Here is a 117,550-nt window from a genome sequence, read left to right as displayed (position 1 = left end):
TAAATTCCAGCTCTTCAGTCACCCCCCCCCCTGCCTGAAATAGCTTGTGATTAAACTGTCAAACAATCTCAAGGTTTTTATGGAAATGAAGTGATTACTTGAAAGAGTGCAACTGTGCAAGAATGGCTCAAACTTCTGAGGGAACCTGTAATGAAAGATGACAAGTTTTTACGCTTTGTCCAACTCTACGCCCACAACCCATTCTGGAAGAGAAAAATGATAGCGCCACCTTTCGGTTTAAAGCATTATAATATTTTAGTCACGTGATAAAGCCCAATTCATCGCCATTTTTCGATTGCCATGTAAATTTCTGAATGTTTACGGTCTGCAAGCCGCCAACTCCAACCAAGGTTTTGCTTCGGCCAGGACTCAACAGGTCTCAAGACAAAATGTAGTGACATTGCAAGTATCATGCGTTCCCATCACTTAAGTATTGTAATGAATATTACATGAGAAAACGAAAATTAATGCAAGTTTTGGACTGCTTCGATGGCCGGAACGGTTGCCAAGTTGCCAGTATACAACTTCGGGCAAGGCGAGCACCGCACGGTAATGAATGGGAGCGATGCGGACGAGTCCGGTGAGCGTGAGCGAAAGATGGATGATGAGGACCTTTTTAGACAGTTACAAGATAGTAGCTATGTCAAACATAGAGAACATATTCTTGATGAACTTGTTGCAAAGGTTAGGAGGAATGGAGGTAAAGTTCCATTTAAGAATCCTCGTGCACTTTTTAAAGGCCTTGCACTTGTGTTGCGAGATGAGGAAACAAAACTGCGACTCAAGTGCATTCAGTTTATCATGGACTTGGTCCCAATTCTCAAGCAAGAGCTTGATGCCTGCATGATGCTCGTCATCCCCAATCTTATATCAAGCTTTAGTGATGCAAAAGTGTCGATGCGGAAGGCTGCTGTTCAGACGCTGCATATGTACATGAAGCACACCACGAACATTGAGCCAATCTTCAACTCAATTGTGAATTATGGATTAGAAAATGAAGACCCCAAAATCAGAGCAGAGACAGCAGTTTCACTTCCTGTCCTATTGACAGGGGAATTCGCAAACACAGACTTGTCGATTGTTACATGTGCTCTGGCAAGGAAATTCACTGATGACACTGATTTGATGGCAACTGCAGGTGTCTCTTTGGACAGAATCTGTTCTTTGGTTGGTGAAGCAACATTTAACTCTTACATAGACAGCTTGCCAGCAAGAATAAAAAGTGGTTATTGCAAAAGGACAGGGAGACCTGATCCCAGTCCAAGTGTCCCCTTAGAAGGATATTCAGCAACAGGATCTTTGGACTGGAACTCCAACCGAACAACAGAACCTAAATCTGTCCCTGATGATGAGCGCAGATCGAGGTCAAAGCCAAATACTGAACTACAATTTGGTATTGTTCCCCAAGATGTACTTGATCAGCTGTCTGATCAAGAACACTGGACCGAGAGAGCATCAGGGGTACAGGAGCTGAAAGAAATAGTTGTAGAACTCCAGGATATATCAGAGCTTACACCTCACATGATCAACTTTATTAGTTTTCTGTGCAACTTACTTGATGACTCTAACTTCAAAGTTAGCTTTCATACCTTGGAAATATTTCAAGAATTGGTTCAGAAGTTCAACCAAAAAGTAAAGCCATTCATTCGACACATAGTTAATGCTCTTTCAAAACGCTTTGGAGACAACAAGACAGTTATTAGACAAGCCAACATGAAAGTGATGATGCAGCTCATGCAAAGTGTAGGACCTAAACAGGTAGTGCATGTTGTATCAGAACTGAAGAACCAGCGAAAATCTGGGGTACGTGAGGAAGCTCTGAATATTGTGATTGCAGCTCTTCTGACATTTCCTAGTTATGACTTTGACCTGCCAATCATTTGCCGAACACTGTCACAATGTCTAAGTGATCAGAAGAGAAGGGTAAGGCAAGCTACACTAGAATTGTTTGCAGTCTTGGCACAAGCAATGGGCCCAACAAGAATAGGTCCTCTCATTGATGCTGTAGATCAGATTGAATTAAAAACCTCAGAAGAAGGCGTCATGAAAGCAGTCCAGGCAAGACTAGCCAGGAGACAATTACCAAGATTAAATGAGGATGGGCTGGTGGAATATGCATCTCAGACACCATCATCAGCAGCAGCTGCAGGTAGAACAGCGTCATCAGCTGGTCATGATACTGAATGGATCTTGAAAGCTACCAGGAACTCAAGTGCAAAAGAGCGAGCTTACACAGATCCTGGAATAGAGCTTTCTCAGCCATCCCCAACAAGAGCTAAGATACCTATGGGAAATGTTGGCAACCCTGACTCACAACCTCCTAAAAGGTTTCTGAGTGCAGGGAGAGGTCGCTCTAAACTACCTTGGGAAGAAGTAAGAGATGCTAGGGTTGCTGAGGACATGGATGATGGACAAAACACAACAGGCCATGGCAGAGTGCAAATCAACAGTGCTCCAACTCAGGTATGTGATTCTAACATTGGCTTTTAATGTCACAAGTTAGTTATTCTACTCCATGGGAAAAAATAAATGGGTGCTAGGGGTGATTCTGTCCTTGAAATGCTCAAAGGAGCCCTAATACTATTTCAGTCAATTTAGTTTTTGCATTTATTTGGAATTAGCCTGACCATAATTCATTTAAGAAATCCCTTTCAAAATGTCTCACACAGGTCACAAAAAAAATGCATGAATATTTTATAGGGAATATTGGATGGCCATGAATGGGATGCGAAGAAATATTGTTCTTCAGCGAGTAACAATATTTCTATGCATCACATGAAAATTAGTCATCCATTATTATCATTATTTAGATACCCCTAAAAGCTTAACATGAATTAATAAAGCAAAAAAACGAATTGTTTTACTAACCATCATTTACTGCAATCCTACATAAATCATGAGCATGGCGCCCGAGTATTGTAATTTTTTTAAAAAGAAATCTCTGTGGGCAATTCCACAGGTTGGTGGACATGAGCTTAAAAATTCAATTTCAATATTTTCTTGAATTTTTTAATACATTAAGTCCTTCATACATGATAGTTTCAGGAACAAGAAATAAAAATTCCATTTTCATATGTATACTTTGGAAAAAAATGGTCAAAAGTTGTGTCTTCCATTGTGTACCAAAATACAAGAAAAATAGTGAAAAATGAAATATGCCTTATTACCATTTTGTTGTTGCAACAACATACCACTTTATATATTTCTGAAGTTTAGAAGAGTCAAATTACTTAAAATACACAACCGCTTTTCAAGTAAATTTGTAGTACTCATTAAAAAATAAATATTGCAACCTGCTCAGGTGATGTAACGTGAGTAACCGAAAAAACTGACTTTGTTTTCTGAGAGAAAAATTCTTCATAGTTAATTGGTGGGATTTTAAATTCTCTTCAAACAATCTTTGACACAGTGATGACTATCAAAATCATTAAAAAGTACAATTTAAAAAAAAATTGAAGAAAAACTGTAACGTGAGTAACTTTGTAACGTGAGTAACCATCATGTAATGTGAGTAACCAGTAAAAATTATTCAGTTCGGTAACATTTTCTGTGGGATGTCAAGTTTTAAGTCTCATGGTGAGTTGAGAAGTTATTTTTGATTAATTAAAAGCAAAATGAGGGTACATCTCTTTCATGCGACTCTTTGTTCATCAAAATATCAGTGGTCATACAATCACACAAAAAATTGAATATTAGTAGAAGTACATGTATTCACAATGCGAGAGTGCATTAGTAAGACTTGGTTTTGATTAACCAAACTTTAAAGAGTGTTTGAACAACACATTGAATGCCCTTACCTGTAACCCTATCTAGGCCAGAGTATTTTGGGAGTTGATATGGCCCGGGGGGTGGGGGGAGGGGGGGGCTCCCAGGCCCCCTTGAGATCTCGGCCATTGGCCGCACGATCACGCCGAAAATTTGCGTGCAGGTTGTCTTGGACATAATCTACAATACTACATGTATACAGTAATTTATTTCATGCAAATTGGTATTAAGCGATTATGCTAATTTATGCATAATTAGTAAGCGAAATCATACTTTTCCCTCCTCCCTAATAAAGCTCCAATTGTTCCAATTTTTGGTATAAAATCTCTTTTAGATGTTCCTAGCAATGAATTTTACACACATTATTGATTTAACATTTAAATAATTTGCAAACCCTTTTTTCTAAATTTTGTTGCTATGGTACATGTACATGTAGTTTGTACACAAGTCAATGGGAAAATATATATAATAATATGTCCAATTATATAGCGCAGTTACTACATGTATGTGCATATACTCAACTGCGCTTTGATACTTGGTATCATATTATTACCCCGGCCGTAGCTGAGCCACCGTATTAATAGGCACTCAAAAGTGTTTTTAAGGAAAAATCCTTCTGGGTACCCATTCGCCTCACCTGGGTCGAGTGCAGCACAATGTGGATAAATTACTTGCCGAAAGAAATTATGCCATGGCTGGGATTTGAACCCACGACCCTCTGTTTCAAAGTCCGGAGACTAATCCACTGGGCCACAACGCTCCTAAATCATTGTTTTGTATCGCATGCCCATACATTCTTCTACAGTACATGTCCTTTGTTTTCAAGTTGTATGGGATGTACATTGTACATACATGTACTGCACAGTACCGTTACATGTATATATATGCCCATTTATATTCTGTTTGGATGAACTTGGGCACATTTTACCGTATAACATCATGATACTTGGCTGAATATTGAGTCCAAATTGACACTTGTCACAACTGTGAGATATCATTAGAAAGCAGAAAAAAAATTATTCAAATTACTCAATGAAATTGAGGCAATTTTTTTAAGTACCGGTACCATATTTGTATGTTTGGCAGTTTTAAGTAAAATTTTCTTATTTTCTTTGCATCCATTTTACTCAAGTAAATTACATGTAAGTTACAACGACTTAATTCAATTTAGTAAAACAATCACTTTCATCCAAATATTAGACTATGAGTTGTCACTTACCTGTACATGATAGGTACTGACATTTATATAATTATACATGCACGGTTTATCCTAGCAAATAAAACAGAATAATAAGAACATTTTCTGAAAACCTAAAAAGAAATCTTAAATTTTCTGGTAACTACTTAATGTTGCTCTTTGATTCAACAAAAGAATAAAACTTTTGGACACCCTTATCCAAAACAATTTCAAAGACAAATAGACATGACAGTTATAAGTTTTAACATTTACTTGCTCTTAATGAATATTCGGGTATTAAAAACATTAATTGATAAATATAAATACATGCAACATGATTTTATAAGTACATTAATAATTATCTTTGCCTAATTGGAGTTAGATTTTGATTTTTGGTAACATACTGTACATGTATACTCTAGGACATTTGTATGTTGTATGTTTTTGTTAACCTGCATTGTACATAAATAATGATACATGTATATAAGATCAGTCAATTTTTTCTGTGACAACTAATACATACATGTATGATAAAGCTGTATGCCACTGTAGTTTAAGACATTATGTTTTTAATCTATAAATTCAGACAAATTTGAAATCTTGAAAATACTGAAAGCGTATCTTTTATTTTTTTAGAGAAAAAGTACTCTGTTCTTTGCATTAGCTTGCTATCTAAGTGAGATGTGAACTTACATGTAACTTCTTGTTCTGTTTATCATTCAACAGGATGCCCATTCAATGAGTTAGTTTTCCATTGGGCCCTAAAAATACATCACAAACATACAATTAATACAAGTGCCATCTTTAAAAGAGAGCTATATTCTGACTCTACATTGTATGCCGGTTTATAAAAGCATCAAAATCAGAGAGAAGAGGGAAAATAATGAAAATACACTGTAGGCCTACATAAATGTACATAAAGAAAGAAAAGTTTTTGACCACCCTTACATGTACATCATTGGTATTATTTAGCGGTTCATGAGAACTACATGTACATGAGAACTACGTGTACATGTAAGTGTGAATAAACTATAAATGCAAAGATCTGATGATGCATTAGATGCACACAATAAAAGACATTTTAGTCTGGTAAATGTCATCCTACATGTACAATGTACATGTATGCAATGGGCTATGGAATAACATGAATATGTGGGTGCTGCTTGCAATGCGAGTCACAGTATCAAAGCTGACAAGATCTACTAGTATGACATTCTTTGGTGAATTTTCATCAAGCCTTTATGAATACTTTTCTCTCTTTTTATTAATGAATTTTATTAAAAACCAGCATGAACTCAGGTTTGACTTCCCTTTGAAGAATTTATTTGTGATTGCATTTTACATGTACAGTACACATGCATCTGCTTTTAAATAGACATTGGTTCCATTTGAAAATATGTTGTCATGGTAACTTGTGTTAATAGTATCCTTGGGAGTCTATTGCAGTGATCAAGAAAATTGCTTTCTATCATAGAAGGGACAACAGAGGTTGAGATTTATCATCTTGGCCTTTGTGTTTGACTGCTCAAATCTGCTTCCCATTTGGAAAGTCATGTCGGGGCTCCTCGCAGGCATTCCAACTTTACAGTCTTTCACCATTTTAATTAGAGGCATGGAGTCTGCTTGAATGTAACTAGAGTAGACAGTCAAGTATTTCATGCATCCTTCAAAGTTCTTTTAATTTCGAGGCTGCTTGTTGACTGGTAATTCACGGACAGTGCTCCAAATCTTGCCGAAAGCCGAAAAGCCATTTTGCTGTTTGCCGGATTTATTTACATGATCATATGTAATAGATAGTTTCTTGGCTGCTATATACTGAGATGAACATGTATCAGCCTTCTTCTGCGAATGCCTGCTCTCTTGTCGTGATTTGATGTTTTTCCTCCATTGCATAAAAACTGAACAAGAGAGCACTCAACCAGAAGGGTCAAATTTCTAAATAAGTTGAGAAAAAAATATTTTTCTGAAACAATTTTATTCATACAGTATATTATGTACATGTAGGATGTAGTAAATGCAGTTTTCAGTATGGAAATATGAAAGAGGCCTTTTTAGTATTGACTTTTGGGCAATTCCGCATGGGAGAGGGTAAAAACAGTAAAATTCAAAATTAATAATATGCATCTGAATGTGAATGTCCTTTTTACACAAAACCTTATATTTTAAGGAACTGAAAACCTTTTTCAAATATCTGTTACGGTTTTTGCGGAGCAATCTTTTGAATTTGATGACCATTTTCAATTAGAGAACATGTATTTTACATTATTTTGGATAAATTTGATAACTAAAAAAATATTTTACAATTTTGGTTCAAAATCATCTAATGTTGTGTGTGAAGGTGTAATAATTACCAGTAGCAAATGTCTTTATCATGGGTATTTTCAAATTTCTCAGAGAAAATTTTGCAATCTACTACAAAAACGGATGTAATTCCGTTACCATGAAACTGAAAAGTTTTTCCTATGAACTAAATACTTGCTTGAATTTTATATAATTCTGAATTCTCTGATTTCATGTGACTTGCTAAAGACTGAGCAACATTTTTTTGAAATATCATTTCTAATTCTGCTGTAACTGTGGTAACGGAATTACATGGTAACGGAATTACCATTATCATATCTTTAAAGGGGTGTGCGTTAGCCAATTTTGTTCCAATGGCATGTTGATATCTTAGCTGTAGATCACAGTTATAAACATTAAAAGCCTTCTGATTAGTAATTACACTCCAAATCAGGATGAAATTATACAATTACTTGACAACAAGTCCCATTCAATATGGCCTGAGTATAACATTCAGAAAAAGGGCAAGATAATGTACATTAGCATCAATAAAGTATATTGATGGAGCATACAATGTAGGTGAATGCCTTACAAAGGATTAATGGGCAATCAATTCTTGGGGAGGAGTAGAAAAATGATTATGCAGGATGATCTTAACAAAATTTTCATTCAGATTGATTTTGCAAAAAATGTCATTGCCAAATACCAGTTCTAATGAGATCCAAAATACTGGACGCACAATCACGAAGTGACCATGTTCACTGTGTGTGCCTTGGAAAAGAATGGCATTCCTTTTTTTTTGGAATTGTCTCTGATCAATTCACCCTCAACAAACTTAGTGAACTTTTCAGTAAAAGAAATTCCGGGACGGCTGGGAGTATTTCTCTGCTTCAAAGAAATGGGTATAGTTTTCAGAAGGGACCGCCTACTAATTTAAGCGATATCTTCTGTGTAACTGTCCTTGCAACAGAAGATTGGATATTCTTTGCAACAAGCCATGGTGAGGGACCAGACTCTGGCATTGATTGGCGAACAGTGTAGCGAGCAGTAAAAAGTAATGAGTGGAAAAGATTGAAGTGAGATCCATAATTTACAGATGTTACAAGAATCACATGCCAAAAAATCATACTAAATCTTTATACAGATGACATTTCCAAAAGTAAGGTGGATTTGACAGATATTCAAGATGTCTTAATTAGCACCAAACCAATAATGTGCTCCACCCCTACATGTATGCAATGGATGCTCAGAAACATGCAAAGTCAGCATCATCCAATAATCACTGCTTAATGGATAAAGTGAGTAACGACGATGACCCTTCAAGTGAGGATGATACACAGAATGTGAACACTTCTCTAAGGAGAGGATGGTGATAATATTGAGACCAACAAAGTCATCAATAACAAAACATCTGAGAACAGCAACATAACTCAGTTTGAAATGGGTAGAAATGTATGTACAGCATTCTGCTGTGAGAGAAATGCTAAGAGACAGTGGTAGTATTCTCATATACATTCTGATATAAAATGAATCATTTTATCTCTATTAAAATAAGTGATATAAAATCACCTAAAATTCGTTCCGAAATGGTATTCCAATAACCATTTTGTCTTTGTTTTATCTCTGTGACACAAACCTATTTTTGAACCAATTTGTAATGAGAAAGGCTGTTTTTTGTAGCACTCATCTCATTCAACCAATTAAAAGCCTTTCTGCCATGAGTTTTGGCAAATGAGTGAGATGGCATTAAATCAAATTCTGTGCCTACAGGGATTTAATTGAAAAAAAAAAATATGAAGTCAATATCACATCATTTTGTACTTCATTTCATTTCATAAACAACATTAGTCAATAAAATTATTTGAAATATTTCTTTAATCTACAAGAATAATGTTAGAGTAGTACTCTAATGATTAAATGATTTATCATTTTCCTTTATTCTTATTTCAAAGTCTTGAGCGAATTGACCTAGAAATATTGCTGAAATTGAAAATGTATAGAGAGAATACATGTAGCCTCCACCTTATTAACAGTTCTTTTTTTTCTTCAAAGGAAATTTGGTGCAGGCACATCATCTGTGATGCAATGATTGGATACGCGATAAACATGTCTATATCCTAGGCACTGCTTTGTCACATATCTTTAGAGACGGAAGATAAAAATGCATCTCGGATAAATTTTCATATTTTATATAAAAGATAAAAATTGTAATATAATGAAAAAAAATCATGGCCCAAGAAAAACAACTAATTTCATGAATATGACATAAGACCATCAAATCACTGCAGTTTCTTAGGGTAACATTTGGGAAATACATCTGTCAGGAAGATGTCCGATATTGACTTTATACTCAGATCTGCTATAATTGCAGTCCTCAGTGAGCTACATATAGACAGAAAATGAATCCTTACCTTTAAACAAAAATTAGATTGGTGCACTGATTAAGAACCAATTTATCGCTTAGTTGTCCACAACATTTTTTCAAAATGTAAATGTCAACACTATTTTCATGAGGTTTCAGCATTGTTTCTTGTTTTCAAATCATTTATTGAACAGCCAAATAGAAAGTTTTCAGTTTAACTGTTTCAAGATGCCAATTGTATGTGAAACTATGTTTCTTTTGAGTATTCAAATACTTTAGAATATCTTAAACTATCATCTACACAAATCTTTGACTAAATATGCAGATCTGATAACATGCTGTCCTCAGTTTTTGTAAAATTCCTAATGTGTATACATATGGCTGTAGTCCATGTAATTCCGTTACCTTGATTAGTAGTGATGATTTTTGGCCTTTACATAATTCTTTCCATTAGTACAGGAGGCAAAAAGTGGCTAGTAAGTCCTAATACCCCTAAAATTGAAAATGAACTAAAATTTAATTACCACTGATCCCTAATATTTTGTAAAATCATGTTTATTCATGGTAGAGCCACCTATTACGTACTATATACTTATATTTTATTTAATATTAGAGACGTGAAGTACTTAGATTGTGTTAAGTATTAGAGAAGAATGTATAAACAAGCTTTATTGAGGCATTTCACCAGTCCTAAATGCCTAAAAATATAATTTTCCTTCCCAAATGTCAGAGGCGTAATTCCGTTACCATTATGTGTAATTCCGTTACCATGTACTTGCCCTAAAGAAAGACCAATCATGAAAATTTGTTGATGATATTTGTGAATAAATTACTTTCAAAATAAAGTTGACATTATAATGAATTGAATCAGACATTAACTTGGAGCTAGTGTGTTGTAGATTTCAGAGAAACTTTTACTAAACTTTGGGTTGCAAAATGACTCATTTCTCTGGTAATTCCGTTACCATAGCACATATCCGTCATTCACATCTGAACGTGTGAGGGGTTTTCTAAAAATCTTTGTTCAGTATATAGCACTAGTGGCCATGCATAGTATTAGGTTCAGAAAATTTGAAAATATTGAGATATCTGGATGCTGTGAGCAAAAATAACAGCAAAATTTCTCTGATTTGTAATTCCGTTACCATGGAATTGCCCTTTTGTGCTTTAATTTGATTCGTAAATATAAGTAGCTACATGTGCATTAATGGACATGTAGGTAAATTATGTACAGTACCTGTACAGTAGGTGAATTTATTGAATTACATGTATAACAAAATCAAATATACCCATGATACTACGTGTAATATGAATGTACTCTGTACAGTGTAAAAACATGTTCATACAATACATTGTGCATATGAAAGTATAAAATAAACTTTATGTAATTCAAAGATAGTGATAAATTAAATCACTCTGTAAATACATGTATCTCCTGTCCTAAATCTTCAGAATCCACTCGTTGATTTATGTCAGTGGCAATGTTACTTTCATTTTTTGATACACAGTCACAAACAGCTATGCGTTTTCTTTTAACTAATTTCACTCTTGTTGATATTGATAATGAATAGTTCTTTATAGAGCTTTTAATAGGCATTTATTCAACCACTTTGTAGAGCTGATGTGGTATTATCTCTCAGCGTTTATCAAGGACATTTTCACAGCCTACGATGAAAGCGTGAAACAGAGATGCGATAGAGGGTGTATAAAAACCCACTTTGCTAGAGACAGTCAGCACATTGTGAATATTTAATGAGAATTGATTACTTTCTGCTTTTCCTCTCTCTCCCTCTATTTTCCTCTGTTCTTTGTGCATCATTGGTTCCTTGATGAATGAAGGAGTTGCTACTTGTATACCAGCCCCATTGCCTTGTTTGGGTCGATGGTGGTGGGAGAGGAGCTTTATACCAGCAGTCAAATGAATAATAGGATATTTTGGTACTTGAGTTATTCCATACAATGTTTACCATGCCGAGAAATCATCTGAAAGTAGGATTTTTCTTTACAGATAATACAGTTTAGGGGGATGCTATATAGAGTACATGAATTGTAGCCCAATAAATGTATATTTTCAACGCGCTTAGTGCATTTATTTACACTTTTTGACCTGAAACACATTTACAATGTATCTTAGAGCAAGGAGAACTACTTCCAGCTAACAAATGAGCTCTGAGAATTAATCTTCGGGGGGGGGGGGGGGGTACATGTACATCATACATGTACAATATATTCTTTGTAATATTACTTTGTAATGATTATATGTAGGACAAGTTTACAAAATAATAATGACCCAATATTATACTTTATTTATTCAAAGCAATCATGATTTTAAAATTCAAATAGTGAACTTGAATTTGATAGAAAGAATACATGTATGTTGACATCCTGCAGGGAGTGACATGGGCCTACATGTAAAATGCACTCCTACATGTATGTCAGGTCCATGCTGAAGTCTTAATCTTAAACCAATGTGAGTTTTTATTCTTTTAAGTATACAGTGTAATTTGAAAACACTCTCCATGCCTTCACAGTCTTACACATCAAGCAATTCTGAAGTCCACTGAATTAATGCATAGAACAAAATTCATGTTAATTAGGTGTACAACTGTAATACTTCACCTCGAAAATCTAGCATTTGTTTGTTGAAGTACATTTGTGTAAACATGGGAACATGAGTTTGTGACAGCGTAACTAAGGATCCTTATTACCCTCATGATCGCTCCACTATAGGTGTTAAGTCAATAATCAGTATCAACAACTGTTGAACATCGAGCAGACATTTTTCTGAACTGGGCTTTCTATTTGTACTCTTCTCTTTTATGTATGAGGATTACCTGACCATACAGTTGGTCCTTACATTGGCTAAGAATAAGTTCCTGGACAACAGTAAACAAAGCATAACCCTTGCTACTGCATTCTCTAGAGATTGTACAAATAGATCATTACATTGTATTGTTAAATGTACATTTGTACCCACTTTCTGCCACAGGATCTACAAGTTTGCCAATTCTGTGAAGTGGTCTTGTCTTGTTCTGTACACCAAGTAAATATGTGTAAAGCTGCTCTAAGTGAAACTAAACACACTGTATGTCACCTACATGTACATTGTACATGTAGTACATAGACTTTCTACAAGGGGATTTTCTTTATTATTACAAAGCAAATGAATTTTATTGGGTGAAGTATATTGTTATTGTTGATGAATACGATTGAATGCTGCTCTTCAGAAACATTCATTGGAATTGTTCTCAATTTTTATTTTGCAATCTTATACCCTTTTCATAAACCTATCCTCCAATTAGCCGCCTAAGAGTAATGCGGATAATTCAATAAAAATTGCATTCACAAACTCCGAAAATAAGCCGCATTATTTTTACGAGCGCCCGTCCTGAAAAAGGCGGATAATTGTCATGACAACTGGACATGCCCCCTCCGATGCGGTTGTGTTGGAAAAGGGTGACCTTGTGACCGCACCATGGCAATTATCCGCATTATTTGGAAATGCGTTCATAAACTCAAAATCTTGTCCCGATGCTGCTATTATACGGATAATAGCAGCATCAAAATAATGCAGATAACTCTGTTCCTCCTGCAATTTTACGACCAAATTATGCTGCTATTAGCTGCATAATTGGGTTTATGAAAGGGGTATGAGAAATGTTCATCTGATTCTGAGGTACATGTACATGCCGAGAAAACATGTCATTGGATGAAAAAAAAGTACGCATAGCAGTTATAGAATCTAGATACATATACAGTGTACATGTAGATATAATATTTTCAGAAGTTCCATTGGTATGTATACAGGGGCCCATTGAAGAAAGAGTTGCAATCAATCGCAACTCTAAAAATCAGGCGCAACTTGATTTTTCAACCAATCAACGGCGCGCATTTGAGACTTGCGATTGATTTTTTTGGCTTGCGTTTAAACGCAACTCTTTCTGCAACGCCCCCTGTATACAGACCTATCTTGTAGTCATCGTTTTATCTCACCTGCATCATAGCAGATTGAGACTATAGGTGCCGCTTTTCTGACGGCAGCGGAAGGAAGCGTCAACATCACATCTTAACCGAAGGTTAAGTTTTTGAAACGACAGCATAACTTAAAAAATATATGGACCTAGTTCATGAAACTTGGACATAAGGTAAACATCCTGCCTGAGTTTCTTGTCACATGACCAAGGTCAAATGTCATTTACATGTAGGGTCAATGAACGTCATATTACATCATTACATATGAATTTTTTTTTTGTGAATACATGTAATAGTCGTTTTAAAGTCAGCACTGCTGCTATATTGAATTGTGTAATGCAGGTGAGACTGCCAGAGTCGCTCCACTTGAAAACATTCTATCTGATTGGGTTTCATTCTAGAGAACTATGAAAGTGCTGTCCAGATTAGTGTAAAATGTGTAATGCCATGGATATACACATGTGTGAAGAGTATTTTAAAAAGCATGGAAAGAACTTCCTTATGGTCCGGATGAATAGCTGGAGGTTATATGACCTGTCTTCAATTTGAACATGAAAAACAGTATAATATTCCTTATCTGATGAATTGAACCAACCAGAGGACACTTTTACATGTGCATTCTGTAAAAAATGAAGGATTAACATTAATTAGCATCTTGCAATTTTTTTTATTAAAAGATGCTCAGCCTCGTCATGCCTAAGCTTGGTATTAAAATAGAATACATGTACATGTGTTTACTCATTCGCAAATTACATGTACATCGATTGGAATTTAGGCATACATGTACAATACAAACATTGGGCTTTAAACTTTTTTTATTAAAGAGACTGATTTAGCAGGCTTTGTCCTATAACAGTACTGTACATGTAATGAAGTAAAATCAAATTTGTTACTACTATTTATTTTGAGCAATTCTTCAAGCTACACGTTCGCAACAATGAAGCTGTTGAAGACTCTTGTATTGAAAAGCCAACTGCTTGAAAAAGGAAAACAAAAGACTTTAAAGTTAAAGAAATTCTTTGTATAGTGTAAAACCAAAATTTAATTTAAGTCCTTTAAATAATGTGACCGATGTCATTCCTTATACCGATTCAGATTTAAAAGACACTCTACATGTATATACATGTAGCATGTCTGAAGTCTCTATTGAAGATTTTCCTCCAACTGTTGGGTATAAAGATCTGTTGCTGAAGTTCAACCAGACATTCCTCTGAATACAAGTCTTCACCCTTTGGTCACTTTTATGTGTGCACTTAATTGGCCCAGATCTTCAGGCAAACTTGCAACTAAATGAACTCTATAGTATAAATTGAAGTCTTGCCTAGGGCATTTTGATCGTGTGGAGATAACATCTTGTACCTCAATATAAGGTAATGAAATTTGACTTTCGGTCTCATGATGTTGAAAGAGATGTAAACTGTGAACCTGGAATGGCTCATTGAAATATGGAAAATGGAGCAGAAATGGGATATTTTAATTGAAATTATAATATAAAGAATAAAAGCACCCAACCCATATTGATTATTAAGTTTGATTTTTGACTAATCAACTTATCAAACTCACAATTTGATTATAATGAAAGTGATGAAATTGCAAAATGTGAGTGAATATAAACACCAATAGATGAAGCAACAGTGAGCCTGGCTTTAATTATACTTGTTCATCGACTTACAGAGACAAAGGATTCATGCTACGTCAATCCATTCCAGCAAGGTTACCGGCCTATTCTCTTCGCTCATCTCTCATTTTAAATTTGGATGTTGAAGTGGAAGGTCAGAGATATTGATCATAATCGAACATGATATATGGGTCAGGATGTATAGAATAAGGGTACTCTCCTTGAATCAAGCCTCAAGAACACTGGTAGCAATTACTGAGTCCTGCTCTCATCCTGATGGAATGCACGTACATGTACATGAATGTGCAAGAGTAGGATGATGATGCAAAATTTCTGATGGAAAAGCTATTATTGATCACATTTTACTATTTTCTAAAAAAGTTTTATAAATATCGTCAATTTTTTTTCCCTCCTAAAATAGTTTAGCTTCTGCGTACGTACTGTATGCTTAATTGTTATGGTCTTTTGAAACAAGGACTTGAGAAGTACATGTATATTCAATGAGAGATACATGAACATTATGAACACTGTTTACATTTTTACAGTTTTACACTTTCTACTCATTATCACACTTTACAGAGTGAAAATATCAACTGCATTTAGAGGTCAATTCCACCTCAACAAAAAGTTGTTTTGGATAAAAGAAAATCAAACAAGCTTAGACTTGATTTTAATGGGTTTTTCCCAGCAAATTCAATAATGCATGCAGGAGAATGTTGGGTTTCAGTCTTACAGGAAAAAATTACAATGTACATTGACACATACATGCATCATGCATGCATCACTACACTGTACAAGAGATTATTGCTTGAGACATAGACATCATTATTTATCCAGATTTGTAACCTTGTGCAAAGAAATAAAACCATCTTTATTCAGATGCATCTGATACGGTGTTGTAACCAATAAACATCCCTGATAACACTACTTTATCCAGACCACTGTCAGTCATGTCTAATAGAAGTCTAAGAATTTCTTGTTCAGGCTGAACTTCTATTTTCCATTGCATTTTGCTGTTCATCCAATATATATATTCTTTTATATTGCAAATGCTTTCAAGATTGAAATAAAAGGATGTTATATGCTTATGATGTAGTCTTGTCTATTTCTCTTTTCAGAAACGTGAGGAGCCTGGGCTAAGACGGCCGCCCATCAAAGCTCGTAATACATGGAACGGAGGAGAAGATGTATGGGATAATGCTAAACGTAATCACAACATTGGTACTGATGTCGGATCTGATCAAGGTACAGTTATACCGATTTTATTCACATCAGTGAAATCATTTGCTGCTGGAGCAAAAAAAAGTTGTTTCTCAAAAATGTTAAAGTTCACAGAGCGAGAAAACACGGTTGACATGACTATCTAATTTGATAGTCTCTTTCCCTTGTAGTATGGTGAATTTGATTTTTTTTCCTTTATACTAGAGAAGAGTGAAACATGTGAAATGAATTAGTTTGTGTGAAAATGGAACAATCAAAGAATAAGCTCAATTGTAGTTTTGAGAACAATTTGACAAAAAGAAATTTAAAGAAAACTTAGGAGCATCTGAATGTTGAGTATGTTAGGGAGATCCTCCCATCTACAATGTGACCAAGAATTGTGATATCACACATGAACTCGATGCTTAATTCAATCCATCTCTTTTTGCTCATTCTAATGACAGAAAACTCTTTGTGTATGACATATTTTGGGGGAAGCCTGCATTACATATCCTCCCCAAGGAAAACACCAGGGCCCTGTCTTACAAAGAGTTACGATTGATCCAATCAACCAGAACTATGGAAAGCCAGCAATGTCAACATCTAAAACACATTCTATTGATATTATGTACAGTATATTCATACATTCATAGTTTTCTTGAAATTTCAGTGTGCTATTTTTTCTTTACAAAGGACATTGTGCAAATTTCCGGAAGAAAAATTATGATGTTGATGGATTTCCATATACTTGAGGTTGATCCGATCAATTGTAACTCTTTGTAAGACTGGGCCCTGATCTATACAGATACTGTTGACATGATAACATTGATGATAAGTTGTTGAATGTGCAACATCACACATCTTATTCGCATTGTCAGTGGGAGGATCACTATCACATTATTAGCTCAACATTCATAATGCTCATTACCTTGCTCAAACTTTCATTGATCTGTTTCTTTAGTCTTTCTGGTTTATTTAATTTGTTTCAAAAGTTTCATTCTCCTGTTAATGATAGAATTTACCACAAATGGATACATTTTGATGAAATGTTGAATTATGTTTTTTCCAGATCATATTTGTATATGTAAAGAAAAGAGAACATTTAAAGAAATCAATAGGTTATTACATTATAGTGATTTGAAGAAAAAAATCATTCCCTTTAGCAAATTATATCTAATTTTGCATTGAAATTAGATTCTAATTTATTAATTAATTACTGAAAGGCAGAAGACCTGCCTTTTTTGTTCATCTTTTTTTTGTGTGTGTGAAACAAGTGGATTAACTAATTAAGTTAATAATGTATGTACATGTCCATATATGTCATTGCCTGGTTCAAATAAGGTAGAATCTAATGGGGCTTTTGTTTTAGTAACAACCTGCATTGATGTGATATCTCTTGCTAGTCAAACAATAAATTCTTGTATTTGAAACACAAAGCAAACAAGTTCGTGCCCTGTCGACAGTTCAGTAGTTCACTATTCGCTCATGGGACTACAATTATGGTAATTGTTATACATACATGTATACAGTAGATCTGAAGACTTTGAATAGTAGCAATAATGAGTTTTTACATTTAGATTAGCTTTTATTTGTTTTTACTGAAAATGAGAACTTCTGCAGTAGGCCATGTTCAGGGTAAATTTCCCTCAAACTACTTATGAGTGTAGATTCATTGTAGACAATGTATTTTTTATTTACATGTATACTACTCACACATAATTTTTTCCTTTATAATTAATATGTTAATAGTATTTCACCTTAGAATTTTAATATTGCAAGTAAATTAATGTGTTTGAAAGATGTTTTTGAAGTTTTTATTTGTTAATTCCTTCTCCATGTGTATGAATTGCACCTCATTCTGTCATATTATTTGTTGTTTTGTGTGAACATTCCAGCGAGCTCTGATGCCTTTATTAAATTGTATGGCTGTTCTTTTCCTCTATCTCTCTCTTTGTCTCATCTTGCTGTCAATTCTCAGGTTCTAGTGGATCTTACCGTCAGATCCACCTTGATAAGCTGAAAAGAGCATCTCTAAATACCTACCCTGGGAGGGGGCGAGGTAACTTAGAGGATGAGCCTCATCCATCAGGAAGTCACAGTGCACCAGTCACAGAGAGAGGTATGTACCCTTCTGTAGATCTTACTTTTTCTGGAATCCCCCCTCTAATGTGATCTAACTGTAACCACTAAACTAATTTCATTTGAATTTCATGAATTTCAATGAACTTTACGCATTTATTGCAAGCTCAGTTTCAAGGTATACATGGACATGGACATTTTGTGTGTGTATATGCTGTATGGACAGTAATTTTGAGAAATGTTTGTTTTTGTGATTTGTGAAATTTTAATGCAAAATGGGGTTAAATCAAGGTGAGAAGGTTCACTTTATTTTCAGTTTTGATTGTGATGTCGATCAGAGTAAGTTTCGGATTGACCTTTTGAGTATGAGTGTAATTTAAGCTTTTTTGCCCACAAAATATATTATTCTTTTTTCAGGGCAACCTGAAAAGTGATACTGGAAAAATAATCTTGCTCTGTGATTTTTTTGCTACTTGCTACTGTGAAAAATTTGTATTATGTCTTTGAAGAAATCAAAAGGTTTGTATTAAGTTCTTGGTAGGGCAATCCACTCTTGGCTGCCACCAATATTCTGTCATCTATGCAAATCAATTCAAGAGCAGGCAGAATCAGTCTTGCATTTATGCACCTAAAGGCAGCAACTGATTTATAAAGATCTGTTTAGAATGCGTGCCTGTGGCCATGGTGTTTGGTGGCTGAAAAAATTCATAACTGTGTGAGAGAGCAAGCGATAAAAAAAGGATTTAACCAGTAATCTGATGATATGATCGACAATTGAATAAAATTTCATGAAAGCTAAAGTAGGAAAACAGGATTATTTTCTTGAGAATTTGGTAAGGAAAGCTCACAGGATTGTTTCCCAGTTTAATATGGGTTTAAAGTTGAAGCCAACAACCTATGAATATATTCCATTAGAACAGGAGGTATATTTTGATAGCTACTTGTAAAAAAAAACACAACATATTCTTGCGAAAAAGAATATTTTTTTTGTGGGGGCACATGAATTAGCTAATGTACAGTGTACAGGTAGTTATTCTTATTTGTATGAATTCAATTAGATAGAATTAAAAGGTTTATGATTGATTTATAAGACATTATTCATGTATCAAACCTATTTGTTTTTTAAAACTTTATTTGTAATGTTTTATTTGCAAGTGGAATATGACTTGTAATTGAAGCTGTTGAAAATGACGAAGTACTGTAGAGTACATGCACATACAAAGTACATTACTAGTATGTACCTTCAGATGATTCTAATGAAAATTTTGTGCCCTTGCTGTATATATATTCTCTTTCTCTCTTCATGAATTATATATTATAGTAGAATGTATGTTTATTTCTAGAATGTTGTAAATTTCAAGGTTTTCAATTTCGGTAGCAAAAAAAATGGAGCTTTATGTTGAATAAATCAAGTAGATCCATGAGAAAACTTAGTAGTGTAGTTGTACAGTGTATGTTTTTTTACTGTACATGTATGTGGTAGATTTCCAAGATTTCAATTTTGGTAGCAGAAAATAGAGCTTTATGTTAAATAAATCGAGTAGATCCATGAGAAAACTTAGTGTAAATTGTCTTGAATTGATCACATTGCGTGTGTGTGAGATCATCTTTGTTCCAATCATAACTTTGGATGAATTAGGTATATTTATAAAAAAAAGTAAGCTACTATTTATTTGATATAAAGTAGCCATTACTTTATAACTTAGGTGCCCCTGGCCTCATCAGATACATGTAACCTTCTCCCACTGCCTTCAGTGGTTCTCCTTTAATAACCCTTGCAGAACTCTCATTTTTGCGTGTACTCATATTCTGCGTATGATTGGCAGAGAAAAGAAAGTATTATTTGCCTTTCATTATTCAATATCAAACTTAAAAAGGGAAAAATACTGCACAACATTTTAGGCTTTTGCAAGGTCTACCCAAACTGCATTGGAGCTTTAAAGTGTATTCTGTTAAAATTTAACATCCATGGTGCACTCTACCTCTTCAGATAAGAAAAAAAGGAGATCAATTTGTTTTTTTTATGGAGAGGTCTTTTCCTCCGAATGATTGGGTTGTTTTTCCCTCAAACCAACCTTCTGCACTACCAGGAATCGGCCAGGATTGTATTAGACAAATTTATTGACTGAATTCAGTTCAAATGGTTGTGGATGTGAGTCTTGTGTTTTGTTATTGCACTGTATTGGTTGGTGATGAATGTGGTAATATCAAGAGCAACAGTATGATTTGAGAGAGGTGAAGTGCAGCAATTGTTTTAGGATGTTTTGAATTTTGTTATTGTAAAATATACATGTTGATACAAAGACTATTTTTGCTCTACTACCCCAACTAAGATGTTTTGTACTGTACATTACACACAATTTTATATAATGAGTGATTTTCATTAGTGATTCATGCACTATTTATGTAGCATTTACTCCATTTAATTTTGATTTTTTTTACTGACACATAATGCAATGATGCTATTAATGTTTGCAATTGTGATTAAACCATACAAATATTCAAAAAGTTGGTGTAACCATTGTTCATTTTAATATGTGTGTATTGTGCTTATAATCACTCTAATCCAATTAATGTCTATTTCAGATTTTGTCAATTATTTCATTTCACTTGCTTAGTTGTATTGTAATTACTCATACTGTGCAAAAGGCTAATACTTGCAGTTTTTACATGATCTGCAAAGCAATATGGCTAGGAATGCTAGCAGTATTAATGCATTTCAATTTTATGTCCCAGGATCTTCATATTTGAGTTAAATTACACATTCAGTATATACTTCTAGCAGTACAGACATCCTTAACAATTTTTTTTATTGATAAATTTTTGTTTTCAACAGACTTGAAACTTTGGAAAACTTTTTCATTTGATGGAGATGATATATTTGGTAAATTCACATTATTATCTATATTTTTTTTTTTAGTCTGTAGTCTCTGAACTATTCTTCAGGTTGTTCCTGAAAGCACACTATTACTGGTCTATTACTGATCTATTATATAGTACATTGTAACCACCAATTTATACTTTCTTTCCTTTGGTAATTTCCAAATTATTTCTACTTTACACTTATAAAATACTGAAGTTTCTTCTCCACATCATACTGAATTTATTAACAAAGTCTTTTGCATGTTTGGCTCTGATTGAGGGTGTACTAATTTTATTTTTCATCACATTTTAATACATGTACAATATGTCATTTTTCAGATTTCAAAATGAAAATGTATCCCCTATACTAACAGTAACACTGCACATTCTTGTATGTACATGATCTTGTGTACATACTGTGTATTCTTATTTATAAATGTACGGTATGCTGTGCATATTTATGATAGTCAACATGTACCTATCTATATGTACATTATTGTACAGTATGTTTTATCAATGAACTATGTGAGATTGAATTCCTAACAGTATGTATTACCTGGCAGTGTAAACCAAGAATACCAAAGATAAAATGGAATGCAAAATAGTTCAGCATAATATGGAGCCATGTTTTATGGTAGACTTTGCTGTCAAGTTCAACAAATTTATTTTTAGAAAAGCAGCTGCCATTATGAAGCTGATTTCATGAGTTCCTCCAGGAAGGTTTTAGACAATTTCCTGTGCTTTCATCTTGTGTTTGACGTTTTGTGACAATGAAGTTCAAAGGTACTATTCAGTTGTGTTGCACGTGATTGGTGAAAGGCGCATCATTTTTAAGATGCTGCTTAGTATCTTTAAGACTGTCTAAAGTTTTGGTAATGGATCAACAATGTGGATTTCACAAGAGTGTCATTCCAATCTTACACACATGTAGGTGTAGTGACTGATACATGTACATGTTCATCATTATTCATCCATCCATTTTTGTATAAAAAATGACATTGGATGATTTAGCACAATCTCTTGGAAATGATTTTTAAAAAATCAGGTCCTTTGAACACTTTACAAATGTAGTGACTGCATGTTAGAAATAACAAAAGAACTTGTATCTTTAAAAATTTCTGGCTCGTTCCGTGCTTGAGAAAATAATTTTTTCTAATTTTGATCCCGACCAAAATACATACATTTTCATTTAGATTAACAAAATCATCTACAGGTGTACTAAAAAGTTTTCATTTGACATGTTATAACAGAGGATATTCACATACATGTAGGATTATCATGTAGGTATGTTGCTGGAAATGCTGAGATAGCTACAAGAACCATATCACCTGTCTAGTATTAAAGTCATATCCACATTAATTTTTACTCTTATTATTGGTATGAAAATTAAAAAAAAAATCAAAATGAATGTCTATTTTCATGACTTTTACTACATGTACTAGTACATTGTATATGTTGGCAAAGTACAGAATACTGAAGGTACATGTATTTAGTTTACAATAAGATATATATTTTCGGAGGAGTGGGGAGATGTCTGTAGCTGTAATTTATCTTATTGGAAACGTGCAGCCGGGAAATGTGTTTTTTTACAAGGTTATTTTAAGTAGATGAGAAAGTAAAGATGTTGTGTGTTACGTAGCTGATAACTTTAATTAGATTTAGAACACCATTAATCAATGGAAAATGAGCAAAGTACGATTTCAATGCCAACCTTCCAAACATGACCTTTAGGTCAATGTGTAACGTGTATATATCCGTAATTAATGCAAATTGAAGTTCTGAAAATGGCAATTTGTGTACGTGTAGTCTTTACATTTAAATGTATGAATATTATTTTCTAGTTTAAGAATGTTTCTGTGTAATGCAATTTTTACTCTTGTGTAAAAGTAACCCACTTTGCCAAAGGCCCAAAGCAAGAGCTACTTGTCCCTTCCTTTCATAGCTTCCTGAATTAGATATATTTTATTTTTTGGATTGCACATTTTTATTATCCAATAGTATTATATAGTACTATTTGCAATATAATTCTTGCACTTTTTGTCTGCTCCTTAATAATTATTTTACTGAGGAGTAATATTAGCATCCTGTAATTTGCAGTGGACTGTTCTGTTTTTACAAGGACCCTTTCATCAAAATCAATCCAAAAGGGGTTCACTGTCCTGGTACATGTATGTAACTGCACATTCAGCATTTGACCTGTTACATTGTTTAGACTTAGCACATATTTTGGTGTATCTCTTTTAAAGGGGTACTCTTCTTGGCTAAAAATGATATGAAGTTATCATCAGACAAACAAAAACTGACAATTTTATCAAACTCGCACAACGAATAACAAAGTTATGAATATGATGAATTTCAGAGCTTTTGCATTATTTCTGTTCAACATTTTCATGTTATCATGATTATGCACCAAGAAGGCTGATGGTGTCATATGACCTCTTATTCTTTGGTATTTTTTATGAAATTATGCGTTATATGCAAATTGTTTCCACCAAGAATGAAAATTTTTACTCGTGGCTATTCACTATTTGTATGCTGGTGTTGAATGATTTAGAAATTCAAGTACATGTAGTACTGGTTGTAAGATTTTTTATTTAGTTAAATAGCCATTTCTCTTTTTTTCTGCTTCATTAGAGAAAGAGAGGGTTGGAGATATGCACATATATAGACAAGAGAAAGAGAGAGAGAGGGGGGGGGGTATATGTACATGTAGTTCTGGATACAGTACATGTATGTGTGAAGAATTAAAGACTAATGGTACAGTGTACATGTACACGTAGATGCCAAGTCATATTTTTTTTGTTGCTTTTTTTTAACCTTTAATAATACACGAGAAGCATCCAGCTGAAAAGATGGCAATAAGAATGTCTTTGAGGCAAAATTGGGTAAAACTAAGAATATATATATTGTCATGGTTACAAAGTGCAGCAATGAACATTGAGATGTGTATGCCACTGGAAGTCTGGAATGCACTCAGTGGTGAATAGAATAGTTATGAAGTCTAAAGAGACTTCATGCATCCATATATGTATGCATTTCAGATTGAATTTGTCTTGATGCTTTATCTCTGATGTATTAAAGTGCCTTAAAAAGCAGCTGGAACTAAAGCCAGGGAAGTATTGTGTCCCATTGTATAGGCAACTCGATTATCAGCACTTTATTTTAAGACATTATTTCAAATTGCAATTGATTTCAAGAAACTCTTACTTGAAAGCTTTTAATGAAAATTGATGTTTAGCAGTTGAACACATGAAATTAAGTTAATCTTGAGTGTTTTTTTTCCTTTCCCTTTCAATTTCATTTAAGTTCTTCAGTACAGTTTAGCACTACTTTAGAATCTCCATCATGTGCTGTGATTGATATCTCAATGAATAATACTCTACTTTAACACCTGTTAGGTCATCTCTTACATGTATGTTACACTGTATGATGAGTTCAATTCATGATGAATTACAGTATTCCCTTTTTTCCTCTCATTTTACAATACTTAGAAAAGGGTCCACTTTTTCATGTTCATCTTTATATTGCACAATGTGAGGTTGTCACAAGACCCATACTTTATTTATTCCTACCATCCTGTCCTACACTGCAATTTTTATTAATCAAGCAATTTTAATGATGTTTATCTGATTTCTACACTACAGAATTTCTTTCTTAATCTTGTTATTTCTAGAATTATTATTTCACAAATAAATCAATATAATGTAATACTTGACATTTCACTAAAGGACCTCTTTCCATGCTCTACAAAATATGAAGATTTACATGTACAGTGAGAGTGTAAATGATCCCTCTAGTGCATTATTCAGTATAAAAATTCTCTCCTTCCCAGAGATACATGTACTTCATAGATTAGATAAAGAAACCTAAACCAGATTCAATTACTGTCAAGAGGAATGACACCAAAAAGAAAGAATAGTTTATATCGCCGCCTCATCATGTACCAAGTGTAGTGATAAGAGGCATTACATAATAGGTCGACCATCGTATTTAATCAAAAGCATACATTAAAGAACCATAGCCATTTAATAGGTAGATCAAAATCAAATAATTTTTGGTGAATATGAAGACTTCTAATGCAAACCATACAGTTACCCACTATTCTTAATCAGCAGAGTAGATCAATGTAAGTTTTTATAAGATTAAAAGATAAATGTACAGTGTAAGTACTCGTATATGTAGAAACAAGTTCATTCAAGAGTACTAGAATGGTAAAATAGAGATATTGAAACAGAATACAGTTAAAACTTAGAATTATTCATTTATTACAGGGGGACCAGATCCATTTGTTGGCAATACAGCCGTCATCCCAAAGAAGCGTGGTTCCCTAAAACAGCAGCACTCTCAGCACCATTATCAGGAGGATTCAGATCGCCTTGCCCTCAAACAACAATTATCATACAGTGAGAAGTACATGCCGTCTGTGGGTTCGTCCCGTTCCAGGAATGAGGAGGAAAGGGAGCAGCGAATGAATAGAAAGAGCTTATCAAACTCCTGGCCTGATCCTGGTATCGGCATGGATGATGGTCCCTCTTCATCCTCTACTGCTGGACGTAAGAAGATGGATCTTATGTTGGGTAAGTTGCCTCGATCAAAGAGGTTTATTTGTAGGTGTGGAGCAATGCATGCATTTATTAGCGAACTTTTACTCAGCATCGCGGAGTGAATCCTTCAGCGCAGCAAACGAATTGAAAATGCAAATCAAATCACAATGAAGTCATAGTGGAGGGTAAGTCAATCGGAACAGCTGTTTCATTTGACATTTCAGAGCTTGACGAAAAATCCCAAATGTTGTTTGTCCCGAGTCATTGACGAAACTGCGGTTTTGATTCACCGACCCTCGATAAAGATTTCATTGTCATGAAAGGCATTTGATAATAGATTCTCTATGCTCAAGAAAGGGTTTGCGTAGGTGTTGTGAAAACTCCCTATTAATTATCTTTAAGAGACAAATAGAGGATAGAGGGCACACATGATTTAATGGAGGGAGGGGGAGGGGGACAGAAAGAGAAGCAGGCAGAAATGTTTGAAGGTTGCTATGGATAAAGACCCTATTTCATCAAAGGAGACGTCTCTACAACATCTTTCAACATACCAGTTTTTTGGTCTGACCAAGATACAGAGACATCTTCAGACAAGGTGACAAGCGCGTTGTCTGACAGTCATGGAGATGTTGCTGCACAGTCTTCAAGTAGTTGCAATTTTCAGAGACTTTTCTCAGTTCGAGAGACGTCTCAGAGATGTTTCTGTAATGTTACAGCAACTACTTGGAGACTTTGCAGCAACATTCCAAGGACTTCTGGGCAAAGTGCTTGTCATCTTGTCTGGAGATATCACACAGACCTAGCAGAGATGTCTCCTTAGTTAGATCAAGGAACTTTTCTGTTGGAGACGTGTCCATGACTGTAGTCCCAGAGACGTCACAGAGAAAGCTCCTATGGCGAGATAGGGCCTTAAAGGACAAGTCCACCTCAGAAAATTGTTGATTTGAATCAATAGAGAAAAATCAGTCGAGCATAATTCTGAAAATTTCATCAAAATCGAATGTAAAATAAGAAAGTTGACATTTCAAATTTTGCTTAATAGTTGTATGCACAATTTAGTCACGTGCAAATGAAGAATCGATGATGTCCCTCACTGACCATTTCTTTTGTTTTTTATGGTTTTTGAATTGTGTAATATTTCAAGTTTTCCTAATTTGACAATATGGACCAACTTAACTGTATAAAATGTAATAACAATGGTAATACTACATGTTCAGGGAGGAATAAAACTTAGTTTCACAGGACAATGGGGAGAAAATTAGAATATTTCATATAATAAAATACAAAAGTAGTGAGTGAGTGATGTCATCAGTTCCCTCATTTGCATACCAACCGATATGTGCATATAACTGTTTAGTGAAATTGAGAGAAATTAAAAAATGTCATAACTTTCTTATTTTACATCCAATTTTGATGAAATTTTCAGCATTGTGCTTGTTGGAATTTTCTCTTTTTATTCAAATCAACTTTTTGTTGGGGTAGACTTGTCCTTTAAACTTAAAGTAGGTCAAACATCATCAAGGAGACTTCTCCACTACGTGTCAATTGTCTTTTTAATCTTCTGCAGGTTTTCACAATGTCTCTGAGACTTCACAGAGACATTGGGGGATGTCTAAGCAGTCTCTACGACTGATAGAGTTGTCTCAGAAATGTTGCGAGACATCACACAAACTGGAAAATATCTTATATCTAGTTATATCTTATATCTAGTTGCAAACTAGTTTCAATTTTTCTTTTCATGATGATCTTCTCTCTGCAGATTCTGTTCATGACTTCCATGCATCTTCTCAATATGACATCCCATCCCCCAACAAATCCAATCTTCCTTCCGGTACGTCCCCCATCTCACCCATCCCTCTGAAGGCTACGTTAGCTCGGTCGGCAGGGAGGCGAGGGCAAGCCAGAGCTCCTCTGGTTCCTTTAGAGAAGACAACAAGTCCTCGGGATGATTACGATGACTTGGATTCATATCAGGATACTTACCGATCAGACTGGACGGATAATGACCCTGTCCCTAATGTGAGTTACATTGTATTTCAGAAGTAATCTAACAAGTCATTGAATTATAAATCAATCGTACATGACTTTTTTTTTTTTTATTACCTGAAATTGATATACATGGATGAGCTCCGGATCAATCAAATTAAATCACTAATTTGGAATTGGTGTGACCACAAGCAATTAAAAGCAAAAGACATCTTATGCATTTTCTATTAAGATCAGTGGCAAAAGTGTAAGTTTATAATGTAAAAGATGTGTTGCAAGGTCATACAAGGTAATTAGTGAATTTGAGTCAGCTGCTAATCCTATCATAATTACAATCCTTCAGGTCAGAAGTGGTCAATTGCCTCGTCCATCAAGCTATCTACTATATCAGTATTATCATACTGTTAAGAATATTTCTGGCAAAGCGTGGTCAATGTGTGTCCTATAATGTACCATTGCAATGAGCTACCCACATTATCTTCCTTCTGGGTGCTCTCATGTATGCCGTAAGGTGTATTGCTCTCTTTTCATCTTTTAAGATAAATAATCACTTTAAATTTGTCTACAAATTTCATTTCCTGTTGATTATAGATACTTGTTTTGACAAAGTTAATTCATAGTATATCAATATTTATCAAACTTCCAATTTGTTATGATTAAAATCTAAAAATAAAATGGGGTTAATTGTTTGCGGTTAATTATTGTGATATTAATTTACTGAACGCTGTGACTGCACAATGAGACATATGGTTAACTAAACTAGGTCTTGATTGTCTTGTGTATTATTCCATTGCTATTTTTCATCAGAGTGGTGAATACACACTATTGTGCTTGCAAAAATGAATTTTATGATTTTTGTCTCACCTGCGAAGCAAAGTGAGACTATAGGCGCCGCTTTTCCGACGGCGACGGCGGCGGCGGTGGCGGCGGCGGCGGCGGCGTCAACATCAAATCTTAACCTGAGGTTAAGTTTTTGAAATGACATCATAACTTAGAAAGTATATGGACCTAGTTAATAAAACTTGGCCATAAGGTTAATCAAGTATTACTTAACATCCTATTAGAGTTTCATGTCACATGACCAAGGTCAAAGGTCATTTAGGGTCAATGAACTTAGACCATGTTGGAGGAATCAACATCGAAATCTTAACCTGAGGTTAAGTTTTTGAAATGTCATCATAACTTAGAAAATATATGGACCTAGTTCATGAAACTTGGACATACGGTTAATCAAGTATCAATGAACATCCTGCATGAGTTTCACGTCACATGACCAAGGTCAAAGGTCATTTAGGGTCAATGAACTTTGGACGAATTGGGGATATCTGTTGAATTCCCATCATAACTTTGAAAGTTTATGGATCTGATTCATGAAACTTGGACATAATAGTAATCAAGCATCACTAAACATTTTGTGCAAGTTTCAGGTCACATGATCAAGGTCAAAGGTCATTTAGGGTCAATGAACTTTGGCCGAATTGGGGATATCTGTTGAATTCCCATCATAACTTTGAAAGTTTATGGATCTGATTCATGAAACTTGGACATAATAGTAATCAAGCATCACTGAACATTTTGTGCAAGTTTCAGGTCTCATGATTAAGGTCAAAGGTCATTTAGGGTCAATGAACTTTGGCCGAATCGGGGGTATCTGTTGAATTACCATCATAACTTTGAAAGTTTATTGGTCTAGTTCGTTAAACTTGGACATTAGAGTAACCAAGTATCACTGAACATCCTGTGCATGTTTCAGGTCACATGTCCAAGGTCAAAGGTCAATGAACTTTAGCCGAATTGGGTGTATCAGTTGAATTACCATCATAACTTTGAAAGTTTATGGATCTGATTCATGAAACTTGTACATAAGAGTAATCAAGTATCACTGAACATCCTGTTCCAGTTTCAGGTCACATGATCAAGGTCAAAGGTCATGTAAGGTCAATGAACTTTGGCCATGTTGGGGTTTTTTGTTGAATAACCATCATATCTCTGTAAGTTTATTGGTCTAGTTCATAAAAAGAGGACATAAGAGTAACCATGTATCACTGAACATCTTGTGCGAGTTAGAGTAGTATGCAAAGTCAGCACTGCTGCTATATTGAACCGCGTGATGCAGGTGAGACGGCCAGAGGCATTCCACTTACGGCCCAGCGTTAGGTATTCAAACTAAATTATAGTTGGCACGTTTAATAAGGCAAATGATAATGGAGCTGTCTCTTATTAACCAACAGATATCATCGCTTGACAACATACGAGGCAGCGCGGCAAAGAAACGAGCGGAGAAAAAGGCACGAGGGCTGGACAAAACGTCCAGCGGGAGCAACCGTGGTAGTGAGAGAAGGAGTCCCTACTCCCCTCCAAGAGATCTAGATGAGAGTGGGGTATTTAGTCTCCAGTCTACAGGACGTTTGGATTTCGAGGATGGACTTGATAATGGAGGTCAAACTACTTACATCAAGAAGAAAAGGTAATTTTTGTCATGTTACTTTACTGTTATGTACTACAGTCTTATAATTCCTTTTTCTGTTTTGTAAAGGGATATGTGGAAAAATGCTGTGGCCCTAAAAAAAACACATATAATTAATGGAATTTTCATCAACAAATCTAAGTTCACAATACTAAGTTTAATAGATTAGTTAGAAATAAATAACATCAATTTGGATACAAAGTGTACTGTGATGCTTATGTAAATATGAATTAATGGTATTATAAAGGAAAGCAATGAGAGATTTGTCTGCATAAGATGACCTTCTACAATAATCGACTATAAAGTCAAATTTGGCCTATATTGTAAAGAGATTTGACTCACGCAGACATACCTGTCATTGTATTGAATGTATGTAATTGTGTGAAAAGAATGTTTGTAATGTTTGCGAAGGCTTGTAGATATCATTAGCATACAGATATTCATCATCCATCTTTATTTGCATTCTCTGATAAGTGATGTAACTTGACAGGTAATTTTATGCATCGGCAGCAGTCAGTCGTTAGCGGCAACCACAAATCTGAGTCTGTAATTATCCCCAGAGTGTTCTTGCATTACAGGAAAGCTCAGTTGACAAACCAACTGTGCAGGGAAAAAATTATGCAAACATGAAATAGAATTGCTAAGATCGTGCTTGATTTAATGTTAGCTTAACTAAGCCTTGAATTTGGTAAGTCTCCTACATAACAATATATTGACATTCCTGTGTTAATGTATGTGACATTTACTATGAAAGGGTCATTATCTTAATTTTATTGGACTCATCTTCAATTTTTTTTAAAGCCACTGATTTTGAAAATATTTCACAAAAGAGAATATCTACATTTCACTTTAGATAGACCCCAAAACAATTGAAATTAATATTTATATTAGGTGAGGCCATCCCATTATAAGAATCATCTTCGTATGAAGCTGTTACCATAGCGATAGGTATACCAACAGCGATCTTAAGCCATATACATGTTGACTGGCATTGTCATCATATGAAATATAGGATTGTTTATAGATTTTGTTTGTGAAGGGCAGGAGTAATGAGCTCTCGGGAGGACACAGATCTCAAGATTATATTCTCTCACTACAGTCATGAAATACAGGTAGACAAATAAGAAAAATATTAAGGAATGAAGAGATTGCAAAACAGATAGAGATTGAAATTCAACTGAAAACGTCTGGGAAAATGTAAACCAGAGTTTTTGTACTAGTTTGTTGCCTTATTAAATCCATTCAGTGTTTCCTTATTACATCTTAGTAGCTTTCGGTCTTCAGTTGTGTATTTTTTTTTATTTATTTAATATTTCATCTTTAGAAGAAGTTATACTCGGTATTTTCTCCACAAATTCATTCTTAGATGTAGAAAGGGTTTCATGGGAAGATATCATTTAGTCAAATTAATGAAAATAGTAAGAATATCAAATAAGAATGTGGAAGCGCCATGGTGTAGCGGTTCTGACTCTTGCCTTGTAATCAGAGGGTCGTGTGTTCGAATCCCACCATGGCCTAGCATCCTTTTGGCAAGGCGTCAATCCACAATTTGCCACTCTCCACCCAGGTGTTAAATGGGTACCAGGTAGGATGCGAAAGCCTATGTAGTATGCCTAGCAATTGAGTCTTGGAACTCTTGTTGGAATGCTCCCAGGGAGTGGAGAAGGTGCATACATCGTATGCGGGCATGCAAGGATTTGATATCGGGGTAATAATATATCTGTAAAGCACATAGAGACGTCGTTTTTGATGTGTTAAGCGCTATATAAATGTAGAATATTATAAGAATGGCAACTGACTGAACTGAGAGTGTGGAAGTGGAAATTTGTTTAATTTGGTCTCATATTAAGGTCATTATTATTAGCAAATTGTTAATAAAGATATGTTTGTTATATAACTTTCATTGATATTCGAATGTCATCTTTGTAAAACCGTATTCATATGAAAAGCAACAATTTTCAACAATGAATATAAATTAAATAGATTGACTCAAACATATTTGTCTGTATTTCAGTTGTGATTATACTTGTTAATTTGTTTTTCTTTCCCTTTATTTTCGTTTTGCTTCCAGTACAAGTGGAAAGAAAGGGTCTGATTCGCCGTTCAGTTCCAAGCCACGCATGGCACGGGCAAACTCAGGCAAAGGTGTGAGACGTAACGCAGGGGAACAGCGACAAGATGGAGGAGGTTCTTCTACAAACTTGGAATTCAATCCCTCGGGAGGAGTGACGTTTAGGGACAATGCTACATCCGATGTAAGCATCATTGGTCATGGTTTCAGTAATGGACGGGGTCATAAGGACATCGATCTATCTGACAATCATGTGGCTTCAGGCAAAGGACAGAATTCAAGAGACAGGAAGAGAACAAAAGGTGGGTCTCTTTCATTTATTTTTTTCTTTCTCCTGCATGCATATCATGTTGCCTTTGAACATCCCATGTTTGTCTATATTGCATGTATGCCTGTAGGAACAGGTTTCTTTCTAGTTTTTCTTTTATTTTTATTTTTTTTATAGGTACCAGCTTTTGCTCTGAAATTTCTCCATCCATTTTTCTAATTATAATGAAAAATTGATGTAGTATCCCAATAGTATTACCTGGTTTGTTTTTTATCAAAACACTTCCAATTTTGTTAGATATTCATTTGTCCTGTTCTTTCATTTTGGGGTTATTTTATAAAATCCTTGATTGTCTTGATAAAAATGTTGCTTAAAATTCATGTTTTGTTGTGTTTTTTTTCCCTCTTCTGTTGTAGGCAAATACATTAATCATTAATGACTTGTGAATGTTGTGACTTTATATGATTGGAAGCAAAATTATGAAATAAAAGAAATAAACCTCCACAACATGTTGACTAATTATAAGATCTGAACTATGCTACGTTATCACTTAACAATAGAAAAATTTAGAATTACAAATTAAAATTATGAAATTACAAACTGAAAATCTATGGTTTGGTTTCTTTTTTTTAAATGAAAAGAATAACTGATGCATCATTTGTTATTTTCAAAATCCCTTTATTTTACTTTATTACTACGCATCATGTACATGTAGGCCTCATTCACAAACCTATCATCTTTCATTTAAAGCTCTTTCTTATTCAGAACTTGTTTTCATATTTTCAATGTTTAATGACCTTCCCGATTACCATGGCAATGCAAAGAGGATTATACGTTGACGTTGTATTCTTTATGTATCTTCGGATATTTGCAGTCCAGTTGGATTATTTACATTGCAATATTTTTCTTGATTGAAATGATGAATTGACATTTTAAGGCTTTATAAAATGGTGGATCTGTTCCCATTTTCATCTTTTTATGTAAATATATCTTTATTCTAACAAAAAAGTTTGAAAGGGGTATAATACAGTGTGTATACTATGTATAGATATCAGCATAGGTTGTGGTAGTTGACTGGTTAAGGATGTTTCTACCCCCTCCTCCACCCCTCTCTTTCTCTCTCTCTCTCTGTTTTGCTGATACAAAGATGCTCTTTTGTACTATTCCTGTTTTCCCCCTTTCATTACCTCTTGACAAAATGTCAAACCTTCAATCGTCTTTCAATTTGTGAGCTGAAACAAATCTAGCAGAAATCATTGCAAACCAACTCAGGTTTAACATTTAAACTGATGAAGCTTGTGTACTGTAACAGTGTTAGTGAGAGCAGGGGTGGATCCAGCTTTCGCCAATGGGGGGGGGGGGAATTTACACCCACATTTTCCCTGATCTGCCGCTCAAAGATAATTTTTGTTTGTTTCTTTGAAGGGTTAGTCCGACTAGTCACTTTTTAGCTTTATTCTTATAAAGCAACATGAACAAGTAAGGATTTTACAAGCACTATTCAAATAGTGCAATTGCGAGCTAAATTTTTTTTAAATTTCCTGTATTTTGTCTTGAAGATTGAACATTTTGTGCAATGTTTGTTATCCTGAACAAGCTGCAATAATAAGATAATTACCGCGAGCGTGAAGCATGAGCAGAACTTTTTAATATCGGTTCTGGCCTGAAAAGGGGGCCTGTTAAGGACTCTTTGCAGTTAGCCATAAAGACGTTACATAGTTCAACGATTAAATAATGCGAGAGCGAAGCGCTAGCTGATAATATTTGACTTTCCGACCTAAAAAATTGACATTCTAAGCACTTTGTAATTTTGAACAGGATTCAGACCTAAACACGGGACACTATTCATGTTTTGTAAATCATGAAATGGATGGGCAATTGGTCTTCCTACATTAATAATTTGAGCGCGATATTGGGATATGAAACTGGAAACCTAAGCACGTTTTAAGTAATGAACCAGCTGCGTATCTTAAACGTTCGTGCGAATGTTTTAGATTTAGACCTTGAATCTTGGCATTCTGAATACATTTTTTTAATCATGAAAATCAATAATGCAAATGCGAAGCGAGTGCTGAAAATATTTGATATTCCAATCTGAAAAGAGATCAAATTAAGCATTATTTCAAGCACTATGTAGGAAATTGTGCAGTGGATGTGGATCGCACTTAAAGAAATGATGCGAGCGCAAAGCGATAGCCGATATTTTTAAATATTATTTTTACCTAAGACCACGACATTCAAAGGACATTTTGTCATCATATGAAAATGATGACTATCTTCCTATTCCTCTTCCTAAGTGCGAGATATTCCATTCTGAAAAAAAGGGACAATTTAGTTTGTAGGAATTCATGAGAATTTTTTTGTCTTATTTATTAATCTAATAAGCCTTATGATATATTTCTAACAATTAATGCAAGCACAAATCGCAAACTGAATTTTTTTATAAACTATCATGAAAAGTTTGAGCTGTTGCTTCCTTTTTTCCGCCAAGTTGAAATCGGGCTACTAGTATGTCTTTTTCTTACGGACTACTTTAGCACATAGTAATCCTGATCCTACCTACTGTGCAGAGATACTTGGCTGATGATGGCGTGTTGGAAACCCATGTGCAGGAAAATGACTTTGATAGGTGCACAGGTGCGGTAGCGTGGTTCGGGTACATACCACTGCGAGTAGGGCTATATGGGGGTCGGTCCGGCCGTTACGAGGCCGTAAATTAAACATGGTTAATACCTCCTTCTTGCTCTCCTTTCTGTTTTTCAGAGTTTCTCTCAAGTTAAAAAGGATACTTTTTGTGGGGGGGGTGCCCCCCAAAAAAGGGGGGCGGCTCAGACCCCCTTGGATCCGTGCCTGGAAAGAGACAAAAGAGTTGCCATGAGATAGAAGAAAGCATGGAGAGAGATAATAAGACAAAGAGGGAGAGGAGTAGTAGAGAAAAGGAAATGGATAGGGGGAGAAACAGGGTTAGAGGGATAGGAAGAGGGGAAGGGGGAGAGGGAAGGTGGGGGGGGAGAATAAAGAAAGGGAGAAAAAGTGTGAAAGAGCATAACAGACAAAAAGTATTACTGTGATTAAAAGCCTGTCTAAAGCTTCAGTTAAAGGGACAATAATGTGAATTGTGCTTGAGTATCATTCATATTAATTAGCATTAATTATGAAAAAAATTATTATTTGGTATCAAGAAAGCTCCATTTACATACAGAGATTGTATCCTCAAATTATCAGTCCATTACATGATTGAGAAGAGGTTTTATATTTTTTTGAAAATGACTTGGCACCTGATCAAACAAAAGTTGTTAATGTGGAATTTCTAGAATTAATCCATTAGAAGTTATTTTTGTTCACACCTTTTATATTGTTTTAGATCATACATATATGATTTAGTAATGAATTAGAGTAGTGATATGTACTTTTTGGTCATTTACTGGAAGTAGATATTTAAGCTTGAAGATTAATCAGTACATGTATAATTTAAGAATACACATTGCATTGAAGTAAGACATACATGTGTACATAGGTGTTTAGGTATGATTGAATATGATTACTTCACATTTCAGCATATATCTTGTTAACTGTATGAGTGAGAGATATGGGCATGCATGTACATGCATATGAACATATGATAGATATGGTGGATCATAAATTATTCATGGTGGACATATGACATACAAATCAGACTATTAGTTGATATTGATAGTGTTCACGGTGTTGATTACATTGGCCATGAGTGAAGAATCCATGGAAACCATGAACAATTATATTTGCATTTGACAAACTGTATTTTTCATCATTGTTAACGGCTGCTTAGTGGTCTGACATAATTTCTGGCAAATACATTTTTAATGAGTATAGACATTCTGTGTTTTTTTTCTCATCACCCACTTTTCATTTCTATTAGCAAGATAAAATGAAATTGATGGAGTTGTTTCTTTATTTGAGAAATTGAAATTAATGATGTAAGGATTTAAGTCACCCAACCCCCCATAAAAAATAGAATTAAAACAAAAAACAAAGAAGAGAATTTAGGAAAATCAGAAAACTAAAGAAATTGATTAGACCATCAATATCAACACAACAAAAATGCATTATGTACATCTATATTGCACTGAACAAGTTATAAATCCTCTTGTTTATGCATTTGAAAATTAATAATTCTATGCATGTCATAATAATGATTGTAAAAAAAATGGCTGGAAGTGAGAGTCATCCATATTAACATGACCATTTTGTTTTCAAATGGACGGGTCATTGATTTAACCATGATGATGCCATATGCACATACATGATAACCTCAATAACATTGAAAGATCTTTACACAATCTCTACATGCTATGTGCTTTGTATCTCTGGAATATTAAGTGGAAACTTGAAACAAAGGGATTATGAAAAATAAACAATAGATTACAATAATGTCTCTTATCTTAAAATATCCAGTCATTTTCCCAAATAAAACACATCGAGCTAAAAAACCCAAAGGTAAACTAGAACTGCACATCGACTTTCCAGGATTTAAGTGATATATCATCTTTTGCGCTTATTTTTTGTTTTGTAATAATATTTATTAATCATTCAGTTCAAAATCAAAGTGATGGTACATTGTAAATTATTACAATTCAATATTAACAAAACACTGTTCACAAAAACAAATAATTATCCATAATACAAATAATCGTACAAAATATCATGGTATTAACATATTCATATACAGTGGATAAATTCAGTAACAAAAATTAACCATTCATAACCAATATAAATTCACAAAATCATACAATAGTTATGCAGAAAATTGATTGCTCAACATTGATTAAACTGAATGAAATTTACAATAAAAAAAAAAGGAAAAGGGTTCAAAGGAAACACTGCTTGTACCAGTACGTGATCGGATGATATCGATCGATATCGCACAGCCCTATTTTTAAACAAAAACAATCAAAGCAAAAGACAGGAACAATTACAAGGAAAAAACAAAACAAACATAAACAAAAACGAACCAATAACAGACAGGACTGAGGTCAGTTTACAGTGACAGTGATCGATCAATTCCATGCATGGGCAGACGTGGGGCACCCCTCCCTTTCCCATCCTTTTTATTTTGGTTGATGTTTAAAACCTTTAAATATTCCCATTCTTTATTGTGTCGCGTTAACTTATTACGCTCTAATGCAATTTTCTTCTTCTTTGCTAATAAGTAACTTTTCCTTTATCTCTTCAGGAGTTGGTGGTTTTCCCTTCCCCCTCCCTTGATTAAATATTTGATTAGCAAAGCAATATTAATGTCTGATCATGAACTGCTTCTTTCAACTCATGGCCTAACTGACCGCAGAAGAGAGGATCAAAGGAGACAAATAGGAAGAGAATGTTATTCAGAGCATAATGACGGACACATGTTATTGAATTCATTAACTAATTGATGAGTGTCCATATCTAATAGGTCCATGCTAAATCTAAGGACAGAGAAGATGCATAGTAATGTACATGCATTATTGATAAAGAAAATGGTAACTTCAAATACACATTAAAGGGGAATCCAACCCAAATAAAAAATTGTTTTTATAAGGAAAAGAAAAATCAGACAAGTTGATAGGTGAAAGTTTGAACAATATTGGACAAACAACAAGAAAGTTATGAATTTTTAAAAGTTGTAAATATTGGTAATCACTATACCCATGGAGACTTCAAATTGGCCGAAATGTCATTTTTCCCAAAAGTTTTATTTCAAATTATATTTTTCTTTCATGAGGACATAAAACAATATACTACCTGGGTTATATTTAGATTACTGCCCCAGGGGAATGGGTACTTTGGAGAAAACCACAAATCCCTGATAATAAAGTACATGGCCTATGAGAAAGTTGTCCTTGCCCCTTGTCATAATTTACTTACTGAGTTGCCAATTTGAAATCTACATAGTATTAGTGATCTCAATTTTAAAGCAGCTATAACTTTCTTATTTCTTGTCCAATTTCTTTCAAACTTTCACCATTCTGTTTAATTTATTTTTCTTCTTCCCGACACAACATTTTATGGCCAAGGCTGGATTCCCCTTTAAATATATATAAAATAGAAGGTTTTGGATTTATTTGTGAGATAGTAATTGGCTTATAACTTTTTTGATGAATTGAATCAGTAATAATGGCATATTACTGATAATGGAATATGAAAAAGATTTTAGAATTGAGGCTTGATAACATGTTTTCCCTTTTGGCCGTGATATATACATGTGTAGAGTTTCAAAAAATGGTTAAACTCAATTTATTTGTGATTAAGTTTGTGGACATGATAGAAAAGATGACCACTTAAGTGGGAAGATAAAAGCTTTATCAAAATTCATAATGAATAAAACTGTTCATTTGTAATTTTGGATGGAGAGTGAAACAAAAAGAATTAAGGTAGCGAGAAGTTCAAGCCCCCATTGATCTGTACCGCCTTCTCGGTTGCATTAGGGTATAGCACAAGAAGAGGAAAATCATTCTATTTTCAAGGATTTGATATTCTAATTCAAAATCGCATTTACGCATTTACATCAGGCTTACCACTTCACCAGTTATCTTTCCTGATGATTGGCTATTCTCTCTAGTTTTTTAAGATCCTCTTGTCTGCATCAACCAAAATAAAAAGTATTCAATGACTTGGAAAAAATCCTCTCTTCTTTCAATTTAAAACAAATTTATTTTCTGAGGAAAATGCATTCATTGTTGTGCCTTTGCATTGAGAGACTGACATTATTCTGTCCACATTAACTCATTGTTGATTATTGTTTTTATTTTTGTTGTAATTGTTATTATTATTTCTATTCTCAGGTTCTATTCTTTCTCCTCTATCAATGGCGTCATTACAACATCCTGGTGGAGTTGATCTGGATGATAATGGAGCTTTGGTAGGAGAGGACTTTGCTATGGTTATCGGCAAAGGTAAGAATTTCACAATTTATGATCATATTTACGCATAATTGTAAAATTAATTATTTGATTTACTTTCACATTTATAGATTCTATTTCCATTTACGTATAATTACAAAAATATGTAATGCATTACAGCATATATCTATTAGTGCTAGCCTTAAAGACAGGGTTACTGACTGATGGATTGTAGAATTTCATTTTTAATAATAAAAGCTGGATTTAAAAAGCGTTGCTATTATTACCCCGGCTTTAGCTGTGCTGCCATGTAGGTGCTGAAGCATTCAAGAAATTTTTTCCTACCGGGTACCCATTCACCTCACCCGAGTTGAGTGCAGCACAATGTGGGTAAATTTCTTGCTGCAGGAAAACATGCCATGGCTGGTAATGAGAGTCATAACCACTAGACCACATGCCCCCCAAAATATATTCATTAAAATTATCTTTTTGATTTGTATTCTGACCTTGTTACCTTGCCTTTTTGCAACTTTCAAACCTGTGAATTTGATTACAATGCATTAGACCATGGTTCTGTCATTTTTAGTGCATTAGGATTTCAAGAGAAGTTTAATTGAAAATATGATATGAAGCGACTAACTCGTACGTATACGTGTAAGCTTCTGCGAATATATGATTAGTACTTCATTTAGCTATTGTCTGATCATTATGGTCAAATTATTTTGAATGTAGGTTTGTCATTGCCATCCAATGATTAGTTTGTATACCCACCATGTGTAAGGTCAGAATCTCTATCACTACTGCATGTTTGTGATGTACATGTAATTAATTTGCTTATTCTAGTTTTAAACTTTAACAGACATTATATACCTCTAGTAATCATAAGATTGAAATAAATATTCTTCCAGATGAATTTGGCCAATGCCATTATTGTGCACATAGCATTTTTTTTTTTTTTTTTACAAACTCAGTTCAGGATTGCTAATGATATAAAATATTTTTTCACATAAATAGTAATCTGCAAAATGTAATATTTTCAAATTTCCAAATCTGTGATGGTTTTGTGAATAAATGAATAACATTATACATACATTGTATGCGGGCATGCAAGGATCCGATGACAGGGGTAATAATATGTCTGTAAAGACGTTGTTCCGATGTATTAAGCGCTATATAAATGCGGAATATTATTATTATCCAATTTAGAAGAATTCTGTACTTTGTTCATTTAATGGTGCCATTTATGGGGGTTTTGAATCAGTGCTAAATTTGTAAGTAAAAAATTGGATTACAATGTTAGATTACGATACATTATTTTGCTTTCCCATGACCTTCAAATACTTAACCCATATTGGTTCATATGAGTACCCTAGGCAAATTTTCATTTATATTACAATTTTTATGTTTGTTAATACACATGGCCATTAATTGTTGCTTCCTTTTCTTTCCCTTTTGAAACTTTAATATCCTGAAAAGAAGAAATATGGCACATTCTCACATGCCAACATTCTTTCTCTCCCTTTATCAGAGAAGCCTCTCTGTCACTACTTTGCTACTCTGATGTCAACTATGATGATAATTGAGACAAATGGCTATTAGCATCTATTTAAGCAATCTAGCACATTAGTTAATGGACTATATATGTGTCCTTAATGTGTGATAGATGGGACCTATCGGTGCAGTCAATTTCAACTCATTAGCATTGATTTTGTGCACACATTTGAATGGGGATGAGATGTACTTTCCAAGAAAGCAAAGTACGCATGAGATCATTCCTATTGCATATTGTATCATTCTTATTACGTCACGTGCAAGACACCCACTATTACTTTATGATGGTCTGCCAACAAAGTTTTGCCGACTTGATAAGCTGAAATTATTGTTAAATGGGTTGTCAATTTATCTAACTTCCGTCAAAAGGCTTCTGTTACATGTACTTTAGTTTTCTCAAAATCAAATTAGTGCTAGCGTATTTGATTCATAATGCAAGTACATCTGCTAAAGTGGTATAAGAGAGAGTGATATTGTGTAAAATAATAATCTACTAGAGAAAGTATCTAAGCCAGGTTTGCATGAATCTTGGACCCTCTTCTCTGTGAAATGAGTTTATTTAGTTGTTATCATTCCACACGGACCTTAGATGTAGCTGATAATGAGATTCGCTGTAATTATTCTTGTATGAGTGGGCAGTTTTAATGAGATTACTCGATGATTACCTCAAAAGGTCTTCACTTGGAGTGGACAATAGAAACCTATTGATTGTTTAGAGAGCTGAGTCAATTAAATTTCTCATTTCTACCTTGCACTATCCAGCAATGTACAATGCTTGATGGTAAGAAGTGGAGAGTTGGTTTTGGTTTCTATATTCCATTAAGAAAAATTCGAATTATTCATTTTGCATGGGAAGAAGACAACATATCTTTCTAATACCATTGTTATTTGACTTTGTTCTTTTAATATTCCAGCATTTTCTTTTATTGTAAGTGAATGAAAGTAATCTCAAATGTGCCTAACTGCTTTGTGTTTTCCAGGTATTTTGGGTAACGATGCTAATATAGTAGAGTACCCACGATCTAATGGTGGAGAGAAAACAATGAGGAGAAAAGAAAGTCATGAAGATGGTGCTTTACCTGAGGTTATTGGTCTGCCGGTACGACATGATGAGGACAGTCCGGAAGAAAATGTGAGTCTTCCAATCATACAGATTAAAATTTCACAACTTTTTTAAACACGCATGATTTTTTTCTTGTCCAATTTTCGTTCAACTCTCACTGAATTGCTTCTCTAATTTTGTACATGTAAAATAACTTTTGATTTTGGGTTGGATGTCCCTTAAAGATCCAAGCTAAAAATGAATTAGAACAACATTATACAATTAACACTCTGTCCATCTGATCTGAAGAAAGGAAATAAAATTATCATAAGATTGAAAACATAGCTGAGAATTTAAAGTATATTTTAGTTGTTGATTTGTTCCATAGTATTGTATTTTAGTTTGATGTTCACCTTTCTCTTGAGGCAGAAATGATATAATAAGGAAATTATCCTTCCATGAAGTCATGCACTGTTGGTAGTCTTCCGGAGGTCCATGTACCGTATCCTTAGTCTGGATACAGACTTTTGATAAAACGATAGAAAATATTTTATGAATTTCATTTTTTTACAATCATCAGAAAATCTCATTTTTTTGACGCATACTTTATCACTTTCTTATTCAGCAATATATTTGTGGTATGAATGGTGTAGAGAGCTGCAAAAGATTTTGTTTAGATTATATGAGTCAAATAATGGATGAGTCCTAGTTACAGGTTGATTGAATTCATGCTGGAAGTGGCATGTTGCTTTCAATATAAAGGTATTGTTCCTGATTCAATTATACTGAAAATAGATTAATGTTCATACAGGTCATCAGCTGACTTTCCTTGTTCATCTGTTTTCATACTGAAGTTAACAAAATATACTCATTATTTGCTCAGACAAATCCTTGATTCCTAATCTAGTGCTAATATAGAATCAATCGGGCACTGTAAATAATTTTCGGAGGAGAGATTGAGTGATTGATTTGGGAGGAGAGATTGTTTACCTAGAGTCATGCAATTATTCTCAGAACCTGATCATTATGTTCATTTTGAGCTAGGATGTGCTCCAGGACTGAACAGCATGCTCATGTTATATAATATTGTATAACATAGATATGTATCTCGTTATTCCCAGCAGGACCTGTCTATCTCCCTTTCCAAAGCTACAATGGATAGAATGGCAAGAAAGCAGATTGAGAAGAAAGAAGAGATCGAGCTGCGCAAGGCAGAACGTAAGGCGGAGAAGGAACGTGCTGATGAGGAGAGACGGGCTCGGGATGCAGAGAGACAACACCTACAGAAGGAAATCGCGGCCCAAAGGAAAGAGATGCAGGAACGCGAGAGGGAACAGCAGCGATTGGATTATGAAAAACAACAGAGAGAGAAGGAACGATTTAAGGTATTTGAGATTAGGAGGATAATTGTTCTTAGACTGATTTCTTTTTAGGTAACATGCAAAAGTAGAATTGACAGCACTTGGTTATTTGCTAATTGCTCACATGTACATTTTATCAGTTGGTTATGGAAGGAAGAATAGAAAAAGTTCAATAGGTTTGGAGATGCAATATTTCCATTCAACATTTGCCAAAGATATACAAGTATGTTTCATGTGTAATAATACCCCTTTCTTTCTCGAGACATGAAATCATAGATAGATAAATGGTATTAGATTTTTCCTCACATTGCAGTTAAACTGAAATGCATTTGACTTACACAATTAAAAAAAAAAGTATATATTTAATTAATTACATTTTACAGTACAATGTTTAAATGTGTAGAATAAATGATGTACTATATCCTTTAAACCATTGTTCTTATGATACAATTAAAACTATAAAAACTACATTCATATGTCTTTGCATATTTCTAGGATCGAGAAAGATATATTCAGAAAGAAGAAGATAAAGGAAGGGATCAAAGTTAAAGAAGTTAGATAGAAAAACGGAAGAAAATGTTGATCCTCCCTGTTTTTAAATCATGAGTACACAATAGTGATATCATGCAGGAAATGTCATATTGTGTCTACTCTAATGAGAACAGAGCTCTTTATGTTAGTTGAACATCAAAGACAATGATGTATCTGTATATGTGTGAATTAGGGCTCCAGTATGACAGCTATCAAGATTAAATAGTATCAGCGAAATGTCATTAAGGATAAAATGCTCATCCAATCATATTGAGAAGCTATTGGAATAACTATGTGCAATATCTTGTTTGTAGGAGGAGAGAGAGCGCCAGAGAGAGGAGAGAATGAGAGAGAGAGAGGAGCAGAAGAGAGAACGAGAAGAGAGGTTACGGGAAGACAGAGAACGTCAGAGGGCTGAACGAGAAGAAAGGGAACGACAGAAGGCAGAAAGAGAGAGGATAAGGGAGGAGCAGCAAGCCAAGGCTAGAGAGAGACAGAGGGAGAAACTAAAGCAGCTTGAGTTAGAGGGAACCATGGATCATGATGATGGAGGTGGTGAGTTCATATCTTCATATGATAGCATAGTTATTGATCCCTGTTGCTTTGGCTTACCACTTTATAGGAATGGGGATAGGATATGATGCTTCATTCAACATCTCATGCCATTATTCTGAAATGCAGTGTAGCTTATTCTCATGAGTTTACTTAAATGTTGATACAAAATTTGAAATACATGGGTAGATCATTTGGACACTATATGGTTTTTCATGAGATAATATGGAAACAAAAACTGGCTCATTTTTGTGATTTGTTTGAGAAGTAAGAGAATTTTGCTCCAGTCTTGAAATTGATTGAAATGGGAAAAGTAAATATATTTTACTGTATTTGATATGTGTGAGTAAATTGGGGTTAATGATGGAAAAATAAAATAAAATCCTGAATACACAATAATAATAATGATATAGAATTTATATAACACATGCATCCACCTTGTTGGGTGTTCAGTGGATGGGCACCCTGTACACGATTTTATTGTCCAAAACATTTGACATTTTAAAATCACTTCAAATGTAATTTACAAATAAGTCTGTTTTGGGGAAAAAAATTGTTATTTAATTTTTGTTTAGTTGAACATTTGATTTCATGCAAAAGTCATCATCTTTGCATAACATCATATAAATTCAGTTGAAAGTTATAATTATTCATATCATTTAAAAACACCCTTTTGCCATTTATGCAATTACCTTTTATTATACAAGTTACAAAAGGCTACTGTTTTTTTTTTCACTTATTGAGCTGAATTATTATGCTGGATGTAGATTGCACAAAAGTGTGGAATTATGCTTAAAAGTTATGATTCTTTTTTCATCACATCAGATCTTGCAATCAATGGAGCCCCGTTAGATAGCAGTAGACCTAGTCCCACAAACAGAGTAATATCTAAACCTCCAGCTGCTACACCACCTAAGAAGAAGGGCAGTGGGTAAGTATCCAGAGCTTGAGAGGTTATTCAATTCTAGCTGACTTGTTTTAGAGGGGAAACAATAACATTTTGTTCTTGGGCATTTCATTTTAGAATACACTGTTCTTAGAGCAGTATTGATGCTTTATTTTTTTGTGTAGGTTTCACTTATTTTTATGGTTATTCCATTCATAACTTAATAAATTTAATCCCTAATTGATCCCTTTTTCCTCAAATTGTCAACATCATTGCTTTTCTTTCATTATTGCATATCCAAAGCATATGTATCTGAATGTCAGTTTTCATAGGAAAAATGTGGCTTTAACTTTTTTTATCACATTGCCATTTTCAGGATTGTGACTACTTGGCCACTGATTTTGTTTCTGTTTATAAAAATACCAGACTAAATGATAGATGGTATGTAATCTCAATGTATTCAAATGATGTAACAAATAACAATATTTTTCCCCTGAATAGTATATCTGTGACCAAGAATTCAAGTGCACCACCTCAAACTGTGACGTCACCACCAAGAGATGATGCTCAAAGCAGAGAAATGAAACCAGTTCATAATGTAGATGTAGCTATCAAAGATTCTCTGAGATTCCTTGGTCATGATGACTGGTAAGATACCTTACATTCTGCCCCACATTATATAAAATTGTGTAACATGCTCAATATAAGAAAAGTATATCATTCAATTTCTGAAGATATTCTCTTTATCAATACAGAGGAATGCATTGGTTTTCCTCTTATTTGTAAATAGATAAATTGTAAATAAATAAATGAATAAATTCTTTAATGAGTGGGAAGAGAGTCTTATTTGTTTTTTGTTGTTATATTTGGAAACATTCTTTTTCAAACTGTTGGAAAAAATTACACCTTTATCATATTTGAGAGATTTTTTACATACCGAAAAGAGGATTATAGACCAAGCTTAACAATATTCTTAGTTAGAATTGCACTTTTATATTTTTTTCCATTTGAACTTAATTTATATTGTTTAACGAATATATCCTTTAAAGAGTCAACATGGTAATGAATTGATAAATGAAATGATGTCTTCTTATTTACTGATTAGTTCTTAATGTGATATGAAATGAATTCTGAGAATTTGATATCATATTCATTATCTCAATATCCTTCATTGCTGCAATAGTAATTGTCTCACTAATCATCAAATTGCCTCTAAATGACCTTTGTTTTGTTTTGGATGGGTTTTTAATGACAATCTATTTTCTATTTTTTTCTTTTTAATCTTTCTCCTCAGGGAAATCAAATTAGATGGTTTGTTCATCATTCAGCGGCTTGCTTGTTTCCATAGCAATGAACTAGGAGGTCAGCTGCATGCAATGGTAGTGGCTGTTCTAAATGAGGTTAAGAATCTGAGATCGTCAGTGGCAAGGGCTGCCATATCAACACTTGGGGAAATGTTCCAATCATGTAAAACCAGCATGGATAAGGTATGTATGGAAGCTGTTTGAAGGCCTAATCCACGATATCATCAAGTTGATGTGAATGAATATTGAAAAATCAACCAAGCATAATACAATTTTCTGCTTTAAAATAAAAAAAAGGATGAGTTATATATACACCAATAAAAAGCTGCAAAAGACATATGATTCTTATATTTGTCAAGGAGAGTCACCACCTTAGAAAGTACTTGGCTGGTAAGCAGTGAAAATGCATATATTCGTTTCTACTTCTCTTCTGTCTACCTGTCTACTGATGTTGGGTCTTTTATTGGTTGTTAAATGATCTTTAATGATTTCTCTTGTGACTCAATTAGAGATATGACACTTATCATCATCTCACAGTTTCCATTACTTACATTACAATAATGACTTCATTAATAGGCCAATTAGTAATTGTTTTAATAATTTTTTTTTATGAATAGACACTTTGTTTTTGTAATCAAGATATGACAAATGTGCAGCTTTTATTCGGCTTAAAGTGAATAAATAATTGCATGAGCTGGGCGTATTTCTATTCATTGAAAATGGTTTGATTAGGGCCCCTTAACATGAAGTAATACAATCATGCTTACCTTCAATTGCATTTTAGTAGATTATTTGTGAGTGACTTAATATTTAGAGAAATAAGATAAATCCTACAATTGATTGTATCCTTTCTGTAAAAGGGTCAAGAGAAAATATACTTTTAACCACATTCCATCGTTTTTGAGGTTATACTTTTTTTGCATTATCTTGTGGTATGTTCCTCTTCGGGAATGAATGAAGGGATTATGTACTTACAAAAATTAAGAATACAGTGTATTATCATTATTTTTTCATTAGTAATCAATCCTTTCACATTACCTTGTTCACAAGCAAAGTAATCTTGTACTCAATCCTCTGTTCAACATTAGATCAATATTCTTTCAATTGGTTCAAATAGATTCATGCATTTGATGTATTTATCTTGTCAGGATTTGGATCAGATCTGTAGAATCTTACTACCCAAGGCTGGTGAGAGTAATGGTTTCATTCGAGAAGATGTTGATAAAACATTAGAAGCCATGGTAAAGAATGCAAACCCACAGAGAGTTTTAGGATCACTGATCACGGCAGGGGCAAGGTACACGCAAATCATTCAATTATGATGTATTTGGATTATTTTTTCTTGTATTTTTTCTCCACTAGTACTTAAAGATATTTCAATAATAATGATATTGATAATATATAAGTTATTTACAAGGTACTACCTCTCAAGTGTACCAAACATTTTTGTCTCACCTGCGAAGCAAAGTGAGACTATAGGCGCCGCTTTTCCGACGGCGACGGCGGCGGCGACGGCGGCGGCGGCGGCGGCGTCAACATCAAATCTTAACCTGAGGTTAAGTTTTTGAAATGATGTCATAACTTAGAAAGTATATGGACCTAGTTAATAAAACTTGGCCATAAGGTTAATCAAGTATTACTGAACATCCTATCAGAGTTTCATGTCACATGACCAAGGTCAAAGGTCATTTAGGGTCAATGAACTTAGACCATGTTGGAGGAATCAACATCGAAATCTTAACCTGAGGTTAAGTTTTTGAAATGTCATCATAACTTAGAAAATATATGGACCTAGTTCATGAAACTTGGACATAAGGTTAATCAAGTATCATTGAACATCCTGCATGAGTTTCACGTCACATGACCAAGGTCAAAGGTCATTTAGGGTCAATGAACTTTGGCCGAATTGGGGATATCTGTTGAATTCCCATCATAACTTTGAAAGTTTATGGATCTGATTCATGAAACTTGGACATAATAGTAATCAAGCATCACTGAAAATTTTGTGCAAGTTTCAGGTCTCATGATTAAGGTCAAAGGTCATTTCGGGTCAATGAACTTTGGCCGAATTGGGGGTATCTGTTGAATTACCATCATAACTTTGAAAGTTTATTGGTCTAGTTCATTAAACTTGGACATTAGAGTAATCAAGTATCACTGAACATCCTGTGCGCGTTTCAGGTCACATGACCAAGGTCAAAGGTCAATGAACTTTGGCCGAATTGGGTGTATCTGTTGAATTACCATCATAACTTTGAAAGTTTATGGATCTGATTCATGAAACTTGTACATAAGAGTAATCAAGTATCACTGAACATCCTGTTCGAGTTTCAGGTCACATGATCAAGGTCAAAGGTCATGTAAGGTCAATGAACTTTGGCCATGTTGGGGTTTTTGTTGAATAACCATCATATCTCTGTAAGTTTATTGGTCTAGTTCATAAAAAAGGGAAATAAGAGTAACCATGTATCACTGAACATCTTGTGCGAGTTAGAGTAGTATTCAAAGTGAGCACTGCTGCTATATTGAACCGCGTGATGCAGGTGAGACGGCCAGAGGCATTCCACTTGTACTTAATATTACATTTATTTTTGAGAAGCCAGTCTTCAGTATATTGTTTAATTCTATTTTGTAAAGCACATATGGCGTTTCAACCTGTTTTGATTTCTTTTCAGGCCCAATAAGTAAAATATTTTTATCATGAATTTAACAGGATATTTATTTGGAAATGATTCAAACACTTTTATGTATTTAAAACACACACACATTTCAGTGCTTGTTTGTTTTAGTTATTTTAATACGGGATTAAAAATAAACAAATTTTCTGTTAGCCATAAGACTGTTTTTCAGGAAGTCCACATATACAAATCTTACGAGATGAAAAAAAACTTACTCTAAGCCGCTGGAGTGTTTTTCAGCAAGTCCGTATATACAAATCGTACAGGGGAAAAAAACTTGCTCTTAGCCGTTAGCCTTTTTTCAGCAAGTCCGCATATACAAATCATTACAACAATACAGAAAGATAACACAAAGTAAGTTCAACATAAACATAATAAACACGACAAAACTGAGAAATAGATAGATTGATTTTTTTTTTTAAGTTTTAAAATAAGAATATATATTTAAGGAAGGCAAAATGATTAATCTGTTTTTGTTTTTTGTTTTTGTTTTTTTTAGTCATAAGAGCTCAATGGTACGCAAGACAACGAGTGTGTTTCTAGATGCTGTAGTAGAGCGTATGGGACCAGGCAGGATTCTTAGTGGAGTGAAAGACGTCACTGATAAGATATTACCTGTTACTGCTCAGTTAGCCCTTGACAATGGACAAGAAACAAGGTCAGAGAACTTTAAAATGCTACTATTGCCTATTGGTATAGCTTCATGCTATTTGTAGTAGTGATAACAATTATGATGATGATGATGATGATTTTGGTGATGATGATGGTGGTGGTGGTGACAATTCAATTACTAATGCTGATCATGTCAGCTAGAATATATCCATCAAATTTATAACCATCTTATGTAAATATTTCAGTACAATATCAATATTAGCACTGTTTTGTATCCTTTCCATATCAGCATGCTTCTCTTAAATCTTGCAAGAGATCAAGATGTGTTTCATTTTATTTGACTACAGGTACTATGGTAGGAAGATCTTATTCAATCTTATGCATCATGAGGACTTTGATCGATTGATTGAGAAACATGTTCCAGCTAAGAACCTAAAGAGCATCAAAGACATCTTGGAGAACCTTAAGAACAAGGTAAATGTGGACAATAATATACCAAGGCCCTGTTACACAAAGCTCAGTGTTCAATAGTAGGTCTGATTTTTACAATTGATTGTATTGATCATAATGTGCAGTCAGACGTACAAATTGAATGCATGATCAGTCGCCTTGTCTTGTGTCATTGACCCCAAGGGGGTTTGTTATAAAACTGTTCATAAGATATACATTTTATACATGACTGTTGACTTGTTGTTCTGGTAAAGAAGATACTCTAATTTTTTCTGTTTCAACATAGTAGGAGTGAATTACCTATAACCCTAATCAAATCTTTACAAGTTTTAAACTTTGCATTCAGATGTTAACAGCATAGATTCGGATCTTGAAAGATCAGGGCTCCATTTTATGAAAAATTGATATAATAGCAAGTTTTGCTGGAATGTCAACTACCATGGCAACAGTGAAAAGTCTCCTTTTTGATTGACTCTTCCAGTGAAAGGTGATATTTGAGCAACAGTTGCTATCATAGCAACTTTTTATGAAATGAGGCCTAGATGTCAACTTGTGCTGATTTGGGTTATATTCATTTTATTCTGTTCTTTCACAGGGTCTTGGTGAGGTCCCATCAGATACGTCATCTGCGAAAGCTCGTCGTAGCAATCCAAATAGTCGGGCAAACTCTGGGTCTCAGTCGTATTCTAGGGATAGGAATGACTATAGGTAAGTTTGTAGTCACTATACAACTCACCTAAGGCCCTGACATAGTGGTAAATGATTTCAGGAAAATTTTATGTACCACACATCTACGTCTCACCTACCAGTCAAATTTTGACTACCGTCTCTTTGAGATTCTGATCACTTAGTAGTAGCACTTTTATTTCTATAAACATTTTTGGTGTTAATTAACTTTTTTTCAGCTATCCTACATGTGATTTCATTTGTTTGACCTGTTGTGCATCAAAGTGCAAAGTTAACTAGTCTGTAGTTTACGATGATATGCAGTAGTGACAGGAAGTTAAGTTGGCAGCCATATTATATGATAGTTTTAATTGGAATGATTAGAGATGAATCGTCTAAAATGGTGTGATTGTTTTTTTTAATTGCTTTAGCTAGGATAATGGGGGGGGGGGGATATCAATGGGTGTCAATGAGTCTTCTCCCACTTCCCCACTCTCCATCTACCTAGAAATAATTGTCTCGAAATAAAATTGGTGGCAAAATCAGTATGCCAATATTCTATTTGAATCAGTGTGTTTCTGAAAATGATAGTAGATTTTACTGAGTCTAAGCAGACAGAAATGCTCATCCTTTCCAGTCACATTCCTTTTTTCCAAGGTACTTTATAACATGAGAGAAACATACATATTAGTATGAGAAATATTTGTTGTAGCAAGTCAGTTTCAGATGGAGATGACATTCTGCTGCCTTTTATCAGCAAGATCTTTAATAAGGAGAGTCCTTCCTGAAAGTTTATCTTGCAAATATTTTTTTTTATGTGTACACTCCATTCCTATCATTTTCCTAACCTCTGTGTCATTGTTACATGCAGTGAAATGGATGGCACCCCTCCAAGCTCAGTTAAGAAAGGCAAGCGGTCTAGCGGAGGAGTACGAGGTGAAGAGAATGAGACTATCAAGAGTCTTTGTGAAGGTTTAGGAGCATCTGATTGGATGTCAAGGTTACAAGCCATTGAGAAACTACAAGCTATGTGTGAAACCAATCAAGATATGGTGGATGCTAGCTTAGTCAGAGTAAGTTTAACAAGGAGACATTTTCCATAATTTCTTTGATTATTAGTGCATCATGAACGCTGCAACAGGATAGATTTTGTGTCACCTGCTTATCCTATGATCAAGAGTAGAATTCTAAGAACAATATGATAATATAATAAATATATTTAGAAAATGATTTTGACAATTTTTTTTGTGGCCTAGTCATGGTTAGCCTGAAAGTGAAGTATGCCATAAGATGTAAATAAGACACAAATGTAGTTTATCCAGCTATCCAGATGACTGTTGATGAATTGTGCAAAATGTATTATACTATAGTGCTATTTGTTATTTAAAAAAATTAAACAATATAACCATAATGATTTTATATGACCAACAAAAAGTAAAAATGGTACACCACAAAAGGCGACCGCACATCTTACGATTGGTCTGCAATCCGATTTCAGAATGAAATGAAGTAAAATTTTCGATGCTAATATTGAGACTTGGAATATCTTACTGTGTTATGTTCCAAATCATCGACGAATACGTATGATCAAATCTGTGACTATGCTATCATCCTTTTTAAAATAAAAGCGAATTTTATATATAGTCTTAATGACTTCATATCAGTCGTATGATTGGCTACAATTTGAAACTAATTTGGCCTTTACTCCAGAATATAGGTTTGCAATCTTTCAAAATGGTTATATTGGTATTCTTTCAATTGATTTTAACCTCAAATAAAATGATATGTTCCATTCACATTTTCAGAAAATGAGCAAAATGCGATTTGTTCCAAAATTGGATCGTGAACAGTCGTAAGGTGTGCAGTGGCTCAAAGAGTCCAATTAGGTTGAAACCTTAATTCATTTGTTTATTGCTTTGCAACATTGCTCTATTAGAACTGTAGGTAAATGATTTTCTATTATAAGTATGGCTAGGAGAAATGTTGTCTTGGCTTTTGTACTCTAAGCTTTTTTTTTAAACCAATTCAGCAATTGCTAAATAACAAGATTGAAAAATATTTTGAAAGGTTAAGTATTGACTGATTTTTTTCTTTCTGCTCCTTTTTTCCCCAGATATTTGATAAGTTCATCTCTCGGTTATCAGACTCAAACAGTAAAGTGAACATAGCTGCTCTAACCACAATGAAAGACATTGTACCTCGCCTTGGTGAATCCTTGCAGGCTGTCGTTAATAATCTCATCCCTATCTTAGTCCAGAACCTTGCTGCTAAGAACCCCAGTATTAGTCAAACCAGTAATGATATCCTTGATCTCATTCTGGAACATGTTGGTAAGTATTCCTTCAATTTATGTCGTACACCGACTTCCAATAATCACATTTAATGTGTTTAGCCTTCATGATGCACATATAGATTATGCATTGCATATTGTCCCTTCTTTCCCACGCTCCTCTTTATTACCCTATCTGTCTTGCCCTTCTCCTTTTCACTCCCTTCTCTTCCATCTTTTCACCTCTCCTCCTTCCTTTCTCCCTTCTACCATGGTATTTGAGCAATATTATAAAGTAATCAACTCTTGAGCCTGACTGCCATATTTCATTTTTAAATTCATCTAATGGTCTGCTCAAGCCATGATAATTTGTGTGTACGGACTAGAAATCATATACAAATCATTTCATGAAAATCACACATTATCATATAGGGATGGGATGTACATACCCTATGGAATTGCCCATTTACCCGAGACGAGCCATGCAATATAGATACTGTTTGAAAATATTAGACCATGCTACGCACTGCATGAAACGACTATGTGTTACTTGCAATAATTTGAGTTAAATTGTTGAATGGAAATGTTGGGAAAGAAATATGTGTTTATATGTGAATTACAAAAAAAAAACAACAATCAAATAGATCAGTGTTTATTTGAGAAATAAAAAGTTATCAGGAGCAGTTTTACAAATACAAGACGTTTTCATTGTCCTGTTAGGCAGAAGCCATATTGTCATTTTCTACTGGTACATATTAATGCATGTAACATTGTGTATAACCCTAGTGTAATTGATATTGATTATATTTGCTGTTCATACAGATATGCTGGTATTAGTTCAACCATACTCCAATGCTACTCAGTATGGCAACGTGAGAGCAAGACCAGCAATGGTTGAAAAGCTGTCTTGTAAGTAGACACACCAACCTTGTCATCTCAATAAACCATTGTACCTAATTAACTTCTTCATTTACAATGGAATGAAAAAAAATTTACCCTTCATGCATCATATCAAGTACACATGTTTGTTTACCTGTATGGAAATCATAGTCACGATCAAACTCCAGTTTGAAGTAATTTGAGTTTGTGTTGTGTATGTTAGACTGGTGCTCTGGTGTCATTTATACTTGGTACACATTTTCAATTTCATGGGCCATGCTATGAAGTAGTTTTTACTGAACGGCCTTAATCTGGTTTTGCTAAGGAAAGTCATGTACATCAAGCAGTTGATATTCAATTTATCTGCACATTTGGAACTAAAAACTACAGAAAATTTGCAGAAATAACAACTTCAATAGATGTATTTACCATTATTGCATTAAGGAATGAATAATAATAAACAGGAGGATCATATGGAGTAAATACAGTTTAGATGTCTTTTTTCTTCCTAGAATAATATTATAGACCAAGACCCATGACATCAGTTATTTAAGTAGAGTTCAGTATACATGTTATTTATGCTGTTTTCTTGTCCTGTAATATGTTTTGATGAAGAAAAAAAAAACACAAAACAAACATGGAACAAGCTGTAGGGAGACCAATGTCCACATGTCTAATCCCAACTTATAGAGAGAGGGTTTAACACAGTATCATTAGAACTGTACTTGTGTATGTAATCAAATCACCACCTACGTACTTGAAACCCCCTCTAAATGCTTTGCAGGTATAACCATCCCCTTAGTTGATGATCTTAGTAAGAGAAATGATATATCGAAATCCTGGTTTCAAATCTCTTGTTTAGAAAACACCTGTTTAAATTTGGGCTGTAGGGTTGCTGCCAAATATTTGTTTCTGAGACATTTAGTGATAATGATACTGTTACTATATTCTTCTTTTAGAGATTTTAAACTTTATAGTAGTTGTAGTTTCCAATTGTTGTGCAGTACAATTCAAGCAGAATGGATGTTCATAACACTTGACAAACCAAACTGATGTACCTACTTTAATTATATTGAACTGAACTTAATTATAAATGGATGTATTCTTAACAAGGTATGTGCTGTATAAAATAGAGGGTATTAATAATATGTTTTCTTCAACATCTTTCAGACCTCGTGACCAAGGTGTACCCCCGGAAACAACAGACAGTTGTCAGGAACGTCCTACCTGTTCTGTGGTACCTCCTAGGCAATATGACAGGAAGTGGAGCGGTACCAGGCGGTTCAGGCAACCTTCGAAGTGCCACAGGAGTCCTAGCTAACAGCCTCTATGAACAGATGGGTGAAGTCTTACTTCAACATGCTCACAACCTACCCCCAAGGAATGTCAAGACACTCAAAGAACTTATCGAGGAAGTATCTACGTGACATAGGTAGCCATCTCTAACTGTATTCTTTAATTGTTAAATTTGAATATTTAATTAAGAAGTAAGGAACAAACTATTAAAGGAGAAGCTTGCTGAATGATTTATTTGATCACAGACATTCACTCTATACCTTGATTTTTGTGATGCAGGTATTAAAAGTTGTTTTATAGTTTTGGACTTAGTTTGTCAAAGAATATCTCTATATATTTCAACCAGGTTTGATCATTTGTTAATGACTGAATTGTACTTAAGTTTATTTGTTAATTTTTCTTTTATTTGTAAGACTTGATCATGATTTTGGATAAGGTTTCAATAACTGATATTTCCATCCCAGCTGCTCTTTATCCATGTGTAAAATGAACCGTCCAAGTTATTACAGAAATATGCGAGACTTAAATCATTCAAGTAAATATACTATGACATTGAGGTGGATGCGAAATTCCCCTTCCCCCTTTATAACCCCCCCCCCCCCCGCCTTCCCTTGAATATTGGTATTTCATTTAGATGCTAAGAGAGTTAGTGAGAAAGAGAGAGAGAGGAGGGCAGATAGGGAGAGAATGGTAAAGAGAGTGGGGGATGTATATATGTAGCCAAGTTTCCTTAGTTACTGAAAGGTGTGCTAGATAAGGTTATATAGAAAGGAATAACAACAATGTAATGTAATTATATAGTTATAATAACAAAATGCAATTTAGTTATTCTAAAATAATAAACATTTGTTTTGGAAAGTGCAAGATATACTAAATATTTGATTGCCCATTTCCGTCCATTATATGAATTAGTTCTTGTGCACAACACCCCTCTTACAGGCCAGTAATTCTTAAAGTCATGAGGGGAAAACATGAATCAGTACCTTACTTTGTTATATTCAAAAGATAGACCTAGTGTGTATATATATATTATATATTTGCATTGTGTTTTTAACTTCATGTTCATGTTACATTGTACCTTAAGTGATCGTTGCCAAATGCTATTGACAAGTTAAGATTTATTTCAAATTTTTAATCAAACATTTTTCTAAAAGTACAAAGGACATAAAGCTAGATGTAAGATATTAATTGTTTATGTCGATGATATGGGGCTTATAGATAATTGTCATGATGGCTCATTATAGGCTTTTTATACATATAGTAACATAACATCTGCAAAGGATCAACATGATCATCAGTTGTGGAGGGAAATATCTGTTAAACAGACACGGAGGAAATACAAGTAGATCCATAGTGTCAACAAAAACTTGCCTTTTTTTATTATGAGAAACCAAAGTTGAAAATCAGTTGAAGGAAGATCAGGGAAATTCTGTCATTCATTTGAAAAGCCTCTGCTTTTATTAGGCTTCATCCATTGTATTTGTCGCTCCTATGAAACTCATCAAAAACTGTAGGATAGATGGAAGCCATGTTCACCCTTTGAATTGCCATGTTCATTCGTATTCAAATTTAGATTGTTAGTAGGTAATTGGTGGTGATACGCTTTACGCTTCTATACCGGTTCTAGCGCTGGTGTCAGAGACATCAGCATTTATTTTGAGCACTTGACCCAGGTGAGGTTATTGGTACTAGGCAGGAACAAGTTCCTTGAATGTTTAGAGCACTCAATTGGCAGCTTGACTGATGTGAGGTAATGACTGTTAAGAGCTGTTCGTAAGTTAAGAGTGACTTTAAGAATGACTGGTGATTCTTTATTGTGGTAAATGATATATTCATTGGCGATGGTTACGCGTGTAAGAAAGTTTCACCAGTCGTTCTTAAAGTTGCTCTTAACCTACGTACAGCTTTATGAAACGCCCACCAGGTAAAGTGTTAGGTATATCAGCTTTTTCATGTTAAAGTGATGTTAAAGTGAAAAATCAGACTACTGAACCGAGCTGCAAACCAGAATTTTAGGTGTAGGATAATGAAAGTTCAACACTGACGTTATTCCTTGCACCATCCTCACTTAAAGTTTGGTGTGTTTTTTTATTTTTGCCACCATGGAGTCAACGATAGCATTCAACACCACAGCTTCTACATTATAGCTTAAATCACCCAGTGGGAATGCATGGCTCAATAATGATATTGGTGATCAAGTTTCACAAACCATGTGTGGGAATAGAATTCAAAATGAGATTGCTATGGTTTCAAACAGTCGGCTTTATTACAATTGGTCAGGTGACCAACACTTTGCGCTCTTAATTATGAAGTTCAGGAGTCGAAGAGACATGAATTGTTAGCAAGGTCCCAATATTGATTTATTTAATCAAAACCACTGCAGATATTTGTATTCTTATGCATGTTTTGTGGTATTCAGTATCACTGGAGTTTTTTGTGAAAATGCTATTAGTTTTGATATTATTTGATGAAAATGTTAGGATGTTCTTTTGAACAGCAGAAGACAGTATTATTGAGAGATATCTTTTATTTAAATTTAATTGCCTTTAGTCTATAGCACCTTGAGGGGTCATTTTAAAGAGAATCAAAGAGCTTGCTGAAGAAAGCTAATTATTTTCTTCTAGTAAGAATCCATTGTACTTAGTATGTATGTGTATTGCTGTGGAAGTTTAACTGAAATTAATCAATTGTAAATAGAAAAAAAAGTATTCTTGAATGTAAATAAGAGGTTATATCTCAATCTGCAAAAATGAACTTTGACTGTGTTCTATATTTTTTTGTGTACCGTCCATTTATCTGTGTGATTGCTATATGTTTGTTGTTTTTGACAGTTTTAAACATGTTATAGCTGCAAACTATAATTAAGTGTATTGTTGTTTTATGTTAGGGTTTCAACTATGAGATAGCGAGTAGAATAGCTAATATCAATAAAAACTAGCAAGTTCTTGATGGCAAAAGCACCAAACAAAAGTTTGGAAAAGCAGTCTTTGAAAACATATTTACAACCCTTTTTCTGAACTGCTAAAAAACATTTACTTTGCATGCATTGAAAGAGATTGCCTAGCTCCAAACATTATATTTCTTATCTCTCCTTTGAGTGTACATAATTGATGCATTTGGAAGGATTTGCTCACTAGAAAAAAAATGTTTGCTTCAGAGTAAACATTTTACTAAGAGAGCAAAACTGTATACATGATTCAGTTTGTAAATTTAAAGGAAAGCCCTAAAAAAGCATTTGGTAGTTTTTAATGATATTAGTCTATGTATTCCTTCATTTCTATGAAATGAACAATATTAAATGATGATAGAGGTTCCCTAGTCGAGTAGATGCATGTGTATGTTAAACTGTCTATTGAGAAATTGTGTTTTCATGGACACTGTTAGCTAGAGCAAAATGAATTAGTTACCATATGATAGCATTTGTTTGAGAAGTTCTGCATTTTCTCTCTGTATCTAAATGCTAAGTATTACTGTGTTCAGCCAAACTAAGAAAATGCCCATATGACATAACTGCAAGTTTGTCAGGTGTATTAAATTGCTGCACTCCATTTTGCAATATGATATGACACACAGGTGGTATGCAGCACTACAACAGGTGTAGATAATGTTTTTTAGATGGTAGCATAACTTATAACCGCCTTCAGATCTGCCTGTGTAAACCTTATATTAGACGGTTATAGCCTACTAATCTACTTTTACCTATCATTGTCTTTATATTGGTAAAAGTATGAATTTAAGGTTTAATCTTAATTGTGTTTTTCACTTTAAATGCTAATACCAATTGAAAAAGGTGACAAAATTGTTGTAGACAAGTGACTCAGAAAAATGTCTGATGTTGAAAACTTCTTCTGTAAACAAACTTTATGTTGAGATGCGAGCAGCAGAATTGCATTATTTTCATCTGCCAAAGAGAATTCAAATTTTGATGTGCGTGTCATGAGTTTGAAATATTAAGCACGATAGACAGTTGCATAGGATTAATTAAATGTCCACTTTGAGCTAGCAATTGATTTGATTTATACACAAATGATATTCATGTTGCAATTCTAGATGGCATTTCAATTTTACTTGGAACATTTGTTTTGTTTTGCCATACATTTAAAAGTCCACATATACATGTTTAGTTTGAATATATATACATGTAAGTATCTGTAGATATTCATTTACACATATATCAAATATGTGTGTCTGCTTAAAGAAGTACTTCTTAGATATGTCATATTATATTATATTGTAAATAATGCAATTGCCAGTGTGTAAAGTGAAACACAATTTCACCTTGTACATTTGATGGTATTTTTGTGAAGGGAATGTTTTGAGATCGATATTTGTGTGAGAAAGAATAACAAAAGAGTGTGTGTATCAGAATAAACTTCAATGAGATTAAAAGAAAAATGGCTTTTCCCCGTTTTGTTTGTGGTTAAATACTGTTGTAGAATAAAAAAAAATTTAATTGTAAATGACCCTTAGAGAATAGAGAGTATATCTCAAAGTATATTAAGTTGGTCTAATGCCCACCATACACTGCATGATTGGGCTCCAAAGCGATTTTTGAACAAATCACAGTTTGCGTGAAATATGAAAGTTCCGAGAAGTAAAATTACTTAGTTTTGATAATACTAGGAATGCAAAACTCCAAAATCTGGTTTGCTGCAAGCCTTGTGGTTGAAGTGAAGTAGCTTCAAGTCATAGCTGATGATGAAGTCAATACAATTTATAATTGTTATGTGTCTGTGTGTGTGGGCGATATCATTCATATAAAAAGCAAATGAAAATAAGTAATACATGTGGATGTTTATGTGTGTGGCATACTACTACTGGTGTTACTTGTGCATTTTGTGGTTGAGTTCGTTAGTCAGACCCTTTATTTGAGTGAAGGATTTGCATAGCAGCCAGACCACTCGTTAGTTCACCGACCTCAACAATTCAGTCTATTGAGGGTACCTTGATATTTGGCTCACATCATCTTATTGAAATTTTATATGTACCAAGATTCAGAAGTTTATTTGTGAAATAAATTTTTAACTGCCATTCTCTTGTTTTATAAGTACTAACCACGCTTTAATCTGCTAAAACCTTCAAACAGCTACTCGCAGGGCCATACAGAGTGATACAGATCGGCTCTATCCAGATTTTAATTATTTTTTCATGTTTTCTTGAAAATGCATTCTAGCCATGCTGACTGTGATTGTAGTTTATTTTTTGGTTTGTTTATTTGTTCCTTTTTTTTGGGGGGGGGGGGGGGGCGGCTTGTCAGCTTTAGAGACTTGATTCTTTTGTTTAGTATGTTATGTATCTAGAAGCTAATGCTTTTTGTCTCGCCTGGATGGGTAGAGACCTAGTATTTTAGTAATAACTTTTCCTGTTGGTCGTAAGTGTGTTAATGTTGAAATTTGTGTTCAACTTGCTCTCATTTCTTTATTTCTGCATCAATTATGTTGACACTTGGTACACATGATTCTTGGGCAATACCGCATATGTGTCCACGAGGGTGATGGGGTCAAAGGTCATCTAGGGGTCAAAAGGTCAAGTTTTGTTCATATTGCTCTCATCTCTTTATTTTTGCATCAATTGTGTTTACACTTGGTACAAATATTTTATCGATCGCGATCCAGGCGAACTGTCAAACTGATTCAAATAAAAGTAACATATGCATAATTAATCACTTCATATCCTGAATTCAAAATCATGATATTCAGGATTCCAGTCAGACTGCAGGTTCCTATGCTAATGAGCAAGATTTATCAAAGTCCTCTCGTAGCTGAATTCATCTCCTCGCGAATTGTGAGACTTTCTTTCTCAAAGAATTTAACCACTTTATCCTCAAGTAAATTTAAATACTTTTGTACCATAGGAAAGAGTAAACGTTACTCTTTTATATTTGTCATTTATTTTGAATAAAATATTTTGATAAGTGAATTTCAGGCCTGAAAAGATGCCTCAAACGGAATTTTCTTCGTGTGTTTTCATTTACAAATTGTGCAACACTCCCATACATAGAAATACTATTTATATCATCAGAAAGCTCAAACTGTACTTTTTTACAATATCACCCTTGATAAGTGACGTCTTTTAGATGGGTCAGCAGCCATCTTTTTTCAACAAGATACAATATACAACAATTTCTGAGTAACATAAAATCCAGAGTTCTGATTGGAGGAATATTTTTTTCAAAACAACATGAGTGGGCAACCACATGGTGAGTGTGACCTTGGAGTAGCCTCGTGTGGAAACTGTTGGAATTGAGTGGATGTGTGGTCTCTATAACCAACCAGAGCGTAGTATTCTTGTTTTTAGGCTGCTAACTGTACTTGGCCTATGAAAAGCTGGCTGATGACCCATCTAAAATACCTCTTTTTATAAAAACTATAGCACATTTAAGCTTAGATCTTCAGCTTTATCATAAAAATCATTTGGGCTCCGCAAACAGAAATTAAGTGTATCATGTTTTAGATCAAAAGTTCACCTATAGTTACAAAATCCTTTTAAAAAATCCAGACACATTACCTGAAAGAATTATTTTTCTTCTTTATAAAAATACCAAAAACGTTAAATTTGGTCAATATTTAGAGCAGCAGTGGCCGAATATAGTGTTTCGTCTGCACCAAGCTCATTGTATATGAAAAAAAAACACTCCTTGTCATGAATATCACTTGGATAAAAGAAGCTACTTTTTGAAGACATGCTTATCAAGAATTACAATACCACATTTCAAAATATATATATATAACGAAAAAAAGTCGATTTGAATGTCCTTTATCGCGTTCTTGGGTCCTTCGCTTTTTGGTTTGATTTTACTCAGTTTTCTTCATTTGATAAAACATAATAGTGTTATTGTCAGTAGACTCCGGCGGAATTTTATGTGAACATGACTCGTTATGTAATGGGTAAAATATCTTACTATTAATATTGATGACGCATTACGTAACATGTACTTGTATAATAGTGTAGCTTCTATATACAAGATGGAATTCGATATATCTTTTCTGACAATCGAGGCAACAAAAACTGAAGCGATATGACATTTAAGAGGAGCCAGTAACGAAATGAGCCAACAAATTTGAAGCGTCTGAACATGGCCTATGGTGCCAAATGTTGCGAGCAAAAAATTAGGGCATTTGAAAAACAGAAATTTAATTTTTGTGACTTTGAATTGATTCAACATTGATATTAGTTATTTCATTTTTTCTTTCATTTTCATTCTGTTTTGCCTCTTTTTTTTCTTTGTGGAACTTTTGAGGATTCCAGACCCCCCCCCCCCTCTTTACGCCAGTAGAAGGAGCAGAATCGCAATTTCTTCCAGAAAACCTTATAAGCTTCTTTAAAGTAATAGGCGTTCATCATGGGTCTAAATTACCTCTTTTTCCTATCCCATTTTGTACATCCTTTTCCCCTCCTCTGTTCTCCTCAGCTTCCCTCTTTTCAACTGCTTGTAAAATCAGGGGGCATCGCCCCTGCATACAATAAGCATTTTGGAAAGAAAACGATCTTACAGGACTTTTCGCCTTAGACTGCAGTGATGGACCAGGGGAAAAGATTGTTAATGTTTTTATTGTTGTCATTATTATACATCGTATACATTCAGCGATATTTGTTTTCCAGAATCCAGATAGGTCATTTTACCAACAAAATAAAGATTAGAATTCAGCAAACCATTATCAAATCTGGAACACGTCAAAACTGCAAAATTTCGAAGAAAAATAATCTTAAGCATTTTTTTTAAGCAATTTTTTTTTAAGGATGTTTTATTATATTCTCTCAAATCAAAATACACAATCAGATTCTATAACAATTTGTACAAACTATTTGAAACATAATTATAAATTATACAAAAAATCCATTACAATATAATTATACAACTTATACATCAAACTTCAAAAATACTAGAAATTAATACTAATGCATTTCAGCAATTACAAAATGAAATATTAAAAAAATATATGACATGATCAGAGAGAAAAAAAAAAGATAAAAATGTTGTTCCACCTCCCACCCCCCCCCCTCCCTCCGTCCCCAGGTTAGGAGCATTCTCCCATTTATGCCTATACTCTACATGGAAGGGACTGCAATTCTCCGTATTGGTTTTTTTCTGTGTTTTATTTATTTTGTTTTGTGGCTTTGTCTCTCGTATGTATACCTTTGCCTCACTCTCCCTATTTATTCTTTTAATTAAGATTTTTCCATTTCCTTAAATGAAGAGACATCTTGCCTCTACCTAGCGCCAGCCTTCTTTCTTCCCATTCTTCTTCTTTAAATTTCCTTTTAATTTCATCCATGGTTATATGTGCACCCTTTTCCCTCCCTTTGAAGATTAAAAATTTAACAAAGATTAAAAAGTGATTGATTAAGCGTTCTTTTCCTTCGTCCTTTAATTCTACCCTTATAGTCCAGTCATTTTAAATTTTCACTTGGAACAAATTGCAACAGAATTTATTCCAATGCAGAACGTTTCTTTGAGGTCCATAGAAGACCATACTAAAAGTCCCAGAAAATCCGAATAGGGGAAAGTGTTCTAATTTGCATAAACATAATGGTTAATTTTGGTCATATTCGCTCATTAAGTTTACGTAGCAGACGACGCCAGTGTATATTATGTACTCAGACCCGATTACAAATCATATCAATTCCGGCCTCGATATACTATAAACATTGACTTCCTCAAACTATCGCTGTATCATAAATATCAGTAAGCAAAGATTTATACCACAAGAACATTGTTACTATTAACATTAAATACATAAATTCGATTCTGTTTGGACTGTATTAATTGTTTAACATGAAAGGGTCTAGGCACGGAAACTATCATATGCTAGTCACGTGACATTGTACACCAAAATAATGACATTTTCTGCTTGCTCGATCTCAAAGTTCAAGAGAAAAATAAGATGTATAGCTATTAGACCTGCCACATCCTATTATACTACTATTTAACTGTATACCAAAGTAGCACTTTTTCCGTATTTTGCCAATTTATGGGAAAAATCTGTCAATTTGGAGCCCCTGAAGAGGGAAGGGGTCGATGCGCCGTATTTTGCCAATTTATGGGAAAATCTGTCAATTTGGAGTCCCTGAAGAGGGAAGGGTCGATGCGCTGATAGACTAAACCTACTCATCTTTAAGTTTCAAATAATAAAAGTGACTTAACCATATAGCAGAAATGCCTTTTGCCCGAATGGGGGGGGGGGGTCAAAAACTGCAATTTTGAGACTTCGGGAACCCCTAAGGGAGGTAGGCTTTGCTGAGCCAGCACTTCTTTATTGTAGTTGATAGAGGAAAATCTACTTTTTTATCTCCAAGTGGTTACGAAACAATGAAAGAAGTTTGCTATAGAGCAGAAACAACGTTTTGCCTTAATAGGGGCTCCAAATTGGCAGATTTTCCCCATAAATTATAAATAAAATAAGGAGGGGAAAATAGGCAAAAAGGGTGGGGAGACTTAGGGAACCCCTGAGGGGTAGGCTTTGCTGAGCCAAAACTTCTTTACATGTAGCTGATATAAAGGATTTTTTTAATCTCCAAGTGGTTTGCTATATATATATATATATATATATATATATATATATATATATATATATATATAAAACATTTTTTGCATCAATGAGGGCTCCGAGTTGATAGATTTTTCCATAAATAGGCAAAATATGGAAAAGGGATGGTTGACTTCGGCAAACCCCTGAGAAGTAGGGTTTGCTATATGCCAGCACTTCTTTGTATGTAGCTGATGGAGGAAATCTAATTTTGTTATCTCCAAGTGGTTCCAAAGAATAAAAGTGGTCTACTGCAAAGGGGGAAACGCCTATTACCTCATTGGGGCTCCAAAATTTAACAAGAAATGGGTAAAATACGCTGAAGGGGTGGGATGATTTCAGCAGCTCTCTAAAGGATGTAGGCTTTGATGTGCCAGCACTTCTTTATACGTAGCACATAGACAAAAGGCTACTCTTTTGTTTCCAATTGGTTTTAAAACAATAAAAGTGGCTTACACTGTAGCAGAAACATCTTTTTGCCTCAATGAGGGCTCCGGATTTATAGATTTTTCCATAATTGGCAAAATATGGAAAAGGGGTGATTGACTTTAGCGAACCCCGTAGGGGATAGACTTTGCTGTGCCAGCACTTCTTTAAATTTAGCTGATAGAAGAAAATCTATTTTTTCATCCCCAAGTGCTTACAAAACAATTAAATCGGTTTACGGCAAAGGGGGAAACGCCTATTGCCTCAATGGAGCTAAAAATTGTGCGAATTTTCCAAGAAATGAGCAAAATACAAAAAGGGGTTGGTGACTTCAGAAGACCCCTGAAAGGGTAGGCTTTGATGTGCCATCACTTCTTTATATGTAACTCAAAGAGAAAAGCCTGCTCTTTTGCCTCCAAGTGATTTCTAGACAATAAAAGTTTTTTTTTCTTTGTAGCAAAACACCGCGTTGTCACATTGGGGGCTCCAAAAAGCACGATATTTTTAATAGTTGAGCTACGGATAAGGGGGTAACTTTGACAAGCTATTGCGGGACTATGCTGTGATGTTCTTGAACGTAATTGCATACAGCATGCAGATCAATTATGCATCCTCTAACTTTTTCTAAAAAATTTCATTAACATAAAAGTTACTTTCAAATGAAGAAAAAGCCCTTTGCCCACATATCAATTTAAGTAATATACACCTTTGTATCGCTAGACGTCATTGTATTTACGCGTGTTAGTCACACCAACAAAGGCGAGGCAAGACCGATTTAGTTTATCTTCAAAGGCATCCAAGCGATCGCGTTGTAGTCGATATAAAAGAGTGACTGGACACGGAGGTTTTTTTTGGTGTCACTTTATCGCAATATCGCATAATACATTCGGATGTATTTGCCCTTAATCTAAGCAAGTTAAGACATTAATACTGTTATGAAGCATATCAATTTTTTCGTTGATATATCCCCTTTCTTGTCGAATGCTGATATTTTACATTAGTTGTTGATGCTAATGTTAAAACAGAAAGATTTCAATGCACATGCAAATTTTTGACCGAAAATACGAAAATTTTGGCATAATTTCTCACATTTTTCGAAAAATATGAACCGGACAGTCCCGGAAACGATTGCAACCGATTTATGATATCTTAATCATAGTGAATTGCGTATTCATTTCAAGATTTTTCCATTATCTGTACAGAAAATATTAAGGATAAGGCATATCAATTAATTTTGGCAGCCATCTTGGATTTATGCAAATTAGATGCCTTTCCCCTATTCGGAAAGTTTGGGACTTTTAGTATGTTGTACTAGGGACCTTACAGAAATGCATTGTGATAAAAAAAATTCTGTTGCAATTTGTTCCAAGTTTGGTCAAAATTTGGGCTAAAATGACTGGGCTATTACAAGAATTTCCTCCCAGCTTAAATTACCCGTAAAAATAAAACCAAACATCTCCTTACAATTATCCCAAACCAGACAAGCATATTCACATTCCAAAAAAAGATGGCGATATGTTTCCTCCTCTTTTTTACAATAACAACAAAGGTTATTTTGTGAGATTTTAAAACGGAACAAGTGATGATTTGTTTAAGCAATGCCGTGTAACATTTTAAACTGAAATTCTCTTAGTCTACTGTTCAGAGTACATTGTCTTGGTCTCATAAAAATGTGTTCAATCTTTTCATAAGAGAAACTATATTTGTTTTTTAACCTTTCGAAAACATCAGGTATTGAGAAGTTGCATTTCATAAAATTTGCATAAACGTTTTTAGATACTAACTCCTCCATTGACAAAATTCTTTTTCCAGATATAAATGATATTTCTTCCCTAAGAGAAGCCTCTATATAAAGCAATAAGATTCGGAATCGATTATGTTAGAAAATATAGGAAATAGTTGGTATGATTGATTAACTCTCAAGAGTCGTGCAAAGTGCTGCGGCCTCTTATATTTTCTGTTGCAACGTTATTTTTTTGCCTCTGTCTCGTGATCTACCAGCATATCCCGCCTTAATAATTTATCGAATAAAACTACAATGAAAAAAAGTCAGACGTAATCATTACCATAAAAATCCATTTACGACATAGCATCATTTCCAAATAATGCTCTCGCTTGACATTATGTTGCTAACTTCTAAATTGATATGCGATAGTTTAACATGTCAATGTCGACTTCATTACATCAGGAACTAACACAGGGACTAAATAAAGCGTTCGAAAATGAAGGAGAGATCGAAAAAATCTGGCATTTTAAGACCGTTCGTACGGTTCATCATTTTGATAATTTCTATGTTTATTTATTTAGCGATTGGCGCCGTTGTCTTCAATCGCCTTGAGAATGACAACAACATTGCTTCACAGAGAAAACTTTATGAATCCCTGATCGAATTCATGGATGATCACCCATGCCTTTCAAACGAATCACTTCAATACTTCTTTGAGAATGTGGACAAAGCTATTGAAATGAGTGTGGTGAGTGTGACACGACAATCAAGGATCAGAGATAGTAGCGCCTTATGGGATATACCAACTTCGTTCTTCTTCACATCTACTATTGTTACTACCATAGGTAAATCAAATTCCGTTCCAACAAATATTAATTATCAGCATTCGATTGCAAATATGAATGAAATTTACCACTATTAATTTTAACAGTAGAACTGTGAATATAAAGAACTTTCTGTTGCAAGGGGACAAGCGATCAATTGCAAATTTTTGACTAATCGCAAGAATTGTGATCGACTTTGAATCCTCAGCTTGACTTGAAATCGATTTTAAAGGGGTACTCTAGGCTGAAAAATAATGTAATATCAGCTATAAAAAATCAGACAAACGGAACCATGAAAATTTCATCGAAATCGGACAAGGGAGAACAAAGTTGTAACATTATAAAGTTTGTCATTATTATGGCAAAACATTTCTACACACTTAAATGTTAGGCAACATACTGTCCACTGTGTTGTGTAATGTATGTTGGTTAAAGTAATATATATATTCTGGGTAATTGTTATCCAATTTACCAAATTTATTACCCAATTATTAGTTTTATTACCCAAATTGGACAGATTTTAACCAATAGTTGTGTGGACAGTATATGTTGCCTATGGTGATAGTTAAAAATAATATAATATCGACTTTTTTGCCCAACTTTTTTAAAGGTCAAGTCCACCTCAGAAAAATGTTGATTTAAATCAATAGAGAAAAATTAGACAAGCACAATGCTGAAAATTTCATCAAAATCGGATGTAAAATAAGAAAGTTATGACATTTCAAAGTTTCGCTTATTTTCAACAAAATAGTTATATGAACGAGCCAGTTACATCCAAATGAGATAGTCGATGACGTCACTCACTATTTCTTTTGTTTTTTATTGTTTGAATTATACAATATTTCAATTTTTACGAATTTGATGATTAGGACCTCATTGCCTGAAGCACAAAATATTAAAATAATGGAATTCCACGTGTTCAGGGAGGAATGAAACTTCATTTCACATGACAATGACGAGAAAATAAAAATATTCCATATTTTATATAATAAAATACAAAAGAAATAGTGAGTGAGTGATGTCATCAACTCTCTCATTTGGATGTAACTGGCTCGTTCATATAAATATTTTGTTGAAAATAAGCGAAACTTTAAAATGCCATAACTTTCTTATTTTACATCCGATTTTGATGAAATTTTCAGTGTTATGCTTGTTAAAATTTTCTCTTTTTATTCAAATCAAGTTTTTGTTGGGGTGGACTTGTCCTTTAAGAGTGCGTTGCATGTCTCCATGAATAAGCAATAAGCGAGCTGATGATGTCATATTCCCACTAATTCTTTTGTATTTTATTTTATGAAATTATGTTTATTCAAATTTCCTTCACCAAGAATGAAAAGAATTGGATTGAAAACTGATTTAATAGCAAGATCATCATAGCTGCAACCTATTTTGTAACGAGGGAGTCATATAAATACACTCTTTAAAAAAATGAGTAAAATGCTCCATAAGGGTTATTATGTGTCCAACCAACATTGGGCATTTCTTTGGGGCATTTTTATTTATCCAGTGTGATGAAAATTTTGCCCATTCTGAAGTAATTGCTGGTTATTTTTAACCTTATACGTGACAATATGCTTCCCGCATTCAGGGGTAAAACACTGCCCCAAATTGGTTGGACACATAATTATCCTCGTGCTGGTTGAAATTTTGCCCAATTTTTTTTTACAGTATACACTTATAATTATCATCATGATCTTAATAACATAAGGAAAAGGAGAGTGGGGATACATGACGTCATCAGTCCCGGACCTAACGAATATTCATGATGGCGTGCATAAAATAACTGTTTTCACAAAATATTTCCAAACTTTAATAGGCCTATTCAGTAACTTTGTTATTTGTTATGAGATTTTGATGACATATTCAGCATTTTGCTTAGTATTTTTTCTATATCTATTTTGGTATGATTATTTTTAACCCGCAATTTTTTACAGTGACGTCATTTTGATTCCGCGAAAGTGATTTTTATTTAAGGGATCAAAATAATTTTCAATGCTTTCATATCGGAAACAGATAACATTTCGGAGAATTATGAAAATCATCCACTCGATACTCCCTCATTTTTTGTATGATAACAGTAAAAATAATAAAGTGACGTGATTATATTCCTGTTAGTTGAAGACACTTGATATTAGAATCTAAGTAAAGCGCTTCCCCCAATACACCGGCCATCGCAATGTGTTCTTTAAAACGCAAATGGAAATCATTATTAATTTGCGGGAGTGTCGTGTATTACATTACACTTTTCAGTATTTTTGTAGGTCTTGAGGAAGTTTTGCATGTTATTACACACCATGCAAGATAATGAAGGCAGTGGCGTACATAGGATTTTCCACGGGGGGGGGGGCAAAACCGTCCGCCGAAAAAATTTGACAAGCAAAAAAAAAAGGTCTTCAATCGTACCAGAAAAAAAATTGACAAGCAAAAAAAAAGGTCTTCAAGCTCGTCAGGGGGGGGGGGGCAAAAAAGGTTTTCAAGGTCGTCAGGGGACAGGGATACAGGGATACGTTCTTTGCATGGGTTGTGACTCGTCAGGGGGGCAGACTGCCCCCTGCCCCCCCCGTAGGTATGCTAGAGAATGGAGGTGAACACTCATTTGCTTTGCAGCCATTTTGTAGCCCTCAGGTGCTCTCAGTATACCTTTTGCCCCACTCCCCCCAAACACACAAGAATATAATGCTATAAAATGCTGAATTAATATAATTCATTAATCAGGTAAACAGCAAGACAAGCAAAAAGTTGCAACTGTTTATTCTAAATTGAAATAGGAGGATCCAGTGCTCCCCTGCATGCCCCTCCCCCCCCCCTTCCCCACAGCGTGACTTAATACGACCACCCTGATGAAGCAAATGTGTTCATAGTGAACGGATTAACTTGAAATTATTTTGTCTGAGCTGAATATTTTGACAGACAAAATAAGGGAAAGCTCTATAGGCAAACCCACACCATGTTTGATCTAGGCCTGTCTAATTTCATACTTTTGTTTTACTCATCCATAACTTATGTTGTCATTGTGCAAAATTTGTAATACGATCCTTATCTTATGGTAATATTACTTAAGTCAATTACTCTTATTCAAATCAATTTAATGTCTCAATCCTCTTTCTTCTTCAGGTTATGGAAATTTTGCCCCTAAGACTGACGGCGGTCGTATCTTCTGTTCATTCTATGCATTCATTGGGATCCCCCTCACTGGATGGTTTCTTCTTACAATCGGTGACGCCCTTCAGGTATACTGGAATAAGATAAGACATCAGACACATCGTCTTACTGTAAAGATACCACATGAGCTCACCCGTAGATGCATTCATTTTATCATCTATTCGACGTTCATCCTCATTATCCTCCTCCTCTTTCCTGGTTTTGTCTTGATGTACACCGAAGGCTGGAGTTACCAAGATGCCGTCTACTACTGCTTCATAACGTTTAGCACGATCGGATTCGGCGATCTGGTGGCTGGGGATTCACAGAAGCACAATGTAGGCTTGTGGATATTGAATGTTACCCATGTGGTATTTCTATTAATGGGACTGAGCATTATGTCTATGGCACTGAAAGGGATGGGTAATTCTCAGAAGACGAGTTACAAGAGAGCAAAGACAGCGGTTCGAGACCTCGTTCAGAAAGCAAGTCGGAAAAAGAGGCAGAAATCGCCACCAGTGACGATACCTATTGATTTGAATACATCAAACGTTTCAAAATCTCAAGTTTGACATTAGAACTTCAACAATTTAAACTTCTTGGAGCTGTTTAATGTTCCCCAGATGATATTGTACTAAGCATTGTGGGTATAACCAGAAGCTTGTGACGGATCCGAGATTTCATTGGTGATGGGCACGGAAATGGGGGCAGTTTCTTCAGAATTTTCAAAGAGAAGTGCCCTCATCCCTGGATTCGCATCTGCGGAAAGTGAAGGGATAGATTCCACCATGCAGAGAAAGGGACCTCGTCGAGTTCGAAAATATCGTACACATGCTGTCGCCATGTGTGGTCATCAGTAACCGAGAAGGGCACATGAGGGATGCAAAGATTGATTATCATTCTATCAACAAAATGCACCAAACTCTTGAAAATGGTATAGATGTCGAATAAAAAAAAACACGCAAAAAACTTGACAACGCTGTCAGTGCATGTGCATGGAGATATTAGCTCACCATGTTCAATGTTAGTATATTAGGAATATAAGTTACATATCTTAATTATTGTGGCAAACTTTGATTCACGTTGATTCACATTATATATAATCTACCAGACTTTGGGGGTTATGGGGGACTCTTGGAGCCACTCCCAGAGACTATGTTGATTTGACAAACATATTTGATTACATGAATATCTTATCCCTCGTTCTCACTGTCGAGCGATCAGTTGCGAACGCCACGATTGGCCTTTCGTATAACTGATCGCGAACATTTTTGGACCATTCAATTTTTTTCTACGATCAATACGATTACCACGATTGATCTGATATGACCTGATACGATCTGATATGACCTGATACGATCTGATATGACCTGATACGATCTGATATGACCTGATACGATCTGATATGACCTGATACGATCTGATATGACCTGATACGATCTGATATGACTTGATACGATCTGATATGACCTGATACGATCTGATATGACCTGATACGATCTGATATGACCTGATACGATCTGATATGACCTGATACGATCTGATATGACTTGATACGATCTGATATGACCTGATACGATCTGATATGACCTGATACGATCTGATATGACCTGATACGATCTGATATGACCTGATATGATCTGATATGACCTGATACGATCTGATATGACCTGATACGATCTGATATGACCTGATACGATCTGATATGACCTGATACGATCTGATATGACTTGATACGATCTGATATGACCTGATACGATCTGATATGACCTGATACGATCTGATATGACCTGATACGATCTGATATGACTTGATACGATCACTACCATTACGCTATAATTAAGAGCACAGTTTTAATCGTGGTGCTAATTGTAAAAGTGGGAAGGAAGTGAATTCTTAATCCGAGCGCACACTGCTATGCTATTAATAAATCGCATTTTGCATTACACGAAAGTTCCAAGAGGGAAAAATATTTTATTTGAAGTTCTGCATAATATTAGGAATAATATATTATTGCTTTTCGGCAAGATCTGAGGGAAGAAGTGAAGTCCAAATCGGCTTCAAATCGCAGCCGATGATGACGTCATTACGATTTGTAATTGATTTTTGCTGTTTGATTTGATTCTATTTATTTCTGCATTCACATCAATATCAGAATTACAAAATACATATATACAATATTTACAAAGGTAATACATGATTACAACAAAATGATAATAGTCGCATAGTATAAATATTGTAAATAAATATTAACAAAAAAAAAAATGTGTTATTCCTACAGGGAGGCTCGAACTAGACTGAATTTAGATTCCAGTCGTCCTCCCACGATTTTGAACTTTAACTGCAAACATCTATCGGTTGGAATGTTCATATAAAATGTTATTACAATTTCATAGAAATTTGGGGCATCAAATCGCTAGTGTGCGCCGGGATCCACTTTTTGGGGCTATCTTGGCAGGCCTACAGGTTCCAAGCCATTTCTATGGCTAAAAAAATGTAGGTTGATAACGACCGATGACATCCACTATTGGCTTTAGTGCACCAGCATTTATAAAACCACGTGGCCAAGAATTTTCAAACACTATAGAGAAGAGAGTTCATATGTTCTAATCTGACTTAGTGATCATTATTATGTCGATGGGGTCAAAATATGGAATACGCGGGCAGTAGTAAGTAAGAATATAACCCTAATTTATAATTGATAGGCCTATTCTTACATCAATAACAGCAGCATTATTTATAAATTATTTCTTTTTGAGTGATATTGTGAATTGATATTTAATCTTTATCTTGAAGAGATCAGGAAGCATATGTGTTATAAAAATAGCTATGTTTTGTTCTTTTAATGAAGGGATAACTTTTTGCTGAATTGAAGACATAGCATCCTAAACAAACACGAATTCATTGAATCCCTGTTTGTTGCAAGCCTCGACCCCAAAGAAGATACCATACTGTATTGTTTACATTAAATCTTAGTTATCATAATTTTATATAAAAACAGTACTTGTATGTGAAGGTAGCATTTTCTTATTCTTTGTAAGACTCTGCCCATATTTTATGTATAAATGTCAGTTTTCTCAAATCAAAGAGTTATCTTGCTCAAAAACAATAAAATTGTAATTGGCCTGCTGAGATTTTGTTTGTCAGTGGAGGAAATCATTTTATCTCCTTTTTAATATTCTATTTACGCAAATTTATCATCACTATCTATAAGTTACTATTCAGGTTCTTGATTCTAATAAAATTATGACTAAAGCATTAAAGGAAGAGCACTATATGAAATTGTCATGATATAGAATTACTTATGAATTAACATGCAAAGACTTGCTGAAAAAAAATCTTATTTATTCTAGCGTAGGAGATAATGTCTCCAAAATCTGGATTAAGAGGGGCAAAAATTAAATTGATATTCATGTTAGTCCTTTAATCAGTTTTTGATAATTTCCAGATGTATTATTGACTATATTAAAAGTGTTTTATACTAAAGACGGTCCAAGTAATTAGAAAAAAAAAATACTGTCGGCGTGTATGATAAAGCCATCATTTTTCCATATTCCTTTGAGTATCTTTGTTTTGTTTTTTTCTCTCTCCTGTAATTTTCCCATCACTTGGGAAACAATAGGAGAGTAGTTCGCCCTCACCACCCCCTTATCATGTAGCATACCTCCTAACAGTATAAGTTATTTGCCTAAATTTCATTGAAATTATTCGAAACGTAGCTTTACTTTGTATAAAATATATATGAATAAATCTTCGTCGCATAAAAATTATTGACACTTCATAGTCCAGTATAGTTCGCAAAGTTGTGCATTACCCATAGGTATTACCATAGACTTCATAGTTTAAATTAAACCCTGGTTTAAAGTTGTGGTTTAACTATGGAGAGCCAGTTGGGGCACACTACACATCAATTAACTCATAAGACACTTAAATTGTCCATTGTATGCATGGGAATGATAACTGAAATATTTTGAAGTATCTGTCTTCATTAATATGTAAGCAACAGGAAACAAAATAGTAAACATTAGAGATATAAAATATAAACAACATTTTTAATATTTTGGCTTATCGTAGTATTAGCACTGACTTAGACTGTGGTGTAGGTTAAACATTACTTTAAAAAACGGGCCAATGGCCCGATTTTGAAGTCCGGTTCCCAGTTTAACCATGGTCTAAATCAGAGCTGAAATTTTGATAAGCCAAAAATGCAAAGACTTTATTAACACTTAACACTTCTAATATTTATCGTGCTCCTTTACCTAGCCTAAATGGTGAAGAAAACTTTTTTTTGTTATCATTCTGAAACAGTTATGAATGAATTAAGAGCCAGTCGTGCTGTCAACTTTAACTTCTGTTGTTAGAGATTTGTGCTACAATGGAGGCTAATATTCGCTCTTCAATCTTAAACCACATCTTAGTTTAGACCCGAGTTTAAATAAAATCCGTCTTCAGAATACGGGCCTATGTGCATTATCTTACAAACAGCAACTGCCATCCATTCTAATGCCATGGTCACATTTGTTCTACGGCGGCCGTACGGCGAGTCGAAAACAGCCGTTTTAACATTTTGTGTCCAACTACATACAGGTGGTTTGAGTCAAAATGAATAAAACGGCTGTTTTCGACTCGCCGTACGGCCGCCGTAGAACAAATGTGACCATGGTATAAGTTACCCAACGAACTATTATTATTCACTTTAAGTATAACGTTATGTATGATTTCTTTAATGTCATTTCAATACGAATAAAACACGTTCACATCTACTAAAGATATTAACCGCGTACTTCAGTAAGACAAAAATATATATAAAAAAGGGAAACTTTACGGATTAGTATCCACATTTAAAGCTAATAAGTGACATTTCACATTATGCACAGGACCGTAGAAAACCGAATTTATAAATAAGGCCCTATATTGAGAGAAAACAAGAGAGAGGTATAGTGGGAGACCAGGGGGCGTCGATCCATTTTTCAGATTGGGAGTGGAGGGGGGGGGGGCAAAATCATGAATCAACGTTCCAAAGGCGTCCGATCACACAAAACGAACAGACTCACCCACACACACATACACTCACCCTCACACACACACTTTTTTAAACATGTTTTTATTAAGTATTTCATTCAAATGAATTACATAAACTGCAGATAAATACAAAAAAAAAATCAAATCTTCATTTCATATCAACAAGGATATGCAAAAAAGGAAATTTATATTCACCAAGAACTGAGGCAAATAAGGACGGAATGAAACGCCTTAAAATTATGCTTTTATATCTGGAAAAAAATTACTTAACTGAGCCCCAAACCCTCTATGTATTTTAATAATGATTAATATTAAATGGCTAAATGATTTGCAGGAAAACAGAAATCAACATAGATGTATTATCATTGCATCCCATTTTAAATCAAGCTTCAACATAACTCTACATAATTATACACACACACACCCACCCTAACACCCATACACACATGCACATAATATATACAAATCTGCATGTGAAAGTTTAACATTTTGGCGCAATAGTATACAGAAAGAAAGGAACCTGCAAATCATATACAGGAGAAGGGGAAATTGAAAAAAACTATTAAAAACAAAGAAAAAAGAAAATCATCAACATTCACACCAGGATTCACACTCGCACCACACTAGACACACACACACATATATATATATATATATATATGTGACTCATGAGAAAAAGACACATGTCTCACCAATATGATGCGAGCGCGAAGAGCGAGCTGATTTTTTTTAGTATACTGACATGAAAACAGGAAAAATGTACCTGTTTAAGACTATTCGTAGGAACTCATAAGCAGAATAGATATGTATCTCACTCCACAAATAATGCGAGTGCCAAGAGCGAGCTGAAATTTCTTTATATTCTGACCTGAAAGCTTGATATTCTAAGCATTTTTGGTACCAATGATTAATAAGATAGGTATCTAAAAGAACAATACATGTGAGCGAATATTAATGTTGAACATAGCAAGACGAAGTGCTAAGATTTTAATATTGAAGTGCATGTGCAAGCGTATGGAGCTATGATACACTGTAAAATCTGTGGTGTTAAAACTGACACCAATTGGTGTTTGTAACAACAAAATGTATTGTAATAACACCTATAAGTGTAAAACTAACAAACCAATTTAACACCGGTGTAAAATAACTGGTGTGGTCCTCTATGTACACCAGTTAACACCACAGTTTTTGCTGTGTAATAATATTGTGGAACGTTGTTTTGAAATACTTTCTTTAAACCTGATAAATGTAATATTATTTTGATCGAAAATGACGTGATATTTAAAGGTATTTAAAAAAAATGACATTGTTACTATAGTCATTTTCTGATAGTTTTAACAGGATGTTATTTTTTTGGAAACATAATAATTTTGCAAATTGCAGACAGAATGTACATTTATACATTTCGAAATACATGTAGGCAGATACTGAATTTCATACTGAAACAGGGGCACGCGGCACTATAGAGGGGGCGCTTTCTAAATGACTTTTTTAAAGAAGTGAACAAAGTGGACAGCATTCGACAGTCTTATTTTAATAACAGTTTTTTTTATAAATTTCTCTCATAACAAAATTATTATCACAGTGAATACAAAATCATCAAATCACATTTTGACAGTCATTCATAAAACGCTGTTTAAAATGTATAGCACGTTGTTGAAGCCAATCACTCTAACAAATATTGTTTAAACTTTTTAAACAACTTGTTGTTAGAGTGATAGGCTTAAACAATATGCTATATTTATGCTGTGTATAACGTAATACAGATCGATAATAGTCAAAATACAGGAGTTGTATACATTTAACACAATGTACAAGCGTAAGAGGAAAGAAGGTAAATCATTCAGGGTGAAAAAAACATAGACACACAAATGTTTTTATGAACAAAATAATGACCAAAATATATAAATCGTATATTACCAACTACTGGTATGATAATGATATGTGTTTATATTTTTTTTTAAAAGTCTTGAAAATATATACATGCTAATCCATAAACATAATTATACATGCATCGTTTTTATGACACAATAACAATCGTAGTACAGAAATTATCAAATCGCAATTATGACAGTCACGAAATTATAATAAAAAAGTCGAAATGAAAACATCGTCAATAACATAACAACCTGGGAGAAAGTATTCTTTTAAGGGAAGCCTTAACCCACCTCTCCCCTATTCTAGCCCCACCCGACCCCCTCGATCTATTGCTTCAACATTTAAGCGACATTTGGATAATCGCGCAGGAACACTTTCAGTTTTTTTTTTTTTTTGGGGGGGGGGGCAAAATCCCGAAGGGGGCACAATATTTTTGAAAGCGTGAGATACGGAAGCGATCGAGCGGGAGAGGGTGTGGGACCCCCCACGGTAAGAACTTTGTGTAAAAATTGAGTGTAAAAGTTGCGTTTCTAAGAGCATTCAAAAATAAATTTCTTGAGAATTTAACAGTCTTGGAGTTCTTTTTGCTCCTTCTGTTTCCTCCCTTCTGACCTAGACTGGTGTTTCTTCATGATCAGGGTCGCAGTTCCAGCAAATTACGAGCCTTATTGCAAACTCAATTGTTTCAAACCAATGTAATATAGGCCTTTTAAAGACTTTAAGATGACAAACATGACCGTACGCAGCCGGGGGCCGCCGATCGAGAGGGCAAAATTCTCCAAAAGTGTGCACGAAATCTTTCAGTTTTTTTAATATTCTAGAAAATGCAAAAGCTCCTCCATCACCATGGGCGGAAATCCCAGGGGGGACGCGTCCCCCGGGGTACATGATATCAAATGTCCCCCTACTATTTGTGCTCTTTTATTATGGAAAAACATAATTTAAAATCGAAATTATACACATGTATCCTCGAATTTCGAAATATATATAAACAGATAGTTTTTGTTAAGAACTTGGTTAGGAAAAGAAAAGGCATACCGGCCCAACTATTCTCGAAGTCGCATCTAGCCCTATATGCCAGCCAAAGAGTGATGACATTGATGACATCGATGGCCATTGTCAATTTCATAACTAATAAAAATGACGAAAAAAGAAAAATCGCCTCTGGATACATAAGTAGATTTAGTGCATAGACGGTTAGACGAGAATGTTCCATACCCAGTAAAATCATACCTTTGTTAAGCCAATTCACTTTCCCTTTATTCCAAATTTACTTGGAATATAAGAATATTTTTATTGTTCGCGTACTCGCGTGAGACAAAAGCGACAAGACAGACGCCCCTATGATATTTTTCGAATAATGAAAGTCTGACAGAAAATAAAATAAGGAGGAGAATAAATCTAAAATAAAAAGAGTCACAAGTCAAAAACGATCAAGGCACAACTCTATTGCATTTCTATTCGATGTATCATACCTTGGCGCCGCCCCATGAATAGAGGCATGTTTAATTTTGAGGATGTTCCCTCCTCCCTGGTGGGTGTTTCATAAAGCTGTTCGTAAAGTTACGAACGACTTTACGCACAACTGGAACATGTCCTTAGGTCATAACTCAATCACATAGGGATATCGCACAGCCGGGCGCACAGCACAAGAAATGATCGTCAGTCGTTCGTAAAGCTTCATTCATATCTTACGAACAGCTTTTTGAAACACCCCCTGGGGTAAAATGAGACACTAGATTAGCCCTGCAATGCGATTGACCACACGGTTCCATCACCCCCCCCCCATCCATCCATTAGTTTATGTTCTCAAGATCATATTGTGCTACTCCCTTCTTTGCTCTCTGTCTTCTGTTGCATCCTTGATTGTACACTTCGTCTTTGTATTCTCTGAAGAGTTTCATGAGTTCTTTCATTGTAGTTAACACTCACTCTGATTCTCGCCCACCGTTCCGACGACGATCTCCTCCGCTCAGTGGTGCCCGTCGCGATCTCCTCTTCCTGCTTAAACTGATGCTTAAGACGTTTCCAAAAAGCGGAATGTTCGACCTTTCGAGTAACACTATTAGAGATACTAGTTTGTTTTCTTTTTACACTGTTTAGAATCATAGAAATCATGCCCATACAGATGGTTAGGTATATACATAGGATACACTGTAGATAAAAGATAAAAGAGGTTAAACATTAAAGGACAAAACATTCAATTATCCATAGCGATTAAATTATTTGTAAATAATTGTGATGCTTATCTAACTCTATTCTATCTATCTAATTAATGCAAATGCAAAACGCCAAATGAAAATATTTGATATACTATTCTGAAAACTGAACATTTCAAGCATATTTTTAATTATCAAAAAGATATGTATCTTTAAAAAAACGAAGCTTAGAATGCGAGCTGATTTTTTTTTTCAAAAACAGGTATTTGGCACTTTTTTGTAATAACGAATCGCATGTGTATCTTGCTAAACAAACTAATATTATTGAATTTGAATACCTAACAGTATATTTTTTAATAAATCTACTTGAAAAAACGGGATATTTCAAGTCCCATGCAAAAATCGCATTGAGCTGATTTTATCTCACTTAACAGACAATGCGAGCGCGAAGCGCAAATGAAGTTCATATAATCAAATATTGATCCGTCCAAAGGTTCTTCTATTTTGCAATTATTCTCTTCACTAATTTCAGTGACTTTTCTTCTTATCTTTCTTCTACTTTTACTCTCCTTTTTGTTATTTTTTTCTCTCCCTTGCCCCGTGGCCGTTTCGGGCCGTGGGTCCACCTATATGGATACATGCCTTTGTGCGTGTTGAGATTTGGTGGTGGAAGAGATTGGACTTAGCGTGTTGTCACGATTGAGTGTATCAGTGAATTGTATTTCAACTACCAATCAGTTATGTCCCATCACTCCCCCCCCCTCCCTGGAAACTGCCCATTTTGCACTATTATTTCTCCTACGCCACTGTATATAAAATAATTGTGTTAAAGACAACGACATTCCATGTCATTCGAATTACGCTTTGTACATAAACCTATCTTTCAAAATAAAAGATAATTTGTTATATATTTTCTCACCTGAATAAAAGCTACAAATGGAATGTTCTGAAAGGAATGTAGACCTTCTGGCACCAGGTCACCAAATCCAATAGTTGACAATGAGATAATGGAAAAGTAATGACTGTTGATAAATGACCACCCCTGTGTGTAACAGAAAATAACAGTCGACAGCAGGACCAATGATACATAGGCGACAAGGAGGCCGTTGATGACGCAAACAACATTCTTGATTCGAGGGTGTGATATCTTAAAATTCTGGCATCTGATCCATTTCTTGGTTGCATGGAATAAACGGGAATGAAGATACTGAAATATCTCGCCAACTGTGAAGAGAAGAGCGGCCATCATCGTTATGCCGAAGACAGCGAAGAAGACGCAGAAGTACTCACCGAGCGCCGTACGAGGAGCCAGTTGGCCATATCCTGCATAATATTGGTTTCGAGATAACGGGGACATGATAAAACAAAAGATTTACCGTGGAGAACAATAACTCTCAAGAAAAAGAATGATAAACAAAATTTTAAACGAATTCCCGATACATTAAGAATCATATCATCACAAATGCATTTAATGTTTCGACTGAAAAGGAAAACAAAATGTCTCAGGAAACAATAAGGGGTTGCTTCAGTTGAATAATAGGGAACTAATATTTTATGTAAAGAGGGATATGGCAACGAAATAGGCTAGGGGGCTAGACACGAAATTTACTCAGTACTTACCAATATCAAAAGTGAATTTAAATGGAATCTAGGAGTGTCTATATTGGGAGCGTCTCAGTGACTGATTAGAGAAAAATGTTCAGTTTTTTTTACCCCCCATTCCCACTAAAGGTCCCCATCCTTCCCCATTCAACAACCTAACCAGTGGTTATATAATTTCTTCCAGGGTGAATTATAAGGGTTGACATATTCATCCCGCAACGGAACAATTTTGAAAAAAAATCCCACAAACAAACTGAAACAATTCATACTTTTGGAAACATTAGAATTGTTACTACTAAAGGACCAACACTGAAATTTATTTTTTTAGATCGAAGTTCAGCTAATGCTCGTCAAACATCTCTCCAAGGCTATGCATGGCCTGCTAGAAGTCTTAGGTCGATTCTGCTCACAAAGTGGCACTCCAATATTATACAAAAGGCAAAAGGAATTGATAACTGCATCATCTTACCAATTGTAGTGACAATTGTGAAGGAGAACATAAAACTATGGTGAATCGACCAATGTTCCTCTACGAGAGCATTTTGATGAAACATTCCTGTGTATGTATAACCAGCATGGTATGACCCTTCCCCGATAGCTCGAGTTACGATGTCCATCAAGCCGTTAACACCGTCATCGTCGAGGCAATCGTTCTCTTCTGCTAATTCAATAAGAAAATGTTTGAATTCATCGGCGGCTTTGTAGGCTGGTTTTTGCTCGAAAGCAGTGAAGATGAAAGCACCAGCAAAGAGATACCCAATGAGTACTATCAATAAAACCAAAGTTTTGAGCCAATTTATTGCTAGGGGTACATGACTATGTGATCGACTATCTTCCTCTTCTATAGCACGAAGGCTGCTACTGGGTCGTTGTGCGATCATCCTCTGAATCCCTCCAGGTTCATGAAAAATAAAATCCAAAATACAAAAATATTGACAAGACTAGATGTGACAATATCTATCACTTCCACCAGTACACATGGCAAATTCAAACTTGTGGTTTTGTTCAATAAGAAAATTTGACACATCATGTATCTTTGTATAGGGAGATCACATAACCACTATATACAAATATGCTGGTTATTCATATTTAGGTATAAAGTTCCTTAAACGAGAATCGACTGTACATCGCTGTTTTACAAGGCTTGTACAAAATGACGTAGAACGTGATCAGATATCTTCTGAGGAATCCTACTGGTATATATACCTTAATATGTAACTGTAGCATTTAAGATCGTTGCACACACGAACATCTTTATCACAAATTAATTTAGTGATCTGTAAACACATTAAAAAAAAATATTTAGTTGTTGCAAAGGAATCTGTGATTCGATTGCCTGTTCCCTTCCGTAATTAAGGTGGTTTATTTGTAGAATTTTGTTTTAAATATCTATAACTTGTTTCTTTATATACAAGAGAAATGTTGATGGGTGAGCGCCATGAGCGTGTTTGGATGGTATTGGCGGATCCAGGGCTGTGCCCCCCCCCCTTGAGAGGCAAAAATTAAAATTGCAATGAAAAATACCGTTAAAACAGAAATGTACCCCCCTTTCGATGTGAAGACCTTCTTTTTTTCTTGTCATTTTTTTCGTGGACGAAATCCCCTAAAGCTGCATCGTTTAAATTTGTTTTTATAATGTACGCTTAACAGTCAAGTCAAGTCCCAGCAAAAAGTTGACTTGAATAAAAAGAGGAATCAAACAATCCTAATACCAAATCTTTGATCAAAATCGGATGTGAAATGAAATAGTTGACATTTAAAAATTACGCTTATTTTCACAACACAGTGATATGATAATTGAGAGCCGATCCTGTTGCTGTGCACTATTCATTTTAAGTCTTATTATTTTCCTTTCCTGTTTAAGTCCCCTGGTATTGTATTAGAGTTTGATAGTTACTTTCCTAAATTCAGCATTTGAGTTACAATGGGACCATGATATTGGGGTTGTCAACAAAGAAAATTTAGACATTGAGCTGAAATTGTTTCCGTATCATTAAAAAAAGTAGGAATAAAACAAGGCCAAGGATGCTAGCTTATTGATGAATTTCAACGGGTAATAGCATGGTTAGTTAAGTATTCTGATTGGTTTACTGTTACACCGTTAAGAGCAACTCCTTAGCGACTCAATTACATCCCCTCTTCGGGTAATATTCATTTTATCAAATTCTTTACCTTGGTCACGTTTGCTCTACGGCGAGTCGTAAACAGCCGTTTTAACATTTTTTGTACCAACTACGTATAGGTGGTTTGAATTAAAATTAACAAAACGGCTGTTTTAGACTCGCCGTACGGCCGCCGTAGAGCAAATGTGACCAAGGTATTAGAGGGGTCAAGGAATAACCCCGTAAAGTAATAAAAGTATTGACAAAATAATTCGATATTTTAGGCGAAGATTTCATGTGCAGAATACTAGTACGAGGTGTGTTTCATTTCACCAAGCATTGTTTGGGGAATCTTTTTTCTTCATTAAGTTCATTGTTCTGTGTTAATTTTTATGTGTAAAAAACAGGGTTCCCACGGAGATTTGAAAACAGAATTCCATGACTTTTCCATGACTAAATTGCTGCTTTCCATGACTTGCTTTCTGGCACGGTTTCCAAAATCAGACACATTATGATGGCCCCGGATGATGGCCTCCATAACCTCCCCTCACAGCCATCCATTCCACCCACTACCTTACTCATGACAGGTACATCTACATGTATTATCATTGGCAGGTCTGTTTCTGACCAGGGTACAGTACCATTTTCGTTTCACCAACATCAAGATTCAAAATTGTCTTGAACACAAACTCATGTAATTTCTTGAACTGACGGATTTCCATGAACTATTTCTAAATTTTCAGAGCATAGCATGCAGATCTTGTCACAAAAGTGAATTACAATACATGTAGATGTAAATGTCAAATTTTCCAGGCATATTGAAATTAGGATCCTGAATTCACCTTTACTACAAAACTTCCACATAAACGTCATGGAATTCTGTTTTCATATTTCTGGGGGAACCCTGAATTATATGAAGATGAAACACTTTACATATGTCACACATGAGCCAATTATTAAAAAAAAAGTGACATTTGAGTTTTACAATAAGGGGCCCGTTGCATAAAACTTTTTACCTGAGAAATCTCGGGTTGTTTTTACCGGAGTTTTTGCCCTGTGCTAAAGTCAATGGCGGAAATCAGACTAACCATAGTTTTCAGTTTTTACCAGAGTTTTCTCAGGTAAAAAGTTTTATGCAACAGGCTTAAGGTGACATGAAAAAAAAGGCTAACAAAGACATCCTCATCCTAAAATTCTCAACATAGTGCTGATTTCACTCTACATTACAAAAAATGAGGCCATTTCTAATAAAACTTGAGGACACCAGCTAAATTAACAAGTGTATTTCTGCATATGCTCCAAAAATAAGGAGGATATCTTGAAAATTGGACATTTGATGCCTATTTTGGTATTTCATTAAACTTCATTTTCAAGTAATTTTTCCAGAGAGGACACTTGACACTAAAATAGCAATTGAAACATCTTGTATAACTATGAGATTCAGAACCTTTTGAATGTATTGTCTTCTGATAGCCATGCTGGTAGTGCTTGATCAGTCGTGACTTGATATGTCAACTAATTGCCATGAATGTTGAGTAAAATTGTACAAACCTTGAAATTTAAATTCTCTAAAAAAACTAAGAATGCAAAACTGGTTACAAAATGTGACATGTTAACAATACATTGACTGATTAACATCTTATATCATTGCAAATAAGATGAAATTTTCTGTAGTCTGGTTGTCCAAATTTAATGTCAGGAGCAATCAATTTATTCATGGCCATGAGTATTTTGAGTGAGGAATGTGGATTGTGGCTGTGTTATACATGTATTCACAAAAAACTTTTTTTATTAAATGTTATTTCAACCTTGCTAGCCCCAACACTAAGTCATCTTGGATTTTTGAACAGACAACTGACTGGTCTTGTAACTAACCCTAGTGTATTACTTGACCCTTTAAACCATGGTTTAGACACCAAACTCATATTTCCCAGACAGATATTGAACAAACTATGTCCTTTTATAAAAAAAAAAGTAACTAACATCAGACATTTTGTACTCCATTTTTGGAAGCCATCTTGGAATTTTGAACATACTAGACCAATGAGTGTCATTGTAACTTGTCCTTATATATAATTTGACCCTTGAAACCATAGTTTAGACACCAAAATCATATATCATCAGTGGATATAATTAAGTATGAGAGAACTTTGGGAGACATGACAAAACGGAAAGCTGCCATAGCCATGAGGTAAATGCAATTCCATGACTTTTCACAAATTTTCCAAATTCCCTGACTTTCCAGGACCACAAATTTTTCCAGGATTTTCCATGACCGTGGGAACCCTGAAAGTGTTGAAAAGAATTATAAACCCGATTAAGATCGTTGCTTGTATAACGAACTACAAAATAAGATATCATTAAACATTGAGACAAGAGGTCATCAAACTTAATATACATGTCATTTTTCTCGCGCGAGGAATGAAAACATAGTTCAACTTTCGACTCCTATCTGAAGATCATCTTTTAGTAGGCGACCCCTTTTATTCGAAGGGGGGGGGGGGGTCTTTGTGTACAAGCTTCTAAAATGGTTTTGTTACTGATAATACGAAAGAATGATATTGAAATGTTACAAAATTGTCACTAATGGCCAGTCCAAAGAATTGCTATGAAAGTCAAACATAGTTTCTAAAATAATAATTTGTCTGTCTGCAGTAGAAGGCTAATGTAGGAGTAATATGCCTATTATAATGGGTGTATATTCAAATATCGGCAATTCTCCCTCTCCACAAGGTGTAATGGATGCAGAAAGAAAGAATTGAATGGCTCAAACATCATCAAATTTACAGGCAGTAATATAAAATGATATCAATAAACCCTATGATATGAATAAGCTAGAAATAATAGATAGTTAATGTGTTTAAGTATGAAAAAAGGTCATTACTTCATTCCTTTTTCAGATCTTTTTGATTTATGAAGTTCATAACCATAATACCCGATCTTCCATTTATTGTCTATCAAGTCTAGTCATGAAGCTTAATCGCCGTTATGTAGATCCCAAGCAATAGAATAGGACTCCTCAATTAATACCCAATGCACATTAACTCACAATTTATATCTTCCTTTAGAAAAAAAAGTATAACAAATTTCTATTACATGATTGATTTACATTTAATATTAATGCATTACCTGTGCCGCATTGGGATTTACCCCCCCCCCCCCTATTCAATTTTTTGTACTTTTCATCTTTTTCATACACTGCGGTTTGGCGTTGTTATTTTGTTGTTGTTGTTTTAGTTTTTCATTTCATTATCTTTTGGCGATCCAACCTCACAGGTAAAAAAAAACCTTGGAAAACCATGCAATTCATTATATGTATCAATTAATATGTTGTTTTTATGCTTACTTCATCTTATTTGTAAAATAAACATAATAAAACTAGTTTTAAGTTGGTTTATATCCCTATACCTTCCCCTCAACAAAACAAAACAATTTCTAACTGGGAGGGCCAAGCAAAGATATCAGAATCCAACAATTAATTAATCCAACAATTTTTAAACATACTATGACATGAATATATTCTGAGTTTCATTTATATTGTTTTATCCTCAGCACAGCTGCTGATAAGGGTTAAATTAATTGAATTTCATTCTATAGTATTAGTGTATTACACTGATGTACATTTGATAGCCAGTGGATTAGAATCCCATTACTTGTCATCTATGAAAGCAAAATAATAATATAGGTTATTCATATTGCGCACATACCTTGTTAGGTGCTCAAGGCGCTCCTATATTACCCCGCTAAGCTAGGCGTTCATAGCGCACACAGCTTTTTAAGGAATTACTTCCTACCGGTACCCATTTACCTCACCTGGGTTGAGTACAGCACATTGTGGATCAGTTTCTTGCTGAAGGAAATTATGCCATGGCTGGGATTCGAACCCACGACCCTCTGTTTCAAAGTCCGAAGACTAATCCACTGGGCCACAACGCTCCACATAACCACTGCTTTAATTTGTGCAAGGTTTCGGAAATAATCAGTAGTCAATTATAGTATTTGACATTCCAATCTTCCCAGACAAATTGAACACCAAAAACTTAATTACAGGAAAAATTGTAAAATTTTTCTTCAAATTTTAATCATCACTATTTGGTAATAATCATCCATTATTTATAATAATTCTTTAAACACATACCATCAAATAACATCAACTAGAGCACTTAAAGCACATTTGATTATGTGTTATATCTAAAGTCTGATGTCTTTCTGGGATTCCTAAACTATGAATACTGGAGCAGACCTTGTAAGAAAATAAAAATAGTATTTTGCACATGTCCACAAAAAATATATAAAAATCATAAATCCCTCATGAAATTCTCCTAAACATACTACATTAACAAAGCTGTACTATAAAGGTAAACCATGGTCAGGGGCAGTGGTACAAGACGGCAAGGGAGAAATAACCCAAACAATTTTCAAGTAATGAAAAATAGAGGAAAAGAGAAGGGGGGAGAGAAGAGTGAAAGGAAAAGGTGGTTCACGAACAAATCTCGCCTGATTTCACGATCAATAAAATATGCAATATTATCTTTTGACCCCTAGATGACCATTGACTTTATCATCCTTAAGAAAACACATGTGGTATTACCCATAGATTATTCACACCAAGTATAAACACAATTGATGTAGATATAAAGAAATGAGAGCAAGTTGAATGAATAATTGAAAAAAGGATGGACATGACCTCAATTCATTTGACCATTCATCCTCAACAACACACAAGTGGTATTACCCATTTTTTAACTGACCAACATACTAACAGACCAACGGGAAAAGTGATAACTTGGTCTCTGCTGAACTTTGTTCCAGGGAGACAAAAAAAAGGACGAATCGGAGGAGAAAATCTTTAAAGCCTATTTAGTTTTGGGAAATCCCCCAAAAGTGTAAGTCTTAATTGAAATTCATTTACTAGATGAGATTAATGCATGTGCCCCAAAATGGTTATGATGAGAAGAAATAATTTAACAATGTGTTTTATTTGATGAATTAACTGATTTGACATCAAAATTTATTCTGATTAGATTCCACAAAAAATTGGGAAGTAATTTTGATAAAACAAATTATTATTGACTTAATTTTCTATTTGAAACAGCAAATATGAATTTGAGCATTCATTTACACAAGGTATCAATGACGGTTACATAATTGCATTCCACAATTGCCATGTTCACATAACATACAATTTGTTCCAATTAAATCAGAAAATGATAATCATATTATGAGTTATTATGAGTTACCAAAACCGAAGCCTTATGGCGGCAAGAAATATGACTAGATTTGGCAAATGTGACCAGCCACTCTAAAACCAACAATAAGTTACCCAGAATGAATTTGTCGATTTTTATTGAGATTGAAAAAGCAAATCCTAAGCTTTAAATGATATATAACTTTGAAATATTTGATCAATAATATTCCACACAAGTACTTGACTGAATGGAGAAGAAATTCAGCAAGAGTTTAGGTTTCAAGTTCTGGGTTCACTCAAGCATGAGACGTGCACACTGTACAATCTCAATGAAACTCCCAAGTAGTACACAATAAATAGTGTCAAAGAACTATTGTATCTTGTCATACATTCAGCTTTACAACTCCAAATTTTGACTGTATGAAGAAGAATAGTTATACCGGTGTGTTGGCTCAGTTGATAGAACATCTGCCTCACAACCGGGTGGTCAGGAGTTCTAACTCCTGCTACGTCGGACCAAAACAAGTTACAAGATTGGAGTTGCTGCTACCCTGTTCAATGATGCAAAGGATAGAGCTATGACGATGCACAGTGTCTGCCGAGCCCATAATCAATTGGGCAAAACAATTTTTTTTGAGTATTTCTGTTTCAGAATTCTGTTTCAAGCAATAAATGATGGATATTCATATATTCATTCTTTCAGATAAGCTCATTTTCAAAATTTTGCCTTTTGATGACTAAATTACTTTTTGGCTATTTACAGCGTAACTTCCCTGGTGACTTATTGTTGGTTTGGTGTGGCTGGTCACAAATATCACTTTCAAAAGCTAAAAATCTTATGTTTACAAACATGTTTTAATAGGAATTACTAAAGGATCAGTGATCAAACAGTTATTTTAATTCATAACATTATTACGAACACTTCTATGAACACTTTATCAAAATGAAAAGAGTACTTTTCGACTAAGATACCGATGTACATAAAACCAGAAGATCTATGATAAATAGGACGATTGATACGAGAACAAGGAAAATCCAGAACAAAGATTTATAGGAACATTTTGATTTTGATTTACAAACTCTCCAAAATGGAATCAAAGAGTCCCAAAAATGTCATTAGGATGAAATATTTATGAAACAAGGGAACATGCAGGTCAGCTCCAATAAAGTTCTGGAATGAACTAAGCCTAAGTCAATGTTTGATTACCCTTTTATGGATGATAAGACTGTAATTGTATGATATTTTGAAAACCATCAAGAGTATAGTGATTATCATACTTCATATGATATGGCAAAAAATGTACATGCATAGGGAAAAAATAGAAGGCAAACATCAAATAATTTAAAAGGTCATTATTTACTTTTTACGATGAAGAGCGATACATTGCAAATACTTTAGAGAAGGTAAAATTTCTAGAGTATAATACTGAATTACATTTTGGTTCATTGTAAAATATTAACCACTAAAAATTGTTTCAAGTATTGAATATCTATTTATTATCTTAAAAGTCAGAAGGATCAAATTGGTCTCAATCAGATTATACTGAAATCACTTTTATTTCATCACATTAAGAAGAATCAACTCAGTAAACTTATGCCAACACTAGTCATTAATTGATATTCAGGCATATCTTACCATTGTGTAATAGTCAATTCATCCTCTCTCAGGGACTAAACAAATGTTACATAATCAATCATTTCTCTTTTTTATTTGCTCTTCTACACTATGTTTCCAAATCTTGCTTTAAAAGTTAATACTAGCTTATGTGCAATATCTGTCAAGGAAACACAGATACATAGTGTACAGCCTTTCATTGCTATGCCCACAAATATCATATTGACTGAGGAGTCAAATTCTGTGATCATTTGTTTACGAATTGCAACGTAGTGAAGTCTTCAAGTCACCATCTTTCTTTAATTTGTGAGTTGGCATAGAATTTTACACCACAGATAGAGCATAACAACACACTTATATTGCTATTTTCTTTTTGCAAATCTAGTGGTATTTTTTTTTCAACCTGAATGTCATACATTTAAAAATAACCCCTCCCCCAAGATGGGGGTTATGATATAGTAAGACCAGTGGCATATTCTTTGTAAGTTACGTTTGCTGTTAATACCTCAGTAAATTATGACATCATTTAACAAAATGTTTCATTCATGTTCAAGGTGTGAAATATAAATGGTCTAGGCATAACAGCCGACATAAAATGTCTACAAAATAATTTTTGAAAAGGGAAATCTGATACAATATAATTTCTCAAGTCCAAGGAGGAAGAACAGAGGGAAATAGGGAGAAAGTGTCACCACAAAGTCAATAAATGACTTACGCTTCATCAGATTTGAAAAAAAAATCAATTTCTCTAAAATGGAAGACACATTTAGAAATAAACTTTACCTTTATCCCTAATATAGCCAGGTTATTTAAACCCATCTCATAGCCAGAACTCACTTTTTGAGCAACTATGTAATGTTGCATAAATTTGTCACTGCACACCCATGCACTGCAAATTTGTCTCAAAAGCAGCGCGTGAGTTGAGCGTGCAGTCAAAAATTTTATGTGGATTTATTGTGGAGGGGGCAGCAAGGCTCAAACATTTATTGGAAATTACAAATATATATTGGAAAGATTATAGGATTTCTAAACCTGTGTTGTAGATCCACCAGTTCTCTGAGAAAGCAAAATGACATATTTCAACAAATATCTTGATTTTTCAACAAGAAACTATGAAATTATATTTTGCACCGAAGAAATGACCACATCATCATCATAATAAAAAAACTGAAAATCTCTGATTAGTAAATACATCTTTTTTCTTTGACTTTTCCAAAGGCAATTCGATCACTGTTTTCCTTTATACTGTACAGTTTATCCATTTGTGTAAATGTTAGAAAAGCATTGTCATGGAATCCAACATTTTAAGAATGTAGCTTACATGTCCTAAAAATAAAACAACTCTTTTATCAGAATATTTTGCTTGGTACTTGGCAGGATGTAGAGAAAAAGTCACACTTCATCCTCTTATTGCAATCAATGGTACTACTTTAATGTACCCCAACCTCTTAATTCAATTGCATCGTTAGTATTGTATCAAAAGAATAATGCTTGACCAAAGCTCTATTAAACTATTAAGTAGCAAGAACAGCAGGCAATGTTGTGTGATCAGAGAAAAATCAAACACCATTATGGACTCTTTTCAGCTGGCACACAACTGGCATTTGGCATTTTAAAATCAGCTGCTTCGAAAAATATTACCATACAAGGTCAAGGTGATACCTGAAGAAACAATTCCTGAGTCATTGAATTGTCAAATCAGAGTGATTTATCATTGTGCTGGTATGTCACACCTCAGAGAGTACTGGCATATTAAAATGCCCCTCAATTCTTGGGGTGTAGAATATATCCTGTCTCACATTAAAACCAACAAAAGTCAGCTTAACCTGATAAAATGTCAATCGAGATGTGGGCAAAAGGTCAATTAATCTCTGTTTCACCGTATTATACGTTGAAGTTCTTATTGCGATTCTCGCTTCACTTGACCTGTGTATCTCTTCAAAGGCATCATCTGTCATGTCTACTATGTCTTCTATATTGACCGGGCTGTCCTCATAAGGGGGGAATCCTGCCAAACATGTTTGATTACCCTTCCTTGCAGCAAACATGTGATAGAAAGGACAGTACATAATCTCACAGTCTTCATCTAGTATACCAACAGTGACAGACGGCAGGTGATCTAAGCCACGAAAGATGGTGCTATAACAATCAATGAACTGTTACGAATGAAAGCAAAGAAAAAGAAATAAAAAGAAAAATCAATGACATACTATTACCATAAATTTACCAAGATCTTAACTCGCTGGCCTAATAAGCTGAATATGTTACTCATAGTACATCATGTCTTTCATTAAAGATCATGAAGAACAAAAACAATAAGCCAGGCAATGGCATATTTGGTAGAGGTCAGAAATGGTAGGTATGTTTAGACCATCAAGATCATGTACCACAGCTATAATATTTGAACTGTGATGAGGTATTCCTAACCGTAATTTAAGATACCTATCTAATACTTCAAGGGATTTCAGCTAATTGGCATTAATGTCATGAACAGTAAGCATATAACAGAGTGAGGGCAATGCATGAAGTACACAAACTTTATATTCGTTCCTGACATCACTTTTGCTGTTTTCGAGCATAGCTTCTAGGTTTTCCTTCAGATAAATCAAGGCCATTTATCAGTGAAAATATCGACTGAATATCCCTAGGTGTAATAGCCAGATGACATCATTTTTAAAAGATCTCCTGGTATTTACAACCCATGTTTTTCAAGTCACAAGGCCTCAAGCCAATATTCTGAAGTTTCGTGTATTCATAAGTTCACTGCACTGTCAGTTTTCCAGCCTTTTGGGGTTCAAAGGGTTAATATCATTGCTGTTTAATATATGGAAAAGTTGAACTTGATTATTGACAAATCAAATGACATGCTGTTCTACAGTAATGTAATTTACTCTGTTGAAACTCGCATACTATAGGGCAGGTCCAAGCTATTGTCCCCTCTGAATCCAAAATAAAATTTTTGCCTAAATCTAACATATTGTATGTCATTTTAAAGCTTATACTCTGAAGTTTTTTGCCCTATATTTTTTTCTTCCGAAAATGTAAAGTTAATGAATGCCAAGGTCACGATTCCAAGAAATCATTAATTAGCATGACGTACGGGACATCAAAGTTTTGGATCTGCAGATAATGCAAATTATATATTTGAAAATATTTTTGTGGGGACTTGTTGTGCTAAGTTCATGCAACATTTGAGAAAAATGATTTTGAAAACTAATTAAGTTAATTATCTGGTGTCCAACAGGCAGTGTCCCGTACATCATGATTTAGCATATGGTTTTTTTAGATTCTAATTAAGAAAAAGTTGAACAGTTTTCTTCAAAATTTGGAGAGTTCTAATTTATATTACTATACATCCCAAAATTAAAGTGAATTTACTGAATTAATTTCATGTTTAATTATATCAGCTAATTAAGTTTTGTAAAGTTTGGGACAAAAGTGTGATGTACGAGACACACCACAGGATTTCTATGTAATTTTAATTAGGGTTATTATTTAATAAGGAGCAAAGATAATGTAAATTGAGACAAATAGTATTATATCAGTGGTTGAATATTGGTAAAAAGCTGATAATAAAGTTACAATTTGTAATAAATAACATTAATTAGTATTAATTAGTTATGTTATTAATTAAATCTTTCATAATTATAAGGTCATAAAAGTTTTTATGTTTTGTTTAAACATGTACTATAATAGAAATATATATAAATCATAATAATCCATGTAAAACGTACTTACTTTGGTTTACATCCAGTTAATTATAAATTTTGATGAAATTTCAATTTCCCCATTCAAATAACACATGGATTTGCAAGACATCTTTCATAATATTTATAAGGTCATAAAGTGTTTGCTATGTTTTGTTTCAGTGTGTGCTATTAAAGAAATATATATCAATCATGATATTCCATGTAAAACTTAAACTTACTTTGGTTTGCATCAAGTTAATTATAACTTTTGATGAAATTTCACTTTCCCCATTCGTTTTACACATGGACAAATGTCCTGTATGTCACATGTCTTGAGCTATTACATAATAACACCAATGAGTTCTATCATTTCATTCATGGCTAATGAAACTTGATAAGATACAAGATGAAAAAATGATGAGAGATTTCCATCTTATTCCAATTCACAGAGTTTTAATGACAAACTTTATTTCAAACAAATCAACTTTCGTCTGGTCCCGTTCATCACAGTGCATATTAATTAAAATATTACATCGTTAATGTAATTGCAGATCACCAATTTTTTTCATGAATAAAGAGGGCATGACTGGCCTCCCAAAATCCATAAAAGATTCTCTGTTGTGCATTTATTTCTTACATCACACAACACAACACAAGTCTCTAAATGTCCCGTATGTCACAAGTCAAATAGCTTGGACCTGCCCTATATTGAATCACATGTATACCGTATTTAGTTTGTACTTTTATCAAACAGTTAGCCTTTTATTAAACGTACACAGTAGTACTTGTTCCTTTTAGCTAACCTTATCTATCAGCAGATATAGTAAAAATAAAACTTAGATCTGACACAAAATATAACTATCTATTAAACTTTAAAACAAATAGGTTTTTTTAAATTACCTTCTCTTCATAATTGCCTTCACCAAAAGGAACTAAGAACATGTCAATACAAGGCCAGACCTCCAAGCTCTTTAATTCAGGTAATTCACGAAGTGACTCAGCAAAATCATTGGGTGTATGACACATTATCAGGGAAAGCTTCCTCAACCTGTTGTAGAAAAAAAGATATTAAAAATCTAAAGACAAATTTGCGACTTGGGGTACACTGTTCCAAATTTACGGAACATTGTGTATATGCATGTCCCACTCAAAGTTAATCAAAAAGGTGATTCAATGTACAAATCCAATGCAAAGTCTGTGTTTGGCAAAAATTAATGTATCAAAAGCAATTAATTTCATATTATTTATCACTGAAATAGTTTCGTTGATGATTTCCATAAAAAAAAACAATAAGAAACATGAAATACAAAAAAACAGAAACACATAAGAAATTATAACACAATGAAATACATGAAATTTGATGATTGCCATTTCTTGAATGTATATTTGATAAGAATCTTGAACAGAATGTCCATAAATTTCAATGATTTTGGTAAATCAACTATTCAATGTGGGAGATTACTTCATGAATGATTCGCATGACAATTTTCGGCACAATCGCACACTTAACAAACCAAAAACTAAGGCGGGAGGGCAAAAAAGCCCCCCCCTCCAGGCTATACAGTTTCAAAATAGGTCAGGCTATATACATGTATTATAGGGTTAAGGTGGTGTTCTGCTTTTCAGTTGCTGATTTCTCAACAGCTTTCAATGTGACAGATGAGTAGGCAAACAGGTCTTATGCCTGCAGAGATGGGTCCTCATATTTGAATGAATACCAATTCCCTGCAGCTCCTACACTCTGACACCCTGTCCTGAATCTTAATATTGCAGATCCTTGCAAACAATGTTGGTGAAGCTGTTCCAGCAGTGTAATGTGTTAGTGGCAAGTGGTCCATGTCTCACAGCAATAGAGTGCAGTCAGGACTACTACTGCATTGAACAAGGCAATCTTGGTGGACAAACAGATGCTGTGGACTTGCCGAAGTCTCTTTGTAAGTGGGCCAAAGGCACACTTGCCTCCCCAATGCGCTGCATTATTTCATTACACAAGGATCCACTCCTTGTAATGATGCTACCCAGGTAGCAGAACTTTCCCTCAGCCTATATGTCAGTGTTGATGATATGAGGAGGCATTGGTGCATTGGCAGCCTGTGAATGGAATGGCTGAAACGAGGCTTCAGTTTTTCGAAGATAAATCATTAGTCCAAGCGGCCTTCCGAGCAGCTGCAAGACAGTCAGTCAGGTATTGTTATGTCTGCGTGGGAGTGTGCAACCAGTGAATCAGGGGTGGTATTCTGAAAATTGTCTTAACTTTTCTCTTAACTTTTCTTGTAAGTCAGCAAGATAACAGCGCGCTAAAATGATCTTAAATTGGTATTCTGAAAATTGTCTTATCTCTGTAAGGACGTCCCCTATTTTATCTCTGACACGCCCAATATTCTGTCATCAACCAATTATTAAGCTTGTTATATGCTTAGGCCAACCAATAGAAGCATCTCTTCTTAAAAATAATGAAGCGCATTGTTGATATGAGGCGTAATTTCCTTGCGCCTGACGATGCTTATGCTTGTGCGCTTCTGTGCTAAAAATACACGTGGCTCTTCTCAAAGATATATTTTCTCTGAAAAGATTCATCATCTCGAATACCAATTTGTAATTGCTGAAAAGTCTACCAATCCGTCATTATAATGTCTTTTGAATGTCTCCTTTTGTAAAACATGATGTTCTTGCGGGATGCAGCAAGAAATAATTATTGCAGACGGGCAAATATCGCATGCAACAATAAGTTACAATAGCCCCCCACCTCTTGTAAATTTTATTGTATTTTCCAAGGAAGTTAAGAGAACGTAAAGATAAGAGAATTTTCGGAATAGCTTGTAACTCGATATTTTATCTTGCGCACAGACATAATATGCGCCAATTATACATTTACGCATTATCATATCTCTGACATCATACGCGCTCAGTGAAAGTTACAAGAAAAGTTAAGACAATTTTCGGAATACGGATTTTATTGTAACTCTAAAGATACAAGAATATTTCTCTTAAGACAATTTTCAGAATACGGCCCCAGACCTACAGAGTCCCATTAAACATTGTCATTATGGAGAGTGTGTGCAGAATCATAGAGCTATTTAAACAGGAGGACTGACTTCGCCCAAAGGAAGCGATAACAAAGGATTAACAGAGGAATTGGAAGATGGTTCTCCTTCTGTAATAGCTCTATGGCAGAATGAAAGTAAACTGCACTTTGTATATTCATTATATTTGGTAGAAGTGTATTGCCGTGTGTACTATCTTAAATAAAAGTTTGTTGCATTGTGAAATATCTTACCCTTATTTGCACAGTCAGGCGATTTCACTATCTAGCTTTGCATGAATTTAGCCAAACTTCACTTCAGATTTCATTTGTTTTAGAAAAAATATTTTCCCTCTCCTTTCTATAAACAAATTCGGAATATGAATCATCTCTCAGTTTTTAGTTGACAAGACAAACAATCCATTTCTTGGCAATGTGGATGCTATCTTTCTTGCTTAAGAAACATGCCTACATTCAAACTGCCACAAAAATACTAGTTTGTTCCATCATTGTCACCAACAGAAATTATTTTTCTTACTATTTACACTACATAGAAATTAGAATGAAAATAAATTTTGAATACTACATCAGAGAGAACCTGTTTTGATCAGGATCAAATGTACTTACTTTTTTAACCCTCTCAGATATGGCCCGATGCATTCACATGGAATTCCTGGACATACACAATGAGCATTTGTTAGACTGAGAAACCGAAGGTTCCTTACTTGAGTCAATGAAGAGCGTTCCTGAAGAGAGGAGAGAAAAAACAATGAATATAAATAAATCACTTCCATATTCAATTTCACACTAGACACACTCCAACTCAGGAGCTCAACTTGTCTTCTTTGTACCTATTTAGCTGAATACCTATGTTGGGACTCAATGTAGCTTGGAATTGGAGACCAGCAAGTTGAGGGGATTCCCTTTCCCCCAGGCTGAGACAGAAAATATTAGAAGATAGCTTGTGTCATGGAAAACTCAACATGAATGAGATAACATTTTTTACTTTTTACCCCAAGTGTGAAATGACCTCACATTATTCTTCCTTAAGTCCTGTCAGTCAACTGAACAGATAAAACATGTGCTTTTAATTATCTATTTTACACAAAGATGCAAGTATTTTGCAGTTTTCAAGCATGGAGGGTTAGAATTGTGATCCTAGGAGATCAACCAACACTGTACTCAAATCATTAGCAGCTGGTTCAAATCGAGTTATCATTCCATGTCATACCCAGATCCTCTGCAATGCACTAGAAAGACTTAAACAAGTGGAATGCCTCTGGCCGTCTCACCTGCATCACGCGATTCAACATAGCAGCAGTACTGACTTTGAAAACTACTATAACTCGCACAAGATGTTCAGTGATACTTGGTTACTCTTATTTCCACGTTTTATGAACTAGACCAATACACTTACAGAGATAGGATGGTAATTCAACAAATACCCCCAATGTGGCCAAAATTCATTGACCTCACATGACCTTTGACCTTGATCATGTGACCTCAAACTTGCACAGGATATTCAGTGATACTTGATTACTCTTATGTCCAAGTTTCAAAAGTCAGATCAATAAACTTGCAAAGTTATGATGGTAATTCAACAGATACCCCCATTATGGCCAAAGTTCATTGACCTTTGACCTTGGTCATGTGACCTAAAATGCACACAGGATGTTCAGTGATACTTGATTACTCTTATGTCCAAGTTTTATGAACTAGACCAACATACTTTCAAAGTTATGATGGTAATTCAACAAATACCCCCAATTCGGCCAAAGTCTATTGACCCTAAATGACCTTTGACCTTGATCATGTGACCTGAAACTTGCACAGGATGTTCAGTGATACTTGATTACTATTATGTCCAAGTTTCATGAATCAGATCCAAAAACTTTTAAAGTTTTGATTGTAATTCAATAGATACCCCCAAATCAGCCAAAGTTCATTGACCCCAAATGACCTTTGACCTTGGTCATGTGACATGAAACTCATGCAGGATGTTTGGTGATACTTGATTAACCTTATGTCCAAGTTTAATGACCTAGGTCCATATATTTCCTAAGTTATGATGACATTTTAAAAACTTAACCTCAGGTTAAGATTTTGATGTTGATTCCCCCAACATGGTCTAAGTTCATTGACGCTACATGACCTTTGACCTTGGTCATGTGACATGAAACTCATGCAGGATGTTTGGTGATACTTGATTAACCTTATGGCCAAGTTTCATGAACTAGTTCCATATACTTTCTAAGTTATGATGTCATTTCAAAAACTTAACCTCAGGTTAAGATTTGATGTTGACGCCGCCGCCGCCACCGCTGCCGGAAAAGCGGTGCCTAGTCTCACTCTGCTATGCAGGTGAGACAAAAACCACTGGTGTACACAGCTCTTAATCAGCAATATATCATGTTGTACTCAAGAACTCCGGGATTGTATCCATCATTACTAAGTTGAGTAGGCCCTACTTTTTAACTTTATTCAATTTGTTAGTTTAGGTATTTCATTAGGCCTAAAAAACTAAGCATCATGCTTAATGATAGCATATTTTATACTGATCTGAAAGGTCATTTTATCTGAGGATATTTACTGCAAACTTAAATGTGGCACATATACATGTATCACTATGAGCACAAAGCACAAGTTGAAATTCTTGCTATAGCTCTACTCACATTAAATATTGACATTGAAAATAATCAGGTCGAAATGTCATCACAGTGCACTGATATATTGTATCTTTTTTTTACATAACCATTTCCGCCAAATATCACAAGTTTATTTTTTGTTTTTCTTGCCATACTTTGCTATCGGGCTTCTACATGAAGTGAAGTGAGCTGGCTGTTAAAAAATAGTTTCTTGAACGATATGCTGCTAAAATACATTGAAATAATTTTGAATGTAATTTCCACATAAAATTTGGGTATAATCTGACTCCTTGCTGCCCAAATGTCATCATAACATATTCCATTCCATAAGCAATATTAACTGTATACTTTGGATACAAAATTCGCTTCTGTTTGATTTTACATTCAATAAGAATGAAAAAATAAGAATAAAATAAAATAAGAATATTAAAACAAACCTCTTTAACTCATTTTACCAGTTATTTTCTGTTACATGTAAATTTGTTTGCCCCCTTCACTTGTGCGCCTTGAGCATCTCTTACGAGATGGATATGGTGCCTAATAAATTGCATATATAATTTAAAGTTCATCTGTGTTGATAAAAGATAACAATTTTGTTGAACTTTGGTTCACAACAAAAAAAAAAACAGAAAATAACGAAGAGTTACCTCGAAATTTCAGCTGCTAACTGCAACCTTCATCAGCAATGTGACCCGATTTGACCTTAGTGACGTAGACGGATCGTAGACATTCGGAAGCTTGTATAAATGGGTGAAAACTGCTTTGATCGTCTTTTGAGAGATTCTAAATTATCAGTGTTAGTGAAAGGGCTTAATATCTCTGTAGCGCCTACAGAGGTTCCCGTTGTTGATATCATCACTAGTACGGAAACTGCATGCCATAAGTTGAACGAACGCAGTGCTACTGAGTTGAGATCTAAAGTGGTGGGATTACTGAACCGACCGAGAAACTCAAGCCTAATCTCAACAAAGAAACTGAGGCTTTGAACGATTTGAAGAAAGACAAGACCAGCAGACAAAGGTAGGACTGTGGTTATTCTGAACACTTGTGATTATAACAGCAAATGTGAATCTTTTATGAATGATACCAACACTTACAAGAAACTTGGTTCGAACATTAAACTTGGTTCGAAGGATCCTACAAGCAAGTATAAGAAGGAACTTGTAAGTGCTCTACAAGAAATAGAGAGACAGTGGTATTAACAGAGACGTATATCGCAGGTTATATCCAACTACAGATACTCCTAAGTTTTATGGTCTCCCTAAACCGAATATTCCAACTCGTCCGATTGTAAGTAGTATTGGATCAATTACTTATATCTGTGCCAAGCATCTTGCCTACATTCTGCCACCTCTAGTAGGTCAGACTTGTCACCATGTAACTGATTCTCAATCTTTTGCTGAATGTATTAACCCTAAAAAAAAGACTGGGGGGCTGATTCAGCCCCCCTCAACATTTTTTCGCGATAAATCTGCGGCTCGAAATTTTTTTACCGGGTCGCTCGCTGACTTTTTACTTTCAACTCTTGCGCAACTTTTGAGACCAAAATGGTGACCCCCCGGGTACGCGGTTCCGAAATTACGCAACATTTTGTAAGTGCATGCAGACCCCAAATTACCGTACTCAAAAACGTGAATTTGTGTACAAATCCAATGCAAATAGTGTTTTTAGCCAAAATTCATAAATGAATCATTATTTTTCCTTTTACTGCTTAAAATTAATTAATTTTATCTTTTTATAGTCAAAATAAAGTCCCTGACAATTTCCTTTGAAAAAACAATAAAAAACAAAAAGTTGAAAAACATAGAAATACATAAGAAATTTAGAAAACAATAGAATACATAAGAAAATAAATGTGATGTTGAAATTTTTTAAACATAAATTTGATCAGATGCCTATCTAGAGTAGGGCTATTCCACGGTTACTCACGTTACATTTGGAGACACCTTGACTCATACTTGGAGCTGTAACTCCATTATTATTGATAGGAACTAAACATCTCCTTATCACAACAAAGTACACAGTCTGACTATCCTTCGTATAAAAACAAAACTTGGGAAATTCTATTATGCTCCTGGCAAATCTTTGGAATGTGTCGGTTACTCACGTTACATGATTTGGACATGCATAAAATGAAAAGTCAACAAAAGTGAAAAGTCTCCTCATACAAGGCTTTTCTGAAAGTTGATCATATCCATTTCAAAGAAGTATATTAGGGAGACAAACTTTGTATATAATTAAAAAAATAAAGAACACATGGTTTTTACTTGGGGTGCAGATAATATGGTTACTCACGTTACATTTTGTCCATGTATGGTTAACAACACACATGTCATTAAAAATTCAATAATGTGTGTAAAATTCATTGCTAGGAACATCTAAAAGAGATTTTATACCAAAAATTGGAACAATTGGAGCTTTATTAGGGAGTAGGAGGGAAAAGTATGATTTCGCTTACTAATTATGCATAAATTAGCATAATCGCTTAATACCAATTTGCATGAAATAAATTACTGTATAGTATTGTAGATTATGTCCAAGACAACCTGCACGCAAATTTTCGGCGTGATCGTGCGGCCAATGGCCGAGATCTCAAGGGGGGCCTGGGAGCCCTCCCCCCCTCCCCCCGGGCCATATCAACTCCCAAAATACCCCGGCCTAGATAGGGTTACAGGTAAGGGCATTCAATGTGTTGTTCAAACACTCTTTAAAGTTTGGTTAATCAAAACCAAGTCTTACTAATGCACTCTCGCATTGTGAATACTTCTACTAATATTCATTTTTTTGTGTGATTGTATGACCACTGATATTTTGATGAACAAAGAGTCGCATCAAAGAGATGTACCCTCATTTTGCTTTTAATTAATCAAAAATAACTTCACAACTCACCATGAGACTTAAAACTTGACATCCCACAGAAAATGTTACCGAACTGAATAATTTTTACTGGTTACTCACATTACATGATGGTTACTCACGTTACAGTTTTTCTTCATCAATTTTATAAAAAAATTGTACTTTTTAATGATTTTGATAGTCATCACTGTGTCAAAGATTGTTTGAAGGAAGAGAATTTAAAATCCCACCAATTAACTGTGAAGAATTTTTCTCTCAGAAAACAAAGTCATTTTTTTCGGTTACTCACGTTACATCACCTGAGCAGGTTGCAATATTTATTTTTGAATGAGTACTACAAATTTACTTGAAAAGCGGTTGTGTATTTTAAGTAATTTGACTCTTCTAAACTTCAGAAATATATAAAGTGGTATGTTGTTGCAACAAGTGGAATGCCTCTGGCCGTCTCACCTGCATCACGCGGTTCAATATAGCAGCAGTGCTGACTTTGAATACTACTCTATCTCGCACAAGATGTTCAGTGATACATGGTTACTCTTATGTCCACTTTTTATGAACTAGACCAATAAACTTACAGAGATATGATGGTTATTCAACAAAAAACCCAACATGGCCAAAGTTCATTGACCTTACATGACCTTTGACCTTGATCATGTGACCTGAAACTCGCACAAGATGTTCAGTGATACTTGATTACTCTTATGTACAAGTTTCATGAATGAGATCCATAAACTTTCAAAGTTATGATGGTAATTCAACAGATACACCCAATTCGGCCAAAGTTCATTGACCTTTGACCTTGGTCATGTGACCTGAAATGCGCACAGGATGTTCAGTGATACTTAATTACTCTAATGTCCAAGTTTAATGAACTAGACCAATAAACTTTCAAAGTTATGATGGTAATTCAACAGATACCCCCGATTCGGCCAAAGTTCATTGACCCTAAATGACCTTTGACCTTAATCATGAGACCTGAAACTTGCACAAAATGTTCAGTGATGCTTGATTACTATTATGTCCAAGTTTCATGAATCAGATCCATAAACTTTCAAAGTTATGATGGGAATTCAACAGATATCCCCAATTCGGCCAAAGTTCATTGACCCTAAATGACCTTTGACCTTGGTCATGTGACGTGAAACTCATGCAGGATGTTCAGTGATACTTGATTAACCTTATGTCCAAGTTTCATGAACTAGGTCCATATATTTTCTAAGTTATGATGACATTTCAAAAACTTAACCTCAGGTTAAGATTTCGATGTTGATTCCTCCAACATGGTCTAAGTTCATTGACCCTAAATGACCTTTGACCTTGGTCATGTGACATGAAACTCTAATAGGATGTTCAGTAATACTTGATTAACCTTATGGCCAAGTTTTATTAACTAGGTCCATATACTTTCTAAGTTATGACGTCATTTCAAAAACTTAACCTCAGGTTAAGATTTGATGTTGACGCCGCCGCCGCCGTCGGAAAAGCGGCGCCTATAGTCTCACTTTGCTTCGCAGGTGAGACAACAACAAAATGGTTATAAGGCATATTTCATTTTTCACTATTTTTCTTGTATTTTGGTACACAATAGAAGACACAACTTTTGACCATTTTTTTTTCCAAAGTATACATATGAAAATAAACTTTTTATTTCTTGTTCCTGAAACTATCATGTATGAAGGACTTAAAGTATGAAAAAATTCAAGAAAATATTGAATTTGAATTTTTAAGCTCATTTCCATTAACCTGTGGAATTGCCCAGTATGTGAAACAAAAATTAGTATTTTAGAGGCATTATTTTATTAATTAGAGCAAACTTATGATTTTACGCATAAATTAGCATAATTAATGAGCAATGAGATTTTTCGCAGAATTTGATATTATAATATTGTAGATAATGCCATGGGTAATGCGCATGCCAATTTTTGTCGCGATCGCGCGATCAACGGCCGACATCATAAGGGGGGGGGGGCTCAATCAGCCCCCCAGTCTTCTTAGGCATCGAAATAGCCCAGTCTATTTAGGGTTAAGAATGAGGAAGACGAGGAACTGAGATCATATGACGTGACAGCTCTTTTCACTTCAGTTCCTATCGACAAGGCCTTGAAGATTATCAAATCCAAACTTCAGAGTGTGAACACTTGGAAAGATAGGACTCGCTTATCAGTGGACCACATTGGGACACTGTTGGATGTTTGCCTGCGATGTACTTATTTTGTTCACAATGGCATATATCAGCAGATGCATTTCTTGACACTTTGAAAGTTATTCTACCAGACGGCAACTTGGATATCAAAGTTTACCACAAACCTACGCACACCGACCAATACATGAACTTTTCCTTTAATCACCCACTTGAACACAAGCTTGGTGTGATCAAGACTCTTTTCCATCGAGCGGAAGCAGTCATCACGGATCCAGTCACCATTTCTGAGGAAAAAGCTCACGTTAAACAGGCTCTCTCCAAGTGCGGCTATCCTAGTTGGGTCTTCAACAAGATCGATAACTCAGCTAAAGGAAAGTCTCCATCTAAATAGGATCACCCCACCAAGCCACCCAAAGTACAGATCAATTTGGCATTAGGGTGTGCTACAAACCAACAAGGACTCTTAGACAGTACTTGGTTGCGCCGAAAGATAAGACAGAGAAGAAGGATATCACCGGTCCTATTTACTAGTATTTGATTCCTTGTCAGGGGTTTTATGTCAGGAATCATATAAAGGAGAAACAGAATGTTCCCTTAGGACAAGATTCCTTGAACATCGATGCCATAGCTCCTCTTCCCACTTCAACACATCCACATCGAATCCCTTGCAATCGTGTTGACATCAACAAAGTACAAGTGCTGGACAGGAAGCCGCGGTACTTCGAGATAGGTGTGAAAGAGATCATCTACATCCGGGCATTCAGACCTTCTCTCAACAGAGACGGGGGGCGATACAAGCTTCCGAATGTCTACGACCAGATCATCGACCATTACGTCACAAGGTCAAATTGCTGACAAAGGTTGCAGTTAGCAGCCGAAAATTTCGAGGTAACTCTTCGTTATTTCCTGTTTTCTGTATTGTGAACCAAAGTTTAACAAAATTGTTGCATATATTATTATTATTATTAATTGCGAATTTATATCTAGCTGTATTGAATTTGAATACTTACAGGACAAAATGAAAGACCTGTGCAAGTTCCCAGCTCCAAATGTTCCAGATATGGTAGAGTCTTTAGAAAATCTAAATCATCATCTTCTAACCCATGGCAGTTAGTCAGTACCTAAAAGATTTAACATACAAACACAATACAAAAATCTTCAGACAGATTAAATAATGACCCCAATGATGAACATGAAACTGGATGCATATCTGACTGCACTGTAAAACTTGATAGTATTGCCATTGTCATATCACAAACTTAACTTCACAAGTTGTCAACATCTGTCACCATGAGACCTTTCAGTTTTTACCTTGCAATTTTAAACACTAAAAAAAAAACACAATCAGTCACTCCCATCAATCTGCAAAAGCCAAGTTTGAAGTTGATCCCTCAATGAGCTATATAGTTAGGCCTAAAAATAATTATGTTACCCCAATTTGATCGACCCTAAAATGCAAAAATCAGGATCAGGCTATTATTTTTTTCAGACCCAAAACATACAAATTAGATATTTCTGTAAGATAATATGCCCAAATTTGTATTCAGTCATTGCATGGAGAGATGTTACGTTAGAAATGTCCCCAGGGGAGTTGTACTCTGGGGGAGATATCAGTCCCAGACACTCAATATCTGAAGCTCCTCATCATGGGTGAGTGTCTCTGGATAGAGATACATTAAATGAACTATCAATAGCAAAGGTTTAAATTAATTACCAATTTCTTAAGACTTGTGAGAGCACTTAATGCATCAAATCCTCCAGATAATGCAAAGAAGGGTACTTGAAAGCCGTAGAAGGAATTCATCCTCAATTCCTCTAGATTAGTCAGCACCTTCATCTTGCCAACATCATATACTGCCAAGCAATCTTCTCTTTCCCTAATATCTCTGTTTTAAGGGGGAGGATAAACCAAAGTGTGACCAGTTGACCAAAAACCAATGATAAATCACCAGGGAAGGTTCCCTGTAAAAAGCTAAAACAATGATTTGTTCTCCAAATTATATAACTTAGAAAGTCTGAAAGAATAACTCTTCTTCTTCATACTGTTAAAATTTGATACTGAAAAGTCAAACAAAAGATGACATGAAAGAGATTTTTTAATTCTTTTTTTTTTTGGGGGGGGGACTACTTTCACTAAGAATGCACAGTGTGCAGATCTCATGCTTGAGTGAATCTTGTGATTTAAACCTTGTTATCTCTGTATTTTTTTGAAAGCTTTTACTTAGATTCTTCAACATTAAATCAAGTACCTGTGTGGGTTATTGTTGATGAATTTTGCAGAATTAAATACATTCAAAAGCTTAGGATGTGCTTATCCAAGCTCATTGAAAATCTCATATTTCATTTTGGGCGACTTATTGTCGGTTTTGGGGTAAAAAAATGCAATGCATTCTAGGAAAAAGCTTTGTAATCATGATACCCCTAAACTTTGCATGACTAATACAGGAATACAAATTGTATACATAGCAGCACTTATATGTACATGTGCTAGATAAGTTTCTTCATAATTTGTAGCATGAAAAGAAATAATTCACTAGGATTTTAACCTATGTTCCTACCATACTTTATTACATTTGTAATGTGACAGGCTGTTTTTATCAATAATGTTATATACTTTCCACAATGAATAAACCACAACAATCAATGATCTTCCTTTGAATTATACCAATTAAAAACAATTTTCTTATAAAAATTATATTTACGGTGAATTATTTTACCTTGGTGGTAGAAGGCATATGACATGGAGAATCTTGAGTTGAGGCATCTTCTCTACAACTCTATCAAGGTCTCCTTTTTCAATGTTGTCTATGTAGAGTGCTGTGACATTGGTCAGCTTTACAATGGCATTGATTGTATTAACATATGAAATATCAGAACCAAGACAGTCATGAAGATCCTGAGATAAAAAGATGTGATTATCACCCACTGTATTAATAATAATTAATAATAATGATGTAATATTTTACCCCGGGTAGCCACTTCAGTTCTAAAAACTGTTCTCCCAGCCGGCCCTGCCGAACAAGATTATGTAATTATTACCCTGGCTTTGGCACGGCTAGCTTGATCGGGCACTAGATCATTTGAAGAATTTTTTCCTACCGGGTACCCATTCACCTCACCTGGGTTGAGTGCAGCACAATGTGGGTAAATTTATCGCTGATGAAAAACATGCCATGGCTGGGAATCAAACCCACATCCTTCAGATTGAAAGACGAGTCTTTAACCACAAGACCACAATTTAGGTTGTGTGTGTCAAATTTATTCAAATTTTCTATTTCAAATGCCAATGATTGATAACAGCAAATCAATTCAGATTTTTGGTTGTAAGCAGTAGACTTCAATTAATTGCAAGTTCGGAAATGATTGGAAGGCTTATGGTTGATTATTATAGACCTTAAATGGACATCCAAATTTGTATTTCTTATAATACCTTCCTTCTAATACTGCGCCCTGGGATGGTATTCTGAAACAAGGTAAAAGCAATTTTGTGTCTCATCCACTTATGAAAATAATCAGAAATATCGTGATTTGCGAGGGCACTCAAGAGAATTATATAAAAACTTCGTTGTGAAATGACTGGGTTGGAATAACACTTGTCATAAGAGCCTTGAACGTGAACTTTAATATTGACCTGAAAATGACCTTTGACCTTACCATGTGACCTCCGACTGCAGCATAACATGCAGGTCGCCTAAGTACATCTATGATCCAAGTTTGGTTGAAAAGCAACCTACGGTTGCGGAGTTAGGTGTCATAAGAGAGTCTTGCATGTAAACTTTAACATTGACCTGAAAATGACCTTTGACCTTACCATGTGACCTCCGACTGCGGCATAACATGCAGGTACCCCAAGTCCATCTACCATCCAAGTTTGGTTGAAAAGTGACTTACGGTTGTGGAGTTATGTGTCATTACAGGTTTGTGACGGATGGACGACGACGGACAGATGACAGACGGACGACATTTGGATCCCCAAGTCTCGCATTCACCTCTGGTGGGCGAGACAAAAAGTGTAAAATATGGTGTTAAATTTCATATTATCTTTCTGATTTAACACGCCCTTATTGTTATTGTTTTCTCACTTTGTGTAATTTTTAGATCCTCCTACTGTTCATGGACATAATGAAATGAAATGCATTGATAAAAAAAATACTGTGCAGAATTTTCTGTGAGTAAAAAAAGGAGTGTAAAAAATGCCTCAATCAGGGGGGGGGGGGAGGGGGCAAGGGGTGATCTCCCCATTACAGTATGGGGGGGGGGGGGCAAACATCGATTACCTCTCAATAATCTTGACAACTTGAAAAATTTGTAATATGCAATCATCCAATGCAAACACATGTTTTGAAAGGCAGTCGTTTCATAGAAATATTACGAAGCATTTTATATTTTCATAAAGATGTTCAAAAAGCTGCAAAAACTTTAACAGGTGGAGTGCCTCTGGCAGTCTCGCTTGTATGACGTGATTCAATATGGCAGCAGAGCCGATTTTGAAAATGACTACAGAATAATTATTTAAAAAACACCATTCATAAAATGATAAAATACTAAGTTCATTAACCCTAAATAAATTTTGACTTTGAATGTGTGACAGAAGACTTGTGCAAGACAATCAGTGATACTTGATTACGCTTATATCCACATTATAAACTAAATCCATCAGCTTTCAAAGTTATGATGGCAATTCAATAAATACCCCCCAACATGGCCAAAGTTCATTGATCTTGGTCATGTGACCTGAAACAAACACAGGATGTTCACTGATGCCTGATTACTCTTATGTTCAAGTTCAAGTTTAATGAACTAGATCCATATACTTTAAGAGTTATGATAACAAGTGGAGCACCTCTGGCAGTCTCACCTGCATTAAGCAATTCAATATAGCAGCAGTGCTGATTTTGAAAACTATAAAATAATTCTTCACAAAAAACACCATTCATATAATGATACAATACTATGTTTGTTGACCCTAAATGACATTTGACCTTGATCATGTGACCTAAGACTCGTCAGTGATACTTGATTACCCAATGTCCACAATTCACAAACTATATCCATAAACTTGAAAGTTATAATAGCAATTTAATAATCACCTCCAACATGGCCTCGCACAGGATGTTCAGTGATAATAATTACTCCTACGTCCACGTTTTATGAATCAGATCTACATGTATAAACTTTCAAAGTTTTTATGGTAATTCTGCAATTGGGTCATTCCATCTGGATTCCCCAGTGGTTGCACCCGACCCTCTCAGTTTTTGTTGTAAATTGGTACACATAAAATTCACTACAGTGAAATTTCAGATCAGATAATTGGTATCTTTGGAAGAGTTTTAAAAAGTGAAGAAATAAAATATAATCATTGGTTTTAGCATATTTTGTCAATATCAGACTAATAATTAACATACACGAAAATGAAGTTAAAAAATTATTTGTCCGGGGGTCAAACTCAAGGTCAAAGTTAAGGTCAAAGGTCATGACCTCATAAATTGCTCCAATACATTATTTGATACATGTTTTGGATTCCTCTCTGAATTTTGTTTTGAATGGTATCAGTTTCGTGAAAATTGGTCAACACGTTATGACGCAATGGCCATTGAAAGTTGGTCATGCCCATTTTTGTCAAAACAAGGAGAAAAGGGCGGGCCATAGCGCGAGAACCGATAGACCGATTGGACTAATCATTTTTTTTTTGTGCTTGGGCCATGGGGAATTTTATGTGTAACAGATTACAACAAATTCTGAGAGGGTCGGGTGCAAAATTGCACATTCATTGGGTGAATTGGAATGGAATGACCCAAATACTCCCAACTTGGGCAAAGTTTATTGATCTTAAATGACCTTTCACCTTGGTCATACATGTGACCTGAAACTCACAAAAACTCACAAAAGATGTTCAGTGATACCTGATTACTCTTCTGTTAAGTTAGGGGAATCCAACCCAAATAAAGACTTGTTTTTATAAGAAAAAGAAAAATCAGACAAGTTAATAGGTGAAAGTTTGAACAATATTGGACAAACAACAGGAAAGTTATGAATTTTTAAAAGTTGTAAATATTGGTAATCACTATACCCATGGAGACTTCAAATTGGCCGCATATGGGATGTCATAGTGATGTAAGGCAAGGACTACTCTTCCATGAACTCCAATACATATTATTGCTAAAATGTCATTTTTCCCATAAGTTTTATTTCAAATTATATTTTTCTTACGTGAGGACATAAAACAATATACTCCCAGGATTAGATTTAGATTACTGCCCAAGGGGAATAGGTACTTGGGGGAAAACCACAAATCCCTGATAATAAAGTACATGGCCTATGGGAAAGTTGTCCTTGCCCCTTGTCATAATTTACTTACACAGTTGCCAATTTGAAATCTACATACTATATTAGTGATCTCAATTTTAAAGCAGCTATAACTTTCTTATCGCTTGTCTGATTTCTTTCAAACTTTTGCCATTCTGTTTAATTCATTTTTCTTCTTCCCAACACAACATTTTATGGCCAAGGCTGGATTCCCCTTTAAGTTTCATGAACCAGATCCATAAACTTTCGAAGCAATGATGGAAATCAACAAATAACCCCAACATGGCCAAAGTTCATTGACCCTAAATGACCTTCAACCTTGGTCATGTGATCTGAAACTCAGGAAGGATGTTCAGTCATACTTGATTACCCTTAAGTCCAAGTTTTATGAACTAGGTCCATATACTTTTCAAGTTATGATGACATTTCAAAAACATAACCTTTCATCTTTGCTTAAAGGTCAAGTCCACCCCAGAAAATTGTTGATTTGAATCGATAGAGAAAAATAAAAAAAACATAATGCTGCAAATTTCATCGAAATCTGATGTAAAATAGGAAAGTTATGACATTTCTAAGTTTCTCTTATTTTTCACAAAACAGTTAAATGCACAACTCAGTGATATGCAAATGAGAGAGTCGATGATGTCCATCACTCACTGTATCTTTTGTTTTTTATTGTTTGAATAATACAATACTTCAATTTTTACAGATTTGACAAGAAGGACCAACTTAATTTAACCATAAACAGTTAAAACAATGGCAATTCCACATGTTCAGGGAGAAATGAAACTTTACTTCACTTGACAAGGAAGAAAAAATTAGAATATTTCATATAACAAAATACAAAAGAAATATTGAGTGGGTGACGTCATCAGTCTGCCAATTTACATACTGACCAGATTGTTCAAATAACTGTTTTGTGAAATTAAGCGAAACTTTAAAATGTCATAACTTTCTTATTTTACATCCGATTTTGATGAATTTTTCAGTATTTTGCTTGTTGGATTTTTTTTCAAATCAACTTTTTGTTGTGGTGGCCTTGTCCTTTAAGAATTTGATATTGATTCTCCCAACATGGTCTAAGTTCATTTACCCTAAATGCCCTTTGACCTCTAGCAGGATGTTAAGTAATTTTTGATAACCATTGTGTCCAATTTTCATGAACTAGGCCCATATACTTTCTAAATTATTTAACATTTCAAAAACTTAATCTTGGTTAAGATTTCAATACTGATGACGCAGCCATCTGAAAAGTGGCGCCTACAAAAATGGTCTCACTCTCCTATGCAGGCGAGACAAAACTGACTGTATTATCAAGTGCCAAATTGGAAGCCTGAAAGTTTCTTGACCTTTTGAGACAAGTCCAAATAATTTCTTGCCAAAACCTTCATTTTGCAATAAGAATGTATTTGTAGTGATAATGCTGAAATACGACTGCATTTGAACTTTCCCTATCAAGAATGCAATGCGTCAATTCTAAAACCTATCGTTTATTTGCAATTAATTGCATGTTATATTATTGATTTGGAATCCCCAAATAGATTTGTTATGGATTGCAAGTTTCTTGCAACTTTCCATCAGTCAGGCCTGATCAGAGTGCACTTTTTATTCAAGTAATGGTCAATGCTTTCAAGCCTGATATTTTGGGTCTGAACATGAATACTCACCAAGCAGGTTGTACCAAATTTTTCAAGTCTCTTCCAGAACTTTGGTCGTAATCTTTCAACTTTATTTCCTTTGAATGATACACATCTCCACTGTAAATGATGATAAAAATGATGACCTGAATGAGCCAGGTTTACAATAGTTACAGGATATACTTCAAAATATCAATTTAGTTGAAAAATCAAATCTAAAGCCAAAACCACATCATTATTTGTAAAGAAATGTTAAAGGACAATTCCATAAAATGATCAACCTTTTTGTACGTCTGCACCCCATTTTTCTTAAGTCTTACTTCACTTCCTAAACTGACCAAGTCAGGGTTCTTTGAGAACATTTCAGACCAGTTGTCAAAAGAACAAGAAATTAGAGACAGAAAATTTCCTATATATATAGGGGGTCGGACATACATATTTTATGGAATTGCCCTGAAGTACAATACAGCAATACACAATACAGGCTTGGGGTTTCATGCATCTTCATAATTTCCCAGCCTCATACAGAGTTTGGAAACACTAAAATCTGTGAGCCTTTCAAATGGTCATCATTGCTTAAATCACACTGGAATGATGTTACTGGACTGTTGCATGAACTCTTTACTAGACTGAGAGAAAACTCTTTTTTCTTCTGATGTTAGAGTCATTTGCAGAAAATCCCCAAACCGAGTTCTCATGTTTAAACCAAGGGGTAGATCCGGGATTTTCTAAAAGGGGTTGGGATACATTTACATTATAAAAAAATTGATTATGGCTCTCAAAAGGTTAGTGCAAAGCTGCACCAAATAAGAGTCAAATAAAACTTGGCAAAAAATATGTGCTCGAGTGGTAAGTTTCATTCTCCTCATTTCTAGTGTTCTATAAGAAAGTTATTTCCAGTCAATACTTACCAGTGATGAGTTTTTGCAGAGCTTTCTCCATTTCTTGCACACACCACTAGCTGCAACCAGCCCTTTGAGAGGTAAGTATTTCAAGATCTGAACAATTATTTCAGCTGGAAGATCTTTGAATCCTGTCTTCTTTTTTCCATTGGAGCGAGTGGGATTTTTCATAGTTTCTTGAGCTGACTGAAGTTTTCTTCTCCTTTTTGCAGCAACAGGCGATTCCTATAACAGAACATGACATTGGTGCTTTCAGTACACTTACTCAGAGTGCCGTGAGCAAATATCATGTAGATTGTTAACTCAAATACACATGTATTCAATCTTTTTTCATTTGTTTCAGACTATTACAAAAACAATATACAAATATATATATATTTGAAATTTTGTAATTTTTTATTTTTTGCAGTTCATGTGACAATTTAATTTGTAGTATGGCCCATTAATCATTGAGTTTTACTTACCTCTCTCTCTCTCTCTAACCCCCCCCCCCCATAATAATCAACAGTCATGACTAATTTTATACTTGCTAACAATAAGCATAAATAGACAAAAATATATCCATGGGGAAAAACATACCCTTAACACATTTGGCTAGTCTCAAATCTAAAAAAAAACAAAAAAACCCTGGCCTTAATACGTTTGAGCCCGCGATTGACCACTGACCAGTCTTTCAAATCAGTGTTTTTGATACCCTTAACATGTGCACGCGCGGCCCTCGTCCAAAACTGAAAAAAAACACACCCCTTTAAACGTTTTTTTTAACGCATGTGTACAGCAATATTTGACTGCCCCCCCCCCCCCCCCCCCGTACCATTAGGATGTAATTCCTCTAAAACCTGTGAGCACCAGAACAGTACAGCAATATTTGACTGCCCCCCCATACCATTAGGAAGTAATTCCTCTAAAAGCAGTGAGCACCAGAATAGATAGACTACATGTAGCTTAGTCGGGGTAATATAAGCACCTTGAGCACCTAACAAGGTGGATAAGTGCACTTTATAAATCCGATGTTATCATCCACAGGCCCCAAGTAAAAATGACATTAAAATAAGTGCATGTTACCCATGATCATACACTTAAAACCAATATGCAAACTTGTAGAGTTGCAGATGAGAGCATCCTTACACTACTGCCGATCAGTTTTCAAACACCTCTTACCATCTCATTTCAAAGGCAAGAGTCAGAACCCTGAACATGAAAATGCCACACTTTCCTCTTAAAAAAAAAATATTCCTTCCTTTTCTAGCTTCATCATCTCTTCCCTCCCTTACAATTTTGTAGACAATGTTTTATAACTGTAGATTGATTTCTATAAAACAAACCCAGTGTTTCCATTTCTCCCAAAATTCTGGGATATTTTGATTTTTCCAGGAAAGGTTCAGGAAATGAAAAAGAGGAAATTCTGGGAAATCCGAAAACTACAATTGAACAAAAATTTAATGGACCAACTTTCAATATCAATGCTGAAAGGATTCTTTGTCTCATATGTATTGTATCATCTGGCCCAAAAATTTCTGCTTGCACCAGTATTTCATAATTTTGTTCCTATGAACAAAAAAATGACAATGTGCTGACCCATGGCAATTAAGATATGCCCTTGTTGTGAAATACACCATTTTCATTCATACAGTACATTGTAAAACTTCAAAGTTTCTCATCCCACTTACCGGTAAAGGTATAGGCATTTGTTCACCAGCAGGTAATAGGTTTGACGATAGACATTTTTCCTCATTTGTAATTTACCTTTACTTGCACTTCTCTTAGTTCTCTTTATTTTGATGTTTTGCTCTCTTCGTAGCGCCTTAAGCATTTAATCAAAATGGACAAGATGTTATATAAATCATATTATCATTAGATTCTAGATCTATACAAACTTGGGCCTAAAGTTAGGCCCTAGGGTTTTTCCCCGGGGGGGGGGGGAACTCAGTATATAATGCATAGTGGGTATGTGCTGTGGAGGGGACTAGCATTTTCACACTCAAATTTCCGTTCCAAGGCATAGCATTTTTGTCTTATTGAGAAGAGGAACAAAGAAAGCCGCTCCAAGGCATAGCATTTTCTTTTTATCGAGAAGAAAGAAGTCCGCTCCAAAGCATCGCATATTTTTCGTTACGCCGTTCCGATCGCAATGATCTGCTACAATGAGCTGCAATTTTGGTGAAAGTGGCCGCAGAGTGCTGTCTACCATCGCCTCAGCTCTCCGCAAGCGCATCCAGCGGAGGCCGCGCTAGCTGCATCATCATCCATGACCGTTCCATAGGAATGCATTTACACACTCACACGCTGGCGATCCGTTCCAAGGACCCCCGTTTCCAAAATCGTCTGTAGTTCCGAGGACCCGGACTTTATACAATAAGCCCGCTCCAACTCCTCCAAGGCCCCCGTTTTTTGTCTCGCCCGAGGCACACCCTCACCATTATTTTGGACGAGTGCCCCCCCCCCCCCCCTCCCCCCCGGGTTTTCCTCCTCCTTGTACAGACCCTTTTAGTTTACCCTATAAACTGTTTACACATCAAGGTGTACTTGGACTCTGACTGAGTTCAAGATACAAATTCTATAAGTAACATTTCAGTATTTTCACTGATCTCCCTAACTTTTGATCCTGTTATTGTTGGACCATCTGTTTTAGTAAGACTTAAAGCAACCTTACATTGAAAAATCATGGGGAAATTGAGGCTAATTCAAATTTTACCGGTACTCAGGAGTCAGATATACATTTTCAGCATTCACATTAAAGTGTCAATCTTACGTAAACAAAGTCTGGCGACATCTTGGGACGCCTCATTCTCTTGCTTCTACTTCTAGCAGTAGCACTGGGCACATTACTCGCCATCTTCGAATAGTTTGAAATGATGAAAGGCAGCCCTCAGCAGTCTCGGTACTGGTAGCTCAGCTAGTGGCCGGAGCGAGATGCCGTTACTTCTTAGCTTCGGCCAATATCTGTCCTCAGGCTCTGCTAGCTGGCTGGTCGGGCCCCAGACGCCAGAGCTCTCGCCGCCCGGTTCTTTTGCTCCTTTTGCTGGAGATGGGCGGGCCTGCGCCGCCTGAGGAAGCTGAATCAAGAGAGATTCCAACCCTGAATTGAATTCAAGTCCGGGCCGAAACATCTAGCCTCAAAAAAGATCCCGTGTTCTCATTGATTGCTTTGAACCTATCATGAGGAAATTGCACCCCGTTGTGCTTTGAAATAAGAACATCCACGCTCACGAGTTAAGATTTTGGATTACCCGCGCTATGTGGCCACTGGCATAAATCCGTGTTGATGGTATATACCGTACCGGGTATACCGTGCGCGTGGGGGATGACTGAAATATTTTATTGTCATTGATATGTCCACAGTGCAGTGGCGTACCGCGGGCCACGGCATGGGGCGGGGGATCAGCAATTTTTTTTAATCACTCAAGGCCCTATATAGTTTATATAGGGCCTTGTAATCACTGAGTGAGCGCGCTCTGTTGCCAGTTACACTGACCTAACAGAGACATGCACTGATCAAATAATGCGAGCATTACGGACATTAAAAAATCAAATTTGTGTAATCATGAATAAGTA

The 117,550-nt window shown here is 34.9% G+C and overlaps 4 protein-coding genes and 1 long non-coding RNA gene across 7 annotated transcripts; 2 read left to right on the top strand and 3 right to left on the bottom strand.

The window, feature by feature from the left end:
* Positions 1 to 277: 277 nt before the first annotated feature.
* Positions 278 to 56,084, top strand: LOC121419162 (TOG array regulator of axonemal microtubules protein 1-like). Of its 3 annotated transcripts, none has more exons than XM_041613496.1 (23): positions 278 to 2,463; positions 16,293 to 16,419; positions 18,353 to 18,493; positions 21,290 to 21,337; positions 25,587 to 25,892; positions 27,619 to 27,878; positions 30,077 to 30,312; positions 32,384 to 32,685; positions 39,452 to 39,562; positions 42,040 to 42,191; positions 43,226 to 43,486; positions 44,308 to 44,548; positions 45,371 to 45,476; positions 45,933 to 46,079; positions 46,726 to 46,918; positions 47,884 to 48,032; positions 49,913 to 50,071; positions 50,373 to 50,499; positions 51,071 to 51,183; positions 52,013 to 52,214; positions 53,255 to 53,471; positions 54,233 to 54,319; positions 55,460 to 56,084. In XM_041613496.1, the coding sequence occupies exons 1-23, from the start codon at positions 490 to 492 to the stop codon at positions 55,714 to 55,716; spliced, it is 5,916 nt and encodes a 1,971-aa protein (XP_041469430.1). In that variant the 5' UTR covers positions 278 to 489; the 3' UTR covers positions 55,717 to 56,084. The 3 variants fall into 3 exon arrangements, with proteins under 3 accessions (XP_041469430.1, XP_041469429.1, XP_041469431.1); XM_041613495.1 differs by having other exon boundaries at positions 43,223 to 43,486; XM_041613497.1 differs by lacking the exon at positions 21,290 to 21,337 and having other exon boundaries at positions 43,223 to 43,486.
* Positions 56,085 to 67,605: 11,521 nt separating this feature from the next.
* Positions 67,606 to 72,660, top strand: LOC121419159 (potassium channel subfamily K member 4-like). The gene is made up of 2 exons (XM_041613494.1): positions 67,606 to 68,109; positions 71,203 to 72,660. Exons 1-2 carry the CDS (start codon positions 67,761 to 67,763, stop codon positions 71,799 to 71,801), a joined length of 948 nt encoding a protein of 315 aa, XP_041469428.1. The 5' UTR covers positions 67,606 to 67,760; the 3' UTR covers positions 71,802 to 72,660.
* On the bottom strand, positions 72,505 to 73,352 carry LOC121419161. The gene is made up of 2 exons (XR_005970558.1): positions 73,000 to 73,352; positions 72,505 to 72,559 (listed from the first exon to the last, which is right to left on the bottom strand). It is a non-coding gene; the product is annotated as an uncharacterized LOC121419161 (long non-coding RNA).
* Positions 73,353 to 79,446: 6,094 nt separating this feature from the next.
* Positions 79,447 to 82,806, bottom strand: LOC121418012 (potassium channel subfamily K member 16-like). Its single transcript, XM_041611716.1, has 3 exons — positions 82,360 to 82,806; positions 81,208 to 81,611; positions 79,447 to 80,283 (listed from the first exon to the last, which is right to left on the bottom strand). The coding sequence occupies exons 1-3, from the start codon at positions 82,769 to 82,771 to the stop codon at positions 79,945 to 79,947; spliced, it is 1,155 nt and encodes a 384-aa protein (XP_041467650.1). The 5' UTR covers positions 82,772 to 82,806; the 3' UTR covers positions 79,447 to 79,944.
* A 5,941-nt stretch (positions 82,807 to 88,747) lies between these two features.
* On the bottom strand, positions 88,748 to 117,267 carry LOC121418122 (F-box/LRR-repeat protein 12-like). Its single transcript, XM_041611824.1, has 9 exons — positions 116,748 to 117,267; positions 114,005 to 114,220; positions 113,124 to 113,213; positions 107,868 to 108,046; positions 106,865 to 107,036; positions 106,161 to 106,271; positions 98,134 to 98,252; positions 95,385 to 95,532; positions 88,748 to 92,951 (listed from the first exon to the last, which is right to left on the bottom strand). The coding sequence occupies exons 1-9, from the start codon at positions 116,829 to 116,831 to the stop codon at positions 92,523 to 92,525; spliced, it is 1,548 nt and encodes a 515-aa protein (XP_041467758.1). The 5' UTR covers positions 116,832 to 117,267; the 3' UTR covers positions 88,748 to 92,522.
* Positions 117,268 to 117,550: the final 283 nt, after the last annotated feature.

The sequence above is a fragment of the Lytechinus variegatus genome, chromosome 7, assembly GCF_018143015.1.
Source record: "Lytechinus variegatus isolate NC3 chromosome 7, Lvar_3.0, whole genome shotgun sequence".
NCBI classification, from domain to species: domain Eukaryota; kingdom Metazoa; phylum Echinodermata; class Echinoidea; order Temnopleuroida; family Toxopneustidae; genus Lytechinus; species Lytechinus variegatus.
The sequence above is the reverse complement of the archived record's forward strand: the minus strand, read 5'-3'. Positions and strand labels throughout refer to the sequence as shown.

Coding starts and splice junctions, on each gene's coding strand:
- LOC121418122 (XM_041611824.1), bottom strand. CDS start 116,831: ATGGCGAGTAATGTGCCCAGTGCTACTGCTAGAAGTAGAAGCAAGAGA. Junction 114,221..116,747: donor TGTCGCCAGACTTTGTTTAC/GTAAGATTGACA, acceptor GTTCTGTTATAG/GAATCGCCTGTTGCTGCAAA. Junction 98,253..106,160: donor CAGGTCTTTCATTTTGTCCT/GTAAGTATTCAA, acceptor TCCTCTCTTCAG/GAACGCTCTTCATTGACTCA.
- LOC121418012 (XM_041611716.1), bottom strand. CDS start 82,771: ATGATCGCACAACGACCCAGTAGCAGCCTTCGTGCTATAGAAGAGGAA. Junction 81,612..82,359: donor CACAATTGTCACTACAATTG/GTAAGATGATGC, acceptor AATATTATGCAG/GATATGGCCAACTGGCTCCT. Junction 80,284..81,207: donor CATTTGTAGCTTTTATTCAG/GTGAGAAAATAT, acceptor TTTTATCTACAG/TGTATCCTATGTATATACCT.
- LOC121419159 (XM_041613494.1), top strand. CDS start 67,761: ATGAAGGAGAGATCGAAAAAATCTGGCATTTTAAGACCGTTCGTACGG. Junction 68,110..71,202: donor TACTATTGTTACTACCATAG/GTAAATCAAATT, acceptor TTTCTTCTTCAG/GTTATGGAAATTTTGCCCCT.
- LOC121419162 (XM_041613495.1), top strand. CDS start 490: ATGGCCGGAACGGTTGCCAAGTTGCCAGTATACAACTTCGGGCAAGGC. Junction 2,464..16,292: donor TCAACAGTGCTCCAACTCAG/GTATGTGATTCT, acceptor TTCTCTTTTCAG/AAACGTGAGGAGCCTGGGCT. Junction 48,033..49,912: donor CTGATCACGGCAGGGGCAAG/GTACACGCAAAT, acceptor TGTTTTTTTTAG/TCATAAGAGCTCAATGGTAC.